Source organism: Ambystoma mexicanum, chromosome 13, assembly GCF_040938575.1.
Source record: "Ambystoma mexicanum isolate Mex_15411 chromosome 13, UKY_AmexF1_1, whole genome shotgun sequence".
In the NCBI taxonomy this organism is placed as follows: Eukaryota; Metazoa; Chordata; class Amphibia; order Caudata; family Ambystomatidae; genus Ambystoma; species Ambystoma mexicanum.
In genome coordinates this window covers 715,215,690-715,359,868 of record NC_090938.1, presented here as the reverse complement: position 1 = coordinate 715,359,868, position 144,179 = coordinate 715,215,690, and the positions used below count along the sequence as shown (strand labels likewise).

At 45.4% G+C, this 144,179-nt stretch overlaps 1 protein-coding gene and 1 long non-coding RNA gene across 2 annotated transcripts; one reads left to right on the top strand and one right to left on the bottom strand.

Annotated features, from left to right (window-relative positions):
- Positions 1 to 66,567: 66,567 nt before the first annotated feature.
- LOC138521777 (uncharacterized) lies at positions 66,568 to 111,613 on the top strand. Its single transcript, XR_011283116.1, has 3 exons — positions 66,568 to 66,666; positions 101,041 to 101,167; positions 108,863 to 111,613. It is a non-coding gene; the product is annotated as an uncharacterized lncRNA (long non-coding RNA).
- Positions 111,614 to 141,655: 30,042 nt separating this feature from the next.
- Positions 141,656 to 143,646, bottom strand: LOC138520672 (carbohydrate sulfotransferase 5-like). Its single transcript, XM_069632950.1, has one exon. The coding sequence runs from the start codon at positions 143,643 to 143,645 to the stop codon at positions 142,506 to 142,508; it is 1,140 nt and encodes a 379-aa protein (XP_069489051.1). The 5' UTR covers position 143,646; the 3' UTR covers positions 141,656 to 142,505.
- Positions 143,647 to 144,179: the final 533 nt, after the last annotated feature.

Here is a 144,179-nt window from a genome sequence, read left to right as displayed (position 1 = left end):
GTATCTTCTTGAATTTACTGGATTTGCTCTTAAGAGAAGCTCTCTGATAATGTCTTCTTAATTATGTTAATATCGTCTTCAAGATTATTTCAATGTTGTGACAGTCAATGCCCTTCCCAGAACCACCCTCAGAGGTAGTGCACCTTCATGGAGGTGGATGTCCGGCACAGTTTTGCATCAGGAACCAATCTACACTGCCCCACCTACTAGGACACCACTCCACCACCAGCCAACGAGTCGCCGTCCGGGGGAGATGGATGGAGGAGGTGAATGCCATGGGGGTTGAGCACTAAACTGTGGAAGGGAGTACATCTGATCTGTTGCATCGACATGTACAACAAACACAGGTTGAGAAATTCTGCTCTGCCTGGGAGCATATGCCAAAAAGCTACTAAGGTAGACATGCCAGCCCACTTCTGCCAACAGGTCAGCAGATCAACAATGAACTCTGTAGTAAACTCGCAAGGACACATCGGTTAGGTGAAAGTCAGACATTAATAAACAAATGTGGACAGGTGGCAGATTTGAGCGGTGCAAAGGCCACTACATGAACAGGAAAGGTTGTCTCCCGTGAGGCCTATGACACCAAGAGGTGCAGGCGGAGGACGCGCATCCCAAAGTTTCAACACACTTGCCATGACGTGAGCCAAGCTCTGTGGAGCCATCACCCGCTTCTGTGTCTCTCACCCTCTCTTTCACGCGCTTCGTCTCCCTCTAACCAACATTCCCATGTTCACCTTCCTCCATCTCTCTCACTGTCCCCCATCAGAAATAATCTTGCCCCTTCTGTTTTCTTTCTCCATATAGTATGCAGGACTGTCACACCATGACCAGATCTGGTCTCGCTTCCTGCGCTCCAGAGAAACCTCTTCACTCTCACCCTCTCTCATGTGTATGCTCTCCCGCTCCTGCACCATCTCCCAAAGCCATGTGCTCTGGTTTCCCTGTGCATGCTGCGCCCAACTATGACTGATCACACCCCCAGAGCCTTCTGTCATCATTCCTTACCCAGCCCCTCTGCCTCATCCTGCAGGCACGTGGGCTGCATTAGGACGGCATCGGATCAACAAGGGGCAGATTCAAGCACACTTCTTTTAGTAGGTTCATGGACGCTGCTCAATATTTGCTGCGTAGACAGGTTTATAGTGATATTTTCGAGTGGCATATTTTCGAATGCCATTATGTCGACGCAATTTTGCCGAAAAATTATTTTTGGACTTTTTTAATTTTTTTATTTTATGTTTAAAATGGGGGGGTTCCCCCCAACCCCCTGTTTTTTTTAAAAAAAACTTTTTTTTTACTTACCAAACAAAATAAAACATAAAATAAAACAAAATATATTCGGAAAGAAAATGCGGCAACATTTTTCGACATAATGGTGTTTCGAAAAAATGTATTTGATAATATGACCGGATACCGCGTAGACATCAGGCAACACAGACCAAACCTGTGGCACCGCCATCCATCACCACAAGTGGCACCACAATTTCCTAGCACTACACACATGGCTTTAGCCACTCCCAACAGAGGTTCCAGCAACATGTGCTTGTGTCTAGACATGCAATACCATGGCAAGAGCCCTGGAACATCCTACATTTCACACAATCATGAAGCTGACCAGAATAACCTTGGATACCACATGTCAGCCTTGGACTGTGCCTTTGGTGCACTCTCATTAGTGAATTCTGTTTGATTGGATTCACTTGCAACAAGAAGTTACTTGATCCATTTTATGTACAATTGGAGCAGAACGTCCACCATGACAGGTGGTCATTAATAGATATTGGTTAAGGGTGCAAATGCACAGATCTTGTTCATATTGAATTCATTCAAGGCTCTATTGGGCATCACTACCAGTTTGGTGTTTAGTCAGCAGTAAATCTGTGGAATTACGACCAAAATCATTGGCCGTTACCACCACTCACTCCCATGTGTTTACCATGAGATAACAGCAGGGGCAAAATGGCGTTAATCCCCATGTTTGGAGTCCATTTGACTCCATGGAGATTGTTTCCGATTTGCCACGAGTGAATCGAGGTGAGTCCCCTGGGATTTCCTGCGTACCCGAATACCGGCTTCGTTGTCGATCCAGGATAACGTTGGAGACTGGCGTCCACATGTTCCCTGTTTTTCTGCAGTGAGGGATTCCAGCTCCTGACCCAGACCAGAAGGTGTTCCCTAGCTGGGGACAGGAAGCAGTTCCCCAGCCCCACGGAAAAAAGGGCCGCCCATGATTTATGTGATGCAAGGCAGTGCAAGGCACTGAGCGTGGGTGGCCACAGGACCGGAAAAGGATCATAAGACCACCCAGAACCACAGTAAGGTGCACGTTCTAGAGGGTAAGCACCCAGGGTCAGATTGGCCCATCATTTGTATGAGGGCGAGTCTCTGGGGGCTGGTTTCTGCCCACTCCTGGATCAGTTTGCGTTTGAGCAAAAAGAAAAAAAAGAAAAAAAAGCACTCTTAATGGCATGGGGTAGGGTGGCGGAGCAGCTCATGGCTGCCATGAGCACTCTTCTGGCTCCGCCCCTATGTGTATACAGCAGGAAACCAGGAGAGCAGGCCTTCTTAAGGGTGGCTACTGCCGCACAAATCACTGATGCCTCGTTTCAAAATAAACGTGGCGGAACGGGTGCGAGATTTCACTCTACCCTTGCCAGCAAGAGCTCTTGGTTTCCAGTCCCTGCCAGGCCGAGCCTTTGCACAGGACCGTTGGAGCCTCTCCTCATGTCTCTGGCAGGCAGCGCTGCCCTCTGCCTGAGATTGTTTTTTGATTGTCTGGCGCTGGCATCTGTAACTTTGCAAGGCTCCAGGGGTCTCTAGAGAGACTCCACGATGTCCAGTGCGCGAAGAACAGCCGAGAGGGTGCGCAAGTGGAGGCAGCAGCGGCCCTGTTCACCGTTCCCAGGGGGCGCGCAATGGCGACTCCATCAGAGCGACGCGTAGACCATCACGCGGTGGAATATGCATGCTCCCAGGAGTAGAGGCGCATGTTCATATCGTCACTGAACAGAATATTGCCAATCGCTTCCCGGTACACCAAATCCCCTCCTGGGCACAGGCATTGTGTTCCGGGTCCTTTAAAAAGACCTGAGACAGAAGTAAACATTCTTTCAAAGGACACGTTGTCACGTGCAATGGTGCCCGCAACCCTCGACCCGTGCGCTCCCTCGGGGTAACTTCACAGGGAAAGCAAAGACGCCGTCACTGTCACTACTGGTAAGTGGTAAGCACTTTTCTTTCAATTCAGTTTTACTGTTCTTTTCCTATGCCTTTATTTTAAAAAGAAACCGTTCCAGGATGTGTTTTGGGGTTTGTATTGTGCGTGGGAGGGGGGTGGCGATGGGGTTTGTGGAGAGCTGTGCAGGCCAGTAGGGAACATAGTTCCACTACTTCTTTTCGTACACTTAGACCACTGATTGCTTGATGTTTTAAGTTCTAACAATACAAATAATGTTTGCGAAGCAGTCCGACTCAATGCAATAAAAGGAGCACTATTTAGTGTTTCGGTTTATTAACTTCTGCTAAACTTTCAGTAAACAATTTTGATAAAACATCTTATGCATAGAGAAATTGTTTTCTGGCTTCCCAGATCTTGTCATCAAATGCTCAGGTGCTCACAGCACACAAGATATGGACAGTGTATGCTATGCTAAGTACTCAAATCATAAGGTCCACCCCCTCTCTGCCACACACACACACACAACCACACACTGTCGCTGGGATCTGACGTCACAGATGGTCAAACGACGATGCACACTGCTCTCACGGCTCGCGACGAGGGACCTTCTTAGGCCCTCCTCTAGCCGACCAGATCCTGACCAAATTGTTCCCTCAGGAACCCACGGCTCCCCCCAGTGCATTCCCTGCACCTACCATCCAGCATTTCCATTGGATGAATCTGTACAGCATCACCACTGCTAATACAGCAGCAGACAGAATGGACTACACAACATTTGGTGCTCATCCTGAAGAAGGCCAACACCGTCCAGGCAACAATTCTGCCTTCCTGGAAACACACCCGTGTCGATCCTCAGTGACACAACTGCAAATACCCTTTTTCGTGTATGTCTTGTAGATAATGTTGTGTACTCCCTGTGTTTACGGTATTCTGGACCACCCTATGTCCCGGGAGCACTATTGTATAAGTACATGTTCCTCTAACTGTTGTATACCACTGTGCCTTTAGGTGGAATTCTGTACCTCAACACAAAAGAGGTAAATACTCAATCTGTATTTCCACCAAACTCAATCACTATTGTCCGTTCCTTTTGAGCCTTTTGTGCTTATCGAAAGCTATGTAAACTAATTGAACTATAACACTTGTGGTTTTCTGAAATAAACTTTTCTGTTTAGAACCATAGCTGATTTGTAGGATCTCACATCCTGATTTCTTTGATTATTATACAAGAACCGCTAAGCCTATACAATCATCTGCACTAGGTGTGCAGTCATCAGTCAGTGGTCGACTGCTCTGCACCCACAGAGGACAGGACATTTAAACATCACAACAGTCATATGTAAACAAAAGTATCCATATGTTGGTGAGAACAAATGGCACTGTATAAAATCTTGTGCGCTACAAACTATTTTTGAGCTTTCGCACGTAAAGTGTCCTGCAAAGCAATTTTGAAAAGTTTGCCACTCTATTGCAAAGGGCAATTTATCCAGATATGAGTTTTTGGGATAGCATTTTCTGTAAAGTCTTGAATTGATGTGATTCACGGATGATGGTTTGAGGGCCACTTTTATTAGGTGAAGGGTGGGCCCCTTTTTTGAGGCAAGGGGTGGGACACTTTTTTTGGGGTCACCGGGCCTATTTCTTGTCCCAGCCCGTCCCTGGTAAGCACAAAGGAGTAGGAAGGCAAGGTAGGCTCCAGGCAACTGGTCAAACAGGATAACAGAAAAGATCAGGCTGTTTCAGAAAAGCAACTGAGCAGCGCTCAGCAGCGTTACCTCTGGGCAAGAAGAGGTTGCGAATGGCTGATGCCGGCACCAGCCATGATTCTATAGTGTGCGGCGTCCAATGGAACCAGCATGCAGCACACGAGTTGCCTATGGCAACGGCCAATGCTACCTGTACCGCGGATTCACGGAAAGCAGCTGCTAGACTGTGGCACAACTGCATTGCAGCCAAGATGGCGGCCCGAGGGGTTGAGGGCAGCCCGGCAGGCAATGCCGAAGAGGGCGATCTGATAACCTCTAGTGGGCCAGCCAAAAAAGTGAGGCTCTGCGGGCCGAACGGGTAAGTGCTGTGACATGGTGGTCATTTTGCTGCAATAAATCCACAGATTTATATTTTGTGTATTTTTGGAGGTGAGCTGGAAGATTTACTGCCAGTTTTTCCTGGCGGTAAATCCTTCACTTCACCTCTAGACTCGTAGTATGGTGGTGCAGAAATGTGGCAGTAAAGTGGGGGGTAAAGTGGCAGTAATTCTGTTTTACTACCATTTGTTCTCACACAGCCGTATTCGTAATGAGGCCCATTGTCTGCCAATGGGGTCGCTGTCTTACAGTGTGACATCAGCCCATATACCTGAAAGACCAAATGCATGATGTGGATTGGAGGGAACCACCCAGACGGTGTGCACAGGCATTCATGGGGAAGGGATGTAGCAGAGCTTAACAAGCCACAATGCACAGCTCACTGAATTCCTGTAGTATGTTGCAGTGCACTTCCGATGCCACTCAAAGTCTGGTTCACTGCATTTTAGATTCATAATGACAGTATTACTAGTATAAGGACTGATGTGTGACCTCTTTTATTCCTCATTCAGATGGGGCCACTCCCCAGGAGTGTGAAAGTGGGGATTGGGTATAACCTTGAACATCCTGCGTCATGGCCCGCCCACAGATGTTCTCAACTTCTGAGTGCTTCTCGGCCCCTGTCACAGGAGGACTCCAAAGGGGAAGAGGTCTGGAGCACCCTTGCTGAAAGGCCATCCAAACGTGGACATGGGTGACCAGGAACAAGCCTCCACTTTCCAGCCTTAGTTCACCTCCTTTTCCCCCACATGAACATTCTCCTCCTTCTCCCCCACCATCCTCTCCCCCAGGCCCACAGCCTGAGCACTTAGCACAATGCACAGCAATACAAATCATCTACATGCCATCATGCATCTCGCTCATGACCCCTTATATTTACCTCACATCCACATCCCCTCCTCCTTTGAAAACTGTTTTCAATAAAGAAGCATCAGGAACATGATGTGTGTAGCCACTCAATGATCAGTGCCACACTATTCATATGTAGCAGGAAGAGAAAAAGCACAAAATATTTATTGAGCACCGAATGCTGGTGACTCCCACCTTCTCCCCTATTTGCTCCTACACCAAATAACTTGCATGATTATATATACACTTATATTGTAAATGAATGTATTTAAACTGGGGTTACAAACACAGTGTAGCTTTGTCATCTACAAAAAGAAGTTCAGTTCCTAAAAAGTGGCAATCACATATGGGTATCCTGTCTGACAGTTAAATAATACTGTAATGCTCAAAAATACAAATGTTACTAATCACACAAAGTAGATTTCTAATTAAAAAAAACATCTTAAAAATGATCATATCACGTAAAACAAATTACAAACCTTAAAACAACACAAGTGAATCAACATAAGTGGGTTCTAATCATATGTTTAGTCTTGGGTCAACAAGTGTAACTCAATCACACTGAGATCCCTTTGCCTTAGGTGTTTCAGCTATTTCATTTTCTAAATTATACTTTATAGATTCCCAACTTGTACAAGTTTCTGTCCCTTAAACACAACAATGCAGGACATTCTTCAAGGGTGTGAAGTATCTTGTGTCAATTCTATTCAAGATGAATCTGTATTTCTATACAACAGTCTTCTTACAAAGATGATGTACCCTGTTAATAAAAAGGAGGCACTGTATTACTCCCAAATATCACAGTACTAATCCATTACTTTACGCACCTATGTAACACTTGTCCCCATAAGGGTGTGAAGCATGCTATTAGTTACATACCTCTCTAGCTCGAGGGTTTAGTATCCTGGAGTCTCTTGCAACCTTGATTGGTTATTTTATCGGCAGATTTCAATTACTTAAGAAATTCTTGCCTTGTTTCCTCTATCTTCTGTCCTAGTGTACAACACATATTAGAGTTAGACTAATGCTTGCATGATATAGTGCACTCTCATACTGCACTTTTATAAAGAATGTCTTACCATATAATTCCTGGCTCATGGACTATCACATCAGTGTGCATATGGACCAAAAGTTCACCCAATAGGTCAATGTTGCACCACATAAAACCCACTACAAACAAAATCATATATTGTCCAAATTTACAAAAACACGAATACATTTACATTAATAATCCAACCTGCACACTAGCCTCAGTACAAATCTACAGTGGTCCAAACGGCATGATTATGTAAACAGCCCGACATGTTTCAGTCCCCAAAACAAAGGTACTGGGACATTCTTCAGGGGCTAAACAGCCACAAATTCTGAATTGATTGACGGGTGGGTGAAATGGTCTCCACAGTGTAGCAACCACACCAAACACTTATTCAAACCAAAACACTAAAGAAGAAAAAGGCAGAAGAGTCACCACATTTTTTTAAAAACACCAAATTCATTGATAAATGTTATCACAGACTGCACCACAAATGGAAAGCACTCTAATGCAAGATAGTGCACCATCAAACACCCACATTTGATCATAGATACCTGCTTCCCTTGCTCGCTATATTCCTTAATGCATAAATACATTCATGCTCCTCTTCAGTAGGACTGATGTCAGTTATGAAAGGGCATCCAAAAATGACCACATCCAAACACTGCAAAGACTAAAATGAGTGTACCCTATGTCAAGAAGGGACCACATTTTCTCCCCCAATTTCACCCAATTACAAATCAACACTACTAGAGCCTATAAACACTACATACCTCCTTGGTCTGGCAGCCGTGTGACTCCTAACGGCTTCACACACACTTCAAGGGATCAGGTAATTTCCTACAAAACCTTCTTAGAGGACCCTATAACAATCATCTTGCCAGCAGAATAAACCCCGCATCCTGTGTCGCTTGTAAACCCATGTACTTTGAAGGTGAATTTAAAAAGTGAAAGCCACCCTTCTGTTGCTTGAAAGTGACACTGATGTTATCTCACCGAAATCTCAGCTCTCCCGACCGCGTGGGGACCTATCACAGCATGTGGAAGAAAGGGGTGCAGAACAGGAAATCCCAAACGTGCCATGTGAACATTAACAATACTCACCCTGCAATAAAACTGCTACCTGGTTGTCCACTCACTAGGTCACAAAGCAAACAATCCTCTAACTCGTAAAACAGTGAAACAGTGCGGATCTCAGCATTGCTGTTTCCCAGTCTCAAAAAGCCAGCATCCGCGTCATCCAGTAATGGACATGAACGACTGACTAGTATTCAAAGAACTTGCTGAAAAAGCACCTACAAGCCTCCTGATAAAATAAGAGCGCCATTTTTGAAAGTTTCCCTCTAGTCGAAAACGACAGTACCCATCTACAGCTGTGGAGACCACAAACAGCCCCCTCAAGCTATGTCAGAATGCAAAGTTTAACATAGTTAATCCCATGCTAAGTACTCAAGGGTCGTCTGTTTGTCCGGGCATAACACGTTGCCGTCCTAAAATACATTATTGCATACACGGACAATTAAACAATGAGATAGTAATGTATCGTTATACATGGGATCAGCATGACATGTAAAATAAATGTACATTAAATGTTTCTACAAGTGATGTTGGATTTGCTAATGACCTAGTACTTTAACAGAAAAATTTGCAAACAAACACAATCATGTGGCATATTCATCGGAAGGCCATTCGTCCCACTATGTCCTCATAATTCACTCAAACACTTTTATTTCTTTGTTCTTGGTTTTGGTCACTGGCAGACCATCTGACGTGACAGTCAAATGTTGCTTCTAAAGGTATATGCAAAGTAAAGATGTATTTACATCAAAGGTTCAAGGGTTACAAAGTCTCGGGACACAAAGGTATACACCACAAACCCAGAGACTACAGAAGGACTTATCTCTCTTATCAAAAGCATCATTGTGTCAAATGTACATGTTGCCATTCCAGTCCCTCGTTCAGTCCTGAGATGTGACTATTGGTTTTAAAGATCATTTTCTGTTGAAAGGTCAACAGCCTTTGATTAATGGCTTCCCTATTTGGGCCCTTGATCTTCTTAATGTTCATCCACCTGATGTTATTGTGGGTATGTCCCTTTTCTTTAAAATGTTTAACCAAAGGGGACTGAACAATGTTATTCTTTATACAACTACGATGTTCAATAAGTCTGGTTTTGCATTTTCTGTTGGTTTTCCCAATGTATCGTATCCCACAAGGACAAGTGATCATATATACCACATTTTCGCTATTGCAGTTGGTCTGATCTTTAATGACCCATTTATCCTGCAATCCAATGTCAACTTCATTTGCTTTTATAGTAAATTGGCACATAATTAAATGGCCACAAGGGAAATGTCCCACAATAGGTGTCATTCCCCACAGAGTAGATTGACTATCCCTGATGGCTTGTCAGTGATGTCATAACGGATAATCATGTTCCTAATATTCTGCATTTTCTTAAAAGCAACCAAGGGCAGAGCTTCCTTCTTGGTAAAAATCTTTTTCCTATTTCTCATAATAACAGATTGAATTTTATACAAAATATCTGAAAAGGTATTGACAAAGACTGGTCCTGCTTCCCTTTTTGCTATCAAGGTTACATCTTCCAACAGGGTCTTGCGGTTGTTTTTGGAAGCTCTCTTAGCTGGATCTTTCACCATACGGCTTGGATAACCTCTAGCTATTAGCTTCTCAACTAGAATGTTGGCACTATCCTCGTAGTGCTCTTTCCTGCTGCTATTACATATTAACCTAAGGAACTGTCCAAAAGGTGGTTCATTTTAATATGTTGAGCATGATTACTAGAGAAATATAGGAACGGATTGCGATCAGTGGGTTTGTTAAAGGGTTTAACCCAAAGCTTGCCCTCTTGATGGAAGATGGTAATATCCAAAAAGTTAATTTCATATCTACTTATCTCTTTGGTAAATTTCAAACATCTATTTTGGGTATTTGGCCAGGTGACAAAACTGATGGCATCTGTATGGGAGACCTCGTATATTATGAATATGCCATCAATTTATCTTAGCCATTGTCTGAGATGACTTTTAAAGGGATTGTTGCCTCTGTACACTTGTCTGCTTCTCAAGAAATTTCACATAGAGGTTAGCTACATTAGGCACCATGGCTGCCACCATGCCGGTACCCTCTGCTTGTTCATAGAATTGGCCCTGAAATTAGGAAGATTCTTTTCGTCAAAGCATATTCAGTGCACCACAAGATGAATGCGTTTGTCAAACTCTGTACTCTGTTCGTCCTTAACTTTCCAACTGCCCTCCTCCTCCTCCTCACCTGATATGATGGAGTCTGTGTCCACAGGGCTCAGTTGTCTTCTAGCTCTGTAGTCCTTTTCTTTCTTAGCCTGATGATGGCGTCTCACTCGAGGGGAAGCCACACTGAAGGCTTATCAGGGAGCCCACGCTGTGACTCACTTCCCGAGAGGGACAAGTTGGGGAAAAAAGCCTGGAGTGGCCTGAAGAGGCGTTGATCAGACTGGTTTCCGGTTGGAAAATGGGCTCCGTTGGTCTTCAAATAGTATAGTACGTTTCCAAAACTAAGAACATCGGAAGCAGAAAAAACAACTGGCAGCGGGTGGCCGGAGGACTCCCGGACGAAGGAAATTAAAGATAATCGGCAGGAAGCTATAAGGATGAGCAGGGGGAAAACAAGAGAAAATTAAGAAATCCCAGAACGAAGGCAGGAAGAGAGAGACTGGCGTGCCGTGGGGAAGCATCTGTGCTGCACGGAAAAGGAAAGAAGAAAAATGGAATGCCAGATAGACAAAGAAAAGAGCCGAGCTGGGGGCGTGGACAAAGAAGTAACAAGAAAAAACAAGCGTCTAGCAACAGCGGTTAGTGAGAGAGAGTAGCTGACCGAAAGGTTGCAACGCAATGCGAGGTCGAGTGGGCGTGGCTTATGAACTCCACGTTGGGGAGCAGCAGAAGAACTAGACTGCTAGCGTGGAAATCGGTGAAACGTGGTGGAGCCTCAACGTCCCCATAGACGAGAGCGGGTAACAGGCGCCAGGCAATAGTACGGCGCATGACAGCGTTGCTGATGGAATGATCATCCGTTCTTCTTAATGATGTCTCTTCTACTACTTATAGCGTAGTCCTTTGTGGTATGACCGTATAGAGATTGTATAGCAAGACATGTTAGCAAATGGGTGTTGGGATTGAAAAGGCTTCCTTCGATCTTGTTAATAGCATCCTTGATGTCTCTTAAATAACTTTTCATCAGAATAACAAATTGTCTAAGATAGTAATCAGCATACTTAGACAATGGCTCCAGAATAGAGTTCACTCCTGACACAATCGGGCAATCAGGGGGGTTGACCGGATTCTTATGTATTTTAGGGAAAATGTAAAAACCAAGGGTCCTGTCCTCCCTTCTCATAAGGCATTCTGCTTCCTGTTTTCCTATCATACCATGTTCTAAGGCCCTCGTCACTTAGTGCCACACTACGCCATATCACTGGCGTGGAAGTGACAGTGTGAAAAGTTATGTGTGTGGAGGCAGCTAAATCCAGGCTCCAACATGGCAGAAGTGACGCACAGAAAAACAGACCTGTCCATTGAATCAATTTGGTTCCTGTACTGCGCTATTGACATGTGTCTCTATAAACCCTAAGCAACATAAGAATGTATTTCATCCCCCATGGTAATAAGTCTATTCGGTGCTTATCGAGTCCCAAGACAAGTCTCCTACCAGTGTCTCTGGTGAGCTCACGTTTGATACCCGTCTGGTTGCCTCTGAAAAACACTGATCTTTGACTTCACGTTGCAGGTTCCCGAACCCATTCCAGTGGGTCTGGTATCGCCAGGGCCTTCCTTTGATACATGTTCCAGCTCCTGGCACAATCTCAGGGTGTGGTCCAAGGCTCCTGAGCAGCCATGATTTCTCCTAGGGATTCTGTGTCCAAGCGGGCTATTCGCCGTGCTTCTGTTCCCCACCTCGTTCTCTGGGCTTTGTGCCAGGGGTCACCATCACTTGGGATGGTCTAACATATGAGAAATGGTTACTGTCGCTTCACTAACGCGTTCCCCCACCCTCCACCAATGTCTGCCCTGAACAAGCCAAGTCTGCTTGAACCTGCCTTTTCTCTAGGGATACAGAGTCACCTGATCCTCGGCCTCCTCCTCAGGATTGATATATATCTCCCACTCCTAGCTGGTACTTTGCTTCTCCAGCTGCCTCACTTTGGTCAGCACCGTCATCCTTCCCTCTCGGAATGCCCTTCACAGATATTAACCCACCTCTGACAATTTCCTCTTAGAGGGTACATGAGGTCCTCAACAACTGTCCAATCCCAGCCTCCAACGTCCTCCTTCTCACTGCACCTCTAGCTTGGCACTCTCCTTCACACACTCTTCTCCAGCTCCAAACACTTCTCTCCAGCTCCTGCTTAAATACCCCACACCAGAAGACCACCTTTATACCATGTCGCCCCCTGCCCTACAGTCGAGCCTAGGGAAGCTTGCAGCACCTGCGTGATGTGGGCTGACTAGATGTTGCATTGGCTCACGTGCTTGGGGTCAGGTGGTCTGTGAACATCTTGTACTAAGGCAAGTTTAAGAGCAGCCACTATTTTGGATTTATGGCTGTGGCTGACTATGCCGGAGATGCCCTGATCTTCCTCTGAAAGCTGTAGTGAGTTTGGGTGCTTCTTTCTAGAAGCCTCAGCTTTGCCAGTGTGCAAAACCAGAGGCAGTAAGTTCTCAGGTAAGCTTTTCTGCTCTGGGAAGCTTTCCTGGCAGGAATTTGTTTTAATAGTGTGACAGTGGGAGGGGAAGAATGTGACTGAGTGAATCCTGCAGACCGAGGTGGGAGTGCCTCCCTCCCTTGTTCCTTTCGTAACTGCATTTGCACCGGTGTTGGGGACTGCACTGGTATGAATGCTGTGTTTGCGTGTTTTCTGGGGTGCCTCGGCTGGAGAAATGGAAGCACTTCTCGTGCCATCGGATTTCTCTGGCAACGCATCAGAATTACCTTCATTCTGAGTTTGGGGGTGCAGTAAAAAAGTTGCGGTAACAGAATTCCCACACCACCAAATCCCGCCTTTGCACGAGTCACATAGACATGCATCCACCTGCCAATAGTCGTCCTGCCATAACCTTGAATGGGAGCAGTGATTATTCCCCTACAGACCGTGGTGTGTCATACAAAGGACAGCTACCTTCTATCAACAGAAGACTAGCACACTGTTCCACCTGCGAGCACCTCTCTGATATGTAGGTTTATGGTGGATATCTTCCATATCATACCAGCATGTCCAAGTTGCTGGTCTGACACCATGTCCCTCTGTCCATCTACTACACACCAGAGTTGTGCAACCAGCAACATACAGCAAACGTCCATGAAGCAAAATGGTGGACTTCACAGGGGCTTGAGCTAAGTCACTGGAGGGCAGTCACATACAGCACATTCCTCATGCAGCCATGGCACCCAATGTGAGGCCAAAACATGTCCTGGGATGCTTGTGGTCTTGTGCAGGAGAGATGTGCATTGCAGTTCTGGTTGGACTGCCCCTTTGGTGTGGGGCCAAGCCTGATTATGGTCGTTCCCCTTTCTGTAATGGCTTGGCAGGCTGAAGAACGATGGTCTGGAGCAATGCCTGCACCAAGAGCGATGGCAGTGGTTAAGATTAATTCTAAACCTTCCAACCATCACCTTTTTTCGGATATGTCCAGATGTGGGTCCTGAACCTGCTCAGCCTAGAGACCCACAGTACTCCTCACGGATGACACCCAATGAGGCCAAAACATGCCTGCAGATGCTTGTGGTCGTGTGCAGAAGGGATGTAATGGCTTGGTAGGGTGAAGAATGATGCTGCAGACGGTTGCCCAGAGCTATGCCAGAGGTTAAGATTAATTCTAAACCTTTCAGCCATCACATGATTTGTTTTGCTTTAGTCACCCCAAGTGGGACGGTTATGCCCAGACGTGGGTCCTGTGTCTAGAGACCCAAGCTACTCCTCACTGTTGATGCTCAATGAGGATGAAACATGTCTTGGGATGGATTTGTAATGTTATGCACTACTAAATGTGGAGGAAACACAGGTAACACTTCAAAAACCTCAAGACCTTCTCAATACTTTTGGTCCACTGAATTCAGTTGAATTTGATTCCCTTCAGCAGGTCCGTCAGTGGTTCTGTGATGGTCAAGAAGTTGGGAATGAAACATCACTGTTATCTCACTAGGATCAAAAATCATGCAGCTCTCTTTTCTTCTTGGGAGCAGGTATACTTTAAATCTGTTCTACCATAGCCTCTTGCAGCTGAACCATCTCCCTTTCAATCTGGAAACCCAGGTTCTCGACTGCAGGCAAAGTGGGGTGGAACTTGGCAAATTTGGCCCCAAGTCCCACGTTCCTAAAACTTTGGGTGGCCAGTTAGAGGTGTCTCATGTGGTCATCCCAGTTTAGACTGTACGCCGCAATGATGTGTAGGTAGGTTCCCTCAAATCTTGGTGCAGCTGTAATAAATATAGTATCCATTACGAGTTGGAAATTGCCAGCTTCCATCAAGTTTAGGCTTGAGGACGAGTGGATATGTACAGTGGCTCTGTGAGGGTTCAATTACATTCAGGTGCGGCATCTTCATTACTTCAGCCTCCACAGTCTCTTCGATGAGCCTCGGGCAGTCGATAGGCTCAGCGGCTGACTGATTTTCCTGGACGGCTCTCTATTCGAGCTAGGAAACTATGGGCTCAATTAGCCCTTTCTACAAAAACATTGCCACAGTGCTGTAGGCAGTTCTGTAATACTTTGATTTTGTCTGGACTGAGGTCCTTAGGGATCATAGTGAAGGAGGAGACTAAGTATGGCCAACTTAGTCACACAGCCGCTCTACGTTGTCCCAAAAATGGGTTAAGGGATTGGTTACATTTTCTTAAAAAAGAACTATTATTCACCAATTTCAAAATGGAAGTAAGAAAAAAAGTCCAAGTTATAAATGATTTGGATAATGGTTTATCAAAGCAATAATAGTGAAAGCAAAACACTAATATAATCTTAATGAGGATGCAGCTACACAACACATAGAATCGACTTAATGTGCCAATGCATTTCGGAGTATACAGACTCCTTCATCAGGCCAAGTCTTAATTGTGAACAATGTGGACACATAACGAAAATATACATGTATGAGTCAATAAAAGAAAAGTAATTGCAACACATACCAGAATGCAGAATGTTCAGAAAGGCGTTGAAATAAAAGTTGGGAGATAAACAACAACAAAAACTACAATGAGTGATAAAAGTAAATGTTGAGTCATTGTGAAATATATAAATAAAGTTACAAACGGTACCTCTATTGTAGTGTGTAGCCAATGTAGCTTTAAAAATGTCAGGCGTGTTGATGAAAGTAACTCACGCAGTCCATTGAAGGACAGTAGTCAGCAATGGCTTTCTAGAAGCACACAAGTTACAATAATCAGAGGCTGAATGTATCAGGATAAGGCAAGTATCTTACAGTAATCAACATATAGGCCCTCATTACGACCCTGGCGGAAATCGCGGTGCTAAATGCACCGCGGAGCACGGCGGAAAGCTGCCGATAGCGCCATGGAGGTTGGCGGATTTTCCGCCCCATGCCGACCTTGGCGGGGCGGTAATTCCCCAATCCCCATTTTACCCTTCCCCATTCCCATTTTTGCCCCATAGGGTATAATGGGAGTGGGGAAGGCGTTAATTGCGCCACCGCAAAATACGGTGGCGTAATTAACATCAAGGTCCCGTAGCGCCATGGATTTCTCCGCCCGGAAAAACCAGGCGGAAAACGTTCCATGGCGCTACGGGAACTCGTAGTAGGGCGGACGGGTCCGCCGCGAATACCGCTGGCGTAAACCCACTCCGCCAGGGTCGTAATGAGGGCCATAGTGTTGAAGTACCTGGGTGTGCAGCGCGGCCGTGTAGTGAGCCGTTTGATCGCTGCAAAGCATCGCCGTGTGATAGCGTTGCTTAGAAACAGGTTATATAAATAAACACGTGACCGCATCGCGTCTGGGAGAAGGCACGATGCGGGTGTATTACAAATGGCTCTGCATATGCGATTTGTGGGCCCTTAGGAGGCAAACCAAGTAAATGTATGATGTAATGGAGTTAAAAAAGGAATAATAGAGTATATAATATCAAAAAAAGAAAAAATCGAATAAGCATAGAGCTAGAAGAAATACTATGAAACAAATGCTAGGACAATGTAAAATAGCAAACATGGCGAACAAAAAATTAAACATTACAATTATATAACCTAATAGGGATAAATCAGGAATTCTTGAATGCATGATATCAATTCATGTAAATATCGAAAAAGCATGGAAATAGAAAAAATATTACGAGAAACATGTTAGGTAAATGCGAAATAGCAAACATTAAGAAATCAAATAGAAGTCGCTGGGGGTGACATTGAAGCAATGCCACCTTGCGTCCCAGACGGAACGCGACAGAGTTAACATGAGTATGTATATTAATAACCCCATGTGGAAGAGTAGAAAACCAAATAACACAGTCGGCATGTGAGTTAGATGTCTCATAGGGACACAGGCAACAGTTACAGAAAAAACAACTTGTAAAGCAACTGGAGTGACAAAAGGCAGTGAAATATTGTCATACGTAAAATGTGAAATACATGCACATGAGGTCACAAGACCAAGGTTGAGCCTAAAGTATAAGTGCTTACTGTAACAATGTCAATATACTGTAAGCAAATATAGCAACGATGGTAAAACAGCTTGTAAAGCAACTGGAGTGACACAAGACAGCGGATGTAATCATACGAAAAGTATGTTAGCAATGTTTTAAAGGTCTCAAGTTCCAACTACAGTCACAGTAAAACTGCTTGTTGCAACAATGTCAATACATCATCATCAAATATAACAATGATAATTAATCTCTTTGTTAAGCCCGTGAGGAGATAAACTCCCAAGCTTGTCTATCCAAAAGGTTTCTCTCCTATTGAGTCTCATTCCAAAATCTTCATGTGGATGGACCTTGTTCAATTCCTCAAGGATCAGGAACTTGATTTGGGTTAAATTGTGTTTTTTCTCAATCCAGTGGCGAGCTACCGCAGAATTGGGATTGGAGTTCCGAATGCAAGAACGATGTTCATTCCAGCGTGTTTTCGCTGCTCTAGTGGACTGGCCTACATAGTACTTCCCACAGGGACACTTAATGCCATATATAATGTTGGTACTGTCACAAGTTCCAAATGTTCTCAATAGAATTTTTTGGCCTTTGCGAGGATGGTGTATAATATTTCCCTTGAGTATCAGGTTGCAATTGGCACAGTGAAGGCAGGGATATGTCCCAGTTCTTTGGGTGACAGGTTTTCTCAAGCTGGGTCGTGTGTGAACCAGTTCGTCTCTCAGATTTCTACTTCTCTGGTACGCGATAACTGGAAGTTGGTCAAACAAATTCTGTACTCTTATGTCGTTTTTGAAGATGTTCCAGTGTTTCTTAATGGAATTTTTAATTTTGTTACTCTGTACAGAAAATTTCGAAACATATACTGGTGATTTCAATTCTCTTGGGGATTTAATAGTGTTGGATAACAAGGTACTGCTGTCACATGTACTCACTCTCTGTGATGCTGGACCCAATTCAGATATTTTGTAGCCACGAGCCAGAAATGTTTCTTTCATTATCAATTGTTTGGATAGACAATCTTCGGGATCACTCACAATTCTTTTTACACGCAGTAATTGACTGTATGGCAAGTTTCTCAGAAGACTGGGTTGGTGTAAACTCAATCTGTGCAATAAATTATTGCGATCGGTGGGTTTTCGGAAAAGTGTAGTATTGTAACCAGTATTACTCTTGGTTATTTGTACATCCAGGAATGTGATCTTGTCTTTGGATATTTCCCTGGTAAACTGTATACGATGGTCAATGCTATTCAAGTAATTGAAAAAAATATCAAAAGATGCTTCTGTGTCTGTCCAAATTCCGAACATACCATCTATGTAACGTGCCCAGAGATGTATACGTCTGCTCCAATTTGGCTTTTGGAGTACGTTGTTCATTTCAAATTTGTGCATGAAGCAATTCACATAGGATGGTGCCATGGTGGCACCCATAGATTTTCCAGAAACCTGTAGAAAAAAATTATTGTGAAATTGGAAATATGAATTTTCCGCTACAAACTGGAGCAGAGCCATTATGAATTCTTTCTGTGCACGGATCTCAGGTGTTTCCAACAAGAGCCATTCTACTGATTCCATGCCCAAATCATGGGGTATCAATGTGTATAGACTTTTGACATCAATCGTAAATAACAAGTAGTCTGGTTGAAAAGTGGCAGTGTTCAGCTTCTGTAGAAAGTGAGTAGTATCTTTGATATAAGTAGAGGTTTTTTGAATTAGAGGTTGGAGAAAGAAGTCAATATACACACCTAGCGGTTGATTTATACTGTCCATACCTGCAACAATAGGTCTTCCCGGTGGTTTGGTTGCATCTTTGTGAAAGTTAGGGATCCTCGGATGGTTATTATACAAAAATTTGCGAGTATGTTCATTAATCCATTCTAGTTCCTTGGCTTTGTCAAGTAAACTTTCAAGATTTTGTTTAATGGATACTGTAGGATCGTGATCCAAAGGTGCATAGATGGTGCAGTCTTGTAGTTGTCTGTTACATTCAGTATTATAATCAATGGTGTTCATGATCACCAACGCTCCCCCTTTGTTTGCTGGTCGTACCATGATGTCTTTGTCACAGTAAAGATTCCTAATGGTTTTAATTTCATGAGGTTTAAGATTCTTATGTGGTGGGGTCTTGTAGCTTATCCGCTCCAGGTCCCTGGTCTCTAGTTTTTGAAAGATGTCAATAGATGGTACAGAAATAGGAGGTATGAAACCACTCTTTGCTCTGAATTCTTGAAAATCATGGGCATTGGATGTACTTTCATGTGTTTCTAATTCTTCAAAGAAGACTTTAAGTTTCAGTTTCCTCACAGATTTATACAATTCGATCTTGGTGTCGAACAATGTGGTACTGTACGTGGGTACAAAGCTTAAACCCTTCTGTAGTATGTCTTCTTCCATTTTGTTGAGAATTCTATGGGATATATTGATGACTAGGTTTTCTTGAGTTGTAGGCGTGTCTGTGGCTTGTTTCTTGTGTTTTCTCCTCCCCCTGTGGGTTCTTTTGGTCGTGCGCCTAAAAAAACTGAAGTTGTGGGTGTTTGTGTTGACGGAGTCGTCGTGCGACTAGAATTACTGCCCTGTGCCTGCTCTTCTCTGGTATCAGGGTCCCTTTGTGCTTCTGAGTCTGAGCTGGACGTATTGTCAGAGGGATATTTGTATAGTTTCTTAGGAGTTGTTGGTCCGTATTTTTCCATCCAAGTATATACCTCTTTGTTGATGTAATCATACGTATCCCTTTTGAACTTTTTCACTTTCTTCTGCTCAAGTTCAGTTTTATACTCTTCGAGTTTAGTGTTGATATCTGTTAGGATTATATCATATTCTTCCTTACCCAATGAGTCTACAAGTTCTTTCTCAATTTCTTTAATTTCAGTATGAAGGGAAATCAGGTTTTTGGACAATTCTTGAATTGTAAGAAGAATCAGGTCAAGACTGCATTTATTCAAAATGGCTTCCCACCTGCGTACAAATTCTTTACTTTCTTTACACAGCGCTGGGCGCAATTGGATCCGCAAACCTCTGGGGATTCGTTGGTTCTTGAAGTAACGACCCAATGTAATTGCGTGGAGTTTGCGATTAATTTCTTTACGTATCAAATATTCAAGTTGTTTGATCCGTTTAGCCAGGTCTTTGCTCGCAGTTGTACGTGTGCCGATGGTTGTCTCACTAATGAGTTCAAGTATGGCAGCCGCCTCCTCTGTGGAAAACCCTAAGGTTTCTGCGCATTTATTAGAAAGTCCTTCAATGTCCTCAAAGGACATGTTACTTTCTATAATCTCAAAAAATTATTATTTACTTGAAAACAATTTCAAAAGTGATGTTGATAGGTGTGTGCCCTCACTTCTGTGTGTCTTCACAAATGGGCGGAGCAGTGATCAAGGAACGGAACAAGTGGGCACCACTGGATATTGATCCTTAGGGATCATGTCAGTTAATGGTGCCTTGTTGTTCTCCCTTTGCCCCGTCTCCAGATACGCCATCAAGCATGGCTCTTCTGACTTGCTCCAGGCCTTATCCTACACATATATATATAAATGATAAATTTGGGAATTTTTGGGCGTTCATCCTACTGGTAATTAAGGTCACTGAGAGCTTGCACGATTCAGTAGGTTCCATGCCATTTGGTCCACAGTGTATTCAATGAGGTCAGAAGTAAGACCAGGACAAGATCACAAGAACCTCCCCAGTTTGCTTCTTTGTGACATAAGTTCTTCCACTTATCTTGGTTTGTTTGAAGATGTTGTTTGTCCAGGGCAAAGATGAATAAGAGTCTCCCTTGTGCAGTTCTTACAAACTCTGGGATTCCAGCTTCCAAGTGTTGTTGTCCTGGATTTCCTTCAGGATATACAAAACAGCTTGAGGTTCCCTCCCATAGAGTGTTTTGAACAGTGAAAACCCGGTGGAAGCCTGACGTGTTTTTCATGCAACAAAGAGGTCCCAGGTTAGTAGTTTGTCCCAGTGCCAGGCATCCTCCGTGACCAGTTTCCAGAGAATGTTCTTTAGCATCTGGTTGAAACGCTCCACTTGCTCTTCTGTCTAGTGGTGATAGAGGTTTTTACAATGTCTATTTGTAACATGGTTTTGAATTCCATTAAGAGTTGGACACAAAGGGGATTTCTCAATCAGTAAGAATCTCCGTCACTAATCCCATCCGTGTAAAATACGGTACCGTCAGCGTCGGATTGGCTGCTTGGCATTTCGGCCCGTGGCTGGGCCGAAATCGTCCCTGGAGAGTGGGGGCCGCTTTCTGGCCATGCCTGGGCCGGTTTGGAAAAAATAAAAAGTGGATTTCTTTTTTTTCCAATTATTATTATTTGTTTTCAAAAAGCCTTTCATCCTTCTTAGGTCGACAAATGAGTCCCAACACAGGTCGGGTGATATTGTGTGCATATTTGTTCTATAGAAAAGAGCTTAAGTGCAAGTGCTATACAATTACATATTATCATTTGGCCTTGGACATCTGCTTGCATTCACAGTGATTTAGTGTACTTAGGGACAATGAATGCTATTTGATGCCACTTCCTGTTTTGTCAAGGGGTGAAAGGTCGTGTTTCATCGGTTCTCGGGATGTCACTTTGGGGTGGGGTCAAATGAAATCACTTCCGGTGATGCCATCAGAGGTCAAGGATCTTGAGGCGAGGGGTGGGCCACATTTCTGAGGCGAGGGGTGGGCCACTTTTTTTGGGTGACCAGGCCTCTTTCTTGTCCCAGTCCGACCCTGGGTACCTTGTGTTTCAAAGTGTCCTTTGTTGTGTTGGATTGCAAACACTAGACTGCAGGACAATGGGAAAAATCCTTTATGAGCACATTATAGAGATTCTCTGCCTCCTCTCTGCACCTGGTCATGCTCTGAGATAAACCTCTTTCAGCCCCCTCCATTTCCCACACTTTCTCAGGCATGGTTGGAAGATAGACTTCACAGATAAACAAGGCTATACGGTCCACCTGCTGGACAAAAAAAGTCTCTACCAGTCCAGCCCCCTCATCACTCCCATGCTTTATGGCAAGGCCGGAGGTACCTCTACTCTGAAGCCTGTACAAATGAGGGCCTGGCCTCTATGTAGAATATCAACTTGGTCTACACTATACAAATCCTTCTGGCTGTGTCAGGGTCATCTTGGTGGGAACGTGCGCCATTCTGAGGGTTCTGACCAACCGGGCTCAAGGAATTGGAGGCCCTCGGCAGGCTCATAAGACTGCATTTGTGGATCCTCCATCTGACACTATCTGGTCTAAGTCTGAGTCCGGACCATAAAAAGGCTGAACGTCCAAAACATAAAAGATCATTAGACCACCTCCTCAATGTCGCAAGAGGAGTGTGGAGATATGGCAGATGGACTTTGCAACTCAGCAAAAGTAAAATGCATATACGATTTGTTACAGAAGGTATCGCACCCGAGAGACTACACCGAGTTTCCAGCAACATCGGAGGAGTGTTGGGGCAGTTGTGGGGAACGAGGATCTATGGGTCATATCTGGTGGAACAGCCATAAGCTTAAAACCTTTGATGAGGACATTCTGGAATGTGTTGAAAGCATTATGTAAGCAGAACATTGCTGGAAGACCCTGTGCTAAATATTCTAGGGACCAGGGATGATTTTCTGTATTTTCCTTGCAGTTTATATAGCGATTTAAGCCAAAGCACTGAACAAAACACACTGATAGTATAATTGAATATGAAATCACAGGCTGTACAAAATGTCCATCGTTTCCGAAGAGAATTCCTAAGAGTAGAATGAAAAAGAGAGTAAGAAGTAATAAAGCGAAGAGACAGAGGGAGAGAATTCCAGTGACGTGGAGCAAGCAAAGAGAAAGAACAGAAGTGTGCCTGAGCGCAAGGGGCGTGAAGAACTGATAATAGAAACTGACCCCGAGAACATAAACCACGAGAAGGAACACAGAAGGAAATGAGAGAAGAAAGATAAACAGGTGCAAGACCATAAAGACATTTGAAAACTAGACAGAGGGCCTCATTACGACCTCGGCGGTAGCCGTGCCAGTAAAAACGGCACGACTGCCGCCAGAGTTATGTTTTTTTCTGGCACGTGGCAATGGGGAATCACAGGGGCATTACAGCCCTGGTAGTCCCTGAAGCCAGGCGCCGGAAAAAGTAACTCCCCATTCCCACTCGAGTCCATAGGACTCAATGGGAATGGGGAGGACGGTAGCACCGGCAACATTCATAATGGTGCCGATTCTACCGTCAAAGTCTGCCAGCGGGTGCCTCTCCTCCCGCCAGGTCAGACGTGGCAGGCGGAAAGGCACCCGGCCCGCAAACTTGTACTCTACCGGTCCGGTAACAATGGTGCTGGTAAGCCTATCGGCACCGTTGCTACCGGATCAGCAGGGTTGTAATGAGGCCCAGATAAAATTCAAATTGAGATGGGAAAAGAAAGGCAACCATCCTAGAGAGAATAGTGACACAGAAATACAATCACGAGGAGACAATAAATATATAAAAACAAACAGAAGCATTGAAAACTGATGTGTAAGGAGCCAAACGAGAAACAGGAAGACCAAAGAGCAATGTAGAGCAATAGAACTGACGGCAAAACATAAGTGAAGAGATCAAACTTTTTGTAGCATTAAACATAAGAAAAGGTCAAGCTTTAAAAATAATAAAGAGATGAAATTGACAAGAGTGTGATGTTATCGAAAAAAAATAATAATAATACATCGGACTGTCTGCCTTCGAGAGACTGTCCACCGGGATAGAGAAACCAGGGTGTACAGCATCATCTACTGTGGCCAGAGTCTCCTACTGTAGGGTCCTCGTGAAAAGGGCAAGGTTTAACTGCATCCCCCTAAAGGCTGTGGTGGCATCATGTGCCGGGTGGGGCAGGGGTGCAGATAGATCCTGCCCAACCTGCAAAGCATCATATGAGGACCTGGCACACCCAATTCTGTTTTGCCCTGCATATGTTAAAGCAAGAAACGGGCTTATACAACCTTTACAAAGGGAACTGGGTGTTGTGCAATACAGGCCGGGCCTAACTTATTTGTTATGGACAAGCTCACCCCAAGTGCGCTGGTTGCTACTTACGTACTTAAAAATAGTACTGGGTCACAGGAAACGACTGCTTGATACATTGCCCGACTAAGAAATCCCCTCGAGTACACCGACCAAGGAAGTTGTTTAGCTACTTTTTTTTACTCCTTTTACCCCTTGCGATGCCCAAAGCTATGCTCTTATGGTGTAATATTTGTATGTTTTTTGTAAAGGTTGTAAAGGTTTTGTGGATTGTTTTTATATGCAAATCCCAATAAACTTGATGATGATGATGAATAATAATAAAAATAATCGATGTGATAAGAAAGAGACAAATCGGAATCAAGATACAAACCCAGGTTACGAGCAGAGGAAGAGATGGGAAAAAGAAAAGGAGGAAAATAAACAGAAGGAAAATAAACAGAAGGAAGAGGAGAGGGAGGAGGAATAGTATTAGCCGGTAAAAAACATGAAAGTGATAAGACATCCAGTTTTAAATAGTAAGACAAGCATCCTGATTATCGTGAATAGAAGACGTGAAAGACGATAAGGACAGGAAGAGTTGGATATCAACTACATAGAAATGATGGGAGATGCCAAAAGAAGATATAATGGCCGCTAGAGGAGAAGTGTAAAGAGAAAAAAGGAAAGGTCCAAGAACAGAACCTTGGGGAAGACCATGAAGAAGAGGTAAAGTGTTAGAAGAAGTCCCAGCCTAAGAGACTGAGGATGTGCGAGAAGATAGATAAGAACGAAACCAAGATCACACAGAATCTGAAAAAAGAAGAGAGAGAATTTAGGAGTAAAGTTTAATCAACAGTTTTGAAAGCTGCCAGAAGATCCAATAGAATAATCAAAGAAGAATGTTTAGAATAACGAGCAGAAAGGAGAGTTTACAAACAGAAAGAAGAGCAGTTTCCATCGAATGAAGATGGTAAAACCCTGTTTGGAAGTGAGGAAGAATAGAATTTTCAGTGACAAAAGAAGAAGCCTACAGTAAACAAGACGTTCAAGCAATTTAGAAAGAAAAGGAAGAAGAGAAATTGGACAAAAAGGTGCAGGCAGCGAAAGATCTAAAGATGTTTTTTTTCAAGATAGGAAGAATAATTGAGGCTTGCTTAAAAGAAGCAGGAAAAGTACAGGTAAGAAGAGAAATATTAAAAAGAGAAGTAAGATAAGAGACCAATGAAGGATAGACTTTGGGAATAAGAGATGAAGGAATAGGATCAGATAGAGACGCGGTAGGATGAGCATGAACTAAAACAGAAGAAGCATCAGAATTATAGATTTGTGAAATCGAAGAAATGGTTGAAACAGAAGACGATCTAGAACAGGGTAAAAATAAAGAGGGAGCTGACGGAACAATAGCAGATCGAAGAACAGTCACTTTTGAAGAAAAGTAAGAAGCAAAGTCCATAGCAGTTAAAGAAGAATTACAAGAATAATCAGGCAAAGGATGAGACAGAAGATGAGAAAGTGATTGAAACAAATGGCGAGTGTGAGCAGACTGACCACGCAGATCCCAAAAAAATACAAACTTTTAGCTGACAAAATAACCTCATCATATAACGTATGATATAAAGACAATGAGAGAAGATATGACGTTGACAACATTTCATGCCAGCGCCTCTCCAGGCAACGAAGAACACACTGCGTAGAGCAAAGATGGGAAGTCAGCCAAGGATGAGGCAGCTTCCGAGAGTGAGAGAAAGAAGAAACCAGATATGAAGAATCAAGAGAAGAAGAAACCATAGAGGAAAAAATAGAAGCTGCGTCATCCGCAGGTAGAGTAGCAAACGTACAATTGTTTGTTTGTTTTATTACTTTTATTGCGCACCAGACCCATAGGTATCAGGGCGCATTGCATACGATAACGCACAGCTTAGTTGCACATAGCATAATAACATGTACATAATACAATTAATTGTACATCAAAAATATATACAGGTAACATTTACATAATGCAGTTAATTATGCATCAAAGATAAATATAAGTCAGGTCTTATATATATGGTGTTATTGAAGAAGTCATCTGTCAGTATCCAAGGACAAGGATAGCGCAAACACAAATATGTACAAAGTATGGCGGTAGTCAAGGTGAGCCAGAAGTTGGTAGGACTAATTGGAAGAACATGGCTTTGGCCTTACTTGTCAGAGTCTTTAAGCCATCTTGTGAGATTCTGACGGAATTTTAGGTAGGGTTGAGAAGGAAAACAATGAGAAGGAAAACTGGAAGTACAACGAAACAAACAATGGAGAATTAAAGGCACAGAGATCACAATGAGAATAGAAAAGGGCCGTGAGGCATGGAGACTCAGTTGGGAGAGAGAGAAGAAAGAATACAAAAGAACAAAAGATGATGATCAGAAGAATAAATGGGATGGACAGAAACAGTAGGAGTAGAGACGGAACGGAAGAGACAAGTGAGTCGAGAAAAGATGTAAGTTAAAGTCACCCAGAAATATAAATGGAGTTGAACACGAGAGAATAGCTGACAGCAAAACATCAATATCATCACAAAACGTAGCCACAATGCCAGGAGGGCGATACACAAGTAGAAAAGTCAGAGAGTAAGGTTTAGAAAAAGTAGTCAAAGAATATTAAAAAGTAGAAAAAGTCGGTAGGGACAAGGTAACAGGAGTAGAGACAAACGATGAATGAAAAAGAATACCATTCGCACCCCCTCGAGCAGAAATATGAGGAGTATGCAGAAAAGAGGTGGCCGAAGTAGAGCGGGATGCAGGGATAGCTGTGCTACCAGATGAAAGCCAAGTCTCAGTTATGCACGAGAAATGCAAATTCAAACCAAGTAAATGATCTAAAACGTGTTGCAAAGTGAGGGATCATTCCAAAGAGCCACATTAATGGGGAACCAACTAGAAGAAGCAGGACCGTGAGAGGCGCAAACGGTGGGGATTGAAATAGCCATAGTATCAGTGGAAGCTATGAAAGAGCAAAGACATGGAAAAGGGAACATTGTGGCAAGCACTAGGATGGCAGTCAGTGTGTAGACTGGGGATACTGCGTTGAGGGAAGCCGGCAAAGTACACGAAAGCCGCATGAGGCCAGACAAAAAAGAAAAGACAACATGATAAAAAAACGTAAACATAAAAGTACCAAATAGCAACCACCATCAATAGGCAGCTGCAAACAAGCCAACGGCAGGGATGTTGCTAGGTCCGGAAAAGATCAGCGGCTATGCTGATGTCGGGACTGGCAGGACTCGGAGGCTAGCTAGACTTTTGGTTTTAGTCGCTGAGATTCTATCCGGGGCTACAACCAAAATATCCAGGGCCATAGCCCACTCAGCCCTCCCCGCCAGCAACGCCTCTGGACAACGGTGCAGTGTATCACCCCAATAGGAGATCTAAATCCTTCAGGGTCACTAGAGTCAATGGAGGGTCCAGATAGGAACGGCACAGCTTCCGGTAAAGTTGCTGCATAAAAAAAGCCGCGCAAGCCCGACCAGCAACTCCCAGGCTCTCCCAAGACGTCATTCACCTGTCTTTTTGCGCCTCTGTTTAAAGTGTGGTGGACAGGGCGGTTGCATGCACTAGGCGTGCTAAGCATTCGCTTAGAGAGAGAAAATAGAGGGTGGGTTTCAGCACTTTTTTTTAACGCAGCCTGTGTATGTGGGCCTTAATTTCTGTGTCCCACGCTGTTGCATTCTCTTTGAACTGCTGCAGCACCTCAGGTGCCGTTTTGTGGCGCAATTAACACCCAGGGTTTGATCCACTTTACACAAAAACGAATGGAAAAGGAAACTGCTAGTGCAGGCTTTAAGGAAATAAGATGCTGGCACACTTTATGTACTTGCAGGGTAATTGTTGTTACAGCGAGGAAGGCATCCGGTGGGACTGCTATGCCATGGCCTGCCCCGGTAGAGGGAGATGCATCGGGCTCTCGGCGGTGACGTCACTTCCGGCCGCAGCTTTGAGTTTACCGCTCATTAGGGTGGCGCGTGGAGGGTCATGCTGCGAGCAGGCACTCTTTGGATGGAGGGGCCAACCAGTGATTAATGGCAGCCGTGGCCGCCTGCAGGTCTGTGCGCGTGTCTGTTTTTTCTTGCCTGAATCGACTGCGAGGCCGATTCTGAGCTCATGATAAAAGAAGCACTGGATAAGCCAACAGTTTGGCCGTTTACTGATGTTCTTTGCATGTTGCATTTATAAGCACCAGGGGCGCAAGGAGGAGAGTGCAAAGTTTTAAAGGAGGAGGCCGCAAAGCTGGAGCACTAAAGCACAGGGAGCTGTGCCTTAACTGCCTTTCAGTTAGTGCCCCTCCTCTGTTCCCCACTCAGTGCCTTCTGCCATGAGCAGTGATCTTTAGGCCTTGTGAGGTGTCTTATGGTTATCTTGCAAGCCAGAGCCAGGGAGAACGGGAGGAGTGAGCGCGAGACCGCTGACACTCACAGGCCCTTGTAGCCACAGGGACTCAAGAAGGAATAGGGCCAGGAGCAGGTGTCAGCTTCAGACTTCCAACATCAACAGGTGGTAGTCCACCAGGGAATGTGACTGTAACTGTTGCTGATCCCACAGGCTCCCACTCAGCTACTCAAATTACTGGTTCTGTCAACCGCACTGCTGCACCACCACAACCCTAGATGCCGCAATCGCCTGCTGCGTTGAGAGTCAGAGGAATTGGAAGAAGCAACGGTCTGAAGCAAGAACCTTACAGTGTGACAGCATCAAGCTGCACTGCCTGGCCCCTTTCGAGCAGCCGCTTCCGACAGCTGAGTAGCCACTGATGTTCGGGGTGTCTTTTTGGCTGGAATGGCAATCCCTTAATGGGGACTTTGAGTGGATTGGATTTTTCACAATGGCAGCTGGCTGGTTTCCCATTCCGGCCATGACGCTATTTACGCCGGCAGTAATTCTGCCGGCGCAATTTAGCACCAAATAAGCCTGTGGTAACGGTAATTCTGCTGAATCTGGGTAGAATTACCACTCAAAACCCATTGATGGTGGAATTACCCTTACTGCCAATGGTGTGTGCGCGCTCCCAACGACTTCTGCCGGACACCACAGCGGTAACAGTAATTCCACGCCGCAGAACTCGTAATGAGGCCCAATGCATAAAAGGTTCATAAATGAAGCTCTCATCCATTGTGGAGTTCCCTGTGGATAGCTGAAACATGTGCAGGGGAAGTTCTCTGATTTTTGCGCATTGCAAAATGCATCCCATTTGTGAATTGTGGAAGCACATATAAATGCACACACGCGCAGACACCCACATACACACGCCAATGCAGGCACACATACACACACGCACGCACACACACACACATACACATGCCGCACAGACACATACACACACGCACGCACACACACACACATACACATGCCGCACAGACACATACACACACGCACGCACACACACACACATACACATGCCGCACAGACACATACACACACGCACACACCCACACACATAATGAATCTTATTTTGATGGTACTGGGATGCACACAGTGCATAAAAACCATGCGTTAAATCATATGTACATTTTTGCATGCATGTTTTTGATGCACAGTGCCATTTCGGCGGATTTGTGACACTGCACAGGGACATGGATCAAACCTATCGATTCTGCCATCACCATCGCAATGGCAGATAGTCTTGGGAGGATAGCTCAGGGGCACCATGCTCCCCTTGTGAACAAGACGACATGAAACAACACAGGTTCGATCCCCAGGTACGTGCTTAAAAAACATCCAGGTATAAATACGCGTTATAAATGCGCAACTAAGAGACGCATTCCTTTAACAGCGCCTCGATGCTCCCGGGCTGTGTGAGCGCTTTAAAAATGCAAAATAAATTAAATAAGTATATCGCTCCATGTCACAGATGCGATTTTGATGCTGGAAAAGGTGCTTTGAATTCTTACAGATGTTGAATGTTTTTTGTGCCTGTAAAAAGCAGGCGGGTCCCAGAGGAATCCAGGGCAGTGCATCCAGTCATGCACTGACATTGCAGGTGCATTTACAATTGTTTACACGTATAGATGTGAACATGCAACGACATCCGGGGCTGCCCGTGCATTATTTACATCTCAACATGTAAACAATCATTGCAGAGAGAGGACTTGCTCACTGTCTTTACATAAGCAACCTCTGCGTGCAATATATGGGTTGCATAACAATGACATGTACACAAGCAACTGTTCATCTCTTTCTCTCACAGGACCCGCATTCCTGTCAGTGTGCAGAGCACCTGTCCACCTCTTTCCCTCACAGGACCCACATTCCTGTCAGTGTGCAGAGCACCTGTCCACCTCTTTCCCTCACAGGACCCACATTCCTGTCAGTGTGCAGAGCACCTGTCCACCTCTTTCCCTCACAGGACCCACATTCCTGTCAGTGTGCAGAGCACCTGTCCACCTCTTTCCCTCACAGGACCCACATTCCTGTCAGTGTGCAGAGCACCTGTCCACCTCTTTCCCTCACAGGACCCACATTCCTGTCAGTGTGCAGAGCACCTGTCCACCTCTTTCCCTCACAGGACCCACATTCCTGTCAGTGTGCAGAGCACCTGTCCACCTCTTTCCCTCACAGGACCCACATTCCTGTCAGTGTGCAGAGCACCTGTCCACCTCTTTCCCTCACAGGACCCACATTCCTGTCAGTGTGCAGAGCACCTGTCCACCTCTTTCCCTCACAGGACCCACATTCCTGTCAGTGTGCAGAGCACCTGTCCACCTCTTTCCCTCACAGGACCCACATTCCTGTCAGTGTGCAGAGCACCTGTCCACCTCTTTCCCTCACAGGACCCACATTCCTGTCAGTGTGCAGAGCACCTGTCCACCTCTTTCCCTCACAGGACCCACATTCCTGTCAGTGTGCAGAGCACCTGTCCACCTCTTTCCCTCACAGGACCCACATTCCTGTCAGTGTGCAGAGCACCTGTCCACCTCTTTCCCTCACAGGACCCACATTCCTGTCAGTGTGCAGAGCACCTGTCCACCTCTTTCCCTCACAGGACCCACATTCCTGTCAGTGTGCAGAGCACCTGTCCACCTCTTTCCCTCACAGGACCCACATTCCTGTCAGTGTGCAGAGCACCTGTCCACCTCTTTCCCTCACAGGACCCACATTCCTGTCAGTGTGCAGAGCACCTGTCCACCTCTTTCCCTCACAGGACCCACATTCCTGTCAGTGTACAGAGCACCTGTCCAGACATGTCATTTGTATGCAGTGCCTGTCAATCTTTATTTACGCTACATGACACCTGTTCATCTTACTAAGTAAAAATCAGTGGCACAGCTCTTTCCGTGTACAAGATCTGTCATTACCAGTGTCTGTCACTGGGACCTGTCCACTTTGGTCTGTGCATACGGTACCTGTCCCTCCCTGTGTGTGCACAAGGTACCTATATATATATCTGCACAAGGCTCCTGCTCATCTTTACCTGTGCACAAGGTACCTGTCCATCTCTGTGCATAAGGTACCTGTCCATCGCTGTACATAAGGTACCTGTCCCTCTCTACCTGTACAAAAGGTACCTGTCTATCACTGTACACAAGGCGCCTGCTGACCTTTACATGTTCACAAGGTACCTGTCCATCTCTGTGCATAAGGGACCTGTCCATCGCTGTACATAAGGTACCTGTCCCTCTCTACCTGTACAAAAGGTACCTGTCTATCTATGTACACAAGGCACCTGCTCACCTTTACATGTTCACAAGGTACCTGTCCATCTCTGTGCATAAGGGACCTGTACCTCTCTACCTATGCACAAGGCACCTGTCTATCTCTGTACACAAGGCACCTGCTCACCTTTACATGTTCACAAGGTACCTGTCCATCTCTGTGCATAAGGGTCCTGTACCTCTCTACCTGTGCACAAGGTACCTGTCTATCTCTGTACACAAGGCGCCTGCTCACCTTTACATGTTCACAAGGTACCTGTCCATCTCTGTGCATAAGGTACCTGTCCATCTCTGTACATAAGGTACCTGTCCCTCTATGCCTGTGCACAAGGCACCTGTCTATCTCTATACACAACGTGCCTGCTCACCTTTACATGTTCACAAGGTGCCTGTCCATCGCTGTGCATAAGGGTCCTGTACCTCTCTACCTGTACAAAAGGTACCTGTCTATCTCTGTACACAAGGCACCTGCTCACCTTTACATGTTCACAAGGTACCTGTCCATCTCTGTGCATAGGGGTCCTGTACCTCTCTACCTGTGCACAAGGTACCTCTCTGTACACAAGGCGCCTGCTCACCTTTACATGTTCACAAGGTACCTGTCCATCTCTGTGCATAAGGGACCTGTACCTCTCTACCTGGGCACAAGGCACCTGCCTATCTCTGTACACAAAGCGCCTGCTCACCTTTACATGTTCACAAGGTACCTGTCCATCTCTGTGCATAAGGGTCCTGTACCTCTCTACCTGTGCACAAGGCACCTGTCTATCTCTATACACAAGGTGCCTGCTCAACTTTACATGTTCACAAGGTACCTGTCCATCTCTGTGCATAAGGTACCTGTCCCTCTATGCCTGTGCACAAGGCACCTGTCTATCTCTGTACACAAGGCGCCTGCTCACCTTTACATGTTCACAAGGTACCTGTCCATCTCTGTGCATAAGGGTCCTGTACCTCTCTACCTGTACAAAAGGTACCTGTCTATCTCTGTACACAAGGCACCTGCTCACCTTTACATGTTCACAAGGTACCTGTCCATCTCTGTGCATAAGGGTCCTGTACCTCTCTACCTGTGCACAAGGCACCTGTCTATCTCTGTACACAAGGCACCTGCTCACCTTTACATGTTCACAAGGTACCTGTCCATCTCTGTGCATAAGGGACCTGTACCTCTCTACCTGGGCACAAGGCACCTGCCTATCTCTGTACACAAGGCGCCTGCTCACCTTTACATGTTCACATGTACCTCTCTACCTGTGCACAAGGAACCTGCCTATCTCTGTACACAAGACACCTGCTCACCTTTACATGTTCACAAGGTACCTGTCTATCTCTGTGCATAAGGGTCCTGTACCTCTCTGCCTGTCCACAAGGCACCTGTCTATCTCTGTACACAAGGCACCTGCTCACCTTTACATGCTCACAAGGTACCTGTCCATCTCTGTGCATAAGGGACCTGTACCTCTCTACCTGTGCACAAGGCACATGTCTATCTCTGTACACAAGGCGCCTGCTCACCTTTACATGTGCACAAGGTACCTGTCCATCTCTGTGCATAAGTGACCTGTACCTCTCTACCTGTGCACAAGGCACCTGTCTATCTCTGTACGCAAGGCTCCTGCTCACCTTTACATGTTCACAAGGTACTTGTCCATCTCTGTGGATAAGGTACCTGTCCCTCTCTGCTTGTGCAAAAGGTACCTGTGTCTCTCGGTAAACAAGGCGCCTGCTCACATGTACATGTTCACAAGGTACCTGCCCATCTCTGTGCATAAGGTACCTGTCCATCTCTGTACATAAGGTACCTGTCCCTCTCTGCCTGTGCACAAGGCACCTGTCTATCTATGTACACAAGGCTCCTACTCACCTTTACATGTGCACAAGGCACCTGTCTATATCTGTACACAAGGCTCCTGCTCACCTTTACATGTGCACAAGGTACCTGTCCATCTCTGTGCATAAGTGACCTGTACCTCTCTACCTGTGCACAAGGCACCTGTCTATCTCTGTACACAAGGTGCCTGCTCACCTTTACATGTTCACAGGGTACCTGTCCATCTCTGTGCATAAGTGACCTGTACCTCTCTACCTGTGCACAAGGCACCTGTCTATCTCTGTACACAAGGCGCCTGCTCATCCTTACCTGTGCACAAGGTACCTGTCCATCTCTGCACATAAGTGACCTGTACCTCTCTACCTGTACAAAAGGTACCTGTCTATCTCTGTACACAAGGCGCCTGCTCACCTTTACATGTTCACAAGGTACCTGTCCATCTCTGTGCATAAGGGACATGTACCTCTCTACCTGTGCACAAGGCACCTGTCTATCTCTGTACACAAGGCTCCTGCTCACCTTTACATGTTCACAAGGTACCTGTCCATTTCTGTGCATAAGGGACCTGTACCTCTCTACCTGGGCACAAGGCACCTGTCTATCTCTGTACACAAGGCGCCTGCTCACCTTTATATGTTCACAAGGTACCTGTCCATCTCTGTGCATAAGGGACATGTACCTATCTACCTGTGCACAAGGCACATGTCTATCTCTGTACACAAGGCGCCTGCTCACCTTTACATTTTCACAAGGTACCTGTCCATCTCTGTGCATAAGTGACCTGTACCTCTCTACCTGTGCACAAGGCACCTGTCTATCTCTGTACGCAAGGCTCCTGCTCACCTTTACATGTTCACAAGGTACCTGTCCATCTCTGTGGATAAGGTACCTGTCCCTCTCTGCTTGTGCAAAAGGTACCTGTCTCTCTCTGTAAACAAGGCGCCTGCTCACATGTACATGTTCACGAGGTACCTGCCCATCTCTGTGCATAAGGTACCTGTCCATCTCTGTACATAAGGTACCTGTCCCTCTCTGCCTGTGCACAAGGCACCTGTCTATCTATGTACACAAGGCTCCTACTCACCTTTACATGTGCACAAGGCACCTGTCTATATCTGTACACAAGGCTCCTGCTCACCTTTACATGTGCACAAGGTACCTGTCCATCTCTGTGCATAAGTGACCTGTACCTCTCTACCTGTGCACAAGGCACCTGTCTATCTCTGTGCACAAGGTGCCTGCTCACCTTTACATGTTCACAGGGTACCTGTCCATCTCTGTGCATAAGGGTCCTGTACCTCTCTACCTGTACAAAAGGTACCTGTCTATCTCTGTACATAAGGCGCCTGCTCCCCTTTGCATGTTCACAAGGTACCCATACATCTCTGTGCATAAGTGACCTGTACCTCTCTACCTGTGCACAAGGCACCTGTCTATCTCTGTACACAAGGCGCCTGCTCATCCTTACCTGTGCACAAGGTACCTGTCCATCTCTGCACATAAGTGACCTGTACCTCTCTACCTGTACAAAAGGTACCTGTCTATCTCTGTACACAAGGCGCCTGCTCACCTTTACATGTTCACAAGGTACCTGTCCATCTCTGTGCATAAGGGACATGTACCTCTCTACCTGTGCACAAGGCACCTGTCTATCTCTGTACACAAGGCTCCTGCTCACCTTTACATGTTCACAAGGTACCTGTCCATTTCTGTGCATAAGGGACCTGTACCTCTCTACCTGGGCACAAGGCACCTGTCTATCTCTGTACACAAGGTGCCTGCTCACCTTTATATGTTCACAAGGTACCTGTCCATCTCTGTGCATAAGGGACATGTACCTCTCTACCTGTGCACAAGGCACCTGTCTATCTCTGTACACAAGGCGCCTGCTCACCTTTACATTTTCACAAGGTACCTGTCCATCTCTGTGCATAAGTGACCTGTACCTCGCTACCTGTGCACAAGGCACCTGTCTATCTCTATACACAAGGTGCCTGCTCACCTTTACATTTTCACAAGGTACCTGTCCATCTCTGCACATAAGTGACCTGTACATCTCTACCTGTACAAAAGGTACCTGTCTATCTCTGTACACAAGGCGCCTGCTCACCTCTACATGTTCACAAGGTACCTGTCCATCTCTGTGCATAGGGGACATGTACCTCTCTACCTGTGCACAAGGCACCTGTCTATCTCTGTACACAAGGCTCCTGCTCACCTTTACATGTCCACAAGGTACCTGTCCATCTCTGTGCATAAGTGACCTGTACCTCTCTACCTGTGCACAAGGCACCTGTCTATCTATGTACACAAGGCGCTTGCTCACCTTTACATGTGCACAAGGTACCTGTCCATCTCTGTGCATAAGTGACCTGTACCTCTCTACCTGTGCATAAGGCACCTGTCTATCTCTGTACACAAGCAAGGCGCTTGCTCCCCTTTACATGTTCACAAGGTACCTGTCCATCTCTGTGCATAAGGGACATGTACATCTCTACCTGTGCACAAGGCACCTGTCTATCTCTGTACACAAGGCTCCGGCTCACCTTTACATGTTCACAAGGTACCTGTCCATCTCTGTGCATAAGGGACCTGTACCTCTCTACCTGGGCACAAGGCACCTGTCTATCTCTGTACACAAGGCACCTGCTCACCTTTATATGTTCACAAGGTACCTGTCCATCTCTGTGCATAAGGGACCTGTACCTCTCTACCTGTGCACAAGGCACCTGTCTATCTCTGTACACAAGGCACCTGCTCACCTTTACATGTTCACAAGGTACCTGTCCATCTCTGTGCATAGGTGACCTGTACCTCTCTACCTGTGCACAAGGCACCTGTCTATCTCTGTACACAAGGCGCCTGCTCACCTTTACATGTTCACAAGGTACCTGTCCATATCTGTGCATAAAGGACCTGTACCTCTCTACCTGTGCACAAGGCACATGTCTATCTCTGTACACAAGGCGCCTGCTCACCTTTACATGTTCACAAGGTACCTGTCCATCTCTGTGCATAAGTGACCTGTACCTCTCTACCTGTGCACAAGGCACCTGTCTATCTCTGTACACAAGGTGCCTGCTCACCTTTACATGTGCACAAGGTACCTGTCCATCTCTGTGCATAGTGACCTGTACCTCTCTACCTGTGCATAAGGCACCTGTCTATCTCTCTACACAAGCAAGGCGCTTGCTCCCCTTTACATGTTCACAAGGTACCTGTCCATCTCTGTGCAAAAGTGACCTGTACCTCTCTACCTGTGACAAGGCACCTGTCTATCTCTGTAAACAAGGCGCCTGCTCACCTTTACATATGCACAAGGTACCTGTCCATCTCTGTGCATAAGTGACCTGTACCTCTCTACCTGTGCACAAGGCACCTGTCTATCTCTGTACACAAGGCGCCTGCTCACCTTTACATGTTCACAATGTACCTGTCCATCTCTGTGCATAAGTGACCTGTACCTCTCTACCTGTGCACAAGGCACCTGTCTATCTCTGTAAACAAGGCGCCTGCTCACCTTTACATGTTCACAAGGTACCTGTCCATCTCTGTGCATAAGGGACATGTACCTCTCTACCTGTGCACAAGGCACCTGTCTATCTCTGTACACAAGCCTCCTGCTCACCTTTACATGTTCACAAGGTACCTGTCCATCTCTGTGCATAAGGGACATGTACCTCTCTACCTGTGCACAAGGCACCTGTCTATCTCTGTACACAAGGCTCCTGCTCATCTTTACATATTCACAAGGTACCTGTCCATCTCTGTGCATAAGGGACCTGTACCTCTCTACCTGGGCACAAGACACCTGTCTATCTCTGTACACAAGGCGCCTGCTCACCTTTACATGTTCACAAGGTACCTGTCCATCTCTGTGCATAAGGGACATGTACCTCTCTACCTGTGCACAAGGCACCTGTCTATCTCTGTACACAAGGCGCCTGCTCACCTTTACATGTTCACAAGGTACCTGTCCATCTCTGTGCATAAGTGACCTGTACCTCTCTACCTGTGCACAAAGCACCTGTCTATCTATGTACACAAGGCGCCTGCTCACCTTTACATGTGCACAAGGTACCTGTCCATCTCTGTGCATAAGTGACCTGTACCTCTCTACCTGTGCACAAGGCACCTGCCTATCTCTGGACACAAGGAGCCTGCTCACCTTTACATGTTCACAAGGTACCTGTCCATTTCTGTGCATAAGGGACATGCACCTCTCTACCTGTGCACAAGGCACTTGTCTATCTCTGTAGACAAGGCGCCTGCTCCCCTTTACATGTCCACAAGGTACCTGTCCATCTCTGTGCATAAGGGACCTGTACCTCTCTACCTGTGCACAAGGCACCTGTCTATCTCTGTACACAAGGCGCCTGCTCCCCTTTACATGTTCACAAGGTACCTGTCCATCTCTGTGCATAAGTGACCTGTACCACTCTACCTGTGCACAAGCACCTGTCTATCTCTGTACACAAGGCGCCTGCTCACCTTTACATGTGCACAAGGTACCTGTCCATCTCTGTGCATAAGGGTCATGTACCTCTCTACTGTGCACAAGTCACCTGTCTATCTCTTTACACAAGGCGCCTGCTCCCCTTTACATGTTCACAAGGTACCTGTCCATCTCTGTGCATAAGTGACCTGTACCTCTCTACCTGTGCACAAGGCACCTGTCTATCTCTGTACACAAGGCGCCTGCTCACCTTTACATGTTCACAATGTACCTGTCCATCTCTGTGCATAAGTGACCTGTACCTCTCTACCTGTGCACAAGGCACCTGTCTATCTCTGTACACAAGGCGCCTGCTCACCTTTACATGTGCACAAGGTACCTGTCCATCTCTGTGCATAAGTGACCTGTACCTCTCTACCTGTGCACAAGGCACCTGTCTATCTCTGTACACAAGGCGCCTGCTCACCTTTACATGTTCACAATGTACCTGTCCATCTCTGTGCATAAGTGACCTGTACCTCTCTACCTGTGCACAAGGCGCCTGTCTATCTCTGTACACAAGGCGCCTGCTCACCTTTACATGTTCACAAGGTACCTATCCATCTCTGTGCATAAGGGACCTGTACCTCTCTACCTGTGCACAAGGCACCTGTCTATCTCTGTACACAAGTCTCATGCTCACCTTTACATGTTCACAAGGTACCTGTCCATCTCTGTGCATAAGGGACATGTACCTCTCTACCTGTGCACAAGTCACCTGTCTATCTCTGTACACAAGGCTCCTGCTCACCTTTACATGTTCACAAGGTACATGTCCATCTCTGTGCATAAGTGACCTGTACCTCTCTACCTGTGCACAAGGCACCTGTCTATCTCTGTACACAAGGCGCCTGCTCACCTTTACATGTCACAAGGTACCTGTCCATCTCTGTGCATAAGTGACCTGTACCTCTCTACCTGTGCACAAGACACCTGTCTATCTCTGTACACAAGGCGCCTGCTCCCCTTTACATGTTCACAAGGTACCTGTCCATCTCTGTGCATAAGGGACCTGTACCTCTCTACCTGTGCACAAGGCACCTGTCTATCTCTGTACACAAGGCGCCTGCTCCCCTTTACATGTTCACAAGGTACTTGTCCATCCCTGTGCATAAGTGACCTGTACCACTCTACCTGTGCACAAGGCACCTGTCTATCTCTGTACATAAGGCGCCTGCTCACCTTTACATGTTCACAAGGTACCTGTCCATCTCTGTGCATAAGTGACCTTTACCTCTCTACCTGTGCACAAGGTACCTCTCCATCTCTGTGCATAAGGGACCTACTCATCTCTGTCTGTACATACGCACCTGCCACTGCCTGTGCCCATCTTGAAAGAGATAACAATTGAAGAAGAAATCAATGCTCCTTTGGTGAGAGGCAGGCATGTGCAAGCCAATGCAGGCATGTGCAAGCCCCTGCAGGCATGTGCAAGCCACTGCAGGCATGTGCAAACCCTGGCAGGCATGTGGAAGCCCCTGCAGGCATGTGCAAGCCACTGCAGGCATGTGCAAGCCCTGGCAGGCATATGCAAGTCCTAGCAGGCATGTGCAAGCCCTTACAGGCATGTGCAAAGCCTGGCAGGCATGTGCAAGCAAATGCAGGCATGTGCAAGCCCTGGCAGGCATGTTCAAGCCCTTGCAGGCATGTGCAATCCCTGGCAGGCATGTGTAAGCCAATGCAGGCATGTGCAAGCCCTGGCGGGCATGTTCAAGCCCTGGCAGGCATGTGCAAGCCAATGCAGGTATGTGCAAGCCCTGGCAGGCATGTGCAAGCCAATGAAGGCATGTGCAAGCCCTGGCAGGCATGTGCAAGCCCTTGCAGGCATGTGCAAACCGTGGCAGGCATGTGCACGCCAATGCAGGCATGTGCAAGCCCTTGCAGGCATGTGCAAGTCCTGGCAGGCATGTGCAAGCCCTTGCAGGCATGTGCAAGCCCTGGCAGGCATGTGCAAGCCCTGGCAGGCATGTGCAAGCCAACGCAGGCATGTGCAAGCGCTGGCAGGCCTGTGCAAGCCAACGCAGGCATGTGCACGCCCTGACAGGCATGTGCACGCCCTGACAGGCATGTGCAAGCCCTTGCAGGCATGTGCAATCCCTGGCAGGCATGTGCGAGCCAATGCAGGCATTAGCAAGCCCTTACAGGAATGCGCAAGCCAATGCAGGCATGTGCAAGCCCCTGCAGGTATGCGCAAGCCCCTGCAGGCGTATGCAAGCCCTGGCAGGCATGCTCAGGCCCCTGCGGGCACGTGCAAGCCCTGGCAGGCACGTGCAAGCCCTGGCAGGCATGTGCAAGCCAATGCAGGCATGTGCAATCCCTGGCAGGCATGTGCAAGCCAATGCAGGCATGTGAAAACCCTGGCAGGCATGTGCACGCCCTTGCAGGCATGTGCAATCCCTGGCAGGCATGTGCAAGCACTGGCAGGCATGTGCAAGCCAATGCAGGCATGCACACGCCCTTGCAGGCATGCGCAAACCCTGGCAGGCATGTGCAAGCCCTGGCAGGCATGTGCAAGCCAATGCAGGTATGTGCAAGCCCTGGCAGGCATGTGCAAGCCAATGAAGGCATGTGCAAGCCCTGGCAGGCATGTGCATGCCCTTGCAGGCAGGCATGTGCAAGACCTTGCAGGCATGTGCAAGGCCTGGCAGGCATGTGCAAGCCCTTGCAGGCAGGCATGTGCAAGCCCTTGCAGGCAGGCATGTGCAAGCCCTTGCTGGCATGTGCAAGCTCTTGCAGGCATGTGCAAGTCCTTGCAGGCAGGCATGTGCAAGCCCGTGCAGGCTTATGGAAGTCAATGCAGGTATATGCAAGCCATGGCAGGCATGTGCAAGCCCTTGCAGGCGGGCATGTGCAAGCCCTTGCAGGCAGGCATGTGCAAGCCCTTGCAGGCACGCTCTGGAGAAGAAGCACTGTATGTGGCAGCTTTCTGCAGGATTCTGCACGCCTGTCTGGGGACAATGTTCGTATTTCCACCACTGCACAGAGAACCCAAGCCAAATACCCCATTTTCTTTTCTCACGCTCTCCGGGGGATCCTGTGCCCCGCGTCGTGGACTCCCCAAAAACCACTTATTTATGGGGCCATACATGATTTTGCCTCATTAACCTTGAAAGCAGCTTTGATGATATGCCAAAATATTCTTGTAAACCTAATTTTGGCACCATCGATTTAAACCATGCGCAATGCTCCATTTTGCACCTGGGGGATAGCTCAGTGGCAACATGCTCACCTTGGAAGCAAGATTACATGGAGCCACACAGGTTCAATCCCCGGGTCCGCAGCGCTTAGAAACCTATGGGTATTAAGCGCGTTATAAATAACCTATCATATCATACCAGTTGCCTAAAATGAAAATGCGGGTAGTCATAGTGTAGGGGGACCGGATTTAAGAAGTAAAAAACCGGGACAGGGCAACTAACATAAAAGTAGGACCAACTCTTGAAAGTGGCTTCTCAGGCAATACACTTCAGTATCGTTGGAGCAGAAGGAGGTTTAAGTGCTACTGGTGGAATAAACACATATTATAATGATATGCTAATTTCTGATGATGCCACATTCAAGTGGTATGTTAATGAGGACAGCCATTTTTTAGGTCTTGACTCCTCGGCTCATGGTCGGCGTATTATGTTAACAGTAAAGTGATCCCCTTTTATAAATCCGGACCTGTGTCAAGGGGACAAGTCCTAAAATAAACTGGGGGGCACTTATTAACATTCCAATTGAATGTGGCGTCTCCAGAAATTTGAATATCAAGGTGCACTCTGATAAAAGTGTGGGGACTCCTTAAAAAAGTGGAGGACTCTGTCCACCCGCATGTAACCTGGACTTGAGCCCCGCACTCCTCCCGTAACAGACTTCTGTTTACTACATTGAGGGCAAATGTCCTCCTATGACATAAACCGTGATTACGTGTTAATAATCCTTCACAATTTTCAAGGTGTACCACGGAGCAGTACCACATCATATGGATACAAGTCTAGATGGAGGTTCCTTAGAGAAATGAGTCATGTTCTTGGCTGTTGGATTCAACGCAGTCTTCTCTGGATCTCAATATGTCACTTGCATGATATAGACACTAGGATACAGGTTTGGTGCACTCTGAGCAGCACCTTAGAGCCTCAAATCCCCCCCGGGCCCATCTGTTGCAGTTGATGCCAGTGTAATTGGACTGGCTTAGTAAGTGGAGATTGGCCTCGGTCCATACATTCAAGAACCAGCTCTGGTCATAGAGGCACATGCTGCATACAGTCCCATGGGGTGTGTGTAATGGGTGTGTTGTGGGTGTGTTGTGTGTGTGAGTGTGAGAATGTATGTGTGTTCGCATGAGAAAGGTGCAAACGATTTGCCCGCGGTAATTTATGCCGCGGGCAAATCATTCGGATTCCCCAGAATGCGGATATACTTTAGTTCCATCTCCACTGGCATCAACAATTCATATAGGCCATACCATATTAGGCTTTTGTAAGGAGGGCACTGCCCTAAACCCAATCCAGAAGTCTACAGATGATAACCTTGCGTATAATTTTAGGGAGATAGTAGGGTAACACACCATCTCCCCTTTGCCCCGTTGCTAAAGGGACGGTCGTACCTCTCACTGTTTCTCGGTCAATCGTCGGTACGCGCCACACTGCAGAGCAATGTATTGTAAACATGCTCTCTACAGCGCCACACATTATAGCAATGTATTGTAAACATGTTCTCTACAGCGCCACACATTATAGCAATGTATTGTAAACATGTTCTCTACAGTGGCATCACTATAAAATATACATGGCTTTAACGCTGCTATCCGACCTTGTTCGCCGCGGCCATCTTGTGGAAAGTCGCCACGGCCATCTTGTGGAAAGCAGCCAGAGGGACCCAGACGAGTTAACGTCAACTTGTCCACAGCACGAACCATAGCACACCCCTAAGCTGTTGACGTGTGTGACCGCTGGAGAAGAAAGCTCTCACGTGTATGTACACAATCAGGTGTCGCCACCATGGAAAGGCAGAACATGCTCTCGCCCCCCAAGGCCTATCGACACAGCCTTTTGCAGTTCTCACTTCATTATTTTTTATTTATTTTATTTTTATTGTACACTTAGTTTATTACAAACTTTAGACACATAAAATGAATAAGCATAGTATACACAAATATAATGCGATACAATGAATGCAAAACAAATACACATGAAAACGACACCATCTGTACATTTCAATTCATCACAGATCAAATGAATTCGATAAAATTCGTAACAGTAAATATTACAGCGCACTTGTGGCAATTTAAATCTCACTTTATTATCCATGTTTTTGCTGCTCTTTTGTTCTGACTGATACTATTTTAAAAGCTACATTTCTGCAGTATTCTAAACCACACTGAAAGTATAACGGACTCCACCGTCCTCTGCATCAATCACAGTAGGGGTTGTACATGAGAAATGTGATATACTACTGATCCAGGGCGTATCGGTGGAGGAATGCGTCGAGGGGTGAATGGATTTTCAATTGAAGCCTTTTGGGCTATGAAAGAAACTGCAGGTGCCATGTTTGCATTTCTCTAAACGTTCTCAGGCAATGTGCTCTTTAATTAACATGTATTGTGGGAACATACCGTGTGATAAGCGTGTTGCTGATAAATCACTCACGATTTAGTCGTTTTTCAAACAGAGTCATTTCCATTGTTGAAAATTTTACTATCTTTTTCACTAATATTTGGTTTATCTATACTGTTGCTTATACGTCGCCCAGACAACCAACCGATTGTGACCTTTTAAACTTTATTATCGATAATTGCCACCACATCCTTTATTTTTTAATCTATGTTGATGAAGAAAACCTTCCTGTTCAAGTAGCTCCTACCGACACCTTTTTCTTTGAATCAGCTACCTTGCTTGTCCTGTCTTCAATGGTCGTTCCCTGCGTGTAATTGTTTGCCCCGATGCCCACGGGCTACCGGCGCTATATAAACAAAATAAAATGGAAAAACCCTAGGTGCAAGCCAATGGCAGAAAAGAGGCCATTCCTGTACCTCAACCCAGTTGTATGGATGATATATCATCTTGGTGCCAGAGTCATCAGTTTCAACGAATGCCCAGATTACAGGGAAACATCTGTTGTCTGGAATCGTTGACGTCGTGCCAAGGAAGATCCTCCACAACAATGTATCAGTCTTTGAAATTACTTTGGGCAGCATGTCTGATGGGTTGCTTTCCTCGTCTGATTATAACGGGATTTATGAGCATCGCGTCACTTTCATCCGTGAAGCCCCACTGTTGAGTGAGTATTGCATTCATTTCATTAACGTATTATTCAACCATTACTGCACTCTCCAACCCAATTGGCCGTCTTCTGTTTGATGGAAAAATGTGTTACTTTACTAGCGCGTATCGTCCGACATGTGTCGCAGTTGACATCCATCCATAGAGCAATCCTTCCATCCATCAGTCCTTCCATCCATCAATCCTTCCATCCATCAGTCCTTCCATCCGTCCATCATCACCTGGAATGTGGATGTATCTAAGCTCAGTATGTATGGTTGTCAATGACTCTTGACTAAAAAAAGTTATTGGGAGTATACCCAAGGTTTGGAGTTACTGTTTGCACAATGATGGCAAAGTGGCCCACTCTCACAAACGGCAAATCATTCCTTTTGTGACTGAATGTTTCAGTGGTTTGTTGAACTGCACTGCATTTCTGAATCCTGTCGAACCAGCTTGACATCTCAGACCTGATTCGATGCACCAGAAAGTGCCCAGAAACCTGGCTTCACGCTGTTGATCTCTCGAAGGAAGAGATATATGCAATAAGATCCTGGCCTTGTTCTACGGATCCTTGTGACATTTGATCCCATTTTCTCCCTTCAAGACATAGGGACTCATTACGAGTTTGGAGGTAGCCATGTAGTCATTACCGGCATGGCTACCTCCAAACTCGGTGCCGGGTCCCACAAAAGGGGACTTACTGGGCCATTCCGACCTTGGAGGGCCCGGTAATTTCCTTTTGCGGGACCCGGAACTGGTACATCCCCATTCCCATTTGAGCCCCACTTGTAGAAGGGGAGTAGCCATTTCATCACAATTCTAAGGCGATTCAGGTTTTTCCGAAATGGGTGGGAGAAAAGGGCTGCCATTTTTTGGGTGTGAAAGACTTGTGATTGTGCGAAGAAAGTGAAATGGTTAGAAATATGGAAAAACAAGACAGCCCATAGGAGCAAAGAATCAGTGGTGATTTTAGGAAGTTCTCGGGCCATATACCTGCCATAACGATGAGTCCAATCTGGTTAATAGGCAACTATAAATTGCGTTGTGGACGTGCCTATCTGGGATAGGCATCAAGTGGCAGAGTTGTGGTCACGCTCTTTAGGGCTTTCTGCAGAGGCTGCCAGCTTGGACCTGAATAGACTGGAAACAGAATGTAGATAGTTGGTAGGAGAGCTAAACTATGGGGACATGGGCTAACCCATTGGGCCTCATTACGAGTACGGTGATAGGGGGTTAACGGCACCGGTAAGGATGCCGGTGCTGTTCACCCCCTAACGCCACATTCCGAGGTCCCTTAGAGGGTCCCACTAAGGCCGGCTGGTTTTACCAGCCGCCCTTAGCGGGAGCCGCTAAGGGACCAGGGAGCTAATAACGGGCCCGCTATTTGCGGGCCCGTTATTAGCTCCTTCCCCATTCCCATTCGGCCCTATGGGGGCTCGAATGGGAATGGGGAATGGTTTTCAGAATGGGGACTTACCGGGTCCTCCAAGGTTGGAATGACCCGGTAAGTCCCCAGACCGAGAACCCGGACCCGGACACGACTTTGGAAGCAGCCATGGCGCTAATAGCACCATGACTGCCTCCAAACACGTAATGAGGCCCATTGTTTGTTCTATATTGGGACCAAAACAAGGAAATATGGATTTGCTCCACCAAATCGTGCAACAGTCAAGGAATGAAGCTGAAAAGCTGATGTACGAGAGGCAGACAGTGACCATTCAGTGAAGCAGAAGAGGTACCCTCAAGGCATCGGGTATGAGATGATGGCAGTATCTACCTACTGGACTGGGAAAGAGGCAAAGAGGGGCGGGCCTGCTGATAGTGCACCAAGGGGAGAAGGACCTGATTCAGATGATGGCGATGGAAATGATTAAACTGATGAAGAAAGAACTGGGGATGCTACAGACCTTATGGACGGATATGAAGGTGGTATGGACACAGTTACTCTCGCAGGCAGTCTGAGGAGGTCAAGAACCCTGCAGCGGTGAACAGGGCCAGGATAGAAATATGCAGGGAAAGTGTAGTGAAACTGGAGGACCCCGATTGTGAAGTCCACAGTATGTTTGCTCAGACATGGCACTTGTCATTTCTAGGAAGGGAAACATACTTGATGAAATTGATCGATGCGGTGGATGACCTTCTGAAAGATTGGTCAGTGCAGTAAGTAGCATTTGTGATGAACTCCCCAATCACACATTTGTTTGGGTTTCTTTCCCAGAGGTGTTCCTGTTGGCTGCTCTGTTTGGGCACTTTCTTCTTGGTACTTCTGCGGATTCTATGACTTGGTCGGAACTGTGTGCATCGGTGGACTGACCTCACTTTGCACAATGCTGAGATCGTGCAAGCATTGACAAATTTAGGAACCTTTATTTTATATTGCGAATTGCAGACATGGGCATCTTGCCAACTTCTGTGTTATTTAAGTGCCCCCTTTTTACACTTTCAACCTGCAGATCAGAACAGGAGATGTATGGCACGGGTCTTCGCTCCCAATGGATTTTCCTATTCCCTGCCAATCCCAGCCACCAAAGTCAATGGTGAGGAACCATGGGAACCAATGTTCAACACATCGGGAGAGCCTCAAGTTGCTGACCCCGGCACTAGGCCGTGGGAGCGAGGTCAGTCTAATGATAGCACCTGCGCATGGGCGCTTACTGGGCTCTTTATGACTTTGTAACTGCAGCTCCTTGCCAATTTCACCCACTCTGCATGGATTCTGAGCCACCTAAAACCAAACTCTTTGATCTGCACCCCAATTGCAGCATTGGGGTAAAGTAACCTCAGTAAACTTTACCCAATGCTGCTATGTTTACGCCTTGCATTTATGTTATTTCATTTAATCAATTTCTGTCCACAGCATTCAGGCGCGGCTTCATGTTTACTTGAAATGGAAGCATGAAGGAAGATGGCGAGCTCGGAGTGTCTATGTCGTTTTGTGCAGGAGGCAGATTTAGCGTAGAGGGCCACAGTCACAAACATAAATATGCATTGATGCAAATAGACAACAATGATCTAGAGTTGCATGGAAGCTTTATTTGCTTCTTTTGTCATGTTACGCTCTAAACAGTCTACACCTGAACTCCCAGTATCACAGACACATTTCTGAACTCTGATATTGTCATGCTTCTTAGCTGTACTGTATTTTTCGGAGGTTATTATAATTATTGTTCTTTTATAACGCGCTTAATACCAACACGCGGTTTCTAAACGCAGGATCGGGATTCGAACTTGTGTTGCTGCATTGTCTTGCTTCCAAGAACCTGTGTTGGGCTGCATTGTCTTCCTTCCAAGACAAACGCGTTGCCCCTGAGTTATCCTTCCTCACCTCAGGTTGCTTTCAACGCAGCTTCGATGTTTGATTGGTGCATCATACATTAGCAACGCTTAAGTGTATGCCACCTCCTGGACACAACATAGACGAAGGACTCTAGCAAAGGATACCTACCACATCGAAAAGACAGAAAGCATCCGTTGCTTCCTTTTGCGCCACGAGCATGTGTTTTTCAAACCGCTTGTGGTAAATACGTGATAAATACGACCCATTGTACACCTTGACAAGCAGCTTCTTACCTTCATCAAAAGTGTCAAATTCAGTGAAAGGTTTAGTGAATTCCTTAACTGTCCTCATCACTCTTCTTTTTGGGTCTAGACTTAGGTACTCGTCCTTGTAGTCCCCGATTTCCAGGAGTCCGCCCTTGTTCTCGCACAGCTGGAAGCGGCAGTTGTAGTCTCTTTCATATTGACCCGTTATGCCCTCGGCCGTTGAGCACCAGTACATGCCGTTGTCCATCTTGAATGAGAGATCCCTTAAAGTACCGAGCAGTGGTCTGGGTGTGAGAGGTTTTTCATCCCCTAAAGTAACATGTAAACAAATCTTATTAATCATTTTGCAAAAGAAATTGTGTATTTTACAACACACGCTATCTCGTTCTCTCGAACTTTGAGAGCTCATGTTACGTAAGCACGTAACGTAAATGAATGGCATAAGACGACTCATATTCATTAATTTGTATGGCGAGATGGATTTTCATGCCGGCGCAGATGCTGGAGATCCCTATGGTGTCCGCCTGCTTTATGCTCTAGCATTAAGCACACAGGCCGATGGGGATCCATTCTACCCGTGTACAATTACAATGAAAACCTACCTGAAATGAGGACATGGTAAGCAGTTTTCCCATTTGAAATTAAACCCAAGCATCTCAAGGAGGGGTTAATTTCATTTGTGAGCACTGCTCGTGCAAACCCTTTGCCCTTTACATTTGCACCCTGTAGTGTAAATGACGGAAATGTGGCGGCAGAGTGCCGCTTACGTTACAGTGTAAACGTAACAGCTCCCCGCCTCCAAATTACACTTTTAAGGAACATGATCTTCATAGTGGTTATAAAAGGGGATCACATTCACTGTTCGTGCCCTGCACCCCTCCCGTAACACACTTCTGCTGTGCGCTACATTGACGCAAAGCTTCCTGTATTACATACCCTCTGATCACGTGTTAATAATCCTTTGCAGTGTTCAAGGTGTACGACAGGGCAGTACCACATCATATGAATACAAGACTTGAGGGTGGTTCCCTTGATGGGTGACTGGTGATTTGGCTTTTGCATCCAACATGGCCTTTCCAGGACCCTTAGAAATGGATTCTATAATATTGCCACCAGGACGCAGATGTGGTGCATACAGAGCCCCACCCCAGAGAGACCTCAATTCACCCTAGAGTTATTGCTTCTGTTCACCCTGGTGTAATTGGGCCAGCATATAAAGCAGAGAGTCGTCTAGATAAATGCAGCCAAGAACCGCCCCTTACGATTTATTTATTTATTTATTTATAGAGCACTTAAGCCCAGAGGTGTCAGAGCGCTAAAACAAAACAAACATACCAACACAAAAAAACAATAGACAAATCCAAAGGCAAGAATGCCTACCAAAGGGCATAACAACTAAGTAAAGGATTCTCTGAAAAATGTTGGTCTTAGGTTTTTTCTTTAAAGACTTGAGGATGGAGTCACATCGCAAACTCTGTATTCCATAAGGTTGATGGGAGGAGCTCGAAAGATCTTCCGCCAGAGCGACTGCGCTTACCCTGTTTACTAGCTAAGAGTTGTTGCGAGCTAGAAAAGAGAGGGCGAGAGGGTTGAGGTAAGCACCGGCGTGACGTGAGGTACACAGGAGCTTCGCCATATATACATTTCTGTGCAATGGTCAAGGCTGTAAACGTAATCCTCTGGGTAACCGGCACCCAGTGAAGGCTTTGCAGAGTTGGAGTAATGTGGGATATTCTGGCAACGTTGCCCACGGTCCAGGTGGCACTACCTGGAGTCTCACACCTCACCTACCGTTGCCCCCACAAATAATGCATTGCCATAGTCCAAATTGCTTTCAACAATAGCCCGAGCCGCTGACGCCACGTTGGATTCAGATAAAAAAAAATTAGCTAGATAACAATAGCAGAAACCTGGCCTATCATATTCATCTCCGTATTGAGGTACATGCCAGGGGAACTGGCCTTCTCCAATATGGGGATGATATAAGCGTTTAAGACTATGGATTCATAGGTATGTCCCATTTGGTATGTCCCACTTTCTTGATGGCATTCTGTGTTGCTGGCAGTAGTAGCTCTGTTTTTTGATAGCTCAGACACAGCCAATTATCCCTCATCCACAAACTGATAATATGGAAGATGTTGTTGATGTGATCAGAATATTTAATCACGTCCCCAGACATTGTGTACAGCAGCTGAGTGTCATCAGCGTAATTTTGGAATTGGACCGCTTTATTACACAGGGGCTCTGTGGAGGGGTCTTAGATAAAGAGTAAACAAACGAGGGGACGCATACGCTCCCTGAAGGACTCCCTGTGTAATCAGACATGTATTGGATGAGCAGTCTCCCAACACCACTTAGGCGGTCCTTCCTCGCAAGAAGGAATTAATCCAACTGGTGGCTAGGTGCTTTAAGTTGAGGTCTTGAGGAAGTTGCGATGATAGGCTATCGAGGTCACGTACATCAAATGCTGCTGAGAGGTTTAAGAACATGAACAGCCCCGCTCTGCCCTCATCCAAGACATCAAAGATGCCAGACTGAATGTCTAGCTTGGTAGTCTCTGTGCTATGCATTGGGCGGAAACCAGATTGATAGATGCCCAATAATGTGTGGGTAGCACCAAAGTGATGCACCTGAAGATAGGCAACTTTATCGGAGATATTAAGGAGGAAGCTGACGTTGGTCATGTGCTGATAGTTACTGGGGTGTGATACAGGTCTCTTCTAGCGAGTCAGGTGTGACACCAGTAGAAAAGGTCTTGTTGATGATTGCAGTAATTGCTCGTACTCTTTAATAATATTGCCATGGCATACGTCACTGGCACAGTTTGTATCCTTGATTTCATTAAGGATTTTAGCAACTTTGTCACAGACCTGAGGTCTTTAAGGGATTAAGTATATAACCTCAGAGGGATGCTGAGTGGATCTTTTTGGCCCCAATATTGCATTTAATTTTAGAGATTATTTGCTCAAAAGGAGTCATGAGTTTATTGCACCAATCAGATGATGCAGAAGGGCCAATGGTAGTGATATGCCATTTCTCAAGGGTTTGTAAGAGGTTAAACAGCTCTCTGGGGAAGATCTTAGCTAAGGGGAATTTATCATGAAATGCTGCTCTCTGGGGGAGATCTTAGCTGAGGAGACTTTATCATGAAATGCCGCTCTCTGGGGGAGATCTTAGCTGAGGTGACTTTATCATGAAATGCTGCTCTCTGGGGGCGATCTTAGCTGAGGAGACTTTATCATGAAATGCCGCTCTCTGGGGGAGATCTTAGCCGAGGAGACTTTATCATGAAATTCCGCTCTCAGGGAGAGATCTTAGCCGAAGAGACTTTATCATTAAATGAGGCTCTCTGGGGGAGATCTTAGCCGAGGAGACTTTATCATGAAATGTCGCTCTCAGGGGGAGATCTTAGCTGAAGAGACTTTATCATGAAATGCCGCTCTCTGGGGGAGATCTTAGCCGAGGAGACTTTATCATGAAATGCCGCTCTCTGGGGGAGATCTTAGCTGAGGAGACTTTATCATGAAATGCCGCTCTCTGGGGGAGATCTTAGCCGAGGAGACTTTATCATGAAATGTCGCTCTCTGGGGGAGATCGTAGCCGAGGAGACTTTATCATGAAATGCCGCTCTCTGGGGGAGATCTTAGCTGAGGAGACTTTATCATGAAATGCCGTTTTTCTAGACGCAGAAAGAGCTGACCTGTATTCGGCCTGTGCAGTGCTGTCATATACTGGGTGCACTGCCATCTGTGCCACAGAGATTATGTCCGCAAGCCCATAACAAGATATACATTGGTTGCACCTGCATGGCCACCGACAGTTCATAGAGGCCATCATGGCCTTATGGAAGGATTGCACTACCCTAAACACAGTCCAAAGGTCTACAGAGGACAGCCTTGCCCATTATTCAAGCCCCACTTACCCACTTCTTAAAGTTGAGCACTATCGCTGCGCAAGGGTGGCAGCGCGCAGCAGATAAAGGTTATAGCGATTCCGTCCACAAAGATGATCTTGATATGTGAAGAGCTTCCTGGGAGGCCATCTCAGGTGCCCTTGTAGGGGGCACATGATTAAATGGGGACAGCAAGTTCCCATAGCTGGACTAACTAGAGGTATTATTGTCGGAACGTGCATGTGACAAATCCTATTTTGGCCAGATTAAGAACAAGAGTGGGCTAGTGAAAGGCTTCTATGCGCTGTGCCCAAACCTGCAACACAACTTGGCTCAAAAGCCTTTCAGTCATGAAGGTTAACCTCTCATCTTCCTGGTCCCGCCTCCCCCTCCCCTGCCTAGTGTACCCTTGATGCATTGATTCATTAATGGGTAAAGCAGATGCTCCTGCAACCGTTGTAGGTTAAACAGAGATCAAGAGGTTATCACAGTCTACACTATGCCCCCTCCGTGTTAGGTGGCCCTGTGCGAGGGCAGGCTAAACACCCCCGAGAGGTAGTCCAGCAGAGGAGGGAGCCAGAAAATCACAGAGTGGTAAGTAGAAATGAATTGGAAAGTACAAGCAAGTCTATATACCATAGTGCAGCCACTTACAACACTAACACGCACGCCACATCCGCAATGGACAGACAGAATACCAACAACAGTCAGAGAGGTAACTGCCGAATTCAATGCAGGGGGATGTCAATATTATGAACCCTGTAAGAAATAGGCAATTATTTTAAAACAGAATGAACCACAAAAGCAGTTTTAAGAAAGTTTCCTTTGGGTCGTGGTAATGGAAAGGGATGTAACCTGTCTCTAGGCCCCAGGGTAAGGCCTGGTGTACAGGGTAGCAGTGAGCCAGGGCTAGCTTGCCCCTAGTGCAGGAATTCATTGCCTGAGTCTTTGGCGGGTAAACGGTGCCAAACTGTTTCTCCACAGCGAGCTGTGCTTCGGTGCCTTCAAGTTACCAGATGCCAACCAGTTCTATGACACGACAGGAGGCTTCATATTATGCATGTCTTCTTTACTTCTGACAACCACAGCAGCAAAGAAAAAACTTTTACAAACAAAAAAAGTTTGAAACACAAAACTTAAACAAGTTTAAAGTTAGCGTATGGGGAACTCCCCAATCCAACATGGAGGACAGGTTATGCCCTGCAGATGTCCAATGAGCAGTGACTCACCCCCATAAAAGTCCCTTACTCCAACTTCAACTCCTCTTTCTTTGCTGCTGACGCCACAAGCTAAGTCACTCCTTTCAGTTGCATCTTACTGTTAGTCAGTAGTTAGTTAATGAGCATTGTAACTTGCATTATATTGGTGTTTATAACGCACTCTGAGGTTTGCTCTTTAGTAAAAGGAATTGTTTCTCTACTAGATTTCATGGTGTTAAAGTGTGGAAAGTCCGCTGCTTCACTTCGCGGTTCGGTATTTTCCAGGCTCGTCACACGCAAGCCTGTCATAGCATTAGCTTCAAGCTTGGCGTGGGCGAGCCCCTCTTTCATAATTGTGTGTTTCACGCGCCCATACTATTATACGCGGGGCAGTATTAGATGGCGTGACAGTCTACTTTCCACATTATGGGCGGCTGCCATGTGTTCGGTACCCGAGGCTGCTTTCCTTCTCGCGAAGCTTTTGCTTTAGGCCCAGTGTTCGGGAGGGGGGGTTTCCTCCCTCTTCCTTGGTCCGCCCACGCTGTGTGCGTACTGTATATACTTGCACATTTTGCCCGGATTACTGCCGGCGCTCGGGCCTGTTAGTAAAGCTTTTGCTTCAAGCCCGTCGCTCGGGGCTGCTTCTCCCTCCTTCCTGGGGTAATTTGGGAGATTTTCTCAATTTCTTCTCACGTTACTGCCGCCCATGCTGTGGGTATATATTAAATTGCCTGCTAGGCTTCAGGTTTGCCTGATGGAAATTTGCGACATGGTTTCTCCCGGGCTGCTTACTGATGCATCCTATTAGGGTAGCAGCTACGTACTTCGCTTGCTCGGCGTATCTGTGTTGCGGCAAATTACCCTGTGTGAACAAGTTTATTAACGCTTGCCTGCTCAGCAGTTCATTTATTTATATTTTTCATATACTGTTACATATAAAATTATACATTTACATGGTATTTATATTTATGTTTATATTTACATTTTCTGGTTAGGAAGCTGGTCCCATAGCACAGTGAGCAGAGCGGTCGCTTTGATATCCGTGCAGAGCTTTCTGACGCAGGTTTGAATCCCGGCAGGGCCAAACTCAGCCTTTCGTTCTTCCGAGGTTGATAAATGAGCACCACACACTGTGGGTAATAATAAGCTACCTGAGGGTTCGTAGTGCTATGTAAATGCACAATTATTATTAACATCTAATAAAAGTGAGTGGTAGTGGTTAACAGACCTATGGGACAGCCTTCCCTGTCTAGCAGTGGTCTGTGGCTCAAGTGATGCAGTTATCCTTGGAGCTGAGTATATACATAGCACAGCGAGTAGAGCGCTCACTTTGACACCTGTGGGAAGCCTGCTGATGCAGGTTCAAATAGCAGCTGTACCAAAGTCAGCTTTTCATTCTTCCAAGGTCAGGGGAAATGACCTCCACTCACTGTGGATAGTAATGAGCGCCACTCTAATGCCTGAGGGTGCTAGTACTGTTTAAATGTTAAATTATTATTTTTTCACTGTCCTGTCAGACCTCAATTATGAATTAGCCTCTGCTTTTGATAGGCTTGTATTTAAATCCCTGACTTACACCCTTCCCAGGAAGTTTTTTCTTTTAGTTCTGTTCAAGTTCCCCATAAATGCACTAGGCATGTTCTACGACAACTCCATCCATCCACTTCCCCTGCTCATGTCTTCTCTCTGGAAAAGGGTCAAAAGCGTAGGTGAGGTCCTTATAGTCCCAATATTTGACATCTTTGTAGCTCCCGCTAGGGTCCTTACAGATAGTTCAGAGGACTCTGACTCGCCTCCAAAAGGTGCAAGAGAAAGTTAGGTCCGGGCCCTCTCTTTTTCTCCCAAGGGTGCCTTGATGTTAGTGGGGTTCCTTTTTTCCTTCGACGTAGATCTTATCCAGTGCCAGGGCCACTGATTTATAACCCTCGGGTGCGATATCATCCTTCTTGAATCATTGGGTCAGACATGCCTTGCCTAAACAAGGCGGAAACACATTGTGCTCTGAAGGCCCTGGGTTGGTTCCAGATAGGCAGCTATCACTCAAGAAATTGACCAGCCCATAGTGTCATTTAGATAAGGCCTGGAGAAACAGTCAGTGCAGGTGGCAAGATGTGTTGGGCCCGCTGTCCCAGAATTTTGAGCTGCCAGAGGAGGCAGCCCTGTCTAATGCCCCAATTGATGTACAGGTCCTCCGAGACCGGTTTTAGATAACAGATGCCTGCTCGGCAACGCTAATACCTCCATCTTTAAAAAGCAGTGTAAATTCCTCCTCATGCGACTTGATCTCCAGCTGGCAGACATGGCAGAAAAGGAGGTGGGCCCTACGACCCAAGAGAGTTTATTGGTGGCTCATTTCTCCAGGAGAAGGGAATCCAATAGCTCAATGAGTAGAGCTTGGGACCACCAGCAACAACATGCAGGGTTCAAGACACCTCTCAAGCATGTATAGGGGGAAGGGATTGTTTCTAATTGAATTTTATTTCCCCCCACCCCCCACCCCCTCCCACCTCTGTCAACTTTTCTTGGTTAGATGCAGAGGTCTGAGACCTCATTTTTTTCAAAGAAGCAGTGGTCCCAGCGTCCTTCACAGTCTCTCAGTTTTTATCTTCAGTTCTATGGGAGTCTCGCTCTTGGCAGTTTTACCTTACTTCAGTCCTAGTGCATCTCTAAGTTGATGAGGCCGGTGATGATTCACCTCAGGTCCAAAGGGATCCGCATAATAATTTGCTTAGATACTGTGCTTCTGTTAGCTCAGGGCTCCCAGTTTGTTCGGACTCAGCTGGAAGTTACCTCTGTCCCTTCTACAGTCTTTGGGGTTTGTTATAGATGTCAAGAAGTACATGTCGTAGCCTTTCCAATATATCCAGCCTCTGGCCTTCGATACGGGTTTCAGTTCTGATTATTCTCCTTCCGGTCAGCAAGTTCTCCAAGAAGGGAAGGGTATCCGTCTGCTCCTCAGGAAAGGGAGGGTCTCCCTTAAGCAGTTAGCCAGGGTTGTGGGGTGTTGTCAGCTTCCTTCCAAGCTTCCTTCCAAGCTATTTTCGTAGTCCATTTTAGGGCACTGCAATGCCCCAAGACCAAAGCATCTTTGTAGGGGGCCCGTCTTATTAGCTGTTGGTGATTCTGTCACTGAGGGTCGGTTAGGGCTCCACTGGTGGCTCGGGTACAGGGATGCCTGGAACGGCAGTGCAATTTTGAGGCCCTCTCCGGATGTCATTATGGAGTCAAAAAGGTCAGCAGAGAGGGATGGGGGTCATGATAGGTCAGATTTCCATAATGGAAAGTGGTCCGATTAGAAGCCTCTGCAAATTAATGGTCTAAATCTTTTGGCGGGCTCTTTTACGGTCTTGAGCTTTTTCAAGACTCAGGGGATTTGTTGTTTTGTCTCCGGATAGATTAGATGGATCAATCATTGGGGGAAACTAGGTCCTAGGCCCTAGCAGTCCTAACAAGGGTATCCTGGCGTTACCGTCTAGATCTGGACATTGTGCTGAAAACAGAGTATTTTCAAGGGGTCAGCAATGCTGTTGTGGCTTGCAACTCCAGTCACCTCCTTGACTGAAACAACGGGATGTTGGACGGGAGTTTTGTTAGCCAAGTTCTTGTCTCTTTGCAGTCTGATTTAGTACATCTCTTTACCTTGAGACCCATCTGCCAGGTTCCCCGTTTTTTTCAGGTAGAGACCGGATCCCAATGCGCTAGCATCTGACGCGTTGTCCAGGTTGGTCGGGTTCCTGCCCCCTCCCCCCTTTTTTCATATGCTTCCCACCATTTGCAATGATTGCCAGAGTACTAGTTAAAATGCGCAGACATGTGGTAACGCTGGTTTTAGTAACCCCCCCTTTTTTGACCCTCCCAGGAATGGTTACCAGCGTCTTCTGGATTGGTGAGGGATTATCCTCATCATTTTTCCTCTCCACCCGAGGCTTCTGTCGGACCCGACAGGTTACCCTCACGTGCAGTCCTTCTGGGGCTCCTCTCCCTTATGGCTTGGAGGATTTCAGCTCTTTCTGGGGCTTCCCGGGGCTTTAGGGGGGTCTCTAAATGTGTCATCAAGTACTCCTGGGCAGCCTCTTCCAGGTCTGGGTGGTTTTTTCTTCAGCATGGAGCCGCTGGGTTAGTTCAGATAGCTCAACACTTGCATCCCGTTCCTGCCCTTTCACTGGTGATGGTTAGTTTTCTGGTGAAATTGTTCAGAGAGGACAAGGCTTACACAGCAATAAATGGGTTTAGATCTGTAATTTCAGCGTGGCAGGTTTGGCTAAAAGTGAGCTACTGGGTAGGCACTTCTTGGTGCACGGGGCCCTCAGTTCAATTAGCATTAAGGTTCGGCCTACGATTGCACATTGTATTTTTGAGACGTTCATATAGTTTTGAATCTATTCCGAGCTTGGCCTTCTGGGGAAGATTTGTCTTTGCAACATCTGTGTTTTCCAGGTTAGCTATGCTGTTATGCCTTGTTTCTATTTAAGGATTCTGATATCAGATCATTGGATGTGGACAACAAAATGTTTACCCCTTGGGGGGTTATTTTCTTTATTCTAGGAGAACTAAGTGTTTCATTCTTCCATTTCTTATCAAGCCTTCGTAGGATTATAAGCTATGTGTGGTTAAATGTTTGAAATGTTTTGAATTGAAGCAGAGGTTTACTCCTCCTAATACCTCTCAGCTGCTGATTCCTATAAGAGAACCCCATACTGGTGCTCCCTGCCACTTTAGCAAGATGAATTAAGGGGGTTATGCGGGAGGCAATAATGTATATGTCCTCCTTTGGTTTCTGTTTGGGGTGCCATGGCTTCTAAGCCTTTTTTCCTGTGGCAGAAACATTTTGGAAAGCAGCTGATTGGTCTAGAAATAACATTCAAAACATTTTAATAGCAGGAATATTGTTTATGTGTGATGCAAGGGCTTTGAACTTGCATAATATGAAGCCTCCTGTCATGTCATAGAATTGTTAATCCCCCTCACTAACGTGAGAGGGGGTTTAGATTCTATTAAAGACAGGAGGCGAGTATTATCCCACCCACCCACCCTTTCTTTGTTTGTTGTTTTACAGCTCCGGGGTGGATTAATGTGGTCAGAAGGATTTCGTCGCAGTTCATGTTCCGAGAAGATTGAGATTCCTTCACTTTTCGTTTGGATCCTTTTCTCTGTGCCACGCCGTCGATCTTTGCAGTGGGCGTCTGATGCAAGACAGCTGCAGAAAGAGGAGTTGAAGTTGGAGTAAGGGACTTTTATGGGGGTGGGTCACTGCTCATTCGACATCTGCAGGGCATGACCTGTCCTCCATGTTGGATTGGGGAGTTCCCCATACACTAACTTTAAACTTGTTTAAGTTTTGTGTTTCAAACTTTTTTTGTTTGTAAAGGTTTTTTGTTTGCTGCTGTGGTTGTCAGAAGTAAAGAAGATATGCATAATACTCGCCCCTTGTCTTTAATAGAATCTCGGGGGATAGCCATTGTGGTTTTAGAAGGATTTGAATCAATTATTTAAGAATATGATGAAATTATTGGTTTTATATATAACAAAGGTTTTTAGAATGTTTAGAATCGATGAAGTAATTGCATTTATTTAAAAATTCGGAAGAATGATTGAAAAGACTTTCTGCTGAATATCTGTCTATTTTTACCTCCACCTAAGAGGAGGAGGTACAAAATCCAAGCTGGGCCCATTTTTGGGAAAAATGTTTTCCCTGTACAGATGGGAAATTCTGGAACTTTCGTTCAATACAGTGAAACATGTTTTTACAAATGGTAAGGGGGTGAATAGGTGGGCATTTCTGATGCCCGCCCTCACCACCTTACCCACGTTTTATTTAAAAGGTCCAGCATAGATCCTTTTGTCCATATAAAACATGTACAGTAGTGGTAAAATCCACTAACGTACATAATATATTTTCACCTTCACTTTGAAGGTGGAAATGACTGGCCTTTCTATTTTTTAGAAACACCTTTTTTATTTTACCATCTGCAGAGGTGGTATTTCTAAAATACCATCTCTGCCAGTGGTAAACTGAGAATGGGACAGGTTTTCACAAATACCACAAGTGGAGGTGGTTTCTTTGTCCAACAGTATTTCAAGAAACAAATCCCCACATCTATGACCCCCTTAGTTTGTAGTCTATTAATTATTAATACTTGAATGGTACATCTTTCTGCGCTTGTCTTTCAACTGTGCCCAATAGTGAGTACCATAAACAATCCAATAGCTATTGCTATAAACCCTGTATAGTAATATACATCAGTGCTATTCAGGGTGCTATTAAAATCTTTTTAAAATGAGCTCACCTGGGATCAAGACATTCTCCAGATGAAAGGGGGAACATTCTTACAGAATAAAACTGGGGGCAAACTGTAAGATAGTGATCTTTATTTCCCTGGCAAGTAGTAGTTGTGATAGGATGCTGATGATTGTAACAGACCCATGGTGTATAGCCTGCAGTGGTGCCAACATTACTCTCCAGGGTCATAGAATCGTGTCATTTAAATGCGTACATTGCCGCTTGAACATGCCCTTATGTCTGGGCTCTTCTCGTTTTCACCCACTGTGGTGGGCCATGTGTGGGGACCACCCAGGCACGACACTGCTGAAATCAAGACAAGTGTTTCACCCTCTCTACTCCTTGGGGACCTCAACCTGGGTTTCAGCGACCCGACTGACCTCAATGCCACCCCCTCTCCAACACATTGGAAGCCCTAGGCCTCACTTAACTCATCGCACAAACCATACACGCTCATGGTCCCATCCTAGACTGGGTTGTGGATCATAATAGCAACACTGCGATCCTCTCCAACCTCCCATGCCCTTGGTCGGACCACCATATCATATCCTTCTCAATTCGCACCCCCAATGCACCTACCAAGCCAGCACCTAGCTCTGCCCTTATCATGGCCCGCAGCTCACCGAAATTGACCGATGATCGCATGTTGTCCCTCCTTAACCAACCCATCCCTCTTACGTTGGATACCACTACCTTAGTGGACCATTACATTTCCTTGCTACACACAACCATCAACCAGCTAGCACTCCTCAAAGCTAAGAAATCCCAAAACACAGCACACCTCAACTCCTGGTTTACCCCTAGCCGCCGCTCCACCAGAGCAGCAGAAGCCGCCTGGCGCAAAGAGCCCACCATCGCCAACAAAGCTCTCCTCGACAACATTTCCCTCCACTATAAACAATCTATCCTATTGTCCAAAGCAGCCATGTACAACGAGAGAATCTCCAAAGCTGCCTCCAGCTCCTGCAAACTCTTCTCTATCGTCAAGGAACTAGAGACCCCCATCTGCCCCCCCCCTCTCCTTCACCAAAGACAACGCCTGGTGCAATAGCATCCAAGACACCCTCACAAGCACAATTATGCAATTACAAGGAAAAGTCAAAGTCAAACAGAAGGCCCTCCCAGCCCCTTCACCCTCGCCACCGCCCGCCCACGATCCTCCTCGCATCGCTCCCTTCCACTTCCGACCCATCAGCACCAGCAACCTTGCCAACATCATCTAAGGCCTTAAGCCTTCCCGTTGCAAGGGAGACATCTGCCCAGCTTCACTGGTTAAGGAATGTGCAGAGCCCATCCTCCACCTCATTGCTACCATCATCATACCCCCTTCGCCTCCTGCATGGTTCCAGTCTCGCTCAAAGAATCCTGGATCGTCCCTTTGGTAAAAAAAACACACTTGACCCAGCAACCCTAACCAACGAATGCCCAATCACTACAGTCCCTTCCTCTTATTAATCATGGACAGAGTTGCTTACCTACAGATCCAAGCATTCCTAGAACATCACCATGTCCCTAGGGACCCAACAATCTTGCTTCTGCCCCAAACATGGAACGGAAACAGCCCTCCTCGACCTTAAGAACCAGCTAGATGCCTCCATTGGTGTCCAGTTAAAGGTTCAAATCCAAAAGGATCGAATGCCATAGGGTCGAGTCAATTTGACCTAAAACAAAAGGGTCAATTTTTTTTATTTAATATTTTTGTTTTGGGTTTCAGTTTTGGAAAAAAAAGTGTTTTTTACCACAAAAAAGGAGGATTATGGGGGGACCCCTCCAAAAACAATTCAAAAACAAAAAAAAATTCGACCCTTTGGTTTTCGGTCTTTTGATTCGACCCTTTGGTAATTCAATCCTTTGTATTTGAAACTTTGACCTAGAACCGCCTCCAATGACCAAGGTTCCCTCTCACTCCTCCTACTGCTCGATCTCTCAGCCGCATTTGACCTCGTGGAGCACAACATCCTTTGCCAAGCACTATGCACCTCAGCCCACTTCTCCCTGGATGCAACCAAATGGATCTCCTACTTCCTAGCCAACAGATCTTCCGGAGTCTTCGCCGGGGATGCTGCAGCTACCACCACGCCTACCTCCTGCTGCATACTTCAAGGCTCCTGTGTATCGCCCACACTATACAATGTGCACGCCAAACCCTTATTCGACCATTTAGATATCCTCGCCATCTCCTACACTAACGATATGCAAATCCTCATCCCTCTTACTGGTGACTACCCCACGGACTCCCTACGAATAAACACCATCTACAAAACCATTGAGTCCTGGGTGGCCGCACACAGTCTCTGCCTCAATGATGAGAATAATGGGCTCCTCATCACCGGCTCCCCTGCCCTCTTGGCCAAACTTCACAATGCATAAAAAACCCTCAACATTGACAGCCACAAGATACTGGTAGCCTCCTCCAATCAAACCCTAGGCGTATATCTAGATAGATATCTATACATAGACTCCCTACTTACCATGACCCTCCAAGTTAACCATATTGCCTCCTCCTCGTGGCATGCCATTAAACCTATCAATGGCAGCAAACCTTTCCTCTCCTGCCAGAACCGCCTCGAAATCGTCTGTGTCTTAATAGGATCCAAATTGGACTATTGTAACTCCTTACTCGGTGGCACTTGAGAAAAAAACGTGCATAAACTTCAAAAATTCCAAAACAATGCCCTCCGGGGTGCACTGGACATTGGCAGACATGCTCAGATATCGAATTCAAGAAAGTCTGTCCACTGGCTTCCGGTTAAGGACAGAATTAAGTTCAAGACATTATCAACCACCCACTGATGCATTGCCAATGAGGTCCCCAGTATCTTACCAATACAATCAAAAAACGCTCTTCGACTAGACCGGTCAAAACAGCCTACAAACACTATCTTGTCACACCAAGATTCAACAGGAAAAGAGCAGGTGGGACAAGCTTACTAGCCCGTACACCAGCTCTCTGGAACGAGCCCCCGTCCCCATTTGCGAGACGAACCCTCCTACCACGTCTTCAGGAAACATCTTAAAACATTTCTCTTCAACTGACATCTCTCGTTTCTCCTTCCCTCTCCCGTTTCCTCCTCTCTCTCTCTCCTATTTCTCTAACTGGCGCCTGGATGGCACTCGGCTATGTGCGTTGCTTATAAATGTGCAAAATAAATACAAGAAATAAAGAGCCAAACAACTGCAGATTGTTACGAAAAGGTGTGTGCTATTTTCTAAAATGTGTCTATGTGTGTGTGGTTTTACCCTTGTGTGTGTCAGCATTTGTGGAGGGGGGTGTGTGTTCTGGTGGGTGTGAGCTAATATGTGTGCATGTCTGTGGGGTGGGTGGTTGGTGAGGTACACAACCTTGGCATCCCCCCAACTATATACCATAGTGTGCATTCATGTAGAGGGGGGCTTCTTAGGTAATGTATTAAGACATTTGGGGAAAATCAGGGGGAGGAAAGGATGGATCATGGGGCAGTTCTGGGGACTATGTGAATGCCTTGGGGCAATGCAGAGGCAAAGGAATGTGGCATTGGGTAGGTTTGAAGGTAATGATTATGAGAGTGGCCTGGGGTTAACCAGGAAGCAATGGGATGTGGTATGGGGCAGTGCTATGGGCAATAAGAGTGACATGGAACAATTCAGTCTGAATGGAAAGTTGCAGGAGGTGTGCTCTGTCAATGTCAGGGTCACAGGGCAATATAGGAGGCGACGAGAGGTATCATGGAGCAGCTCTGTGGCAATACACTGCTTCAGGCAATTGTCTATTTATTTACTTATTCATTTTTTAATTGTGGCTATTACGTGGCACTTAAATGCCATCATTAAGCCAAAACTAGTGTACTGGGGTACAGGCTAGAGGGAGATGACATGCGAGGAAGGCGACACACCGTATGGGTGTAGTTTGGTTTTTTTACTCAACCACCCGTTTAGTTAATTATTTCTTTATTTGTAAAATGCCTTACGCCTGGAAGCAAGCAGCCGCTATAAGAAAAAAACAGATCAATATGTAGGCAAACCTAAAACAGAATAAAAACAAACAATACGACACTCCTGAAAAACGGACGTGCAGTGAACAGACAAGAACAAGATTATAAAACAGATTAAAAAAGGATAAAACAACCAATAAAACATGCACAAGAGCAAAGAACAGATCGAGTAAAAAAGCACAAAAAGATAAAAGGTCAGTCAATAAAAACAGCAGCAAGAACTTTATGTAAAATAAAATGTTTTAAGTGCTTTCCTGAATGAAGCAAGAGGTGACTCTATATGCAAATGTGGAGGCCGACTATTCCAAAAATAAGGATCAAGAGAATTGCAAGCGCGTTTACCAGCTCTCTCGAGATTGAACCGCGGGACAGATAGCAAATTGCTTTGACTTGATCTTATTTATTTATTTATTTTATTTATTGTATTTGTTGACAGCGCCCAAACCCATGAGTATCACAACGCTGACACATTAGTGAACAAGACAGAACAAGCAACAAGGTACACAAGCATTATAGTAATTGTTGCGGAGAGTCAGGTAGTGGGGGTACCCCAGTTTCAGGCTAATCGTGGAACTCTAGTTTCAGGTTAGTCGTATTTGTCAAACAGCCAGGTTTTTAGCCGTTTTCTGAAGGTGATTAGGATGGCTACTCTTGGATGTGGAGAGGTAAGGCATTCCACAGGGTGGAGGCAATGACCGTGAAGCAAGTGCCCCCAGCTCTTTTTCTAGAAAATCTGGGGATGGCTTAAGAAAATATGAGAAAATAGGAGGTTTTACCTGATGATGTGCACTCTATAAATATCATCCTACAGGTTTCCAGCGGGCCAGCCAGCAGGAATTGTATATGAAAGTTTGATGGGATGTGTCTAGGACATGTGTATGATACATGTTTTGCAGGAAACTAGGGATGTAATATTGGTGGCAAAGATAAAACGTGCTTTAATACAGGTGATCCGCAGTACTTTTCACGTTGTAGCGCTAAGATTAGAAAGCCTTATTTTGTTTCCTTACTGCTACTTAAGTGATTGACTTCAGAAGGATGAAAGGCGGAGTCTTTCCAGCAAGGATTGGAACTTGGGGCCTGAAAGGTGATCATTGATCTTATGAGATAAAATGTGAACACAGTGATTATAACTTGTTTCATAGGAGTCTTAGAGGAGACCTGTTGGCTTGTGGAGGGAAGTTCCATATAAACCCCTCTTTGAAGCTTCTAGGAATCTGTTTCAATGGGCTTATTTATTCTGTATGAATGATGGAGGTTCCAATGCATGACATGCCAGGTTCCTTGATGAGAGCAGAATGTGGGCGCCAGTGTTTGAATGGGCGTTCCATGTGTGGTATGGTGAAGTGGGCTGTGTCTGGTCCAGCACCTATGTGTTTACCTATAACAAGCTAAAGCAACAAGGAACAGACATCCCTGTGCACATAACTGGAGAGTCACGTGTGCATTACTTCCGGGCAGGAGCTTTCTTAAAACATAAGTCTATTTGGGCCATATACTCCCTTTCTTAAGATTCTTGTTCTAACTGTCCGCAAAGAATCCCAGCATTGAGTTGCAAGTGACACCAGATCCTGCCGGGTCTCCAGGCGTGAGAGCAGGTGGCGTAGACCTCTGAGTAGGTTCAGAGACTGGGCGCTCCAGTAAGAAATGCCGAACCAGCAACTTGGGAGCAATCGGTTGGATCTGAAGCTCTCAGGTCCTTTGTTGCAAATAGTTGGGGTTGTTACAGTAGGAGACGAGAAAGGTTAATGGAGGAGGAAACTGAACAAGACGAGCTGTGTCTTGGAACCACTTTGCCTGCTCACTTGCCAGGATCTTTACATGCAATCAAGGATGTCATTTAGGGGTCGCCAGGGGTCACACCTGCGACCCCTAAGGTCTCCCTTGCTACCCCTAAAAAAGTAATAATACATGTAAAAAAGACTTTCTTTTTGTATTATTAAATTGAGGCTCCTGGGATGTGGCCAGCAGCCTGTGGCTCTTTGTTTCTGGAGTGGCTGGTTTTCTGATAGCTATAGCCATTAAGATAGCTCAGTGGTTGTAGCGCTCACTGCTGCAATGGGCGTGTGATCTGCAGGTTGCAGGTTCGACTCCCGGCAAGATCAACTCAGCCTTTCATACTGCTGAGGTTGATAAATGCGTATGAGGTTAATAAATGAGTACCAACACAGGTTGGGCGATATTGTATGTATATTTGTTCTATATGAAGCGCTTAAGCGTAAGTGCTATATAATAACACATCATTATCATTTGGCTTTGGACTTCTGCTTGCATTCACAGTAATTTGGTAATATGGGCCTATACACGCTGATATTAATGATACATAGGGTGATCCATTCTTGAATAAATGTATATCACTTTACAGTGATATCGTAACCATATTTTTCATAGTGTACTTAGAAACAATGCTATGTGATGCCACTTCCTGTTTGGTCAAGGGGTGAAAGGTTGTGTTCCTTCGCTTCCCGTGATGTCACTTTGGGGTGGGGTCAAATGACATCACTTCATGTGATGTCATCAGAGGTCAATGGTCAAGTGATGCCACGTCTGCTAACCCAGGCATTTTGGTGAAATGAAGTCCCTGCCAGCCTTAATCCTGCTACCCCACCGGTGTAGTTGCTATATCTAAAACATGGTCCTCACTAATCTCCAGTATACAAGGCTATGAGATATCCAGCCCAGTGTATCAAAAGGCGTGGACTTTCTTTGCGGTGAGACTGTTTGCAACTGCCCTACTCGTGTGTTAGCAGGATGCTGATACACTGTATGGCCATGCGTCCCACGACCTATTGGAAAGCGCTGTATCCTACTCTCTGCATTCAAAGGGTGTTTACAAAATTCAGCCTTTGCCTCCAGGAGCCCAACCTTCATTATGTTTTAATTCTTTTTATTGCGGTTCTTAATGGAAAACAAGAGCAAGGCTCACAACACGAGAATCCCCATCACTAGGCCCGCGTGCAGGTGTTCATTTCAGGCCAGAGTCTCAAAGGGTAGCGCAAGGCAAAGGAGACCAGTGAATGCGCTGGTTTCAATAGTGCTACCTTCAGACATGCTCATCGTCAAAGGTGACCTGAGCGTTTCAGGAGGGGCCGGTACAGTGGTGCAAAGGTGCACTGCCCAACCCCCCCACCCCCCCCCCCCCCGTGTCAGGAGCGGGCTCCCAACACTAATGTGTAACAGACTCCCAGCAACCATGGGAGGATACTTCACCAAAATGGGTGCTTTGGGGGCCCAGCTCGGTTGAAATGCTCGGGTGCAAGGGCTTGGGGGGGCATTTCTTTGCCTGTCTGGTGGATGAAAACGGAAGTGTGACAGCCATGGTTTAAACCTTGGCTGTCACACTTAAAACACAAGCATTGGAAATGCCCACAGTTTTGACTTTTGTGTAGGCTTGGCAAAGGCATTGCCGTAGTAGTATTAACTGGTCATGGATGGTAGCAGTTTCAAAGGGTGCGAGTACCTGGGATTATAATAGCCGTTTCTGGCAAATGTCTAATACTTAGACGCAAGCCAAAACTGTTGGCTTTGTCAATGCTTGTTTTCTAAGCGTAAACCTTTGCACCTGCTCTCCTCAACCATGGGTTGCTCTGTTTGGAGTGAGACGGTGCCCTGCCCTGTGTGTGTCACCAAAGACATGCTGCGTTGGCCCACCTCCAGGAAGAGACTCCTGCACGGGAAGTGCAGGGCATCCTGGGACATTTCAGAGGCTCTGCGGGTTCCCAGAGGACGGTTCAGAGTTCGCATGCGCATTGTTTACTTCCTGAAAATGAACGCGCCTATCACAAGGGGTAAGTGACGTCATTCGTTCAGAGCAGATTTGCAGCCGCCACATTCAGGAGGACCGCGCACGAGCGCGTGTGCCTAAAATAGCGATATTAAGCCCTAATGCCTAAAGTACGCATCCCTCCATCACGAGTCCTGATTGGCCAGATACATTCTCCACCTTTCTTCCTTAAAATCTACCGCCTTGGCGTTCCCTCATGTTGACTAACAACCATGTTACTTATCGTCGAAAAGCAAACCCATTGCTTGCATTTTGCAGTGATTAACTTGTAGAGCTCGGTTCACAGATGGCCGGAAAACCCATAAACAAAACTGCTGTAAGCACCGCCCTGAAAGTGAGCTAGGAGTGGCAAGCATGCAAATAGGAATTTCCATTTCCTCGTCTTTGTCATATGTTATTTCTCGGGTTTTTTAAAATGCTCTACACAATGTGCATATTATCTGATTCAAAGAACTGCATATTGTGCAAATGTAGATGATCCTTGGAGGCACACGCAGTTGCCAAGTGACCCCATGGCATGTGTACTACTATCAGCAACTCCTGTGTTTTCAACCGACAACACTTTGCATTCTGTGATATGTAGTTTTGCTTTTCTTAATGGCGGCAAGGCCCAGCATGAAAAATGCTATTGGCTGAAAAGACACGACCGACTGAAGGAGCCACCCAGTTCAAAGGGTCACTTAGCAGTCATGGGCACAGTCAGAGCCAAATGTTTCCTCCTGTTTTTTTTAAAGTGGACACAGGGTTAGACATTAAGATTCAATGAGAAGGCACCAAAGCCAGCTCCTGGGTGTCAGGCATCATCGAGTAGGCAGGAGCTAGCGCTGGGGAACCAGGAGCGAGTGCACAGGGCACCGCACATCTAACTTGCACGTGAAAAGGCCAACTTTAACTTATTGCTCATTGTGTACTATCCAGTATGCTTAAATGTGTACTAGATGTGCCCCAATTACGGTAGTGGCATTGTAGGGGTTGCCACTCCATTAGGCCTGGAAGATTGGTGTGCAGTCAGTATGGTGTGGCCGCCATGCATTCTACAGCAGTCTGCAGCTCTTCCTGTGCATGTGGGACTGTGTGAACGTATCTGGTTGTCATATGCCAAGTCTGTCCGGAACCTGGAGCTCTGCGTCGTTTTCCTTAGTTCGATGCGCGGAGCCACTAGTTTGGCAGGTGGACACCTCTGCAGGAAATGAGTCACCCAAAATGTCTACCAGGTAGATTGGGGCTGAGCAGGGATCTTCCTGTGCAGATTGACTTCTTCAGGATGTCGTATTCTTGAGGCTCAACTTGGTAGCTGGAGGGGACTGTCCTGTACCGTTAACGTGATGGATGTGGGCACTAAATGAATCATACTCACTTGGCTTTCTCTGGGTAACCTTAGTTCCAAACCATTGCTTTTTACCCTTCTGGACCATTTCAGAAGAGGACCAACCACAAACAGGAACAGCTCAGCGCGGACAGCTAGCCCACATCCAGACTGTGCAGTAGCACAAGCAACCCAGGACTCGTTTCACCCTCAGTGGATCTTATCAGTGGGGTGCACCTTGATTCCATGACCTAATACCTAGGCGCATCTCTTGCTAAGCAGAGCACCCTGTCATGGTATCCTGGTCCCTCCCTGGGTGGACATGTTGTGTTGGTGGAGAGTTGACCTCTTCTGGAATATAGATACTTCTGTAAAGGTAAAGGTCCCTCTCTCGCTCATGTTTGATTGTGAAGGAACAGGGTGTGTACATCACACTGCTCCTCTGCGTTCCTTGCCACAGAGCTGATGCTAGGAGCAGAAATGTGCTTTAACACCTTTACAGAAATGTCAACATTATTGATAACATTAATATAGAAGAGAAAACCCAGGGTGAGACTGCGCCCAGTTTCAAAAAGATGATTTAACATATAGAAATGCCCGTTAGAATTCTAAAGGGCATTTCTATATATTAAAGCATCTTTTTGAAACTGGGCGCAGTCTCAGCCTGGGTTTTCTCTTCTATATTAATGTTAACATGTGGTGTTTTTCTTGGCTAAGCCACAAACCCAGAGAGACGCGACCTTAGTAAACACAAGTTTTTTGAAAATAATTCTGAACTATATTACCTAATTCGAATCGACATGTCGCCATGTTAGACCGGACCAACAGAGCCAAGATTTGGTGAAACATTATTGATAACATGCTTCTATCAAAGTCTTGCCCTCGTTGATTCCAGCTTGATGATAGCTCTACTGGGCGGTTCAACCCAATTTCCCATTCTAGACTTACCTCTAAGTTCTCTGTTTCGAGGTGCTTTCCAGGCTTGTCAGTGCCACAGTCAGGCTCTTGCCAGGCACCTCCCCCTGTCAATAGGCGCGTTCCCAGAGTTCTGAGGCTCTACAGGCTTTCAATGTTTCTCAGTGACCCACTGAGTCTCTCCCCAATTTTCAGGGTCCCCAAGGGCCCTTTCAGGCTATGGGTACTTTTCAGGATTGTAGTTGCTCCACTTGAGCTCTAGCAGCTTCCCAGGCTCATCAGTGACCTCTCGCAGGGTACACACGCTTTCCATGCTTCTCAGGGCCTTTCTCAGGCTCTAGCCAATGTTCATGGTTCTCAGCCGCTCTCTCTGACTCTTACTACTTTTCCAGGGTTCATATCCTCCAGGTGCTTCCCAGGCTCCCCAGTGACCACTCGCAGGGTACACACGCTTTCCATGCTTCTCAGGGCCTTTCTCAGGCTCTAGACAATTTTCTTGGTTCTCGGCAGCCCTCTCTGACTCTTACTACTAGGCTTCATGTCCTCCAGTTGCTTCCCAGGCTCCCCAGTGACCTCTCGCAGGCTCCACATGCTCTCAGTGCTTCTCAGGGCCTTTCTCCGGCTCTAGCCAATGTTCATGGTTCTCGGCAGCCCCCTCCGACTCTTACTGCTTTTCCAGAGTTCTCTGCCTTCAGGTGCTTTTCAAGTTCCTTAGTGCCCCTGGCATGCTCTATGTGCTTTGCAGCCATCTCAGTGGCCCTTCCAGGCTTGAGCCAATTACCAGGGTTCTCAGTTCCCCACTTGGGAGGTACTTCAGGCATCCTCACATGACAGCCAGTTACTGGGAGTCAGAGGCTCCTGGTATCAGCTTCTCAGTCCAGCGGTCAGATGGTTCTTCCTCCTGCCCCAGGCAGTAACTCACTGCTTTCCAGCTATTGTGCTCTTATATTGCTTTCAAATTCTGTTGTCTCTAGAGTTTCCTGCTCAGCACTTTTCACCATCCTGCTATGCTCTTTGGCTGCTCTCACATGCAAGGGAAGGCGGTGTGATATAAAGCCAGTAGGCCATCTTGGATTCTGTCAGCTACTGTGCAGCATCAGCATCAAGCATCAGTTTCATGGCAATTCCTGTTTTTCCTCTTGGGGGAATGGGGTGATTCACCAGAGCAGTCCATCCTGAAAGACTGCTTTAGTTTCTGTTCGGTGGCGACAGGTCACCCGAGAGTTCAAGGATTCTGTGGTACTATAGTCCCTCTGTTTCATAAACCTGTCCGTACTGTTCAGTCACAAAAGCTACACAACCATTGAAGCCCACCAATGTGGTACAGCAGCCCGTCGCTGAGACAAAACTAAAACTACAGCCTAATATTGTTGGAGAGCTCCCCATCGCTAAGAGGAGACAAACACTAAATTATTGAGTGCCATTGTGCCTCTTTTCCTTCACTAATGTTTCTCTACATACCACACTCTGAAAGGAAGACGCACTCATTACGAGCCTTCCGGTAACCTGCCGGTACAACCAGCGGGTTATCAGCAAACTCACCTTACGATTCCGCTGCATGACATCCCAGCAATGCTGGGATATTACAGGCGGCAGGGCAACGATAAGTTCCCATTCCTATGGAGTCCCATATCACTCCACAGGAATGGGAACCTTGGAGCATCGTCACCGTTAGTAACGGTGCCGGGGCTTCAGTGAAATTTATGCCGGGAGGGCCCTGAACAGCATTGCTACCAGCACCTTTTTCTGGTAAACCTGTAATGAGGGAGAGTGAGTGTGCTTGTGTGTGTGTGTGTGCTATATGTGACAAAATGAATATTGAATTTTGCCCAGCAATAGTACAGGGGAGAGCAGTGCAGTGTTTTCTAAACCTTATACGCCACCTCACAATACTACCAGTGCAGCAGAGATCCGGCCATGAAGGTGAAAATGGCACCCACTTGAACTTGATCCCTCCTTTGCCTCCTAAGGTAGCATGGGCCGGGGACAGGCTATACTCTCTGGAAATGTGTGACCGGCTTAGAAGGATCCGAAAAACAATAGTACTGTGGTACCAAAATAAAATGATTATCCACAAATATAGATATTTTACTATAACACAGGTAAGTGATGAAAGCACTAGACAACCCCACCCCTGAAAAGCAAATACACAGATCAAGGCAAACTTAGATCAGGCCTGAATATTGGCTAGCTATGATTATCTCTTTACAAGTAAGAAAGTGTGTGCTGCGAGTGCTGGTGAAGGGCCTCATTCCGAGTTTGGTGGTATTTCAGTAGTAAATCTGATGAAATACCACCAAAATCAATTACTGGAACAGCCTCCCTGCCACTCTCCTCCAATATTGTCCAGCCCCTCTACAGGTTAATAATCTGCGGTCTAGAGTTTGTGCCGAGTTCACATATAGCTCATACAATAATATGCACATGGATTACATAGGTTTGTGTTTCCAACAAGTTACAATGGCGAAGTGTATTCCTGGATTTAGCAGTGAGCCTTAGTACATATCCCTTCACAATGTAGTTCACCCAGTGTCCACGTTCGACATTTACATAGTATTGTCCTCGATGTGTATTCGTGGATGATGCTTGTTAGTGCAGACAATCCTTAGACCACAAGTTATGCTCGGGGCAAGGTCTCATTACCTAGTCTAAACAGTCGGCTCTCGGACAGTCTAACCATTAACAGAACTCAAAGGTTGGGAAGGCTTGGTTGCAAGTTAGAAACACAGTCCACCATTTTAGAACAGAGTATCACATACAAACAGAAATCAAAATGGCGGATGATTCTAAAATGATGGCAAAGTCGCTCTAAAATGGAAACTTTGCAACGCGGTTTTTCTTCGCAGAGCGACTAGGCTTAGGCCAATATAGATCAAAAGGAGGCACAATATGATTTCCCGTTTAACAAACCCTCCTTTTGGCCTAAGCCAAGTGCTAAACTACAACTAGTCACTTTACGAATAACTCCACATCTCAATGTCCATCCAACCTGAGTCACAATCATCAGAGATATCAATCACCATAAGGTCTGTGATAGAAATTTCTTTCAACACAAATTTGTTGGTCATTCTTTCCGGTGCGCGTACCTTTTGTCCTAATGTTCCCATAGTCTGTGCACAACATCCCCCTAACAGTCCTAACAGTGAACATATGGCAGGAAGACATTGTATACAGCGACAACAGAACAACAGAATATCCAGAATAATCATTAAGACTGAAAGTAGCTTCCATCCCCAAGATCGTAAGAAGTCCCAGAACCAAGTGCTAAGATCCCAATTTCCCTCGGGAACATGCACTTCTTAACTAAGGACGTGCATATTTTGTATAGCCTTAAAGATGGTTGGGGAGGAATCCGGTATGAAAACGCAACAAGCGGACCGCACTAATTTGCATACTCCACCACGCTCAGCCAGGATGACGTCTAATGCCATTCGGGTCTGTAGTGCCACTAACATTATTGCTTTCTGTTCTAGAGTCATGTTATAGAGTATGTCAGTGGTCTGGTTGATGGTTCTCTCCAGTACTCTCGCTAGTCTTCTAATATCCTCAGAGTTTAGTATTTGCCCCCAAAAAGGTACAAAGGATTTTGCTACGTCACCCAGAACTTGTGACGAAGTATCGCCATTCTCATCCTGCCTTGGACGAGCCCTAGAGATTTCTGTGGTACTAGCTATAAATACCCCTGGCAACAGAATTCCTAAATAACAGTTCCCTGCCAATCCCTAGGTAGCCATGGGAAAGCTTCATTACCGCAAACGAAGTAGACAGGTTCGCCTACATACAAAGGTCTGTCCTCACTGGTCAAGTTCGCAACATTAGTGCAACCCTTGAAATCACCCATTGACTGAGTACTATTCCTCTGTATGCAGAAAGAAACTGAGTCGGGACTATGGTTAACAGTGTAGGAAGGTGGCGTGGCATCCCTATTGCCTGTAGGAGCCATCTTGAAAGAGATCAGAGATTGAAAAGGTCGAGACAGTCTATCAGAAGGCCTAATGGAAGCAACATTAAGCTTGCTTCTATTTGCGAAAAGTGAACATTCCAGGGGCGTTAGAACTCGTCTTTCAAATTCATTCAAATGTGTTCCATCAAAGTTCCCCGAGATGCTATCATTCCATCGGCCAAAGAATAGTGCCCTTAGAGAAGCATAACATGCAGTAGTCAGAGGCAAAGGATGAATATACCAGCCCAACCCCTTGTCTCCATGTTGCGGTAAATGAGAGCAGACCCTGCAGTTAGACCTGTTCAAAATGGCATGTGTTGCATTCATTATAAGCAATAGTGTGTTATTGTGGTAACTCTGTCTGTGTTGAGAGTCTCTAGGAGATAGAGGGCCTCATTACACGTTGTGCGGTAAGGGTTTACCGGTACCGGTAAGGGTACCGGTACCGGTAAACCCTTACCGCCTTACTACGAGGTCCCTTTGTGGGTCCTCCCTTAACGCCTGGTTTTTCCAGGCGTTAAGGACGGGACCCGCAAAGGGACCTCGGAGCTAATTACGGTACGGCAATTTGCGGTACCATAATAAGCACCTTCCCCATTCCCATTATGCCCTATGGGGGCAAAAATGGGAATGGGGAAGGGCCTTGGTGAATGGGGAATTACCGCCCCGCTCACCTTGGAGTAGGGCGGTAATTCTGCCATCCACCAAGGCGGACTCGGTACGGTACTGGCGGCAACCATGGCGCTAATAGCGCCATGATTACCGCCTACCGTGTAATGAGGCCCAGAGTGTGCAGATGCACGAAAGGTGTAGATACAGTGGGTACATTTTCAGTGGCCAAAAGTGTTTCGAGCACACGTATTTCTTCCATGTACCAAAATCCCAAAGCAATTATATTGTGAAACTGGTTAACATGATTACAAGAAAGGAATACGTTTTAAAAGACCATGCATTCGATCATCCATTGTCTTGTCTTTCCACACAGTCACTTATTTGTTCCATACGGGTAGAGGCGATAGCAGGCATTGTTCCTTCGAAACAAAAACCCTGGAGTTCATTTGCTGGTGATCTCCAGATCACGCGTTTTCTTAGTCTTTCCCTTATCCCCAGCCAACAACTTTCCTTTGTATGCAAAAGACAGGGCAAAGGACAAGCCCTATGATGATTTTCCTGTTGGCACAGCCGAACCGTGCAGTAAGTCTAGCTCCGTGGACGCAGATTGTACCTTGTGACTCCTGGTACATTGTGATCTGCGAACAGCGTGTCGTTGCTTCCTGATGGAAGTGGTGAATTTGCAACAGAACCTAACAGTGGTGAAAAAGGATCTGCAGGAGAGTGTGGAGATGAAGCAGCGGTTTCCCCAGGCCCCACGGGCTCAGGGAGTGTCTCCGAGCACTCTCAGTACTGCTCAATGCTGAGTGATCGTTGGAAGCAGAGCAGGTGAGTTTCTCCGTATCTTCTGTGTCGTGTGGCAAAGGGAAGGGTATCCTCTTGACATGCGATGCATGTATCCAGTGCCTCTTGCCCTCCACCCAAATCACCGTCTATGTGGCCAGGAGGACCTGGTGCGGCCCTCTCCACCGTGGTGCGAGACAGGATGCTCGTTCGAATGCCTTAACGAGCACCCATTGCCCAGGTCGGATACTATGACCTGGCCCCTCGTACTTTGCCGGGAGGGCTTCTCACACCTGTTGGTAAATTAAATACAGATTTTTAGTTAACCGGTCACAGTAATCAGAAAGAAGTACACGTTCAATGTCCCTCAGAGCCCGGGGTTTTGGGAGGTTCCAAATGTTAGCTGGCCTACCCATGACCACCTCATATGGGGAGAGCCCAGTCCTAGCCTGTGGGGCGGTGCACATTGACAGTAACACTATCAGTAAGGCATCCGGCCATTTCAATGTGGTGCCGGCACACGTCTTAGCGAGCTTGTTCTTTAAAATTCCATTGTGTCTCTCTACCAATCCAGCACTCTGAGCATGTCTAGCTGAATGGAACCATTTATCGATCTGTAATCCCCTGCATATCTGCAGAATTACAGCAGCGATAAAATGTGGACCATTGTCCGACCAGATGACCCGTGGCAAACCAAACGTAGGAAAATATTCCGTAAGCATGGTTTTCGCCGTTGTCATTGCTGTGGCATCTTTTACAGGAAAGGCTTCAACCCATTTACTGAAGGCGCAAATAACAACCAAAACAAACTTAAAATTGTTACAATGCTCCATTTCAATAAAATCAAAGTGGATCACTTCAAAGGGGACAGAAGGTGGACCAAAACTACCCCTTGGTGTCGATGTGCCCTTCCCCATATTGTGCTGTAGACAAATCATGCAGCTTTGGACAAAATGCTCAGCTGTTTTTGAGATTTTATCGTTCACCCAGACATTTTCTAACATTTTGCAAACCTTCCTCGCACAGATGTGGGTGGGCCCATGAGCCTTTGTGACCATCATAGCAATGTACGCATCTGGCAGCATCCATTTTCCCCTCTAATTTACCCACCCAACACCCATCATCATCTAACCTCGCCAAACCCTCAGCCCATTGCTTAGTTTCTTCTGAAGTGGCATCGGCTTGGATATTCTGTACAGATTCAATACCTTCATCTATGGTACAGACATTTGTGGCTTCCCTTGTAGTGTACATATCTGAATAGAGATCAGTAGCAGTTTGTTTGGCTATCTGGTCAGCATAAGCGTTCCCTTTTCCCACATCATTTATGATTCTGTGATGCTCTGCGCATTTCATGATTGGTAACTGTGTGGGAAGTGCAAGCGCTGAAAGTAAACGCACTATCAAGGAGCCATATTGAATCTTCGTTCCATGTGAGGTCAAGAAACCTCGTTCTGCCCAAAGTCTAGCAAAGTTGTGAACTACCCCAAAAGCATACTGACTATCAGTATATATGTTTACTCTAAGCCCTTCGGAAAGTTCACAAGCTCGAGTCAATGCAATAATCTCTGCGGCCTGCGCAGAGTTATGCAAAATTCTTTTGGTTTCCACAATCGTGCTTAGTGTGGTGATGGCATAAGCAGCCGTGGATGTACCATCCAGAAGTTTGAAACAGGAGCCATCGCAAAACAGCTCCCCTTGTGGGTCGTTCAAAGGTGTATCTTTCAGATCGATCCTGCCTTTGGTCTCTTGTTCTGTGGTGTAAAGGCAGTCATGTGACATTTCGTCACTGCAAGCAGTACCTTGCGGGAAAGGTAATAGGTCAGCCGGATTCAATACACAACACCTCTTTATTTGTATGCGCGGTGCAAACAAGATCAATTCATATCTCGTTAATCGTGCAGAGGTGAGGTGTTGTGTTAATAGAACATCTACAGAATGAGGTACCAACAAGGGTAAAGCATGGCCTAGGACCATACCCTCGCTCTGTTTTACAGACGCAGCAGCAGCAGCAACAGCTCTCAGACATCTCGGCAAAGCGCATGCAACAGGATCAAGGGCAGAAGAAAAGTAACCGCACGGCCTATTCTTCCCTCCATGTTCCTGCGTTAATACAGCCAAAGCACATCCATCACGTTCATGCACATACAACTCGAAGGCCTTTTCATAATTTGGTGTGCCCAAAACTGGTGCTGAACACAGTGCAGTCTTGAGCAGATCAAAAGCTTTCTGGTATTCCAAGTTCCACAGCAATGGCAAAGAAATGCCCTTCTTTGTCAAAGCCAACATTGGTTTAATCACTAGTGAGAAATTGGGGATCCACTGCCTACAGTAAGTAGCCATTCCTATCAAGGCTCTAACTTCCTTCTGTGTATTTGGGACAGACATGCTAGAAATTATTTTAATCCGTTCAGGCGTCAACCTTCTTCCCTCCTTTGACAGGAGATAGCCTAAATAGGCGACCTCCTGTCGACAATATTGAAACTTTTTGAGTGAAGCTTTATGTCCATGTTTTGCTAGGTGAATAAGCAACAACACAGTGCCCTTCTTACAGGCACTTTCTGAATCAGCAGCTAAAAGAAGATCATCTACGTATTGAAGCAATGTACAAGTGGTAGGCAACTTGAGTGTATCAAGCTGCTCTTTCAAAGCCCTACTATAAATGCTCAGACTTTCCGTGTACCCCTGTGGCACACGGGTGAATGTAAACGAGCGTCCCCCTAGGGTGAACGCGAACAGGTATCTGCTATCCTTGTGTATAGGAATGCTAAAGAAAGCATTTTGAAGATCTACGACACTAAAATGAGTAGCAGAAGCTGGGATCATAGTTAATATCGTCATTACATCAGGCACAATAGGAAATTGTGGAGCAACAATCTTATTGATAGCGTGTAAATCAATGATGAAATGAAAAGGAATTGCATTATCACCTTTCTTATACACAGGCAAAATCGGACTATTGCACAAACTACCTGAAATTTCCTCAATTACCCCACGGTGTACAAAATCAGAAACTATACACTTCAAAGCTTGCTCACCATCAACCAAAATCTTATACTGAGGAATTTGTGGCAACTTTACTCCTTGTTTCAAAATGATTTTAACTGGCTCAATTTGTAGAACACTGACATCATTGTCATCAATCGCCCATAAACACTCCGGAACATAACTAAATTCTGGCGGCAAAGGTCTAGTCAGGACTGGGAAACAGAAAGTTGCTGTGGTGAAATCGTCAAACGCACTCCATCCGAAGAACAATGAATTACCGCATTTAATTCCTTCAACAGATTCAACCCCAACAAATTCTCTCCACAGTTCGTTGTCAAGAGAAACGGACAGTGGTCCGTGAATGGATCCAGTGTATTCGGTACCGGCGAAGAAACCGGACTAACCACTGGTGTACCAGAAAACCCTACAGAAACATTGGTTTTCCCTGACAGTGGAATGTTTGGAACCCGTGAATGGTCAATGGAACACTTCTGCGCTCCTGTACCTATCAAGAATAGATGTTTCCTATTTCCCACTATCATTTCAACGTAGGGACCTTTCTGATTAATGGGAATAGGCGTTGGTTCCAAACCCTGCTTTGGGCAATCCTAGCCAAACAATATATCATCAAAAGGAAGGTCTTCAGAGAGATATGCAGTAGAAGGATGATTAAAAATGTTTCTATTATCTACACTCGATGACTGATTGTCTTGCGAAAAAGGCTGTGAGTTCTGAGAAAACTGGCTTCTACCGTGACCCCCTGCCCCAGGGCGGCCTCTGGTACCAAATGTGTTATTCGATTTCTGCTGGAGGATCGGGCATTGTGCTCGCCAATGACCCTCTTGTCTGCAATAAGCACATGGGTTGCGTGTACAGGACCCAATGGCACAGTACCTTGTGGAACATACTGTCCCCTAAACTTTGTACTACCCCCTCTAGGGCCTCTAACAATTTGTTGCAACAAAACCTTAGTTTTCAGTTCTCCCTTTTTCTTTTCGATCCTCTCTCTTTCATTATTGACTCGATTTTCATAGTACTGAGCCATATGCAATACTTCAGACTGAGACTTAGCTTGCCAAGCACTCTCGGAAGTCATAGTTTGCGACTGGATGTCAGGTAACAATCCACGCACAAATTTGTCTACAAATAGTCGTTTTCCAGATTCTGTGCTCAAATCTTGTCCACGAAAATCTGAAAACACTTGTTCAAACCGATTAAAGAATTTGGTAGCACCCTCAGACTTTCCTTGGACACAAGCAGTAAGTTTGTCCCAGACAATCCTTCTCTCAGGAATTAAGGCTTTCAGTTTCGTCACTATTCTATCGGGCAAAGTCAGTATTACCTGTGGCGGTCTCTCGCCAGCTGGTCTATCTCTATCTTGTCTAGCCCTATTATCGCATGTGTCCCCTAACCCTGCTGCATCATCTACTGTCCTAATTTGTTTCCACAAATCAATGGGTAGGAGCACAGGAAATAACAAATATATATCACTCAGAGTAAATACTGACGACTGAAGGACAGATTCTATCTCTTTATAGAACCCTGTCGGATTCTTTCTAATATCTGGGATGGATTGTCTAATGGTGTTCACTTCCTGTCTTGAGAACGGGACGTGAACAATCTGTGATACATAATGTGCAGGAATGTCATGAGCAGCAGTACCTGTTGCGACATTAGCTGGAATCTCAAATTTTGGGACAAATGTCAGAGGAACCTCTCTCATAGGCAACTGAGAGATAGGAAACTCCGAACGCTTACTGAGCAACAGAGCTAAATCGAGCGCTAAAGCAGCTGAAGGAGTGTCAGACGAAAAAGGTCTCTTATAGATATTCAATAATTCTGCGGGACAACAAATCTTTCTTTTTATACATTCATGCTGCATTCACTTTCCTCTGCATTTCTGGCGTATACTGACTATACGTATCATATACTTCTACGGGAGATATCGACATGTCTGAAATCCATCTAATTGCATCTTTTGTGCAAATTCGTGTTTCCTCACTCATCGATTTACAAAGAGGAAGGAACCGTTTCTGTACAAAAATAGTGCTCAAACTATCACCATCAATTTCTTCATTCCATAACCTTTCCAACTCCCTTCTATACTCAAAAACCCTCTTGACGTGCTCATATATTTTCTCTGCAGTATCTCTTGAATATGCTAAAACATTCAGATCCCTCAACCCTTGTGGGAGATCTACATCATTCAGTCTGTTCCACATTACAGATAAATGAATTCCCAGTCCTTTGATAAAAACATTTTTCTCAGGAAAACTTTCTAGATTAGAGAGTGTGGAAAAAACATCAGATTGTTCACCCTTCTGCATGCATTGTCTAGCCCACGCAGTCAAATCGCGCTTTCTCTCATTAGACACTGTATTGTGAGTTACAATCTTTGATTCCGCTCCCTTATCAACTACAAGCGGAACAGAACCACTTGGAAGAGAACGAGTAGATGAATCTTGTACAATCGGTAACAAAGGTGCTATCAATGGTGCAGAAGGCAAATCTACCACACCCGTAATAGTAGGAAAAGGCAGAGGTATAGGTGGAGGAGCAACAATAGGAGGAGGAACAATAACCGGAGGAAGAGGAGCAATAGGAGGAATGATAGGAGGAGCAGGAACTACCACGGGAGGAGGAACGACAGCAGGAAGAGGTAAAACAACAGGAATAGGAACATACGGAGGTGGCGCAGTGGCACCAGGCCTTTGTTCATTTAGAAGCTTGTCAATTAATTCATCAGACACATGAAAATCTTTAGATGGAGATATTTTCTGAATACCAAGTTGAAAAGCCCTATCCATATTTCTAACTGACTCTGATTGTTTACTTTGATCATACAATAACGCTTTCTCAGCGTTGGTCATATGTCAGTGTGCATGTTTCTCTCTACTTTTAAGTTGCTGCATAGCTTCTTTCTTCCAGTTTTGTAATACATCGAATGCTGCAGGTCTAGCTTTTTTCTTTAACAATATAGACTCTAAATATTATATACGCGGAATCTCAAAACTACCATTGGTGGACCACTGAAGTTCGGAAGCATGTCTAGTTTGTCTGTGCCAAATATCATAAAACACTACACTACTAATGCCATGCTTACAGTGCATAGTACACGTCGGTGACCCCTCCTGTGGCGCCGGATGGCTAAATTCCAAAGATTGTCTGTCTCTGCGGAATAATGCCCTGAAACAGGCAGACAATTTCTCAGGCGTATCAGATTCCTAGTGTTACCTGGTCAATAATTGTGCTCGTGAGTACAATACGCCAAAATTAAATTATCAGGATACTTAAGAATCGGGTCATGACTCACCTGATCAAAGAACTAAAGGAGGTCCGATCGGATTACAAAGGACAACTACGGACCCACGTGGATGGTGATTTCGGCAAAACTGCCCGCCTCGATATATGGACCATCGTCAAGATGCTGTCTTGGACCGCAGGCTAACCGTCCAGGGATCGGGTCGTGCAGTACTGTTGAGGTATCACGTCTCATCCAAGAAGCGGCCCCCTTTCTCACCATCCGATCCCGGTCCGATAGCTGCGTCAACACTTCAATGACATGGCATCAATCTTAAGGGTCCCTATTCGGGCGCCATCTGTAAAGCAAGGAAATATCGAGGCTGAGTACCACAAAAGGAAATACACCAAACATGGGCTGTAAAGATTCACAGATCTTTAATACTGCACAGTTACAAAGAAACACAGATCTGATACAGATAGCTATCTGGCTCTCGACACCCCGCAATAAGTACCAGCCCGTCAGAGTGAGGAGGGAGAGTGCTGGACATCTAAACATCAGCATTTTTATACATCCCCTCTACAGGTTAATAATCTGCGGTCTAGAGTTCGTGCTGAGTTCACATATAGCTCATACAATAATATGCACATGGATTACATAGGTTTGTGTTTCCAACAAGTTACAATGGCGAAGTGTATTCCTGGATTTAGCAGTGAGCCTTAGTACATATCCCTTGACAGTGTAGTTCTTTGTAGACATTTACATAGTATTGTCCTCGATGTGTATTTGTGGATGTGGCTTAGTAAGCACCCCGACCTCGGCCTCCCCCGTACACACACACTCCTCACCTGAGCTGCTGGAAGTGTCAAGGTCTTGCAGGTGCCGTCTCACTAGGTAATCCTTCTGTTTTTTGGGAAGATGGTGCTTGTCACGGAGGGAAGCCACAGTGACCGCTGTAAAAACAACTGTCCCGTGACTCCCTTCCGGAACCAAGCCAGAAATCAGGGAAAAACCCCCCAAGGGGAAAAAACCCTGCAGTAGAGCAGTGACGCCCTTCAATCCAGATGTTGGTGTGGACCGTTGCCAATGTTTGAATGCGAAGCAGAGTATTGTGTCTTAAGAGAAGGGATGGTCCAGATGCCAGGAGTGTAGAAGTACGGGAAGCTGCGACCAGAGTGACCAGAATGAGGCAGAGAGGAGGCTAGACCTGGAATTGGGACCGCTGGAAGAAGAAGAGTCTCAGGGAAGCAGAGCGGTCAGGTAAGGAGAGGAAAGGAGAGAAAGAAAACAAGCGGCGCGAGCCGCGGAGGAGAGAGAGAGAGACCGGCAGAGCCCGGCTCCGCGTAGTGGGGAGAAGAAAGGTGCCGACTGAGAGGATCTGGAGAGAACAGGAGGGAAGCAGAGGCACCAAACAGCAAAGGTAGATTTCTGTAAGAAAGCCGAAGCCAGAGGACAGAAACAAACAGCGTGTTAACCCGGAAACAGGAAAACATCCAGAGGAGGGTTGCAACGCAGCGTCGTGCCGGAAGGCGGGCCTTAAATACGACCGGCCGCGCTGCGCTGCATCACTGGAGACGCGGAAACAAAGAGGGGACTAAACTCTACCTCGGCGTCTCCAGCTCCAACGCGGTAGCAACTGCCAATTTCGGCTACGGCCGGCTTGGCGTATGACAGTATGCCCCTCCCTAAATCGCACACACCCCGGCTTCCCCGGGTGGAGGCGGTGGTACTTGGCAAGCAAGCGAGGGGCATGCACCTGTGAAGCTGGCTCCCAGGAGTCCTCCGACTCAGGGTACCCCTTCCATGACAAGAGATATTCCAAACATCCCCGGTTATACCGAGAATCCCGGATGGTAGAAACTTCGTACTCCTCCTGAGAGGAGGCAGGAGCCGGAGACTGCCGGAAGGGAGTCTGGGGATGTGGATCAGGGAAGAAGGGTTTGAGAAGAGAAGAATGAAAAACAGGGTGAATGCATCTAAGAGACGGGGAGAGTCTTAAGTGATAGGCCACAGGATTAACCTTAGAGAGAATAGAAAAAGGTCCCAGGAAACGAGGTGAAAGTTTGGAGGGTCTCGCCCACCTGGGAAGAAACCTGGTCGACAACCACACCTTGTCCCCTGGTTTCCAGGATGGGCACGCTCTGCGGTGTTTGTCAGCACTAGCCTTATTCTGTCGTCTGCTGTCTTCCAGGCTACGCAAAGCGGTGGTCTGAGCCTCTTTAATATTCCTCAAAACCTCTTCTGCCGTCGGAGAATTCGAGAATTTAGGCACATCTGAAAGTAGAAATCTGGGATGGACCCCGGTACAAAAAAATGGAGAGAGACTTGTGGCAGAGTGCTTGTAGTTGTTGTAAGAAAACTCTGCAGTAGGGAGCAGGGAGACCCAGTTGTCCTGATGACTGGAAATGAAGCATCGCAGGTACTGCTCAAGTGTTGCATTGAGTCGCTCTGTCTGGCCATTGGATTGCGGATGGAAACCTGAAGAAAGAGCCCTTTCAATCCCCAATCGGGTACACAGGGCCGACCAAAACTTTGAGACATACTGACTCCCTCAATATGAGATTATTTTGTCAGGTAACCCGTGTAATTTGAAAATGTCTCGGGCAAACACCTCTGCCATCTTGGTTGCTGTGGGGAGACCCGCTAAGGGAGAAAAATGAGCCAGTTTAGAAAAGGCGTCCACTGTTACCATGATACAGGTACAAGCTTCGGATTTGGGAAGATCCACAATAAGATCAGTGGAAATTAGTCCCCACGGGCGAGTCGGCAATTCCACTTGGGTAAGGAGTCCGAGGGGTTTGCCCGAGGCGTACTTGGTCCTGGCACAAATGGGACATGTCTTAACATAATTCAGCACCTCGCTTCTGATATTGGGGCAGAGGAATTACCTTGATATTAGTTCAAGAGTACCGTCGCCATTTCTGTGCCCTCCCATGCGGGAGTCATGACACCAACTCAACACCTTGTTGCGTAATGGACCTTCGGGGATGTGCCACTTCCCTTTATAGAACAGCCAGCCGTCCTTCATTTGAAAAGGGGAATCGGAACGGAAGGAGAGATGGGGTATCTTCTGCATGACAGTGGCCTTAACCTCCTGGAGAAAAGAGCCCACCGTGGCCAGTATTTGATTCCTGTGGAACATGGGCTCGACCTTGATTGCCGCTCTTTCGGTGTGGGAATCCTTGCGAGACAAGGCATCAGCCAGACGATTGAGTGACCCAGGAATATAGGTGATTCGAAAGTCATATTGCGAGAACAGGTATGCCCATCTTGCTTGTCTAGAGTTCGAACATTCCATCTCCTGTAAGGCCTTCAGGTTTTTGTGATCCGTACGAATGAGGAACGGGTGTCTTGCCCCCATAAGGAGATGCCGCCATTCATCACAAGCTGTCTTCATGGCAAGTAACTCTTTTTCGAGAACAGAGTAGTTGAGTTGGCTGGGTGAGAGCGTTTTAGACAGGTAGGCCACCGGGTGTTCAACTCCTTGAATAGTCTGAAGAAGCACAGCCCCAATGGCTATGGCGGATGCGTCCGTCTCTAGAATTAATCGTAGTGTTTGATCCGGATGTTCTAGAATTGGGGCCGAGCAAAAAAGGCTTTTGAGACTGCAGAAACTCTGCTCCGCGGAGGCGGACAAGGGTAGGCTTCTTTTTTAAGCAATCTGGTGATGGGAAACACGACTTCCGAAAAGTTTGTGATGAACCTCCGATAGTAATTAGCAAGACCTAAGAACCGCTGTACCTCCCGGATGGAAGTGGGGGCTGGCCAATCTAGTATGGCATTCACCTTGTCTTGGTCCATGGCAATCCCTCTCTTAGACAGGACATAACCCAGGTATTGCATGGAAGGTTCCGCGATCTGCATTTCTCTGCTTTAACAAGTAGATGATTCTTCCGAAGGCGTTCTAGTACTAGTCTGACCTGTTCAATGTGTTCGGTCATGTTAGGGGAGAACACCAGAATGTCATCCAGATAGATGACCACCGATGTCAAGAGCATGTCGGAAAACATTCTGTCCATAAACCTCTGGAATGCTGCTGGGGCATTCACCAGTCCAAACGGCATAACTCGGTACTCGAACAATCCTAGAGGGGTCCGGAATGCGGTTTTCCACTCATCTCCTTCTGCGATTCGCAGCAGATGGTAAGCGTTCCGGAGATCCAGTTTGGTAAATACTTTGGCTCCGTGTACTGCCTCAATGATGTCTGTGATGAGGGGCATGGGATACCTATCACGAACAGTAACCTTGTTTAGACCCCGATAGTCTATGCAGGGCCTACAATCGGTAGAGTCTCTCTTCTTGATAAAGAATAGTGGTGCTCCAGCCGGTGATTTTGAGGGTTGAATCAGACCGTTCTCCAAATTGGTGTCTAAGTATTTCCGAAGAACCTGTCTCTCCGTCTGTGTGAGAGAGAACATCCGTCCGAATGGCACCAAAGCGTTGGCTTCCAGGTCGATGGTACAGTCTTCTGGCCGGTGAGGTGGCAACTTGGCATGAATATATTCCTGAAACACCTCTGAGAATCCTGAACAGAAGTTGGGTAAAGCATGAACTCCTGTGTGATGGCTGGAAGAGATCTTAACCGGTTGTAGGTCTCTGCGACTTTCCAGCGAGAAACATTGGTTGCGACAATAGGAGGAATCAAAACTTAGCTGGTTCTCAGTCCAATTTATTCGGCGATTATGCCGGCGGAGCCAAGGGATACCCAAAATGATAGGGAAGTGGGCAGCCCTAATGATGTCGAAGCATAGGACTTCCTTGTGATGATCTATCGTTAAGGCTAATCCTCTGTGGTTTGGGTAATGGGACCAGAGGATAAAGGGGACCCATCCACACCTTCAACCTTCTGACCCTCCTTCCGCTGTATCCGGCGTAAACCCACTCGGTCTGCCCACAGGGTGTCGACGAAGTTGCCAGCCGCACCGCAATCCAGTAGAGCTAGGGCCTTAATCTGTCGGTCGTCGAGGTTAAGAAGTACCGGAATCACCATAAGTCTGGAGTCGTCCTGCGACCCGGGTGAAGAAACCGAGAGGGAGACATAGGGATGAGGAGAAGCATTTGGAGACCCTCGGTCGTCTGTCCCTATTGACGCCGAGGGGGACCGTTTCCCGACCTCTTGCTTGGCAGCTCTGTGCAGTCTTTAAGAAGGTGTTGGGCCGAGCCACAGTAGGCACACAGACCTTTCTCCCGTCTGCGGCGTCTTTCAGCCGAGGTCAGTGGTGATCGGGTGGTGCCGATCTGCATTGGTTCATCCGTCGACGAGACTGTGGAACGCCCAGGCGAAGAGTGTGTAAGGGGTTCTGGAGGATAACCAAGGCCCTTTTGTTTGCGACGTTCAGCCCTCCTTTCTTGGAGGCGATATTCTATCTGGAGGGCCGCAGCAAGCAGATCCGCGAATGTAGGTGAACGTGGAGACATCGCAAGTTCATCCTTAATTTCTTCCTTCAAACCCCTTCTGAAGATGGCGTATTGTGCGGATTCGGCCCATCCTGCTCCAGCTGCCAACGTTTTGAAGTTTGATATGTAAGACAAGACATCCAGGGAGCCTTGTTTGACGTCCAGCAATTCTTCACAAGCGGTAAATGATAATTCCGGGCATTCAAAAGTCTGCTTTAGCAGATCCTGAAAAGCCGAGAAATTCTGTAGAATGGCGTTAACACTGGTCACTAGTGGAGTAGCCCAGGATAATGCGTTTCCTGTCATATTCGAAATCAGAAAGCCCACTCGGGCTTGATCAGAGGAAAAAGTGCGAGGGCGGAAGGTGAAATACACCATACAAGCTTCTAGAAACTCCTTCACCTTCTTGGGAGAGCCGTCAAACTTTCCGGAGGATAGTGCCATGGGTGGCAATTCAGGGGGAGCAGGTTCTCTAGCGGAGACCATCTGTTTTAACAGAGCATTCTCGGTCTTTGCCCCTTGTAGCTCCTGAGACATTGCTCGGAAAGCTTTCCATAGCTCTTGGACTTGATCTTCCGCCGACATTGTGATTCTTTTTGGCGTTGCAATCTGTGGCTTAGTAAGCACCCCGACCTCGGCCTCCCCCGTACACACACTCTCCTCACCTGAGCTGCTGGAAGTGTCAAGGTCTTGCAGGTGCCGTCTCACTAGGTAATCCTTCTGTTTTTTGGGAAGATGGTGCTTGTCACGGAGGGAAGCCACAGTGACCGCTGTAAAAACAACTGTCCCGCGACTCCCTTCCGGAACCAAGCCAGAAATCAGGGAAAAACCCCCCAAGGGGAAAAAACCCTACAGTAGAGCAGTGACGCCCTTCAATCCAGATGTTGGTGTGGACCGTTGGCAATGTTCGAATCCGAAGCAGAGTATGGTGTCTTAAGAGAAGGGATGGTCCAGATGCCAGGAATGTAGAAATACGGGAAGCTGCGACCAGAGTGACCAGAATGAGGCAGAGAGGAGGCTAGACCTGGAATTGGGACCGCTGGAAGAGGAAGAGTCTCAGGGAAGCAGAGCGGTCAGGTAAGGAGAGGAAAGGAGAGAAAGAAAACAAGCGGCGGGAGCCGCGGAGGAGAGAGAGAGAGACCAGCAGAGCCCGGCTCCGCGTAGCGGGGAGAAGAAAGGTGCCGACTGAGAGGATCCGGAGAGAACAGGAGGGAAGCAGAGACACCGAACAGCAAAGGTAGATTTCTGTAAGAAAGCCGAAGCCAGAGGACAGAAACAAACAGCGTGTTAACCCGGAAACAGGAAAACATCCAGAGGAGGGTTGCAGCGCAGCGTCGTGCCGGAAGGCGGGCCTTAAATACGACCGGCCGCGCTGCGCTGCATCGCTGGAGACGCGGAAACAAAGAGGGGACTAAACTCTACCTCGGCGTCTCCAGCTCCAACGCGGTAGCAACCGCCAATTTCGGCTACGGCCGGCTTGGCGGATGACAGTGGATGAGGCTTGTTAGGGTAGACAAGTTATGCTCGGGGCAAGGTCTCATTACCTAGTCTAAACTGTCGGCCCTCGCACAGTCTAACCATTAACAGAACTCAAAGTTCGGGAAGGCTTGGTTACAAGTTAGAAACACAGTCCACCATTTTAGAACAGAGAATCACATACAAACAGAAATCAAAATGGCAGAAGATTCTAAAATGGCGGCGAAGTCGATCTAAAATCGAAACTTTGCAACATGGTTTTTCTTCGCAGAGCGACTAGGCTTAGGCCAATATAGATCAAAAGGAGGCACAATATGATTTCCTGTTTAACATGTTCTCCCTGTCTAGCTTGGTTGCGACTGTAACACTGCATGCACTTGCACTAGGAGGAATGCCGTGAGGCCTAGTATACTAGCTTTTTTCTGTTAGATCATTCGGAAACTTCAAGGGCTACGAATAATTACTGTATTCCCTTGCTCCCTCCCGCCTTGAAGTGCTTTGAAGCACTCCACCTGTGTATAAGTGCTTTGTAAATAAACAATTACAATTATGATTACAATTACTGTTGCCAGCACTTGGTCTTGTGGGTTTACCACAGGATTACACATGGTGTTAGTCCCCATTTATTGGACTCCACTTGGGATTTTTGGTGGAAGTACCACTGGCGGAATTACCAAGTGGTAATTCTGCTGATTATTTTGATGAAAAGTGGAGGATTTGATGCTGGAGGTAAATCCTCCAAAATTCAGCAGAATTACTTGGTAATTCTGCTTGTCGTAATTCTGCCAAAACTTGTAATTTGGTGGTGCAGGAAAAACAGAGGTAATTCTGTTATGCCAAAAAAATGGCAGCAACAGAATTACCTCAATTTTTTCACCAATTTTTAGAATGAGGCCCTTTGTGTTTAATTGATGGTAGAGTTGAAAAACAAGCAGAAATGCAAACAATTCGAAAGGATTACTTTCAAAATGTCTTTAAAGGTGGGGAATGTTGTCCTAACTGTGTTTAGGGCCCAAGGCATTAAGACCAGGTGGCAGGACCTAGAAAAGCCATTCTTTGGTCCACTGGTCCATTAAGGTACTACCTTGACCTCTTGTAGCAGTTTGACAGCGTTGATCCGGTCTTCTTGGTGCTTTTTGAATGGCTTGAGTCGAGTTTCGAAGCGGTGAGTAGCTTGACTGGATTGGAGCACCATTATATGTAGTGCTGCTCATGGGCAACTCAGTCGCTTGACGGTGTCTAGATGCAAATGGCGGCGGTCATACTTTTAGCGACTCCACAGGTGACTTATAGTTGTTGGTGGTTTGATGCGTCAAGTCAATCCAGAGTTGACACAGAATGATTCTTGCCCAGTGGATCCCAGTCCAGGGAATTACTTTAGATGTTCTTTCAGACACTTGTACAGTCCTGGGCAGGCTGCCGGGTACCAGCAATCTCCAGTGGCAGGCAAGCCTTCCTTACAGCAACCACTTCTCTTGGACCTCAGAAGTGCTCTGGGTGGGAGCTGCCCGCTCCCGTGGACATCTTGTCTTCACCTTCTGCCGGGTACGTTAAGCAGCTGTAGCTCCAACAAGAGATCTACTTAATTCTTAAAAGATGGTCTCAAGAAAATGGTTCCAGAATATTGACCAAGCTGGGGGGTTTAGGTTTACCCACATATCCAGTCACATCCTAACAGGGGATTGGTCTAATTTGAGCCTTTTGTTAACGGCCAATCTGTGTCTCTGTTACAGATTTTACCTTCTTTGGATCTTCATTCCCAAAGTTCCTTGTTTGCAGGAAGTCTGGTTCGGACATCCAAAAGGAAGTACTGTACAGTGAGGACCAAGATGGGCAAAGTCTTTTTCCATTAACTTTCTGACTATTAGGCCACCCTGGTTCTCCCCTGACCCTTGTCTGTCCCACATCAAAGGGTCCCCTATGCTAATAATCCCCTTTGAAATATTTCCCTTTGACCTGCAGCTTCGCCGGAAGTGCCTTTCGCCAGCCTGACCCTGATTAGGAGACCAGGCTCCTCACACGGGAAAGGTGACAGATCTCTTACCAAGAGCTGTGAGATTGGCATCATGGAAGGAGACACAGAGAATAGATTCAAAGTTGAACAATCTTTTATTAAAGAAAATGTCTGGCTGGAGTAAGGCCTAACTTGCCCTATTCTAAGGTGGGATTTCCCTACCTAAATAAACAAAGGAACGTCAGTGTCAGTAAGCTCAACGTAAACGTCTGTCTGTGTCTAAATCCTATACTTGCCCTCACAACTAATACAAAACAGCGTGTAGGGACATCAACCATAACTCAAATGGTGTTCCAAACATAAGGTTCTGAGCTACTTTCAGCTCTGGCTTATTCGTCAGCTTCCTCTCCCAAATGTTAATAAGTTCACTACAAAGTTCAGTTTCTCCTCCTTTGAGTATTAAATGAAATACAGTTCTCTAAAGGTCAGCAGGCACTTCCCCAAGTTCAACACAGTTCCAAGACAACACAGTTCCAGGACACCAAAGCTCAGGGTTCCCTTCCGCAAGCTTAATGTTAATGTCAAAAGAAAGTATCTTGAAGCTTTAGTCTTTAATCTGAACCTGTATAACTCAGGGTTCCCCTCCCCATCTATGATGCTTATCAATATTTGGTTTCCTGCTTTCAGAAAGCTTTCTTGTTGACATAAAGAAGTTCTCTGGTCTTGTCGCATTTTTAGACCACACAGTCCACCCATTACAGGTCACGCAACCAGTAACTTCCAGGTTTCGCTAAGAGTTCAAGATTTGATTTAAAAAACAGTTTCTTAAAGTGCAGCTTCACAAATGTACCACCTTTGTTTCTTTCCTTCAGCTTACTATCGGTGTTGCTTTCATGCAGGTCAACACCTCTTTGCTTCGGTATTCCGGTAAAGGCCAGCTTACATATTTCACTCAAGTCAGTATTCAATAATGGTGGGTTTAGTTCAGTACATTCAGTCTGGTATTCACCATGAATTCCTTTCACTTATTTCATCCAATAAGATATTCCTTTGAAGCAATGTTGTTGGTTTCATTCCATACGTTACTTTCATTTGTTTCATTTAGTTCAGTATTCAATATAAGTAATGTTGATTGCGTGACCTGTAATGGTAATGTTGATTGTTTCATTTAATGTGCTGTTACTGCTGCTTATTTAATTCAGTTCGGTATTGAGTATAAGTAAGGTGGTTTGTTTCATTCAATGTATAAAATGACTTCCTTAGTTTCATTCAATTCAGCAATCAATATAAGTAACGCAGTTTTCTTAATTCAATTGACTGTTACTGCTTGTTCAGTCTCCTTTGAACACCCTGGGTATTTTAAGTGTCCCAGACACTTACTCAGTATCAGCGCGGCACCTGCTTTCTGTATTTGCAGCCAAATATCTGGGCACTCCACTTCGCACTCACCGGCTGTTATGCAGAGCTTCGCCTTCCTGCAGCGCCTCCTGCTAGCCTACCCCATTCTGGGACCTCTGGTCAGCGTTCACCCTCCAGCGGCATTCCCTGGGCTTCTTGTGGCATACTTGCATCTCGGCTTCTCTTCTCACACAGCTTTCACTCTGGTCCTTCTGCTCTCCAGGTTTCCCTGGTCTCTGACAGCTGCTGACGACTCCACCTTTTATGCACCTGCGATTTTCTAACAAGCTGCAGGTGCGGGTCAGGGGTTTGCATTGCCTGACTTGCCTGACCATAACTGAGCAAATCAACGGGACATGCCTGACCTGCAGGACTCTTCTCCGTCCCAATATTTGAATAGGAAATGGAGGTAATCTTCACAGCTCCTAGTTGTTTCTTCCTCATCTCAGTATTGCCATACACATTAAGGGGGGAGTGAAGTGAAAAATGTTTATAATGACTCATAAAGGTCGGGGAAAGATCAAGTTGACTATCCTGAGGATAAGGATAATACTGAGATGTATTCCCATGTACTTCATCCCTATAATTTCTCTTCCTTTTAACATATCTGGTGTGGTACAGATTCCTACCTTTCTCAGAAACCATGGAATCAGGTGAACAGTATCCCATAACCTTTTCTGGTATAGGGGTATCATCCAAAAAAGGAAGATATGGAATACTGTGTCTCAACTATGCGCATCCCACTTCCAATGATATGATATGATATGGCATTTATAACGCGCCTATACACAAGTGTGTCCCCAAGGACCCTCTATCCTGGTGATCCTCCTTCACTTGTCCGCCCCCAGGGGCAGGATCCAAAAGTGGCCACCTGCATAGAGGATCCCAGGGAAGTAGATGTGAGAGCACCCCTAGGTTTCTCACAGAGCATGGCGGATTTCCTGAATGTAGCTACATACACATATGTGTTATGGGAGCAACGGGAATGTTAGAAGCATGCAGCAGATGTCTCTCTCATCTCTAGGCCAAAGTCGAAAGCCAGAGTGGGAGATAAGGTCATGTCCGCAAATTCGATTTTGACTGTTTAATTTTCTCCTTCGTTAATCACTATATTTGAATAAGATGTAGTTTCATCTTTACTTCAGCACTGTCCCGAAGGTTAAAAAGGGACAGCTTGCTCTGTCACCATGTTCAGGGAGTGAAGATTTAACAGTTCAGACGGGATACTTTTGAAAGGGTCCCCCCTGCCTCCTCAGTGCTGCTAAAGATTAACTTACTTGGTGGCGTGTTTGCAATTCCATACCATACTTCCTCTTAGCTTCTAATATTCGAGTAACAAGGTTAATGGCGTCAATGCACAGGTGTACGGTATGAAAGTGTTTCCTTAACGCCAACAAGTGTACGGTATGAAAGTGTTTCCTTAACGCCAACAGGGCCTTTAAAAGGAAGTCTGCATGAGCAGCCGCTGTGGAGCTCCTGCATGTGCACATGTGGAGTGCAGGGTACTTTTCTCTAAAAGGTGGCCAGCTCACATTTCAGCTGCTGGGACTCCAACTGGAAGCGCACACTCACAAGGCCTGACAGCACCTTTTTAAGCAACAGATAATGTGTGGAAAGCATGTTCGTTTGGTAGCTGAACTTTCCTGAAGAGCACCCGCCTTCACTTTATGTGTAAAAAAACTAAAAAGCTCAGGGTTGCATCTTTGTAGCGGCATTCTGTCACAGTGACCACCTAGTTTCCTAAATAGCTTTGTTTGTTGTCCGATCTCAGTTCCATAACAACAAGAACAGACGGACGCCATACTCCCAGTGGCAAACCGAAGAGTAAAGCTCCTATAAAGGTTGCAATGGCTGCTTTAAATTTTATTGTTAAATTATCAGAACAAAATTCTTTAATCTTGTTATGAGAATGGCATTTCCTGTCAGAAGCCTTTAGGTGATTCTTTGGGTCACCCAGCCCATTTCAGAGTGCAATACCTTGGCATAACAGTCTTATGGTGATTCTTTGGGTCACCCACCCCATTTCAGAGTGCAATACCTTCATTTTCCAAAATGGTGAACCAAAGCGCTCTTACTCTCACAGTGTCCTAGGGATGCTTTGGTACTCTGTTTCCCACAATGCAATTTCAAAGCTTTTTGTTTTCTCTTGCAGTGCCTAAGGTACGCTTTAGTACTTTGACTACACTTACCCAGAATGCAATATCTGGCCCAAATCATATACTTGTACCTCCAGGGTGTCTCTTACCCTTTGTTGCGCTGGTACTTTCTCTCTCTCTTTCTGCCTTTGACTGTCCATCGGCTCTCCAATATCTGCCGCCTTGATTGCCTCATGGTTTACTCAGTCTTCCATTCTGGAGACCTGGTGTGTAACCTCAGCTCTCACAGGATTTTTCAGTTTACCCGGTAGCGTCTCTTGCTCCTCAAACCGTGTTTCCCAGGATCCCAGCGGTTCTCTCGCCAGTGGTTCCTGGGTCTCTATCTTCTCCCATTCCCTCAGATGACTCCATTCCGCTGCTTCCAGCATTCAGGACCATTCGTTGGATCTGGGTTCAGATCAACGCAGGTAAGATCACCTCTTGCTTATAGCATCTTCTTCCTCTTGGATTCAACAATGATTGCTCTGAGTTGCCTCTTTTAGGCCGCCTCTCTGTGTGTAATATGCAGGTCTACCACTGTCCTGTGCCATTCCTTTCTCTCCCATACTCCCCTCAGAGCCAAACTCTTTCCATCTTCACCTGCTTCCGTGTCTCTCGCCTTCTCAGGCATTCACCAGATTTGTGGGCTGTTCCATTGTCTTCTATCGCTGTTCCCATTGGTCGAACAGTGTTTAGCTCCTCCTTACTCCCGTCCAGTCTCTGTTTCTGACCTTTGTCAGATGATAGGGAGTTCATAAAACCTTAAACCGACTCTCTCTGGAGGTGTGTGGTCAGAGCTTCTACCAGGGTCTCCATGCAACGGGAAGATGTTGTTATGGGTCTTTGTGATGTTCGGTGAAGGCATTCCTTTTTTCTCAACTTCCTACCTTTGCTTTTCTTTTTTTTTCTTTTTTATTGTATGTATCAGTCTGAATCAGATTTTTAATACATTTCCAATACATTAAGAGTAATAAGAAGCAAATAAGCATTAAGGAAAATATTACAGTAAAAGAAAAGCAAAGTCTGAACCCCTTTATTTGTGAAGTGCAGTTTGGTAGTCAGTTCTAAGGGCTCTATGTAATTTTAACGAACCAAAAAATAAATAATGACATTTTAACAAACTCAAAATAACGAACAAAATACTGCATTTTTGTTTGTTTTGGGGGGTCCCCCCAAACCCCAAGTTTCCCCATGTTTAAAACTCAACACCAAACCGTTGTTTTCTATCTTTATATATAAAGCTGAATATGTATGTATGTATGTGTGGATGTTTGTCCGGCTATACAAATCCACACCGTTGAACCCACGTCTACCAAATTCTGCATGGATTCCTCTTTTGTCTGGGGCAAGGTCGTAGTCTATGTTTGGATACAAAAAATTCACTCCGTAGAAACCCTCATTTGCTGATGCTCACCCCGATTCAGTACAGTAGTTACTAGAAGGAGGCAAAATTTGGAAAAGTGTCTGAAGTAAAATGTTCAATGTGTTGGTTATTCCTTTGAAATGTATTACTACTGTATACAGTTTCGAAAGTGTTTATTAAAGCATTTTTAAAGGGTGTAAAAAAATGTAAAAAACATTAAACATTTTTTTATCACGCCACTCCAAATATGGGAAATGGTAAGGTTACAGCTTACTTAAGTTCATTGATAAGAAGAGAGCACAATCAATCAATCCTTCTCAGACATTTTCTCAAATGTGCTTTAGCCATTGAGTGACTGAAACATGCCGCACAAAAAACGAACATCACTTGGAAAAGCTCCATCTGATGCAAAGTGAAAATCAATATCAAGAGCTTCTGAAACACAACAACAAACAGTAGCACGACTTGCCGACCAGAGGACAAGAGCAACTTTCCCCAGGGCGAATGTGATGCCAGAGCAAACTGAAGCAAGACTTGCTGACATGAGGACAAGAGCAACATCCTCCAGGGCACACGAGACATCAGAGCAAACTAAAGCAAGACTTGCCGACAAGAGGATAAGAGCAACATCCCCCAGGGCACATGAGAGACCCCTGGATCAGGACACGGGCAACACCGGGTACCCCAGCTAGTTCATTATAATTTAATTATTTATTTTTTATTAGGTATAATTAATGGATAGCAGTACTAAGCAGTCCAGTTGCGTTAAGAAAAAAGCCACGGTATCCATCAGTCAACATCTCTTTGTCTGACCTCGCTAAAATATTAAGTGCACAAGTCGGTTAATACGGACTTAATATAAGACCAGAGCTTCATGAGATCATACATGTAGGTGTGCTTATTACCATGCATAAGAGTCAGCCACAAGGATTCCGTACTCGAGTAGTTCAATAGCCCTATACCCAGCCCCATGAGATACCGCTTCCGTGTATTGACCACGGAACCGCATTTAGGCAGTAGATGTTTATTGCGTTCAATGCATTGGTCTCCAGAAAGTCTGCATAATCTATCATGCCTGGGTATATTTCATGAACTCCAATAACTTCCAGCGTGGTAGAGGTGTTACATTTAAATCCAATATTGTCTCACACTGAATTACTTCCAAGATAAGCCTCAATATAGGTAGGAAGAGCTTTGCGCTTGCTTAAGCAATGCACATACAGGCTGCTTTTACTTTATGTGGATAAATCATTGAGGGATCGTTCTTTGCTGAAATCGTGCATCGTATCCCGAGTGATTTTTTAAGATATGCTTTGTAACTGGTATGCATATTATATTTTGCCACTCCCCAAATTTGTGATATCCTAAATATCATGTCAAGCACACTACCTTTCAGGTCAAGCAGACTACCTTTCAGGTTTTGAGTTTGACAAACATGCATAATAGTCCTCTGTAAGGAACAGGATGTGTGCATATTTCAAACAACAGTTCAGACTGCGAGATGTGTACATTGCATCCAGTCAACCTATGTTGTACTCAGAATCGATACATTCAATTGCAGTGTTTTTTGGGAGCCACATTAGTGCTTTCAAGCAGGTGTGCTCAATCTTTCCCATCTCATGTCTTAATTCCGTTGCCCAGATTTCAGTACCATATATGATAGCGGGATAACCTTGGCAACGTATGATTTCAAGATTCCTTTAATGGATATCCCCATGTCTGAAGGCAAAGGCATTCATAGCACTCGTTGCTGAGAAACATTTATCTGTATGCTGTGACGGTGCCTGCGCCAATTGAGTTTATGGTCTACATGAATGCCAAGATATGTAGAAGCCGATACAATGGACCAAGAATGGTTCCCTCTCATATTAAGGCCGCTAGGCCTAAACACCATGGATTTGGTCTTCCTTATGTTGATTCCTGGACCATTAGTGACCTTATATGAGCTAAATAGTCTAGCCGCTTTAGCAATGCCGTCAGCATAGCCATGCCAATGTATCTTAAAGTTACCCAGTTTAGGATGAGTGACGCCTGGGTCAAGCAGAGCATTGTCCAAATTTTCCAGGTATAGATTGAAAAGTGCAGGGGCCAGTGTGCAGCCCTGCTGGAACTCAGTATATGTAGGTATCCATTCAGTAGCTGCTCCAGTTTTGTCAATTCTTACTCTTACTCTGGGCAAAGTGTGTAACGCCACAATCATAGCAAACTGACAGGTATACTCCAGTTCTTCCACTTATTCCACAGTCGCGCTCTGTTAACTGTGTCAAATACGCCACTAAGGTCGATGAATGATACATAGACTTGAAGAGAGGTTTCTTGGAATGCCCCTCTTGACCCCCATAAGCATGACAGCACGAAGAGCCAAAAATGCAAGGTGCCAGTCACTGTTTGGCGAACCCCCAGGAGGGCCAGTGACATCCACATATGCAAACAGATATTCTCTCAGACAACCATTTAGCTGACAACGTCTTTGTGGATACAGGTGCCTCAACATTGATCATGGATGCAGGTTCCTCATTGCAACTGATCCACTAATGACACATATCTAACTGTGCTGATGACATTAGAGACACCACGACATAGCAATGTTACCCATGAAGCAAACTCGCATCCCTGCACAAAGTTAAATGGACACACACCTGTACACACGAACATGCAAACACAGTTCTGTAGATAGAGAACAGATACATATACCTACTGTCGAAAGCCTTTATTAGTTTTTCTCATTAGCCAATTGCAGAAACGCAGGAAAGCAAAAGATGCAGATCAAGCTTGCAGCCGCTTATTGCAACTAAACATATGGAACTACAGGATCGTATGGGGAACCTGGAAGGACCAAGTACCACTAACCCTTAAGGAAACTAATACAATGTAGATATGTAGAAATTCTAGCACAACTATAGTAGAATCACATGAAGCCGCAGGCCTCAGAAGACCGAACAAAGGAAAACAGATTTTGCAGACCACTGTCCAAGACTGGTGCTCGCAGCCAAGGTCAGAGACGAGCAGAACATTCCTGGCCCCAGAAATAAGGACCCACCTGCAAAATAGCAGAATAAATCCTCACTAATTGCAGAGCAGAACGCAAAACTGAGCTGTCTTCATCCACGTGATGCGGCCAAGCCAAACAATGGCTATTCGCCCGCAGTCAGAAGAGCAGCAGCGCCCAGTGAAGCAGACACGAAGTGATACATGTGTGGTTTTACAATCTTCAAACCCTGCAGGCACTTTTGAAGGCAAAGTGGTTATACTGATGGCAACTATAGGGACACATATAGTTTTTCTCATCACCTTGAGAAGGTACACAGAGCACTCCGAACAGAGTTTGGTCCCAGGCCTGGGGAGACCAGCTCCAGCCAATCAAGGAACACAAATCCAGGGGTGGATGGCAAAGGGCAAGGGCCAATGGTAATCCTGCGAGCCTGCAACAATGTAATAGTTTCTGGGGAATTCGACACTGGGAAAGGCTGGGAGTATACACGTGGGGGGACCTATACAGTGAGGGCACTTTCCGGGACTTCTCCTCCTTGCAGCTCGAGGATGGCGTCCCAGCCGGTCAATTCCTTTGGTACGTAAGGATTCGCAATTTGGCTAGAACTAAATGGGACACGTGGCCTGAGGAGCCTGAATCTGACACCTTCATAACACACCTATACAGCCTGGGAGACGGGTGGAGGCCTGTGTCCCGCATATATAGTCACCTAATTGACAGGCCCAACCCCCGCAGCAAGGACCTCAAAACCAGGTGGGAGAGTGATTTGGGCCACGAACTGTCCGAAGCTGAATGGAACAGAGCGTTAGCGTTCCCCAATGCGGTATCCAGAAACTCCAGATTTAAATTAATTCAACTCAACATGCTATACCGATCATACTTGACACCACTTAGAATAGCCAAAATATATAACCTACCCCAGCATAACTGCCCATGGTGTGGCAGAGACGAAGCCAATCTATTACACATGTTTTGGGGATGTGTCCAGGTCCGGAGACTCTGGGCGAGAGTTGAACTCCTCTGCAGCAAGGCAGGCATGACCAGATACGAATGGACTCCATCAGAGTGCCTCCTCGGAACGTACTCCAGACTGGCCAAGTTCAAACACTCAGTCAAGCTAATGGATCTGGTATGCATTCTGGTCAAAAGGACCATTGCCATGGCTTGGAAGCGACCCAGAGGCCCACAATACCAGGCATGGCACAACGAACTTGAGCGCTGGATAGGGGCGGAAACTTCAGCTTGGGAGAATGGTCTCACCACTTCCCCCGAAGACACGAGCTCGGGACTTGCTGCCTGGAAAACACTCACCTGGGCCTTACTTAACCCCCCCAATGACGATAAACCCCCCTGAACAATTAGCCCCTGTTGACTCACAATACCTGGAACGGAACACTGGCACAATATCCAACCTGTGCTCCCCTGCGGCCAGGCCCCCCCTTGTTGCTTACATCATTGACATTATGGAGACTCGTTAATGTTGTTATTGTTTTGTTATTTCTGTTTATTTGTTTCTTCACAAAAGATCTATTTTGATGTATTCCAAATTACTACTACTGTGATTGTTTGTATCAGTGATGCAACTGCTTTATAACATAAATCTCAATAAAGAAATTCGAAAATAAATAGTTTCTGGGGAAGGCTCAGACAAAGCCACCTGACATGAGTGGGCCAGTTAGCTAACATCTATAGGTGCCAGCTATAGGCAATATCAACCCATCCACCCAATCGTGTATGTTCTTAGGTTTTTTGGGGAAGAGCCCTGACTTGTGACGTCAGACCTCAACATAAGCCCTTGACATGGGCTCAGGAGCTGTGATTGCTGGAGATCTTGCCATTTCCTGTATGAACCCTGTCTGTTATGGAAAATAAAGGGCAGTTCTAACTCGCTGAGTCCTCTGTCTGTATACCGGGGCAGGGTTTGTTGGGCCCTGGGTGCTCTGAACGGTGTAGGTGTAGTGAGAACCCCGGTCCTCTGGTATACCCAAACAGATGCTTGCGTAAAAGCCAAGCCTGCTGGATCGTGGTGCGAGAACATTATCTATTGTGTTGGCCCCCTTGTCGGAAACCAGTTTGATTTTCTGGGATAATGTTTTCTTGAGTGATCCAGGAATTTAGCTCCTGCAGTAACACACAAGTGTAGATCTTTGCAGGTGCATCAAGCATTGCAAGTAGGCTGTAATTGCCTGCCTCAATGCGCAAACCTTTCTTATTTATTGGCACGATAGTGCTGTCCTTCCATGTCTTGGGTGTAATTTTAGACCTACTAATAGTACAGAATAGTCTATGCTCGATGTTAGCCCCATTTAGTTGGATTTCTCTTAAGTAGGGAATTACAAAGACATCCTGACCTGGGGCCCTAGATGAGTTGATGGTCTTCATGATGGTAACATCCTGCACCCCAAGCATGAAGGGCCCTGTCCCAGAATTTGAGTCAGGAAACACAACAGTTGTAGCTGAATTTCCAGGGGTTTTCCTAATGTGTAGTTCCCAGTCATTCTGCGAAGCTCCACTAATCAAAGCGGAGCTAGAATTGGTTTTTATATGATGCTCCAGAAGCCTTTACAATCTTTGTTCTATGATCTTAATGCCATTTGGGCTATTTTTCTCGATCCACTCTCAGAAAGTGCTCTCTTAAACATTTTTGGTATACTGAGCTTGCTTTCTTGACTTCAGATACATAGTCCCTAGCGCCAAGTTGTCTACGTGATAACATTTGTAAGTTGAATCTTACAAATGTTATAAACATTTTTCTAGTGCTAATTTCCTTGTCGTACGGGCCCAGATGTATCTCCTGCATTCCATCAGCAACACCCGAGTGTTTGGAAAACATTGTTCCGAGTGATCCGCGAGACAACTTTCTTGACATATGTTTCATAGTAGTCAAGAGTAGTGCCGTCTACTCCGTCCTGATGGTGTGCTCGTTGATATCCCATGTCGTAATTGGGAACATTGGGGCAAGTAGTGTTAATGTAATCCTTCACCCTCTCCATGTTTTCAGGATTCCAGCCAAGTCTACACAAACCAGCATTGATTCCAATGGTGCCCACAGGGCCATAACTGGGGATATACTCCTGCGGGTCCATACACAATAGGTGTGGGGAGTGATCACTTTCCTCTCTGTGTAATATGCTGCGATCTAGTACGTGTTGTCTCAAAGGCTTATAGACAAGCACACAGTAGATGATTGAAGCGCTGCTAATGTTACTCTGGTATGCTATGCAGGGGAGTCTCCTAGGCAGTTCCAATTAAGCATGTCGAAACCATGTGATAAAAGCTCAGCCTTACTATGTCCCTTGTTATCCTAAGGTATTGCCTTTTTGGTTTTGGTAAAACCAGGGCAAGGATCTTGCCAGTAGCTATTCATCTGTATTTTGGAGCTCAAATCGCCAGCAATAATGTTAGCAGAGAGTCCATCGTATTTTACAATAAGTACTTCTGTGCTGTTTAAAATGTTCAGGTGATCACACCTAGTAGGAGGATCATATATGTTAAGCACAGGTGTCTTATGGTTTATTCCTTTATGGGTTTGGGTACGTTTGATTTTTAAAATACCTTGTTTTGTGTGGTTATGTGATTTCATTGCTTGGAAAAAAACATTGAGGGATACTCTCTATTTTTTTTTAACCCACTAAACACCCTTCCCAACATATTTTAGGACTCGTGCAATTATATAAACAAACTCCAGTCCTAGAATATTTGGGAAAAGTGTTGGATAGTGGGTTAAAAAAAATATCGAGTGCCCCTCAATGTTTTTTGCAGCGAGGAAATCACTGGGTACCGTTTTGTGCTACGCATCTCTCCACATGCCTCCCAAACAGCCGTCTCACTGACCCATTCTTTGACCGCTCACTTCCAAATGTCCTTTTTTTTAGGTTTTCTATGTGACGTTGCCTTGTCATGGATAGCCACACGCAAATATTATAACGGGCCATTACAGTAGATTTCTTGGAATACCATTTCACCTAATGCGAATTCACCAAGTCCGTTTCACCGAAAATGGTAGGTGGAGTGGTATATGTGTAATGTATAAAAGGTGGGGTGTGGGGTAAGGATATAAGTTAGGGTGGGGAGGGGTGAGGAGGGAAGCGGGGGTCTCCCCCTGAATTATAAAAAAAAGTAGAAAAAGTAAATCTCCAGCCGGTGAAATATTTTCGAAGAAAATACATACATCCATGAGGGACTTTGATGCCTCAGCACCCAGACTCTCTCTTGCCTGATTTTCTCAGAAGCAAGGTAGATGCCAGCTATGTGCTGCTGGTCACAATGTGGATACATGTAATAGGTTATTGCAGGTGGCTAGTGGCATAACTGTTTTATAACCTGTAAGGGCTGAACTCGGCGGAAAGTTCCTATAATAAGAAAAGGACAGCCTATGTAGGTAGCCAAGAAACCCCTGTATATTATTCATACGGCCAAATGCATAAGGCCTGCTTTACTTCGGCTGTATTTACACCAAGGGGGACAAAACAGCACAACAGACTGACTACCCCTCTCTCTTAGGTCTTTCGGCAACACAGGTGTAGGTGCTAAGATACTGTTACATCAATCTACAGCAATAGTTTTTATAGTACAACAACATTTATACAGGGAAAGAATTTTTTCTCATAGACCGTTAATTTATAGAGATATAAATCTTTTAATAATCAGTTAAAAACTATATGTTTTTATATGTATAAAACTTGTACATGTGTGTGCTTTTTCATACGTCACTCATACCTTTCAGAATTCTACATTCATACTGTGACATAAGAGTATAACAATTTAAATTTTCTTGTGGCATATTAATCATTGATAATATGCATGACAACAGGAAAAACGTTTAGTTTTTCTATAAGTCGACATATGTTTCGGCCCCTTCTATTAGTACCACCGTTGTCTACGGTAGTCTTAGGACTTGTTAGTCGGCCATCTTCAGGACAGTACTGGTTTTATTGAAGCTTTACGTCTTCACCTCTTTTTCTTTTTCGTAAGAAAAGCCAAATCTAAAAACATAAATAATGTTTGTGTTACATTGAGGATCGGTCTGTGCTCTTATACTTGTTTTTAAGATAATGGCCAGATGACTTTGCCAAGAACGTAGCACCCACCTGTGGTCGAAATGTTTTGTTCTGGACCACGGAGCTAAAATTGTAGGGTATCTTCTATTTTACCCCTTGTCTGGAGCCCTATTGTAAAGGGGACAGATGTAGGGAAGTTACTGCCTTGTATATGTGCTGAAATCAACATATCGGGAGGAGACATCCTCTTTTTACATTTTGAGAAGAAACTTACATTAGGTTTCTTGATCTGGGTGAATCTTCAGAATTCTATGCTTGTGTGCCACTAGGTGAATAATGGATGTATCACAGCTGTTTGCATGGGTGGCATCGGGAGATAGTGCCTAAAGAACAAAGGCTCAATTAGAGGTCAATCTGTTATATTCTTCTTTCAGTTATTATCTTGAACATTAGTGTTCTCGCCCTGTCTTGGTACACTTTTGTTGTTAATTAACAACTGATTTTGACTTATGGATGATAGTCAGACTTCGTATATCTACCCGGTCTTATATGGTGTTAGAAATTGTATCTATCAGTGACTTAACAACTTTTATTAAGCGGGCTGTGAATGTGTATGGATCACATTTCTGACTCGAACCGCGTGTTATGCGGTGATATGGGCTGCTATGTTTCACTATGTCTTATGGATGATGGTCGAACTTCATATATCTACCCGAGCTTATATGGTGTTAGAAATTGTATCTATCAGTGACTTAACAGCTTTTGTTAAGCGGGCTGTAAATGTGTATGAATCACATTTCTGACTCGAACCGCATGTTATGCGGTGATGAGGCTGCTATGTTGCACCATGCAGTGAATTAGTAATGGTTATTATTAAGGCGCGTACCCATACGATCTCTTATCTTAATGGTACAGATTTTACTTTGGGGAAGTGCCTCTGTGTAAGTTCGTGCTTACTCGTTTGCCGCCGGCCACTGAAGTTTAACTACGTGCAGGAGTCGTCACAGGGTGGCAAACAATCTAGCTTACCTCTAGTATTTCTTCGCGGCAAGTGTTGTTTTAGTTCTAACGATGTCCCTTCATCTGTCGCTGTAACGGTCGACAGAAACGAAAAAGGGGGTGTGACGTATAGATTTATATGCGTCACATGAACGCAATGCACGCATTATTAACGTGCGTTGACGTGAGCTGCTTATAGCAACAAACATTGCGGCCATTTGTAAGCGTATATGGCTAAACAGCGGAATTTAATTATATGCTAGATGTTGTAGCTGTTGTTTATCCGCTTGGTACCAGTATGGGCCACTTTGCTTGGCGAAGGATTAATCTCGAGGGACATTATTTACAAAGATCGAAAATGAAAGGCTCCACTATTTTGGAACCTAGATCTATGTAAATGATTTTATCTATTGTTGCATAGCAGCGATACATACATAGCAAATCAGATGCTGCCTCTGTATGTATGTTAACGGCCTGATGGTTGGTTGTGTCAGGTGATGTTAAAACTGATGTTGTTCTACATGCTGCTTATAGGCTGTCAGTGGATTGGCTTACTGATATATACAGGGGTGTGCCTTACCAGGATCTGATTCTTCAAAGAAAGGCACCCCATTCTACAGCTATATTGAGCCCCTTGTGGACAGTATCCAGATTGTAAATCCATTTTTGTTCAGCTTGAGTAAGTATTTTATCTTTATTTCCATTGTGTGGCGACGTGTGTATCACCTGGATGATGCACCATATAAAGTCTGTGCATTTGTGTTGTTTCTGAACAAAGTGGGTCACTAATGGTTTGTTTTCCACCGAATTACGGATGCAGGATTTATGTTCGTTGATGCGTTGGCGGACTGGTCGTTTAGTTTTGCCTATATACACCAAATCACAAGGGCATTTGATGGCATACACTACCCACGGTGTCAAACAGTTGGTAAAATTTCTCAATTCTATGGTTTTGTTGCACAAAGTGATTTGCTTGAAAGTGGCTGTTTGTGCACATACCGAGCAATGGCCACAACGGTGGTGGCCCATTACTGGCGGTAAGCCCCACAGTGATGTTTGTGCAGACTTTTTACGTTTTGTAGGCTGGTAAGAATGTACCAGATTATCTTTGATGTTAGGTTGTCTTTTGAATGCAAACCTGGGGACCGAAGGGTTAAAGTCTTCTGTACATATCATTTTCCAGTGTTTGCGTATGATCTTTCTAAAGTTGTTACTGATCGAACTGTACGTACTTACACAAGTTATTTTATCTTCTTGCTGTCGTTGTACTGGTTCTAGAGTGCTTGTGCGATTTATATGTAGCGCTCTTTTATATGCTCTGTGTATAGTTTTCTGCGGATACCCTCTTTCTTTGAGTCTCAGCTTGAGGTGTTGAGCATGTTCTTTATATTTTTCTACATTCGTACAGTTTCTGCGGATATGCAAAAACTGACCGTAGGGTAAACCTTCTTTGAGACTTGATGGATGGAAACTTGCATAGTTGAGCAGGGTATTTCTATCAGTGGGTTTTCTGTATAGAACTGTTTCAATTGAACCTTCTGTGGTTTTCTGTTTTTCTAAGTCTAGAAAAGGTATTTTATTTGCATCAATGTGGATCGTAAATTGAATATGGGAATTCTGAAGATTCAACCATTGATGAAAAGAGGCCAAAAGTTCTGAGGTGCCGCTCCATATGAGGAATATATCATCGATATATCAGAGCCACTTTTTTATGTATTGTCTGAAGGGATTGTTTAGACTGTATATGGACTGTTGTTCTAAATTATCCATATACAGATTGGCCAAATCAGGGGCAAAAGTTGCTCCCATACTTGTCCCCTTCAATTGTAGACTCAACAGATATTCTAGTAACTTTAGATGTGGTGAGTTTATATACTAGTATCCCACAAGATGACTGTCTTAAGGTAATGGCCAACTACCTAGAACGACGCACAGAGACCCTAAATTCGGTCCCGACCGCTTTCATAGTAGAATGTATCAGGCTAGCCCTCAAAGAAAATCTTTTCTTATATAAAGATCGTTTCTACAACCAATTGAAGGGGACAAGTATGGGAGCAACTTTTGCCCCTGATTTGGCCAATCTGTATATGGATAATTTAGAACAACAGTCCATATACAGTCTAAACAATCCCTTCAGACAATACATAAAAAAGTGGCTCCGATATATCGATGATATATTCCTCATATGGAGCGGCACCTCAGAACTTTTGGCCTCTTTTCATCAATGGTTGAATCTTCAGAATTCCCATATTCAATTTACGATCCACATTGATGCAAATAAAATACCTTTTCTAGACTTAGAAATACAGAAAACCACAGAAGGTTCAATTGAAACAGTTCTATACAGAAAACCCACTGATAGAAATACCCTGCTCAACTATGCAAGTTTCCATCCATCAAGTCTCAAAGAAGGTTTACCCTACGGTCAGTTTTTGCGTATCCGCAGAAACTGTACGAATGTAGAAAAATATAAAGAACATGCTCAACACCTCAAGCTGAGACTCAAAGAAAGAGGGTATCCGCAGAAAACTATACACAGAGCATATAAAAGAGCGCTACATATAAATCGCACAAGCACTCTAGAACCAGTACAACGACAGCAAGAAGATAAAATAACTTGTGTAAGTACGTACAGTTCGATCAGTAACAACTTTAGAAAGATCATACGCAAACACTGGAAAATGATATGTACAGAAGACTTTAACCCTTCGGTCCCCAGGTTTGCATTCAAAAGACAACCTAACATCAAAGATAATCTGGTACATTCTTACCAGCCTACAAAACGTAAAAAGTCTGCACAAACATCACTGTGGGGCTTACCGCCAGTAATGGGCCACCACCGTTGTGGCCATTGCTCGGTATGTGCACAAACAGCCACTTTCAAGCAAATCACTTTGTGCAACAAAACCATAGAATTGAGAAATTTTACCAACTGTTTGACACCGTGGGTAGTGTATGCCATCAAATGCCCTTGTGATTTGGTGTATATAGGCAAAACTAAACGACCAGTCCGCCAACGCATCAACGAACATAAATCCTGCATCCGTAATTCGGTGGAAAACAAACCATTAGTGACCCACTTTGTTCAGAAACAACACAAATGCACAGACTTTATATGGTGCATTATCCAGGTGATACACACGTCGCCACGCAATGGAAATAAAGATAAAATACTTACTCAAGCTGAACAAAAATGGATTTACAATCTGGATACTGTCCACAAGGGGCTCAATATAGCTGTAGAATGGGGTGCCTTTCTTTGAAGAATCAGATCCTGGTAAGGCACACCCCTGTATATATCAGTAAGCCAATCCACTGACAGCCTATAAGCAGCATGTAGAACAACATCAGTTTTAACATCACCTGACACAACCAACCATCAGGCCGTTAACATACATACAGAGGCAGCATCTGATTTGCTATGTATGTATCGCTGCTATGCAACAATAGATAAAATCATTTACATAGATCTAGGTTCCAAAATAGTGGAGCCTTTCATTTTCGATCTTTGTAAATAATGTCCCTCGAGATTAATCCTTCGCCAAGCAAAGTGGCCCATACTGGTACCAAGCGGATAAACAACAGCTACAACATCTAGCATATAATTAAATTCCGCTGTTTATCCATATACGCTTACAAATGGCCGCAATGTTTGTTGCTATAAGCAGCTCACGTCAACGCACGTTAATAATGCGTGCATTGCGTTCATGTGACGCATATAAATCTATACGTCACACCCCCTTTTTCGTTTCTGTCGACCGTTACAGCGACAGACGAAGGGACATCGTTAGAACTAAAACAACACTTGCCGCGAAGAAATACTAGAGGTAAGCTAGATTGTTTGCCACCCTGTGACGACTCCTGCACGTAGTTAAACTTCAGTGGGCGGCGGCAAACGAGTAAGCACGAACTTACACAGAGGCACTTCCCCAAAGTAAAATCTGTACCATTAAGATAAGAGATCGTATGGGTACGCGCCTTAATAATAACCATTACTAATTCACTGCATGGTGCAACATAGCAGCCTCATCACCGCATAACATGCGGTTCGAGTCAGAAATGTGATTCATACACATTTACAGCCCGCTTAAGAAAAGCTGTTAAGTCACTGATAGATACAATTTCTAACACCATATAAGCTCGGGTAGATATATGAAGTTCGACCATCATCCATAAGACATAGTGAAACATAGCAGCCCATATCACCGCATAACACGCGGTTCGAGTCAGAAATGTGATCCATACACATTCACAGCCCGCTTAATAAAAGTTGTTAAGTCACTGATAGATACAATTTCTAACACCATATAAAACCGGGTAGATATACGAAGTCTGACTATCATCCATAAGTCAAAATCAGTTGTTAATTAACAACAAAAGTGTACCAAGACAGGGCGAGAACACTAATGTTCAAGATAATAACTGAAAGAAGAATATAACAGATTGACCTCTAATTGAGCCTTTGTTCTTTAGGCACTATCTCCCGATGCCACCCATGCAAACAGCTGTGATACATCCATTATTCATCTAGTGGCACACAAGCATAGAATTCTGAAGATTCACCCAGATCAAGAAACCTAATGTAAGTTTCTTCTCAAAATGTAAAAAGAGGATGTCTCCTCCCGATATGTTGATTTCAGCACATATACAAGGCAGTAACTTCCCTACATCTGTCCCCTTTACAATAGGGCTCCAGACAAGGGGTAAAATAGAAGATACCCTACAATTTTAGCTCCGTGGTCCAGAACAAAACATTTCGACCACAGGTGGGTGCTACGTTCTTGGCAAAGTCATCTGGCCATTATCTTAAAAACAAGTATAAGAGCACAGACCGATCCTCAATGTAACACAAACATTATTTATGTTTTTAGATTTGGCTTTTCTTACGAAAAAGAAAAAGGTGAAGACGTAAAGCTTCAATAAAACCAGTACTGTCCTGAAGATGGCCGACTAACAAGTCCTAAGACTACCGTAGACAACGGTGGTACTAATAGAAGGGGCCGAAACATATGTCGACTTATAGAAAAACTAAACGTTTTTCCTGTTGTCATGCATATTATCAATGATTAATATGCCACAAGAAAATTTAAATTGTTATACTCTTATGTCACAGTATGAATGTAGAATTCTGAAAGGTATGAGTGACGTATGAAAAAGCACACACATGTACAAGTTTTATACATATAAAAACATATAGTTTTTAACTGATTATTAAAAGATTTATATCTCTATAAATTAACGGTCTATGAGAAAAAATTCTTTCCCTGTATAAATGTTGTTGTACTATAAAAACTATTGCTGTAGATTGATGTAACAGTATCTTAGCACCTACACCTGTGTTGCCGAAAGACCTAAGAGAGAGGGGTAGTCAGTCTGTTGTGCTGTTTTGTCTCTCAAGAATCTCCCTGTTTAGAGACTAGACCCCCCGAAAACAAAAAAATTTGGGAGTACCCATTGATATAACGTTTACACCAAGGGGGACATCTCACGGGCTACTTTGTCCTAAGTACAGGGCACCAATACCAGGACACAGACATTAAATGAAAGCAATGAAGAACCCGCTCCTCTGTAAACGAGCAAACCAGATACTCTACCAACTATAGTGTTTTAGAAGCTACTGGATCACATAATTCTAATGATACCATAAAGTGTCTCACCCTTTCGAGTTGTCTCACTCTATGATTGTCTCTTTATCTAGTGGGTGTGACGCTGGATGAAGCAACGGTGAGTTATAAGCTTGTGCTGTCCGATGATCTGAAAAGTGTCAAGTGGACGGAGACGGGACAAAACCGGCCAGACAATCGAGAAAGATTTAACTGTGCTCCTTGTGTCCTCGGATCCGAAGGGTTCCAATGCGGGAGATGTTACTGGGAAGTGGACGTTGGTGATGGGGGTTTCTGGATCATCGGAGCAGCCAGAGAGTCTGTGATAAGGAAAGGAGCCTACAATCGGACGCCTGAACATGGATTTTGGTCTGTAGGACTTTGGGATGGTCAACTGCGAGCAGTCACCGCTCCACTGACTAATCTTTCATTCAGTGAGGAATTGAAAAAGGTCCGTGTTCAATTGGACTACGAAGGAGGCACTGTGTCGTTTTACAATGCAGCAACCATGTCGCATGTCTACACATTCAATGACTCTTTCACTGAGAAAGTCCTCCCTTATTTTTGGCTTATGTATGACACAGAACTTAAACTATAACACACATCGCCTTGATCATGTTCTACCAACCAACCAATCCACTCCAGTTACACTGATCCAGTGAGTCTCTCCCTGAACCCTTAGGACTTGGTGGCACACTCCTGGTGACAAGCTATAATTGTCCAAAAAGATGACCCCAGATTAATATATAAAATACCAACTTTGTAGTATATTTATTTCTGCAAAGCTGAAACATCTAAATTCCTATTCCCATGCCCCTACGGCTTTCATGCTCATAAATGCACAACGTACCAAAGCCTTAATGTGTACCGAATTCTAGCAAAGAGGATGTTTAAAGAAAATTAATCAACCAATCTATCTTTATGAACTTTTGAGCTTTTGATACTACAAAGAGTTTTGGCCAATTTAGGTGTTGATGGTTGCCTCTTAAAATGAATAATGGCCCTTTACAGAGGCAACACGGCCAGAGTTAGGTATGATGTCAATGGTAAGTGAACATAATATTTTAACATTGAGCGATGGGACCAGCAAGTTTGTGAACTTGCCCTACTGCTATTTATTTTATATGTTGATGATGTCAATAGAGTTGTGAAGGAGGTCATTTGACGTATGTAAACGCAAAGATGGCAGCATCCCTATCTTGCATTTGCTCTGTTCATCAGTGGATTTTGATTGGTGAGCACTATGCCGGCTCCCGTGCCTGCAAGTCAGCGTTCCATAAGCAAAGATATGGTAGTGGGCAAGCATGCACAATTCGGTGGTCACTAGTAAGCTAGCGGAAGCAGAGAATCCCTATAGTAAACCAGGTGTATGCTTTCCGAAAATGTAACGTTAATGTTAAAGGATATTTGTACCGCGCACTATCACCACCTCAGTGGTCCCCTGACGCTCTGGCAGATCTGAAACAAAGGGGTAGTTTAGGCGTGTTAGTAGGAGAAAGTTTGGAGAAGAGCAAGGGAGCATGTTGGTGTGTTATTCGGTTCTGAGTCGGTCGTGTGCTGTTGTATGGGGGTCTGGTTGTTGTTGCAGGTGTGGTGAAGTGCGTGCGGGTTGATGCAGCTTTAAGAGGTGTGGTTGTGTTTGGTTAGAGTGTGTGAGGACTGGTGAGGTTTTTAGTAGTTTTGGGTGGGTTAGTATCCTTGTTAGGAGAGATGCATAGTTTTATTGTGTCTCCTTCATGGTTTAGAGAAGGTTGTTTCCTTTCGGTGATTTAAGTTTCAGCCCGACAGGTCTTAAATGGGGCAAGCATCTAGAACAGTGAACATTCTCAGTGGTCTTCTGGAATGGTGCATTGTTTTATTTATTTTTTAAAGTTGGGGAGGGGTTCAGCTGTGATGGCTCTTTTGATAGGCTATCGAGCGAGAACACACTTTACACTGTATGCGCTCAAACTATGGGGAATACATCCATAGAAATGTCACTTCATTGCTTGGAACAAGATTCTCTGGTACGTTCTTGGTGTTTCACCCAGGTACTAAGAGTGAAATTGACTTGTGTCATAATACCTGGCTCTGAAATAGGTAGACTATGGATGGAGTTATTTAGAAATGTATGTCTGGTTATTTGACCAATAATTTCAAACTTGTCCTTAAAGAAAAACGTGTTTGACTTTGCCATGATTGCCTTGCGGAAGCTATAGGTTAGACAATACGAAATTTAAATTGTGATGATGAAATAAATTCAATCTGGAGTATAGGGGATAGGGTATTGTTTATTATGTCCTTATATTGAAACAACAGTTACATTTTAATGGACAATAGAGTTGGAGTGATAACATGTTTAAAAAAAGGAAAAATAAAATGATTTGTTTTTACTGTTCCTTATTAGATACTTGATGATTTGATAAGTATAAGTGCTGAAAATTAAAATCTATTTGGTATTCAGACTTTGCCCATGAGAAAGCCAGGGTATAAGGAAGAAACCGTTGCAATGCGGCTAGAACCAGACTGTGTTTTCGCCAAGTGTATTTTAATTAAATAGGGCACCACTACCTTATAGTAGTATAAGTTATGTATTTAACCAAGGTTGTAATTATACCTATCATGAGGATGGCTGTCTTGTAACAATCCATTTTTGATTGTTATTTTTTAATGTTTGTCAAACTGAAATTGATTTCATGTGATTTCATGTGACCATCATCTTTCTCATGTCTGTATGTCATGCAAATGTTTACCATAGACGATGTTAAATAGCTGCATTGTTTGCACTTCTTATGGGAGATATAAGCACTTTGAGATAAGGCAATCTTGTACCGTGTCACATTTTCTATTGTATTTGTTATTAAAGGAGATTTATACTTTTACAAGATTGTGTGAGTAGGTATTTTGTTGAGTGCACAAAGGTGCACTTCCTCTGTATTATACTCTAGATTTCTGAATGAGGAAATAAAAATGAAATACAAGTTCCCTGTGGAATAGCTGCTTGGCTTCTTTTTTATAAAGGAGCATGTGGTCACTCTGATGCTGTCCTCTTGGTTTTCTGACAGATGCTCAATGCCTCCAAATGGGCTAGAAGAATTGTACTGTATGCAGACAAGGTCGAACTCAGTTTGGCAAAAGGTGGCAATAAACCAACTATTTTCTCCTTATTTCCTATCATGACAATTGAGAACCTGCCCAAATATCAACGTAGTTAGAGCTCAGCGGGACTGGGCCATAATTACTAAACCAAGGCTGAAACAATTACTGTTAAAACCCTACACAAGATAATGACATGGCTGGACGAAAATGAAATATGTTTGCCCTTGGGGGCTTGCGGAGGGGGAATCAGATATGTATTGTTAGCTCAACCAACGATTCACTCTCGAACAGAAAACACTGGTCACGTTATTAAGTCTTCTCATTCCTTCATTCTTCCATACACTCTTAGGGCCTCATTACACGGTAGGCGGTAAGGGTTTACCGGTACCGGTATTTTACCGATACCGGGAAACCCTTACCGCCTTACTACGAGGTCCCTTTGCGGGTTGGGGAATTTAACGCCTGCTTTTTGCAGGTGTTAAAAACCAACCCGCAAAGGGACCAGGGAGCTAATTACGGTACCGCAATTTGCGGTGCCGTAATTAGCACCTTCCCCATTCCCATTATGCCCTATTGTGCAAAAATGGGAATGGGGAAGGGCAATGGGGGAAGGGGGGATTACCGCCCCACCAACCTTGGAATAGGGCGGTGACCATTAACCATTACCGCCTTACTACGAGGTCCATTAGCGGGTTGGTGCTTTAAGGCCTGCTTTTTGCAGGCGTTAAAAACCAACCCGCTAAGGGACCTCGGAGCTAATTACGGCACCGCAAAATTGCGGTGCCGTAATTAGCGCCTTCCCCATTCCCATAGAGCCCTATGGGGCAGAAATGGGAATGGGGAAGGGCAATGGCGGAAGGGGGATTTACCGCCCCTCCAACCTTGGAATGGGGCGGTAAATCCCCTTTCCGCCAAGACGGTGCCGGTATTTTACCGGCATCAGCCATGGCGCTAATAGCGCCATGGCTCACCGCCTTCCGTGTAATGAGGCCCTTTGTATTAAGTATTGCATTTTGTATTACTGATCGCATTTGTTCTTTTTTAACACTTAAATGCGGGAGTGGGCAGAACCTACAATGATTCCTTATGGGAATTCAGGACGAGCACACATGCCATTAGCATTTAAATATTTATTTATTTATTGAACATTCGTATGGCGCCTATATAGCAAAGTGTTTCCAGGTGCCACAAGAGAGGATAGGGGGGAACACAGGAAAGAAAAAGAACAATAACGGTCCTAAAAGGCCTTGTGACAGGATGTGTGCAAGTGCAGTAAAGAAGTGCTGGGGAGCGGAGGGAGGAGACAGGGCAATGGGATGCGATAGGGAGAAGCGGAGGGAGTCCAGGAGGAGGGAGCCCGAGACGGTGGGCAAGTGCTAAGGAGCTAAGGAGTGGGCAAGTGCTAAGGAGATCAAGTGCCATGGGAAGAAGGTAGGGGTAAGCTAGTGCTGGATGGGGGTGGACCAGAGTTGGTAGGCTAGTCAGGGAAGGGTGCCCGCGGGCAAGTGCTGATGAGGGGTGCCAGGGAAGACTGATTGAAGGAGGGCCTGGCCACAGTAGGGCTCATAAGGGACACAGGAAACCCGTTTAAGTGGCAGGTGGAAGTTAGCAAGGGTGGGGTAGAGAGGAGAAGAAAGAGAAAAGGAAGGTCTTGAGGAGCTTCCAGATCTTAAGGAGGTCCGGCTCAAGTTGGAGAGGGACAGGGACGCCATTGCAGAGGGAGGCTCCTGCCGAAGAATGAGATGCACCCCCCACTCTCTGCTTGGAGAAACGTCTGATTTGCAGAGAGTTGTAGCTAGAGGACTGAAGGGCTCTAGCCGGGAGGTATTTGGGGAGAGAAAGTTGGAGGTAGCGGGGTCCCAGGCCCCAGACAGCCTTGTGGATAATGCAGAGGGTCTTGAATGGGATCCTTGCAACCACCGGGAGCCAATGGAGGGCTTTTAGGGCTGGAGAGATGTGGTCCCTGGGCTTGAGGCCAAGGATAAGTCTAGCAGTCCTGTTCTGGATTTGTTGAAGAGGGCAGAGGGAGGAAAGAGGTGGATTCAGGAAGGGGCTATTGTAGTAGTCCAGCCTGGAGAGTACCAGAGCTCTGGAGACATTGGGTTTCTGGGGCAAGGCGAGAAAAGGAGGAATAAAGAAACCAAGGATGGGTGTCCCCTTAGTCGTGGACCTAGGGAGCATATGAAATCAAAACAATCGAACAGTGTGGTCACACAAACAAATACTGGTATAAAGAAAATAAACTAGAAACTCTCACAGCATTTGGTGCTGTGGAATTTTTTACCATTGAATACAGCACTTTATTACTATTGATACAGCACTTTATTACCATTGATACAGCACTTTATGATGATTTGCACCATAACACTTTTTGATACTATTCTAAAGTATAATTTGATATTTTTTTAGCAATTTATGCTGTCTGTTGTTTTTCACTGTTGATACAACACTTTACGATTAATTATGCCAAAATTATTCTGGACACATTCTAGTTTTGAATAGTATAAGCTGAAAGGAATACTACTATTTACCCTGACTGCAGCAGGCCACAAGCAAATGGGTTGGGTTTGAAATGTATACTACCCTACTATAATATTCTCTCTGGAATAGATTTACCACTTCAGTTTCAGACAGTACCAGCACTGGATGATTTTAATATGGATTTCTATTAGCTTTTATGATCTATTATGTGATATTGTGATATTTTATCATTGTGTGTATTTGACGAATAAAATATGAACATGTCATTTCTATCTGACCGAGCCTATCCCCTTTTGTTTGCACACTGGTGTTGAACTTTCTAGTTTATTTTCTTTATACCAGTATGTGGTCATGTGACCACACTGTTCGATTGTTTTGAGAAAAGGAAGAATGCCTCTGAGGAGATGAAGCTGAAAGTAGGGCTTTTGGCAAGGTCAGCGATATGAGGACAGAAGGAGAGAGAGGAGTCGAAGATGATACCCAGGTTTTTTGCCTCAAACAGGCAGAGGGGAGGGGGGAAATGTAGGGCAGCCAGAAGGAAGGATGGGGCAGGAGTCCCAATGAAAAGCATCTCGGTCTTACTGGCGTTAAGGCAGAGATCATTTGAAGTGCACCATGCCTGCATAGCAGCCAGACAGTCGGGAATGAGAGAGGAAGGAGCAGAGAAAGAGGAAGGAAGCTTAAAGGAGAGCTGTGTGTCATCAGTGTAACACTGGAAATGAGGGGAGAAAGTGGAGAGTAAGTGGGCCAGAGGGGCAAGGTAAATGTTGAAAAGCCATTCGAGAGGATAGAGCCCTGGGGGATGCTGCAGGTAGAGAGTGAGGTAGAGGAAAGGGCCCAAGTTATGCTTGGGAGGGCCGATTTGAAAGGAAAGAGGTCAGCCAATCCATGATGCCCAGGGAGTCTCAGAGCCTATTTATGAAAGTGGAATGAATGACCGTTTCAAAGGCAGAGGACAGATCAAGGAGGATGAGAACGGATAGAGAATTAGAGTCAAGGTTTGATAGCAAGTCATCACAGGTGTCCAGGAGAGCAATTTCCGTGCCTCTTGCTGCCCTGAAGCCAGACTGATGATCATGGAGACAGCCAACAGATTTAGAGTGAAGGATCAATTGGGAGATGACCAACTTCTCTAAGAGTTTGTCTAACAAAGGGGTAGTGGAGAAAGGGCAGTAGTTAGCCGGACAGCAACGGTCCGTAGACTGCTTTTTTAGGAGGGGGTGCACAAGAGAGTGGTTGAGGGGTAAAGGGACAGAGCCAGTGGCGAAAGAGTGGTTACAGAACTCAGCCACAAAAACAGCAAGAGAGGCAATGTTGTCCTTGATAGTTCTAGAGAAGCAGTGAAGCACCTGTTTGGAGGTGACGTACTTAGAGCCAACTATTTTGGTGACCTAGGGCCTCATCACGAGTCTGGCAGTAACCCTTAAATGCGGCGTTAGCGCTATTACCACTGCATTTAAGGGTCCGCCAGATCATGGCTTTGGCGGATTTCCCCCCAGCTCTGAGCGGGAAATCTGCTGGCGGTAATAGCGCGAATTTTCCCCATTGGCCCCAATGGGGAATGAGGAATTCCCGAATGGGCCCAATGGGGAATGGGCAATAACCCTTCCGCCAAACCCGTGATCTGGCGCTAATATCGCCGGGGGTTTGGCGGTAGGGCTATTAGCGCCAGTGCTAATAGCTCCGGCGTTACCGCCCAACTCGTGATGAGGCCCCTAATCAGGTGTTATGGTGAAAAGGAGGAGAGTAGGGCAGAAGGAGAGCAGGTGGCCAGGTTAGGCCTGTGTGAAGGCAGAGGAGGGAGGGTAGTAGAGGCAAGAGAGGACAGGCTGTCCCGAGTTTTGTTTGTGAAATGGGAGGCCAGTGTTGTGCAGAGGGCCTGGGAAGAAAGAGCAGAGGTGGAGACTGCAATAGGATTGGCAACTTCCTTGCAGATTTATAAAAGTGACCCATTTCTTGGAGCGGATGGAGAGTCTGGAGCCGGCGACAGGCCAGTTTGTCAGATAATGTGCAGGAAGCCAACCACTTCCGTTCTGCGACTCTGCACTTGCGTTTAAGCTAGGCAAGGTCGGAATCCTACTAACTATTGCACTTGGAAGCAGGCTTCACGCAGACCTTCATGGCAGGGGCAAGGATATCAAGGGTGTTACAAATGGAGAGGTGAAGGTTAGCAAGGGCTGCATCAGTGTGAGAGTCATAAGCAGTAGTGGGGCGGGGAAATGAAGGAGGAGGCAAAAGCAGCAACTGACACTCACTTCATCGGTCGAATGACGGAGAAGGAGACTGGCAATGCGGGCAAAGGTTTAGTCGGGGAGTCTATGAGCTCCAGATGGGAGGAGAGGAGAGGAGAGAGTGGTCAGACCAATAGAGAGGAGTGGTGAGAGGGTTAGAGAGTGAGATGTCAGCTGTGATGAACAGATCCAAGGTGTGTACTGAGTGGGTTGGACCAGAAATAAGAATGGTGAGGCAATGAGAGTCTCAGAGGTTACAGAAGAGTAAAGTGGCCGTATCAGGAGTGTCAGGATGAATATTGAAGTCTCCAAGGAGGAGGAGCTTAGAAGTAGAGGTCAGGAGAGAGGGGGAGAGGTCGGGCCACTCTGAGAGGAAGTAGGAGACAAGCCCAGTCGTCCTGTAGATGGTGGCAAGAGTGAGCCAGAGGGTAGAGGAGATGCAGAACTTGCAGACAAGGTATTCAAAGGAGGAGGAGTTTCGAGTGGGTATGACCGAGACAGGGATCCATTGAGGGAAGACGAGGGAAACTCTGCCTATGGATCAGTTGAACCATGTCTCAGTGAGGGTGAGGACATCAAGGTCAAAGTCTTCAAGGAGTTGACAAATGTCAGAGGAGTGTTTGGAAACAGAGCAAGGGATGAGGGTAGCTAAGTGAAGCTGGTTTCCACCTTAAAATGTCTTCCGAGGTGAAGTAGAGCGAGGGGTACTACCACCGGTGGGGGCAATGGTGCCGGAGGGGTGGCAGATGGAGGAGGGAAAGGGGGTGGGAGGAAGTTAATGACTGATGGAAGACATCTGTTAAGATGTAGGAGGTTGGGCTGAGAGCCCTGGTCCATGATAGTGCCATTCTGGTAGACATTAATGATGCACCTGGACGATGAGAAGTGTTGTAGGAGAACTTCCTGGATGTGGTCGAACGGACCGCATCCAAAAGTTTGCATGGACTAAAAATCCGAAAAATGCTACAACCAAAGGTTTGAACCACCAAATGTTCGAACCTTTGGTGGTAGCATTATAGGTAAGTATACAAAAAAAGACTGTGGGGGCTGCGGGGGTGTCCCCTGCTCACTATACTGTGTGGTATAGTGAGCGGCGGGTTGCGGGGGACACCCCCGCGAAAAAAAGAAAAAAAAGAAAAGAAAAAAAGGGGGGGCTGCGGGGATGTCCCCCGCAACACCCCGCTCACTATGCTAAACCCCTGCAGCCCCTGTAAAAAAAAAAAAAGAAAGGGAAAAGGACCCTGCGGCGCTGGTTCCCGATCACGGAAGTGAAAGGGAACTGGTGCCGCAGGAAAGCAGCGTGAAGAAGAAGGTCAGTAGGGTATGTTTATGTTGGGGGTGTGGGTGTGCTGAGGGTGTGGGTGGGGGTGTGTTATGGGTGTGTTATGGGTGTGTTGTGGGTGTGTTGTGTGTGTGGGTGTGAATATGTATGTGTGTTCACATGAGAAAGGTGCAAACCTTTGGTAGTTCGCACCTTTCTCATGCGAACGTTCCGGCCGCGGTAAATTCAGCCACGGCCGGATCACTTAGATTCGAACTTCCCATCTGGTACCACTATTAATGGGCGAGGAAGAAAAGGGGGAGAGGATAGAGACCACATGGGAAGTAAATAGGTCAGGCGAAGGGACTGTAAAGAGGATGTCAGTAATAGTCTGCCTGGAGGAAACATTGACGAAGGTGTCAGCAATGGGCAGCCCTAGGTTGGAGACCAGGAGTGATTTCTTAAATGTCACTGCTGCCTCCCATTGGAAAACATGGTTCATCATTTTCAAAGAAAGAAATACTATCAGTTGTCTGTGTTTTATGTGGTGAGGAGACGGTTGACCATTATTTAGAAGATAAGGTAAACAGTGTGTCCTCAATTCTATTGAGAGTTACACAAAAATGTACACCTTGTGCTACCCCCCTCCTCCCGTAAAGCCTACCCTACTGTGTACACTTTCCTGTTCAGTGAGACAGCTCCCTATACTGTATGCACCCCCCATTGGCGCTCGGATGTGGACTAGATGGTGGCATCTATAAAAAACATTTGCAGTATTTATCATGTGAGATTCTCAGCACGTTGGGCCTGGTCTGCACCTGCGTGCCCAGATCTTCACAGAGAATTTGACATGGTTACATGTCTTTATATCGAGGTAATATATAACGAATGCCTATATATCGAATCTTTTATCTTGAAAACCTTTATAGTTAATGCATTTTTTTTAAACCCACTGCCCCCCATACATTCACTATAAAGGTTTTCAAGATAAAAGATTCGATATATGGGGATTCAATATATATGATTCGATATAAACACTATACACCTTCTACATGTGGCCCTCGGCCGGCGCAACACTGTCCAATATACAAAGGTGATGTGCACCCTGTGCCATTCACACTACAAGTCTATGGCAGCCCAGACTCCATACCTGCTTTCGATATCCAATGAGAGCAGTCATATAGGAACCTGGCATTTCTGGTTTTCTGGTCAACTTTTTCCAAAAAAAATGCCCATTCCAACGTTATCAAAAAGGCGCACTTTTCTAAAAAACACATCAGCAAAAGTGTTACATTTTTACAATTTTTTTTACAATTTTTTTTTTTACAATTTTTACCACTGTTTGTTGCCTTTATAATTTATTTATTGTTATTTATCTGTTTCTCCTCTGTTTTGCACTTTCCACCTCTCCCCCCTTCCATGCACTTTTCCCCTCCCCCCCGCTCCCATGCACTTACACGTTTTCAATTTCACTGGGCCTAGTAAGATCGCTGTTTTGTTCCCCCTTTTGTTCCCCTCCCTTGCCTTGTCGCGCTCTGAAACACTTGTGTACGAGCGCGGTAGAAATAAAATATCAATCAATCAATCGTTTTCTGCTGAGCATTCCATATTATCCACTGGTTAAAAATGTTCCATGTCATCTTCGCTTTTTGCAAAAGGTAGTGAATTTCTGACTGGCGACGTTTAGCAGAGACTGTTCATTTGTTTGTTAACCTACAAAATGTGTCATGCCATAAACATCTATTTAGAGTTTGCCTAGCGTGTGAGGATTACTCTCCAATTATGAAAAACAGCTTCCCCCAAAACAACTCTGAATTTTAGGTCATTAGAGGGTTCATACAAAGTGGCAGTTATTAAAGAAATCAAAGGATGTATGTTCCACTCTGGAAGGCAATCGATTTAATAGTTTCTAGGGAGGATAGCTCAGGGGCAACGTGCTCGCCTTGGGAGCAAGACAACACGGAGCAACACAGGTTCGATCCCCGGGTCCGCGCTTATAAACTTCTTGGTATTAAGCGTGTTATAAATAACCAATCATATCATCAAACGATAGCCCCGCTTTTACACCTTGTCTATTTGGGGCAGGGTGTGGGATTTGTCGCGTGGAAGTTTGGCCAGATAGAAGAAACTGCTGGTAAACTCCTTAGGCCAGGTAGTATATTTAGCGTTTCTTCTGCAGGTCCTCAACAAGTACCGGTCCTTCGTTGCGGCTTTGTCTTTGGCTGCTACGCACAAAGGACAAAGGCCCTCATTAGGATACTGGTGCTAAACCATGGCGCTATTAGCACTATGGTTGGTGCCGGTATCGTAACGAGTCTGCCAATGTTCAATGGGGAATTACCGCCCCATTCCAAGCTTGGCGGGGCGGTAATTCCCCATGGAACATTGGCCCTTCCCCATTCCCATTTTTGCCCCATAGGGCTCAATGGGACTGGGGAAGGCGCTGAGTATGGTACCGCAAATTGCGGTACCGTACTTAGCACCAAGGTCCATTTGCGGGTCACTACTTTAACGGCTGGTCTAGACCAGCCATTCAGGTCGAGTCCGGCAAAGGGACCTTGTAGTAAGGCACTAAGTGTTTAATGGCGCCGCAGCCTTTTACGACGCTGTTAAACACTTAGCGCCAGGGTCCTAATGAGGGCCTAGCCTCTGGCACAGTACGTATTTAACGCTGAATCAGGAGGGGCTTTGAGAGCCTGTCCTCAAATATACATAATTACAAAAAGAAGTATCTATCAGAGCACACCTAATTACTCAAAAACTAAATAACTATTTAGAGAGATTTTATTACAATTCTGGGTGCTGGGGAGGAATACACGCCCTGACACTGGAGCATGTGTTAAACATAAAACAAAAAGTGTCTAAACTTAAAGACACTCCCGTCCCCTGCACACCTTACAAGCTGAAATAAATCAGTCAAATTTCATAACATTTGCACTTTTATATATAGAAAGAATTGTCAATTTAGAACATAGGTAACAAAATATCTTCATAAAAGTACAGAAAAAAGCTATCAACTGACTTCCAATATGGCCAGCATGAAAAACAAATCAAACCAGACAAAGAAATAAGCTCCCAATTTTGAACTGCAGCTTCAAGCTCTACGCGTTTCGGGGACTATCCCCTTCTTCAGGAGCAAAAATATCTGCAAGTATAGATATATATACAATTAGAGGACATCTCACATATCATTAAAAGTTTGGACAAACTAAACACATTAAATAAAGAGAATACATTAAATAATTATGTACACATAAATCGAACCACAATTCTACATAGCATACACAAGTGGTTGTATATTCACAGTGGTACAACTGGTATGGCTCCAAATGTAAATCTCAAAATGCATTAAAACCTAAAACACTTATTCGTATGTACCTCACAGTGGGAATGTTGTCAAAGAAAATAGAGTCTCTGTCTGTGCATCTGTCTGTGCACGACGTACACAGAACCAGGATCCCTGCGAATACTCCTGCCGTCCTCAACAAGTGAAATGTGATTGCCGAACTCTGGAATACCAAAGTATATCTATCAGCTCCAATTACACGTAATTAAATCACCAAACCTTAATGACTAAACAACTAGTTCAAAAAACACCTATTACTCATTGGCAACTAATCTGTGCAGCTCAACGATCACCAAAATCCACAACCTTGTGCCACCGCCTCATCTTTGTGCCAACACATCAACTTAACACAGAAAGTTAAAAAGCCCAAATCCTCAAAGAAAACCCAAAATTTAAATTGTGCAACTCTTCCAACATATATTATTTACCTAAGGCAAATCAATAGCCAATCCAATCCAAATTCAGGACTTCCAGTACTCCGCATCCAATCTAAAGCATCCTGCTGATTATAGATATGTATAATGCAACTAAAAAACAAACACAAAATATACCATTTACAAACTAACACCACCTTTCCAATACAAACATAAATAAATATAAACACATCCACACAGCTTAAACTTACTTCCAGAAGTGCACCTCTTCACCTCAGATTCAACGGCTCCTCTCCAATTTACACGTAACAGATCCCAACCCACAACACACTTCCTGGCTCATTTTATACTGTTTCCTGGTAGTCACATGATAAAGTCACGTGACCCGCCGGCACTGAATACTAAAAGAATGCACAAAACTCCCTGCAACCTGCCAAATACACAGCTAATGCTAACTAAGCACACAGGTACTGAGTGAGTAAATCAAACAAAATAAAAAAGACACCAAAGATAAATGTGTGTGTAGTTAAAAAGGAGATAGACATAGAAGAAAGACTGCATTTTTGAAAAAATAAAAAAATAATAAATAAGTGCCTTAAAACTATTGCTGTCCATCAACCATACTTAACTACGCGGCAAATTCAGAAATAACCAAGTAAACTAGTTATGTACTAAAGATAAATGTGTATGTATTTAAAAAGAAGATAGACATAGAAGAAAGACTACATTTTTGAAAAAATTGAAAAAATAATGAATAAGTGCCTTAAAACAATTGCTGTCCATCAACCATACCTAACTACGCAGCAAGTTCAGAAATAACCAAGTAAACTAGTTATGTACTAATTACCCAAACCCAATAACTACTATTCCATACACCTCTAATGGAACAACCAGTATGTAACACCCGGAAAACACAAATCCCTCCATGTGACCTCAAACTCATATCAATTTATGCATTATGAACTACGCGGCAAATTCAGAAATAACCAAGTAACCTAGTTATGTACTCATTACACAAATCCAATAACTACTCTTCCATACACCTCTAATGGAACAACCAGTATGTAACACCCGGAAAACACAAATCACTCCATGTGACCTCAAACACATATGAATTTATGCATTATGAACGACTTAAACCATTCACCAACCATACCTCGACACCTACACAAAACAATTCAAAGAGAACTCTTCATTGAGCCCTCTTGGAGATAAAGTCCCCAAGAGGTCAATCCAAAACATCTCTCTCTGAGCTAATATTCTCAAAAAGTCACCTCCTCTGGGTGGTTTCTTCACCACTTCCAAAACATTAAACCTCAATTGTGCAATAGTATGTCTAGACATATTAAAATGCCTAGCAACTGAAGATTTCTCATTTTTACACCGTATTTGAGATTTATGTTCAGTCCATCTTTCACGTGCGGATCTGGCTGTCTGTCCAATATACATTAATCCACACGGGCACTTAATGCTGTAAATCACCCCTGTGGATCTACATTTGGCAAAATCTCTAAGAGTGATTTTTTTGCCCGTCTGCGGGTGCAGAATGTATTCTCCTTTAGCCACATTGTTACAATGACTACACGACAAACAAGGAAATGTTCCCTTTTTTTTAGTCACCAATGTCATCTGAATTTCCTTCGGGCCTCTTTCGGCTCTCACAACCCTATCTCTCAGGTTCCTACCTCTTCTATACACCAACATTGGTGAAGATGGAAACAATCCCAGAAGTATAGGATCATGATGGAGAATCGACCAGTGTTTATGTATGATTCTTTTAACATGCCAACTTTGTCGAGAGAATTTGGAAATATGCAAAATTGCATCAGACTCCTTCTTCACCTTAGGTGTAAGCAATTGCTCCCTTGTAATCGGGAGCGCTCTGTTCTGGGCCTCATTCAAAAGTTTTACTGGATACCCTCTTTCAGAGAATTTTTTAGAGAGCGACTCACATTCAACTTTAAATTCATCAGTATCCATAACAATTCTCTTAATTCGCAATATCTGACTATATGGCAGACTAGCAATCATTGGCTTTGGATGAAAACTCGCAAAATGCAATAAATTATTAACATCAGTTGGTTTATGAAAGAGTGATGTTTTGACCTGATTATTAACAATTTCTAACTGAACGTCCAAAAAGTGTAACTTGGGGTCACCAATTTCCAAAGTAAATTTTATCCGTGAATGAACAGTATTTAAATACTCAAGAAACACTTTGAGTTCACCTTTGGAGCCACACCACACACCAAAAATGTCATCGATGTACCTTTTCCAAACAATTATCTTACTGGACCATTCAACATTGTATAGTACAAATTGTTTTTCAAACCAGTACATGTAGATATTAGCATATGCAGGGGCCATCGCTGACCCCATTGATGTTCCAGAAATTTGTGCAAAATATGAGTCTTGGTACCTAAAGTAACTATTGTGTAAAATAATCGTAATCAACTCAATCACCAACTGTGGATCACATTCTACATTCACAGACTGTAATAGTAACCACTCTACTGCTTCAATTCCCTCCTGGTGGGGAATCGAGGTGTACAGGCTACATACATCCATAGAAAACAAAATACATTCTGAGGATAGACAAACAATTTCATTTATGTTCAATAAAAAATCAGTTGTATCCCTTAAGTAGGTAGGTATCAACTTCACCAAGGGTTGTAAGATCTTATCAACATATTTAGACAGTGGATCTAAAATACTGTCTGTTCCTGCTACTATGGGTCTCAAGGGAGGATGCGTTGTGTTTTTGTGTATCTTTGGAAGACCATATAGTACTGGTATGATTGGATGTTTATTGAGGAGAAAAGACCTTGTTTTAATCGAGATCCACTCATTATCCAAAGCTCTGTTCACACAGGCTTCAATCACTGATTTAATCTGTATAGTAGGATCACGATCCAATCGCAGATACGTGGAATTGTCATTAAGCATCATTTGACATTGGGTGTGATAGAAAGCAGAGTCCATGACTACTACTGCCCCACCCTTATCTGCTGGTTTTATCGTTAGATCTAAATCTTTAGCCAAGGCCTCAATATCTTTAAGTTGAGACTCTTTCAAATATACATATACACCTCAAGCAGGAGCAAAATAGCAGCCAGGCTCAACAGTGGCACCCTAACTACAGGCCTCACCCCAGACCCCATCTCTCCAACCCAGTCTCCCTAGAACAACACCCACAGATGCTTTCAAACCTGCACCGCTGGTCATGAACTTGCAGCCTCGCGCCGCTCACATGACCGCTATTTATTTAGAGAAGGGGAACTAATGATACTTTGCAGTCCTCACAGGTCTACTGCAGAATGCTGCATGTCCTTGGTCATTTTACCCTCTGATGCCATCTGCTACTGCACTTGCTTTCTCCAACTTGTGGGTCATCGCCTGCTGCAGATTCTTTGGTGCCTTATTGCTCCTCTTGAAGGTGGTGGGCTTCGAGCCCAACTCAGATTGTGTGGAGGGAAAATGAAACCAACACGGGGGCTCGCCATTGCGCTTCATCGACAGGCATTTTTACGACTGCCTTTTTTACGATGACACTATTACGAAAAAGTCAATGAAATTTCGGGGGGGGGGGTAAAGGGCAGATAAGGGTTTCCAGGGGGTCGGGAATAGTTGAAAATAGGTGAGGGATGGAGGGTTGGGGGGACCCCCCCAAAAAAGTTGATGATTATTTCGTAACAGTGTCATCGTAAAAAACGACATAGAACTGATGTGGTCACGTGCTGAGACGCCATTCATCTGCTCTCTGGCATCCATTGCATTATTATCCCAACATCAGCCTCCATCTTGTTAGCAGGGATTAGGAGAGTCCTGCTCCTACAAACGTACCCCAACATGCACTATTACTTCTTCTCCTGCTGTGTTGCCTTTAGACCGAATTATGAGTCCCCAGGGGCTCTGGATTGATCGGAGATGTATCTATGTAATTATTTATCCAGGACACTAAGGATGTCTGTGCAAAATCAATTCATATTGCTGCCACTAGATGGTAGCAAAGGAACATCATTAGCAAGAAGAACCAGCACACCAGATTTGGCATGCGGAGCGACATAGTCATCTTTCAAGAGCACACTGGAGGGACACGTGTGGAACCTTTCTCTCTCACTCTCTGAGAGACAACAGCAGAGAGAGATAGACAGAGAGAGGTTGGAGAAGCAGCAATTTCACCTCCTTTCTCAGGGGCACACAACAAGTGTTTGTAGCAATACGTTTACCCTTCAGAATGCCTTTTCAGGCAGGGCTCCCTTGGACATGCACATACTCCAGCGTTATGAAGCCGGCCTCTGTGTACATGTTTCCCCGGATCAGGTGTTGAGGGGATGTGGGTGCTTGTTGAATGTATGATTGGCTTCGATGAAAGGAATTTGAACATAGATAAAGCGGTGCCCACAGTGGTCCATCCTGCCCTTTTGCCGCCCCCTCCCACGCGCCCTTTGTTTTGTCCTGTGAAGTTTTTGGTCCTTTCTTTTAGACTTAAGGATAGCTCTGCAGGTTGTGTCGATGGAGTTTACCTTTAAAACGGCTTATTGGGGTATTGTTGAAACATTTTGTGATTCTATTTATGTGTAGAACATGTTTCGGGTATACATGTTTCCATTTCATGTATAATTTGAATGAAAAGCAACATGTAAAAAAGAGACCATGTGTCTCATTGCGGGTTCGACAGTCCGGCGGGTTGCCGCCGAACTCGTGACACTGTTCTGCTGCCTGATATCCCGGTGCCACCAAAGTCCCGGCGGCCCGGGATATCAAGTGGCGGAAAGTGTAAGTCCCCATTCCCGCCGGACCTGCCGGGAGCAACAGCTCCTTCAGGCATACTTGTAGTCTGCAGTCTGGAAAAGGTGCAGGTACGCTGCTACCGACCCCCTTTTATTTCCAGACCCCCAGGCTTGTAATGAGGCCCCATGTTTCAGCTCACAGTCCGTTTCCATAGAAGCTCAAAGCAGAGTGCCGACTTTTGGTTTTCCTGGGGGGAGGAGGGGCTCTCGGCAGCCCTCACCAGATAATCAGTGCGTTTGGAGAGGGAGAGTCAAAGCCCAGAGTGGGGAGTCAGTGCAGCAACGGTACCGAACAGATCAAAGGCGGCGTGCAGCACAACATCTGCTGCCGCCCCCCTAGTGCCATTTGTATTGTATGACTGAACCTGCTGCCTGTTCTTAGACCATTATTTTAGCCTGATTTGAGCAATACTGCTTTTAGTATCTTAGACCTTAGTTTGTAAACATTGGTCCTCATTACGAGTTTGGAGGTAGCCATGCCGTTTTTACCTGCATGGCTACCCCCAAACTCGGGTCCGGGTTCCGCAAAATGGGAATTACCGGGCCATTCCAACCTTTGCGGGCCCGGTAATTCCCATTCACGGGACCCAGAACCGGTACATCCACATTCCCATTTGAGCCCCCATAGGGCTCAATGTGAATGGGGAGTATGGTAACAACGGACCTGTTCGTAACGGGACCGTTGCTATCATCCTGTTCTGCTAGCTGGTCTAACCAGGCGTGAATACCAGTGTGGGAGACCCCCCCACCCCCCGTAGCCCCTGCTGCCCTTGTTCACTGTAATGCCACCGAATGGGGTACTTGTTCCAAAATCTTCGACTGCATGACATTTTCATGCAGCCGAAATTCAAACAAATCTCCCATTAGTTTTTTTTCTACGATCTAATATACGAATTCTGGCAATCTGGGCTTTCAGCAACTGGTAAAGTTAGCCACGCACACAAAGGGTAATACCCTAGATTGGGCAGCTGTACACACTGTTAAAGCGACAGATTTGTTGGTCTCGCCCTGTGCGTGGTCGGTGCACTTCTTTGTCCATTTCACAGTAGCCGGTGAAAAGACTATAAGGATCAAAGCTAGGAAAAAGACTAGTACAACCTCCAGGAATTTGAAACAATGTACTCCCCCCCAGCTTTGGAGCCCTGGCTACTGCCTATGGTTAATAGGATTAATGCACTTGAGTCGGCCGACGATATTCTTAACGTTTATGTGCAGGAAGCCACCAATACCCTGGCACCCCTCAGAACCAAATATGTTGCAGTGAGAAAAGGCAGGGCTTGGTTTTCCCCAGATCTTCAAAAACTCAAAGCTCAGAAAAGAAAGTGTTTTTTTTTATTTTTTATTATTGTATTTATCCAGTTTTCTGGATTTTAACAAATGCTCGGTTTTGTTTTGATCAGACGATAACTTATGCTGACACCCCTTGTGAGCACTGCGCTAAGGCGTCCTGTAGGATTTTTGCTGCTGCAATAGACCAGTTTGTCTTCTGGCCGCTGATTAGACGGACCCACCATGTTTCCTCTTCGCTCAAAGAAAGTGTTTTTATGCTTGGAGATCCTCGCAAAACACCTATGATAAGGCGCTCTATAAGGAGGTAGCTAAGGCGTGTAAATTGGCAGGTACAGCAGCTAAAAAAGTGTGTTTGATGGCAGGATTGACAATGCACATTCTGGATCCAAAGACCCTTTTAAGATTCTGAGGGAATGGGAAGATCCATGTAAAAAATAAATCTGTTACCCCTATTAAAGACGTTGGCTGGTGCACGTCGATCCAGGAAGCTGTGCTAGGGACGCTTGACCGGAGAAAAAAGGAACACCGAACTCAATAGTTCAGTGGTCTGGATGGGTCAGAAAAAAAGATTGCAAGACCACCAGTTTCATTTTAAACCTTTGTTGTAATCCAAACAGGCAGTGATTATTGGTTAACTCAAGCCGACCAGGTGTAAAGGGGGTGCATCCCCTGCAATTATAATAAAGCTGTGTGCTCCTATTCTTATTGGTACTTTCTGTACATTTGTGAATGCTTCTTTCGCAGAAAATCATCTGCCCGCAGTTCTTAAGAATGCTTGGTTCACCCCTCAACTAAAAAAGCCAGGATGATGTCCAACTACACCAACAAACTGTACGCCTATTACTAATACGCTGTTTTCTTTTTAAATATTTAGATCGGGTGGCATACAGTCAGCATACCTGAATGAACATGTGACTTTAAAGAAATGGCAATCAGGTTTTAGGCAAGGGCATGGCACGGAAACGGCATTGCTCGACTTGAAATCAAGATTACTATAAACTATGGATAAGGGGCAAACTCTTTTGCTTATGCTGTTGGACCTGTCCGCAGCTTTTGATCTGGTTGACCACACATTGTTGGTCAACAGTTTAGAAGAAGTAGCTTCTTTTTCTGACAATGCCGGACTCTGGATTAGGTCATTTCTGAGCATTCGATGGTTCAGAGTCTGCAGCAAGGAGGCAGAGGCCCAACCAGGACGCCTTGATTATGGCGGCCCACAGGAGCCATGTCTATCTCCCTCACTATTTCATATATTTACAGACCCCTTTTTTAATCTTGTGGAAGAGAATAAGGTTGGCTTCACCAAGTACGCTGACGACACTCGATGTGCCGTCCACTATCTGGTAATCATGCTGAGGATGAAAGAACCGTCAAGAAAGCTTACAAACGTATTCAGACATGGATGGTGGAAATGGGTTGGCTCTCAATAAAGAAAAAACAGAGCTGCTGGTGATTGGCACTGAGAACAAAATACAGAGACAGCGCACGGATTATATGCACTTTTTAGTGGCAGGTTGTAGTATTGAAACACAAAAGGTAGTGTATTTGGTCTATTTGGATCCGAATCTGATCATGCAGACTCAAGTTAGCGGCTTAGTTTCTTCTACGGTTTGTTATATTAAAGTTGTTGGTGCAATTACGCCCTTACATCTCGCGAGTGAAATGTGAGACGTTGTGTAGGGTCGTTGTGGGTTCTAAAATTGATTAATGCAGTAGCCTACTGGTGGGTATAGCCAAATCAGACTACACAAGACTGCAAATCATACAAAACCGTATGGTTGGGGTTATTACCGGCCTCAATAGGAGAGATCATGTCTCTGATGCTAGACGTAGTCTGCATTCGCTGCCAATTGAAGCAGGTTCACACTTCCACTTGCTACTGATGACCCACAAGTGCCTGATTGGCGCTAGCCCTTTGTGTTACAGAGAAGTATAGCTTCACAAATCTTGTGTCAGGAACCTTGGGTCCAACAATACCAACCAGCTTGAAACACTGACTTGTGAGCTGACTCAGGTCATAAAAGGCGCACTTATTCTGGCCACACCAAAGGCATGTAATACTCCGCCTCCAGACCTGAGAGCCTTGACATCGACTGCAATGTTTAGAAAGAAGATGAAGACCCTATTGGTCAGATAATGCATTTGGTTCTACTGTTTGAGGACTGTGACGTCTCTGGTACCCGCTGCCCCGGATCTGAGTGTTGTATTATGTTTGTCTGGTCTATCCTTAGTATGTTCTTTCTACCTGTTACTTCTTTTTTGTCTGTGCCCTTAAGCCTCAGGGTCACTGGTGCGCCTTACAAATTGATTAAAGTCAAGCAAAGTAAACTACTAAGTAAATCTCACAGCAGGCACCATCTGCCACCACGCAGGCATCCCCACTGCCCTTTGCGGCAAATCGACAAATCATGTGACTCGCAGAGATCCGTTTGAAAGGTTTTGTTAGTAGAATTAGGATGGGGTTGGGATAAACAACTACGATACATAGAGTTATATCTACAACTAAAAAGGCTGTTCCTATCTTGCAAACAACTAAGTAAAAAGATAACAGGATGGGCTAAACCGTAAGTGCTTTGGAACTTACTCCACTAAGGTTGCAGACCTTCACTGGGGTCAGATGTATCCACTCTGTCCGGGGCCAATTCATGCCACGCAGGTTCCACATTTCTTCCTGTCTGAGTAGCAGTGATATAGGGGGAATATTTCTATGGAAACTCAGGGTTGGTCTGCAACAGAAAAGGATCAACAACCTGTCACAATACCTGGAACTCAACAACCTAGAAATTAATAAAGCGAAGACCAGACCAAATGGACTGCCAACGGCGTCCTTCTAGAAAAAGTTGAGGTTTTCAAATACTTGGGAGTGATGCTAAGCAGCACCGCTTCGGAACAGCCCATGCTAGATGCTCTTTTTGCAAGAAAAGAGCATTGACATCCCAAGCGAAGGCCATTGACAAAAAGTATGGACGATACTCATTGATCCCAGTGATCAACTTCTTCAAGGCCAAAGAAACACCAAGTATGATCTATGGTTCTGACGCTATGCCGCTATTACCAGGATCCCTCTGGGCAAAAATCGAGAGCTATTTTTGGAGAAACTGTCTTGGTCTGTCCCAAACTATACCTATGACTCTGATTAGAAGAGAAATATGCCTTCCATCACTGGCGGCAATGGTCACAAGAAACACACTGATGCTCTATAGAAAAGTCATTACAGAACCAATAACGCAGATCATGAACATCATCAAGGCGGGAATAGCAAGCAGCAAGAACATCATCAAGGCGGGAATAGCAAGCAGCAAGAACATCATCAAGGCGGGAATAGCAAGCAGCAAGAACATCATCAAGGCGGGAATAGCAAGCAGCAAGAACATCATCAAGGCGGGAATAGCAAGCAGCAAGAACATCATCAACACGGGAATAGCAAGCAGCAAGAACATCATCATGACTGAATGGGCCTCAACAAGCAAATACATTTCCAGATTGGCGTTAAATCAGCTGAATTACTGACAAAATTGGTTACTGTTACTGCCACTTGGTCCCGGGGGTTTACCACGAGATTACGAGTGGTGGTTGGGCCGCGTAAGTCCCCATTTGCAAAGTCCATAAGACCCCATGGGGATTTTGGTGGAATTCCACAGATGTTTGGCGTTAAAGTGGAGGATTAACCTTCAGCATGATGCTGGAGGTAAATCCTACACTTCAATGCCAAATTCAGGATTTTACGGTGCGGTAAAAATGTCAGAAATTCCATTACTGCAAAGAAAAGTGTCTGTAACTTAATTACCACCACCTTTTCACCTTTCTACCACACTGCCAAACCCGGAATGAGGCCCTTATTGCCCAGCTCACATCTTGGTTCAAATCACAGTCACAGGGATCTAACTTGCAGGTCGCGTTTTGGCTCAAATTATAGTTACAGGGATATAGAGGCGCCAGCTTGCTATTTGTAATCCAAGGCTCACTTCTTCCTGCTTTCCTGGACATGGTGCTCAAGTCTTCCTTCAGCGATATAGTGCTCCTCTCACCTTGGGATATGGTGCCTGTTCACTCATGGATCTGGTGGCCAGCTCACTTTTCCATGGATATACTGCTCATCTCACCTTGGGATATGGTGCCCAGCTCACTCAGGGATCTGGTGGCCAGCTCACTTTCCATGGATATACTGCTCATCTCACCTTGGGATATGGTGCACAGTTCACTCAGGGATCTGGTGGCCAGCTCAACGAGGGATCTGGTGACAAGCTCTCTGTCCATGGATATAGTGCTCATCTCACTTTGGGATATTGTGCTTAGCTCACTCAGAGATCTAGTACCCAGCTCACTCAGGGATCTGGTGGCAAGCTCACTCAGGGATCTGGTGGCAAGCTCACTCGGGGATCAGATGGCCAGCTCACAGTCCATGGATATACTGCTCATCTCACTTTGGTATATTTTGCTTAGCTCACTCAGAGATCTAGTACCCAGCTCACTCAGGGATCTGGTGGCAAGCTCACTCAGGGATCTGGTGACAAGCTCACTGTACATGAATATAGTGCTCATCTCACTGTGGGATATGGTGTCCTGCTCACTCGGGGATCGGGTGCCCAGCTCATTGATCAGCAGTTCCAGCTTTGGCAGGGTTCATAGTCTGTCCAGTCTCCCAGGGACCTCTGCAGTATGAGGGTAAGGAGGATTAGGTATGTAGGTTCTCCAGGGTCCTCATCTTTGCAAGCTTCCCAGAGTTACAAAACCCTCTCTGGCCTCGTAGCCTTCTCCTGTTTCTCAGCGTTTCTGCACCGCTGCTCTGACCGCTCCCGTGCTTCTACTTCCTTCCACATCAGGAGTCTGTCCCCAGATGATGGACAAATGTCAAGAGGACACTACGACAGAGATTCTTCCCCACTATTAAAGAAAATACCAATAATGTGTGTTTCATACAGTATGTAATGCTCAATTCCTCCCACTTCTAAGGGCTGTGATAACCAGTGTTATTACTACATAGTTGATGTAGTAGTAATCAGTATATTGACCTTGGAAGGATGAATGGCCCTGCTGGGGGATTCAAAAGTGCAGAGTTCAGGCTGGACCCATGTCAGAGGTGAGCTCTTAACTTGTGAGCTATCCACCTGTTTGGCGGAAAGGTGTTTTTAGGTCATGAAAGGAAGCACAACAATAGGCTTATATAAATGGGAGTGATTTACTGAGTACAGTGTGTCACCACGCTCGCAGTTACTCTGTAGCAGCTCATTTCTTGCGCCTCTGCCTTCCTTATACCTTGGGTTCCTTGCCTCTGTTCTGCTGTTACACATTTCTGCTTTCTATTTCCTCCGTTTTTTTTTTCCGATATCCTTGACTATAGCTGCGGCTATCTATCTCCTGTTTTGGCAATTTACCTGAGATATAGCTGTCTATTTTTGAGACGGGGACACCCCCTTCTCCATCAAATATTTAAAAACTAGTACATGGAATAACCACAATCCACAAAAAGGCTTTTTTTAAATGCTTCGTGCCCAAGTTGTTTCGGACCTGGCCTGAATCCATCCAGCGGTTTGGGCTGTGCGGTCTGGTACAAATTGATCTTGTTTGTCTATGCGAAAATGAATGGGATGTAGGCCGCAACTTTTTTCTTTTTTTTTCTTCTCAATAACATTTTTTTATTTTTAACACATGTTTACGAAACTTTGCAGTCTGGACTACGCATCCCTAACCAACTTTAAGATTTCAGCCAAATGCGTCACATAAGTCAAAAGTTATTAACAATAACCCGGGTAGTATGACTCAGTGGCAACTAACTCATTTTTAAAGCAAGACGACGCAGAGCAACATAGGTTTGAATCCCAGGTCCGTGCTTAGAAACTTCTTTGGTATTAAGTGTGTTATAAAAGACCAATTATAATTCATTATAATGATAACAATAGAATTTTTGAAGGTTCCTATGGGAGGCTGACTCACCTTAACTACCGCCGCCCTATAATATATGAAGGATAGTCCATTTGAATCAAGTCACACACTCCACAACGCCACCTAGTAGCCATTGCTGGAAGTTCACCTCCAGTTCTGAGCCACATCAGCAAGGCATTGTGCATAAGCAAATGAGCTCAAATGCAAACCTTTTCTCCAGGAAATTGTCTTTCTCTTTGAGGGCAGTGCTACTTTATTCGTAGCTTAATCAACCCAAGACATATATTTTGGAAGGCTGTCAGGACAACTACATACCTGGTTTCCCAGCCTGATTTGCATAGGGTCTTTCCCCTTTTGTAATGGCTTGGCAGACAAAGAACGATGGTCTGGAGGGTTTCCCAGAGCGATGACAGAGGTTCAGATTAATTCTAAACCTTTCAGCCATCACCTCTTTTGTTTTGCTTAAGTCATCCGGAGTGGGGCGGGTATGCCCAGATGTGGGTCCCATGCCTGCTAGGCATAGATACCCAAGCTACTCCTCACTGAGGATGCCCTATGAGGCCAAACTTGTCTGGGGGTGCAGAAAGTATGTGACCAAGCTGTTTGGGCTGGACTGCCCCTTTTGGGGTGGGACCAAGCATGATTTGCATAGTGTCTTTCCACTTCCTGAAATGGCTTGGCAGGGAAAGAACGATGGTCTGGAGGGTTGCCCAGAGCGATGAGGGAGGTTCAGATTCATTCTAAGCCTTCCAGCCATCACCTTTTTTATTTTGGGTAAATTATGCACCATTTAATCCAGCAGGCTGCGCTTTGCATCTCCTCATCCCGCCTACAGGAAACTCGTGGCAGCGAGCAGAGGAGGGCGGGAACAGAAACAACGTGAAGGAGGTTACTCAAGTCAGACGAGTATTGTGCAGATTCACGTACATAACCGCAAGCATAAGAGACGCCTGCTGTTAGGAGCTGGAAAGTTAGAACCGCACAACCGTGAGGGGGAGCGCAAAGGAAGAAAGAGGAGTGGCAGTTCTGAGATTATGTGCCCCTTAATAGAGAATTTGGGGGCCTCCCTCATTTTTATTCCACCTTGTTATGCACATGTTGAAAACAAACATTGGCAGAGCCAATAATTTGGGCTTCGTTAAAAAGGGCTCTTTGTGCCATTCAGGTTGGGTCCTTCGATCACAGAAATAGAGAGCGGGGGTGGGGATGCAGCCTATGCGGCCAAAGGTACATCACCACCGGGCGGCGTATCCTCCATGCACCCCCACAGCCCTCCCCACCTCCCTGGTGCCCTTTAGGGTGCGCTGTCTGTTGCTTACCACATCTCCGATACCTATGACAGTATCTTAAAGCACCACCCAGGACCCAAAACAAATGCTGGGATCCAAATAGAAATTGTATAATTGGTTATTTATAACGTGCTTAATACCCAGAGGTTTCTAAGCGCAGACCCAGGGATCGAACATGTGTTGCTTCGCAGCGGTTTACTTCCAAGGCAAGCGCGTTGCCCCTGAGCTATCTTCCCACCGAAACAAATGATGAACGCGAAGTAAATACTCATTTCAGTCTGTTTATTGGCATGGCAAGTTGACACTGCAATAATGTTATAATGAAAACTCAATTTACAATCATAGAAAAACGAATTGAACAAACATGAAATATTCGCAGGATGTATCCCGTATAATGCTAAAGCTGTAATAGGGCATGTTTCAGGGAATCGTGAATGTGAACTCAGATTACAGGGCAGAAAGCTAGCTCTGCATGCTGTGCCGTGGTGGCAATGCGACTGGTGTTATGGATAAAGCCTCCGTGAAAACCTAAGGGAGTGAGAGACGGAAACAGAGAAAGATATAGCGCCGCGTTACAAGTTTGGTGGAATCTCGGCTGTGAATCCGCCGAGATACCCCCAAACGGATTTACTGTTACCGCCACTTGGTCCGGCGGAATTACTGCTGGATTGCAAGTGGCGGTATGGTGGCGTTATTCCCCATTTATGGAGTCCATATGACTTCATGGGGATTTTGGCAGAATTACCATCAGCGTCAATTCCGCCGGCGGTAATTCTTCCAAAATTTCAATTTTATGGCAGTAAGGTGGCAGCATTACCTCCACCATTTTACTGGAGGTCTTTTCTCCACCTTAGCTTCGAAATCATAGTTCAGCGGTGCAGTAATGCAGCGCATTACCACCGTTTTTAGTGGCACCGCCAAACTCATAATGAGGCCCATAGAAACCACAAGTGGCCTTCCGTTTTTCTCACTGGCTGCCTCTGAAGTCAGTTGGGCGCACCCTGCTGGTGGCAGTCAAGTACTGCTTTTCCCTAAAGCGAAAGAGGGAAAAAAGAGAGGGAGTGTAAGAGAGAAATAGTGGAAGAGGGACAGAAATAAAGAGTGGGGGAGGATAAAAGAGGGAGCGCACAATAGATGTGAGAGAGAAACGCCGAGAGGAAAGGGAGAAGATTATGAGGCGTGAAAGGAAGGGGTAGCAACTATCGATTGTCACTAACAGACATTTCCCCTCGCCCCCAGCCTGAATATGAGCAAGTGACGGAGTGAGGCAAGGGAGCCCGAGCATCCCCAGGTGGAAACTGTACATACATTCAGCTCTGAACATAGCAACAATCGCTCAACCTCCTGTGCTACCTTTGCAGCCGACTAGATCATCTGGATGTCAGCTGCCAGTCAGTGAGAGCTGTGTCTCCTCGACAGCCTTGATCTTAACAAGCTTTGCTACTATGGGATGGAGTCCACACTGAGAAGACAACTTAAAGGCTTTGATTAGGATGTCAAGTGTTAAGTTGGCCTAGTGGGATTTCTGCGCGAATCATATGCACTTTTCTCCACCTGGCAGTTTCCAGCCCTTTATTATTCTATTGTCCCACAGTTTCATGGTCCCGCCAGGCTACGCCAAATGATGTCCCGCACCTGAACTGCGCAGGCTTGTCCTTTGGTTGAGCCTGCACATGACCTCTACTAAGTACTGTCGGCCCAGTGTTGGGCCTTCCGAAGAATCTGGCAATCGTGTGGTACTTCGGCAAACTCGAGACTGCCCAACACACCCTGCAGGAAGGAATAGAGATGCTTGGCCCTTTGTTATACCACCATACAATAGGACTCCTTCTGGCTTTACTGCCTGCCTGAACTCAGGGCACACAACTAAGCACACAGCCTTATTTAATCTCTGGAAGACCAGACTCGGGTTAGGCAAAGTTGGAAAAGGTCCTGAGTTTAGAAGTAGTTTCTGATGATCGCTGCTGTGCTTGCTTACTGGTAAAGCTTGATCATGTGCTCTAACATTGTATGTCTCGACAGTATTCATTATGTCTATGCATCAGTTTTAAAAGTTGATGTTTCTATGCACATGTTTTGAACAATGGATAACCTAGAATTGCTTGATAACAATATTGAAATGATACAAATAAGCAAATATTGTGATACTTCAATGAATGATTGTAGGTATTGAAGTATTGATCAATTATGTATAACTGAATATGTTTTGAAAGGCATCTCAGTGTGTTGATGCCCCTGCTGCCGAAATCTCTATGTAAGCTGCAGGTCACAAATGTGTACCCTGGATGAGCCGGCGAAGCATTTGATCCTCCTGACGCGTATAAAATGAGTAACGTTGAGATGGCCCATGCCCTCCTGGCTGGGAGGGGCAAGCGGCATGCAGTGCTGCTAGATGGCTTAAGACCTAGTGGCTTGGAAAGAGTTAAACTCATACTTAGTGCATGGGTATCAGCTTCCAGAGTTCCCCTGGTGAGGGCTGCGGCCCAGTCCTAAAGCAGAACCTTTGACTGAGACAGAAGGGGCATCACAGCAAAGGCCCCCTTTGCTGTAAGGGTAAAGCTTGTGGGGGGATAAAATGGGTGCCTGGGGAATATAATTCATCTAATTTTAGTCTGGACATGAATATGCCCTCTGGTAGTTTGGAGAGAGGGAAACAAAGGACTAATGCACTAAAAGTGCAGTATATTTAACCTAAAGGTGGCAAACATATGTTATGCTATGTTGTAAAGCGTTTGTACTATGTAGAAACAAAGCTTACATTCAGTATACTTGTAAAGTACAGATACTTTTATTTTCCCATTATAAACAAAGGGATGCATTTAGCAGATGCCAATTGGATGGGGGCTCAGAACCAGAACTGGCTGATCCTATCACAGTTTGCATCAGCCATGTGGAGATTTCTTTCATTTCTCTAGTGAGTTATGCATGTGTCATAACATCACTCACTCGTAGTCATTGTTTGTTGCAGTCATGCGCCTTGCTGTCAAGCATGGTGTGAATACAATTTTAATTCCTACAAAAAAGTCCACTTAGCATACACTTAGCTACTGAAACGACTTGTAGGTTTCATTTTAAGAAAATGGTTTTACTTTTGTAACTGAGTCTTGTTTTTAGAGATGTTCAAATACTGTCTTGGCAAAAAACAACAAATGGGGCCTCATTACGAGGTTGCCGGGAATACTGGCAGACCAGTGCCGTTAACGGTATTTCCGTTTTCTGGTATCCCACCAGAATTACCAGCAGGATAACGACACATTTTTTATAAGCCCAGATTATTTTCCACTTGCATGCCTCCACTTGAGCACCAGCAAAGAGACAGAGAAAGAGTGAGAACAGAAGAGTGAGAAAGAAGGAAATGTCGAGAGGTGACGATAGAAGGAGGGTGAGAGGGTAAAGGAGAAGGCGAGTAGCAGAGAGTGGTAGCAGGGAAAGGCAGAGAGGGAAGAGAAAGGGAGAAAGAGAGAGGTGGGGAAGTAGAGCGAGAGGAAGAGTGAGCCAGGGAATGCCAGACAAAGCAGTAGAGAGAGGGAGACAGACCTAGAGAGAGGGAGAGAGAGGAGAGAGAGGGAACAGAGGGAGAGGGGGGATGGCGAGAGGATAGAGTTAAAGTTTTGTGAAAAGCTATCCCTCTTTGCAGCAAAGGTTTTGTTGGGTATATTAAACAATACAAACGTTGTATGGCCAGCGGCAGACAGGAGGCGCAGTTTGTAATGTACGTCCAATGAATTGAAATGCATAAGTCAGATACCCGAGGTCATTCTTACATTCCTGTTTTCACATACGTCACTGGAGGAGAGTGACCGGCTGTTGCTCTCTGCAGTGACCTCACCTTGGCCCTGTCCTGGTGCTTCACTCCTGCCTTCGGGTTTAGCGTGTTTCTGATCACTGGCCTCACTTTCCCCGCCTGCTGCTTCCCCCTTCTGGCACCGGATAGAGGGACAGCGCCTCGTTGACCACCACCGCTGCACAAACATACAGCGCCCCACTTGCCACTGCCACCCTCCCTGCCACTGTTGCCCCACCTGGCGCCCTCTGCCACCGAGCATTTGCTTTTCTGGCTCCATTCCTCGATCGACATGAACCGCTCCTTGTGAACACACCATTCTTCTGGTCATTCCCAGAATTCTTCGTTCCCGCGCGGGAGGCCGTGTCTTCTCATTTGCGGCGGCTAAATTGTGGAATGAGCTGGCGGCGGCCTGGAGAGGAATGGAAAATCGCTTCCTCTTTCGGTGGGCTTTGAAAACGTTTCTCTTTTAGTGTGCCATTTTGAGTTATGATCTCGGAATCCTCGCGCCAAGATGCACTTTGGGGTGATCGCTTCAGCGCGCGCGTTAGAAATGGCAATAACATAACCAGTGCTTTAAGTGGGGTAAGAAATTGAGGGGGGGCCCTCGTTTGGGGGCGTGGCCTAAAAGTGCACAAATCATAGTAAGTTGCGCAAACAAATATATAAATGTATGTGAGCATTTATATGTTTGTATGCGTACTACTATGGTGTGTGTACTTTTCAAGCCATATTTTATAATATAGCAATGTTACATATTTCTATGTTTATAAAAGGTGGTTTGAAAAGTGCACAAACCATAGTAAGTTATGCACACTTGTGTGCTTACCTTACTATGGTTTGTGTACGTTTCAAGCCACCTTTTATAAACATAGATATTTGTAACATGTTTCTATGTTTCTAAAAGATGGCTTGACACGTAAACAATTCAAGGCATGACGGACAAAACAAACCGCAAGGTGGCTTTAGCCGGTCAAGTGGCACAGCGAGTAGAGCGCCCGCTTTGACACCCGTGCAGAGCCTGTTAACGCAGGTTCGAATCCCGGCGGGGCCAAACTCAGCCTTTCATCCTTCCGAGGTCGATAAATGAGCACCACACACCGTGGGTAATAATAAGCAGCGCTCAGATACCTGAGGGTTTGTAGCGCTATATAAAAGCCTAATTATTATTATTATTATTATTTATAAAAGATGCCTTGAATTGTGCACGTTTCAAGCCGTCTTTTATAAACATAGAAATATTTCTACCTTTATAAAAGATGGCTTGAAACGTACACAGTTCAAGGCATCTTTTATAAAGCTTTGCCGACGGAGAAAGGCACCTCGGGCTCTGTGATCTATCTGCTATCACTGAGCCCGAGGTGTCTTTCACCCTCTGCGAACCCGCGGGCTCCATGATTTAATCTGCATATTAGATCACGGAGCCCGCGGGGGTCAGTTACCTGGGGAGGGAAAACAAAGGGACAGTAACTTCCTCTGATGACCCTGATGAGGGGTCATCAGAGGGAGTTACACTAACTGACAGAAGTGCCGCCAGCCTGAGCGTAGCTGTGGCTGGCTGGCACTTCTGTCAGCTTGGCCAACATAATGACGGGCGCATCTCCCGTCGCGGCTGCGGCCGCGGCGGGATAATGCATCCCGCAATGTTGTGTGGGACGGGGGGCCCCGGCTGGGCCCCGGCTCGGCCCCACTTTCTGGAGACTGCCGGGGCCCGGCCCCAGCAGGCCCCGGCCCACTTAAAGCACTGAACATAACCACTTACATTAAATGAGTATGGACGAACCCACTCATTTAATAGATAGGGGCTAAAACAGGGATGGAAATGCAGTGCAGTTAGCAGTCCCTTCAATTGGCATTTTGTTTTCCAGGTACTGTTCAACCTGTAACTAGAGCCTAAATAGACTTATTTGGCGCATCTCACCGCTTGCGCCAAAAAATCTAGCAGCCTGATTCGTAAGGGGCATATGAATCCGTGCACCCTAGATGCCCTCATTCGATTCCTGGTTTCCCCCATTTGCGCATTTGTGCAAATCAGGGGGCATTTTTGCACATTTTTGCAATTGTAATTGGTTATTTATAACGTAATTGGTTATTTATAACGTGCGTAATACCCAGAGGTTTCTAAGCGCGGAACCGGCCCCGGGGATCGAACCTGTGTTGCTCTGCATCGTCTTGCTTTCAAGGCAAGCACGCTATACTACTGAGAAAGCACATCCCAAGCTCACAAACAAAATAAGCTTTTAAATACTCAGAAATGAGGGTCCGCCGCCTGCACCTCTTGGGTACAGGTTCAGGGGGAGGCGCTAACCATGGCAGGGTAATTTCTGACCCTGTCATTCTTTCTTGAAGTGTGACATCCGCGGGTTAAACCATGGCTGTCACACCTGCATTTCCACCCCCAAACGGGATTCAAATGCTTTCCTCCCACCCCCCGGAGCATTTCACAGCGACTGGCCCTTTAAGTACACCTGGGTGGCGCTTTAGCTCCAAATGGGGTATAAAGGATGTGTTATGGGTATATGAAATGTGGCATGCAGCAGACAGCACACCCTGGGGGGCACTGAGACGTTGGCTAGGGCTGGGGGAGCGCGTGTATTATATGTTTCCCAGCTTCTATTTCTGTGCACTGGGAGGAAGCCTGAATGGCAGATGGAGCCCTCTTCAGCAAAACCCATGTTGTTGGCTTTGACAATGCTTGTTTTGAACATGTGCATAAACAAGAGGGAATAAAAAATAGGGAGGTACCCAAAATCCTATTAAAGGGGCCAGGTCTGTGAAATGTGATCCCAGCAAACACGTGGCTACTGGGAGCCTGTCATACATTAGTGTTGGGCGCGCGCTCCAGACTCGCATCTTTGCGCCACTGTCCAGCTCCTCCTGAAATGAGAATAGGGTACCTTGTGCATTTCTTGGGGTGGCGGAAATGAAGCTACCTCATTCTCTTGGCCCCTTTCATTTGCCCTACTTTTTGTGAATCTGGCTCGAAAGAATGAGAAAAGGCAGGTTAGCGCGCTCGCTGAGATCCTGCGAAGATATCACGGTGCAACAAATCGTTATAAAAAAAGCGTTAGTATTTTTATTTAAAACGTCTGAAACAAACCTTGCCTTGGTATTTAAAAAAGCACATACTTAATAAGCAAGTCTATTATTGGCAGATATACGAGAAGTTGCAAATGAAAGATAAATATGACACACTTTCAGCACAATGTGTTCTGTAACTACTAAGAAGTCAGAAGTAAATCCTTGGTATATTTTAGACATGTGTTCCTGATGAAGCGATTTGGCTGAAACATGTCGTGTAGATATTTAATGTATTAAAATCACTCTAAAGCACACTTACTTTAACAAATCGAAAAGGAATGCCTTTCAACTGAATGTTGATATATTGTTTGGAAGTATAACGCCAATAAACACTTATTGATTATGTAGTTGTATCTCAAATAAAATGTTTTAAATGATTATTACTAGGAGAATTCTGTCCCCTAGAATGCACCAGTGTACAGGACAATTGCATGTACTGCAACATGTTTTTTTCATTTTGTAATATGTTTTTGCCGCTGAACCCCAAAAATTTAACAACATTTCTGTTACTGCTAATTTTGTAGCTCTCGGTTTCTGTGATGCATGTGGCATGGTCAGTGATGTCATGAGTACCCCATGTTGTAGTTTGCGACTTCTTCAGTGGCGATTCATGCATCGCTCTGGTCATATTGTAACTGTCGACTCGTGGTGGGATCGTACAATACCTACAGAAGGATTCCCTGCTCAAGATCACTCGTAGCGATGCTCCAGTCTCTATGCTGTGGAGGGATTGCAACACTGCTCTCAATCAGAAATTGCAGCGCCATGGCTGCCTCCTGCGATAAACTCCCAGTTTCAGATCATGTCTTCGAAGGCCACCAAACTAACTTTAGTTGTGAAACTTTCTTCAGTTATGATTTCTTCTTAATGGCAAGACAATGTCTAAGGACCTGTTCTCTTGCTCTGTTTTAGACATAACCATTCGGTAACCAAACAGTTCCATCTCTTGCTTGCAAATCCCCTGCAGCCTCACCACTTTGGAGAAGTTGAGCTGTTGTCGCCAGTGTTGGGCAATCTTCACGGAGTCTCCCGTTAAAGGTAAGAACCTGCGGTCCTTTGGCGTCTCACCGTGGGTGATGTTGTAGATAAAGGATTCAAGCTTGGGAGACATTTGAAGGCCTACGTAACTGTACCAGTCTTTAATATGGCCTACCGGGTCCATCACCAGGTCTTCGTAGAGCACCATCACGTAGCGATCCTTTAGGAAACTGGGAGGGTCTTGTATTGAAGTCTTATAGATCCTCACTTGGGCTGCACAAATCTCCTGCATCACCTTGAATACATCAACGGCTTTATTTTGCGTTCTCGTGATTGTACCATCATCACGATTCAAGCCTTCGAAGTTTTCTCGTGACAAGAGCACACCTCTAGGGTCTCGCACCAAGTGGATGATCTTAATATTTAGCAGTGGGTCGTTCAAAAGTGGATACAAAACCTCCAGGTCCAGGAGGCGGACTGACTTCACGACAACGTGGCTGTAGGTCTTGCAGGTGTCCTCCAGCTCTTTAAAGGGTATCTTGCCACATTTCTGGAAGCACGTCCGGCGGTCAATGATGTCTGACCTATTGTAGGCACTGCAGGCAGGTTGGGAGCAAAGGGCCCGGCTGTCGTGCCACATAAATAGATCTGTGATGTACTTGTATCTTTTCATGTACGGTTTAAAGTTGGACATGTCACAGGAGAAGATGGATCTGAGCAGGTCCCTCACCGGCATGTGGAGATGTCCGAAAGCCTCATGGGGCATGCTAGCCCACACATGCCACATGGGCTCTATCAGGTAGAAGATGTGAGGATTCTGGTTGAAGAGCTGTCCTACAAAGGAGGAGCCTGACCTCCAAGAGGTGAGGATGAGAACGTGTGTTTTGGAAGGTTCGACAGAGTAGCCTTCATTTGAGATTTTGCATGGCTGCCTGCTGAAGTACCACACCATCGTAAGACAAGCCACGATGAGAGGGCCCATCCTAGGGAACGAGGTTCTTCGGACCATTGTTCCTGGAGCCTGAAGAGAGGGAAGTAATATTGTACGTTACTTTGGATCAGCTAACGTCCAGATGGTCAAGAATCTCATTACATTTGTTCAAAGTTCATTTTTCCATCTATTTATTCATGCTATCTTTTATTTTATACTTTAAGAGAGAATTCGAAGAATTGGGGATAAAACAGAACACTTTTGCAAAATCGTTGACTATCGCCTTCCAGATTTTCATAGGATTGACTTGTTTACGCATCGGTTTCAGAATCACCATCAATTCACCAAATATACAGATATCACTTTTGAAAAGTGGCAGATCACAGACATATTTAGAAGACAACCGGAGCAATTGGTTACCATGGCTTTTCTGATCCATTTCACCAAAGTAGACTGTGGTGAAACTGATCCGTTTGCTTAGGTGGGGAGCTCTGCTCCAAATGCGCTGAGCAGACCCTCCAGGATATTGCGGCAGGAAATGTACAATGTTGCGGCATGAATACAAATTGCTTTTATTGCAGCATTTTTGCGGCACATATTTTGACTGGAGGC

Bases quoted from the DNA above. Each gene is read 5' to 3' on its own strand.
- LOC138520672 (XM_069632950.1), bottom strand. From the start codon at position 143,645: ATGGTCCGAAGAACCTCGTTCCCTAGGATGGGCCCTCTCATCGTGGCT.